The sequence below is a fragment of the Phyllobates terribilis genome, unplaced genomic scaffold (assembly GCF_046119375.1).
Source record: "Phyllobates terribilis strain yellow unplaced genomic scaffold, ASM4611937v1 Scaffold_1__5_contigs__length_1240528914, whole genome shotgun sequence".
Lineage (NCBI taxonomy): Eukaryota > Metazoa > Chordata > Amphibia > Anura > Dendrobatidae > Phyllobates > Phyllobates terribilis.
The window spans coordinates 157,258,444-157,402,622 of NW_027362761.1; the positions used below are offsets into that span (position 1 = coordinate 157,258,444).

Consider the following 144,179-nt stretch of genomic DNA (forward strand, 5'->3'; position numbering starts at 1 on the left):
TGTCCAGCCGTATTAAAGATGAACTTGCCGGTCGGGACATTCCTACCACTCTCGATGACCTAATAACTCTTGCCACCCGGATTGACCTACGGTTCCAGGAGCGTGCCAAAGAGGTCACCCGTGAGAGGAGGTTTCCACGTCTAGCTCCTACTTTTCAGAAATCCGTCTCTCCCCAGGTACACTCTCCTGAGCCTATGCAGGTCGACCAGACCAAGATGGTCAAAACCCGTCAGGACTTACGCCGTGCCGAAGGGAGCTGCTTCTACTGTGGCAGTAAGGAGCACCGGATCCGTACCTGCCCGGAGAGGTCGGGAAACGCCTGTGTCTAGGTTCGCTCAGAGAGGTCAACCTAGACAAGAATAAATCCTCTCCATCTCTGCTACTGTCAGTCTCTATTATCTGCGGGGAGAATCGTTATTTCGAACTAACCCAACTTGACTCTGGAGCGGCCGGGAATCTTATCTCACAGTCCCTGGTAGAAAAATACCGCATTCCCACCAAACCTCTGGCTGTACCAATATCTGTCGCTGCTGTGGATGGGGGCCTCTTACCACGTCCCATCCAACTCATCACCGAATCCGTAACTCTGCAGGTGGGAATGCTGCATTCTGAGAGCATCTCTTTTCATGTTCTGCCTGGACTCTCTCACGCCCTCTTACTAGGTCTACCTTGGCTCCAGAGACATGCACCCGTGCTTGACTGGCAGACCGGAGAAGTCCTTCGCTGGGGACAGGACTGTCATAAGACTTGTTTGGTTCCTGTTCATCCCGTCCGTCCTTCTCCTACCCCAACTAATCTACCTGGACTTCCGATTCCCTATTGGTCATTTGCTGATGTCTTTAATAAAAAGGAGGCAGAGACATTACCCCCTCATAGACCATACGACTGTCCTATCGACCTGTTACCCGGCACTACTCCTCCCCGTGGGCGTATTTACCCATTGTCCGCTGCTGAGACCCGGTCGATGTCCGAATATATTGAGGAGAATTTGGCCAGGGGATTCATCCGGAAATCTACCTCCCCGGCGGGAGCAGGCTTCTTCTTCGTAAAAAAGAAGGACGGCTCTCTCCGTCCCTGTATAGACTATAGAGGCCTTAACCAGATCACGGTGAAGAATAAGTACCCCCTTCCACTCATTCCAGAATTATTTGATCGCCTGAGGGGGGCTAGAGTCTTCACCAAACTGGACCTCCGTGGGGCGTACAACCTGGTCCGTATCCATCAAGGGGATGAATGGAAGACTGCATTCAACACCCGGGACGGCCACTATGAATATCTGGTAATGCCCTTTGGTCTCTGTAACGCTCCTGCCGTCTTTCAAGAGTTGGTCAATGACATCTTCCGGGACCTTCTCTACTCCTGCGTTGTGGTGTACCTGGACGACATCTTGGTCTTCTCTCCGGATCTCCAGACTCACCGGAGGGACGTTCGTCAGGTCCTGCTCAGGCTCAGGCAGAACCACCTCTTCGCTAAATATGAGAAGTGCCTCTTTGAGCAGACCTCGCTTCCGTTTTTGGGCTACATTATTTCTCAGACCGGCCTACGAATGGATCCAGAGAAACTGTCTGCCATCGAGAAATGGCCCCGACCGGAGGGGTTGAAGGCCATTCAGCGGTTTCTGGGCTTCGCCAACTACTACCGCCTCTTCATACCGCACTTCTCTTCCCGGACTGCCCCAATTTCCGCGCTCACCCGTAAGGGTACTAATCCCAAAGAGTGGCCGCCCGAAGCAGAGGAGGCCTTTCTTTCCTTAAAACAGGCCTTCTCTTTCGCCCCGGTGCTGCATCGTCCGGACGGCAACAAGCAGTTCTTTCTGGAGGTTGACGCCTCCTCCTCTGGAGCCGGAGCTGTACTTACTCAAAAATCTTCTTCCGGGAGGATGGTAACTTGCGGCTTCTTCTCTAAACTCTTCTCCTCCTCAGAGCGCAATTATTCCATAGGAGACCGAGAGTTATTGGCCATCAAGCTGGCATTGGAGGAGTGGCGTTACCTACTCGAGGGGGCTCTTCATCCGGTAATAATTTACACTGACCACAAGAACTTGGCTTATCTCCAGCAGGCCCAGAGACTTAATCCACGCCAAGCCCGGTGGTCCTTGTTTTTTGCTCGCTTTGATTTTGTTCTACATTTTCGCCCGGCTGACAAGAACATCAAAGCAGACGCCTTGTCCCGATCCTTTCTGGTATCTGATCTCGAGGAAGAACCTAAACATATCATCGATCCCGCTAGAGTAATGCAGGTGGCTCCCGTGAGTCTAAATCATCTCCCTCCCGGTAAGACGTTCGTATCGGTACCTGATCGGGAGAAGATCCTACACTGGGGTCATTTGTCTAAACTAGCTGGCCACGCCGGTCAGAAAAAGACCCTCCAGCTTATTTCCCGGCACTACTGGTGGCCTAACCTGCGCAAGGATGTAATAGACTTTGTTTCTGCCTGTGTGTCCTGTGCCCGCAACAAAGTTCCGAGACACCTGCCAGCCGGTCGCCTTCTTCCTCTGCCAGTACCTGCTGCCCCCTGGCAGCATATAGCGATGGACTTCATAACTGATCTTCCCGTCTCTGCCGGTTGTACGGTCATTTGGTGTTCGCTGACCGCTTTTCCAAGATGGCTCACTTCATTCCCCTGCCAGGCCTCCCGTCTGCACCCGAGCTGGCTAAAGACTTTATCCGCCACATCTTCCGTCTTCATGGCCTGCCCCGTCACATCGTGTCGGATCGTGGGGTACAGTTCACTTCTCGTTTCTGGAGAGCCACTTGTAAATTGCTAGACGTCACCCTGGACTTCTCCTCCGCTTACCACCCACAGTCTAATGGTCAAGTGGAGCGGATCAATCAGATCCTGACCAGTTACCTCCGGCACTTCGTTAATGCCCACCATTCTGACTGGGTGGATCTCCTGCCATGGGCCGAATTCTCGTACAACAATCACGAGAGCGAATCTTCCTCCAAATCCCCGTTTTTTGTAGTCTTCGGTCAGCATCCTCGGATCCCGTTTCCCGTCTCCACCTCGGTGGACAATCCGGCTGCGGAATCTCTTGTTAACAAATTTTCCTCCACATGGGAGAGTACCCGGTCCGCACTCCTTCTGTCATCCGAGCGTATGAAAAGACATGCTGACAAAAAACATCTGGATCCTCCTCAATTCTGTCCAGGGGATAAGGTCTGGCTCTCGTCCAAGTATGTCCGGCTCAAGATTCCTTCCTATAAGTTAGGGCCTCGGTTCATCGGTCCTCTGGAGGTCATCAGTCAGATCAACCCGGTGGCCTATAAATTGAAACTCCCGGCCAACTTGCGGATCCCTAACTCCTTCCATGTATCCCTCCTCAAACCTGTGGTACTTAACTCTTTTTCCAAGTCTACAGGCACGCCTCCTGCTCCGGTTTCCGCTGAAAACGAATTTGAGGTAGAGAACATTCTGGCCACCAAAAGGGTAAGAGGGAAGACCTTTTTTCTAGTAGATTGGAAGGGGTTTGGTCCTGAAGAGAGAACGTGGGAGCCCCGGGAGAACATCCATGCCCCTCTCATCCTTGCTAAATTTCTGTCTGGCCTAAAAAAGGGGGGGCCTAAAGGGGGGGTACTGTAGCGTCGGCGTCCCTGCCCTCTGCTAGGCAGGGACGCTGTTCCCCTCACCTCTCTGCTCCGAGCCCGGCGTCCTCCTCCCGCTCTGCTGGCAGCGCGCGCTCCTTCCCGGCCACTGTGCTTAGGGCGCGCGCGCACTCCCTCCCTCTTAAAGGGGCCGCGCGCGCCGTCCTAAGGAGTCCCCGGCCAATGGCCGGAGGACTTCACCATATATAAGGCACCTCCTCCAAAATGGAGGTGCCCGAGCAATGTTGTTGCACTGTTCACTACTCTGCTTCAGCCCTCAGGTCCCGTTGCCAGTTACCTGCCTGATTCCTGCCAGAGTCCTGCCAGTTTGCTGTCTGTTTCCTGCCTGATTCCTGCCAGAGTCCTGCCAGTTTGCTGTCTGTTTCCTGCCTGATATTCCTGCTACCTGCTTGCTAGCCTGAGGTCCGACGGTCTGCCTTCCTACTCCTGTCAGTCTGTCTATGGACCAGCTTGGCCGCTCACCTGGGAGCGCACATCTGCTACCTGCCTGCTAGCCTTCCTGGAGGCTCTGCCGTCACGTGCTGTGACCACCTGCTATTCCAGAGACTCCTGCCCGCTCACCTGGGAGCGCACATCTGCTACCTGCCTGCTAGCCTTCCTGGAGGCTCCGCCGTCACGTGCTGTGACCACCTGCTATTCCAGAGACTCCTGCCCACTCACCAGGAAGCGCTCCTCTGCTACCTGCCTGCTTGCCTACCTGGAGGCTCCGCCGTCATGTGCTGTGACCACCTGCTATTCCAGAGACTCTTGCCCGCTCACCTGGGAGCACTCATCTGCTACCTGTCTGTTGGACTTCCTGGAGGCTCCGCCGTCACATGCTGTGACCACCCGATTATCCAGAGACTCTCGCCTGCTCACCTGGGAGCTCACGTCTATCATCTGCCGCCACAGGTCGTACCAATCCTTTACCCAGAGACTGCCCCGGTCACTTGCCGTGACCTCCTGCCCGTTCATCCAGAGACTGCCCCGGTCACTTGCCGTGACCTCCTGCCCGTTCATCCAGAGACTGCCCCGGTCACTTGCCGTGACCTCCAGCCCGTTCATCCAGAGACTGCCCCGGTCACTTGCCGTGACCTCCTGCCCGTTCATCCAGAGACTGCCCCGGTCACTTGCCGTGACCTCCTGTCCGTTCATTCAGAGACTGTCCCAGTCACCTGCTGTGACTGCCTGCCCGTCTACCCTGGTCGCCACCCGCTCCCTTACAAGGACCGCCCCCTTGTATAGTAGCTCAGAGGTTCCGCCTCCCAGACCCGTTACAGTTAGCATCTGCTTTGTTTTCTTGGAATGCAAGCGCATGTATGTATTAGCGGCTAGGCCTGAGGTGGTCAGCGTTTTGGCACATATCCTACCTCCTCCGAGGATTGCTGGATGTTTTCCTGCTACTATCCCAGTTCTATGAGTCCCGTTAAAACAAAGCTTCTGTAGCGTCGGCATCCCTGCCCCCTGCTAGGCAGGGATGCCGTTCCCCTCACCTCTCCGCTCCATGCCCGGCGGCTTCCTCCCGCTCTGCTGGCAGCGTCCTAAGGAGTCCCCGGCCAATGGCCGGAGGACCTCTCCATATATAAGGCACCTCCTCCAAAATGGAGGTGCCCGAACAATGTTGTTGCAAAGCCTTCACTCCGCTTCAGCCCTCAGGTCCCGTTGCCAGTGACCTGCCAGTGACCTGCCTGATTCCTGCCAGTCTTCTGCCAGATTCCTGCTTGATACCTGCCTGATATCCGCTTACCAGCTTGCAAGCCTGCGGTCCGACGGTCTGCTCTCCAACACCTGTCAGTCTGTCTATGGACCAGCCTGCCCGCTCACCTGGGAGCGCTCACCTGTTACTTGCCTGCTAGCCTACCTGGAGGCTCTGCCGTCACTTGCCGTGACCACCTGCCTGTCCAGAGACTCTTGCCCGCTCACCTGGGAGCGTCCACCCGCTACATGTCTGCTAGTCTACCTGGAGGTTCTACCGTCACTTGCCGTGACCACCTGCCTGTCCAGAGACTCTCGCCCGCTCACCTGGGAGCGCTCACCAGCCACCAGCCCGCTGTCCTTCTACCCAGAGACTGTCCCTGTCACTTGCCGTGACTACCTGCCCTTCTACCCAGAGACTGTCCCTGTCACTTGCCGTGACTACCTGCCCCTCTACCCAGAGACTGTCCCTGTCACTTGCCGTGACTACCTGCCCGTCTTCCCTGGGAGCCACCCGCTTCCTTACAAGGACTGCCCCCTTGTATAGTTGCACAGAGGTTCCACCTCCCAGACCCGTTACAGTTTGCTCGGGCCATGGAACCCGGTGGCCCCCAGATCTCCGATCTGCACCAGGAAGTCTTACGTCAGAAAACTCAGCAGGAGGTGGTACTGTCCTATCTACGGTCCGTTAACTCTCGTCTAGGTGCATCGTGTGACTCGTCTATGTCTACCTCTGGTCCAGCCGTGCCCATTCCTGCGGTACCGCAATCCAGTCCCTTCATGGTTCCCGACTATGGACCTCGGCTTCTGGCACCTCCACGCTTTGCCGGCGAACCTACTTTAGCTCGGGGTTTCATAAACCAGTGCACCCTGCACTTTGAGCTATTGGCATACCAGTTCTTCTCCGACCGGGCCAAGGTGGCCTTCATCATGTCCCATCTCACTGGGGAGGCACTGGCATGGCTAAATCCCCTGTGGGAGAGAGGGGATCCCCTGGTGTCCGACCTGCCGTCTTTCCTCGCTGCTTTCCGGAAAGTCTTCGATGAACCTGGACGGAAAACCTCTTCTGCCTCCTCTCTGCTACGTCTCCGCCAAGGGAGTCTCACCGTGGGCCAATATGCCATACGGTTCCGCACCCTCGCTTCTGAGCTTGCCTGGGAAAATGAGGCTCTGGTGTCCGTCTTCTGGGAGGGTCTTTCCGGTCGGATTAAGGACGAGTTAGCTGGTCGGGACATTCCTACCACTCTGGATGACCTGGTGTCACTAGCTACCCGGATTGGCATCCGGTTCCAAGAACGTGCCAAAGAGACTACCTGGGAGAAAGACTTTTCTTGCTCTGCTCCTACTTCCCTGAGACCTGCCTCTCAACCAGTCACTCCGCGGACACCCTCGCCTGAACCTATGCAGATCGACCAGACCAAGATGGTCAGATCTCGCCAAGAATCTCGCCGAGCCGAGGGAAGCTGTTTCTATTGTAGCAGTATGGAGCACTTCATCCGTTCCTGCCCGGTGAAGTCGGGAAACGCCAGTGTCTAGGACCGCTCGGAGAGGTCGTCCTAGACAAAAGTAAGCCCTCTCCGTCTCTGACTTTACCGGTCTCTATTGCTTGGGGAGAAAACCGTCACTTTGAACTCACCCACCTGGATTCTGGAGCTGCTGGAAACCTCATCTCCCAGTCTCTGGTAGAGAGATACCGTATTCCCACCAAGTCCCTGGCTGAACCATTATCAGTCGCCTCCGTGGATGGAAGACTTCTCTCGGGGACCATCCTGCTCGTCACTGAACCCATAACCCTGCAGGTGGGAATGCTGCACTCTGAGGAAATCTCATTCCATGTGCTGTCCGGACTTTCTCACTCCCTGTTGCTAGGTCTACCTTGGCTCCAGACACACGAACCCGTATTGAACTGGCGATCCGGTGAAGTACTCCGATAAGGTCCAGACTGCCATAGGACCTGCCTGGTTCCTGTCCGCCCAGCTCGCCCTCCGCCAACTCCAGCTAATTTACCAGGTCTCCCGGCTCCTTACTGGCCCTATGCGGACGTCTTCGGTAAGAACGAAGCAGAGACGTTGCCACCCCATAGGCCATATGACTGCCCGATCGACCTGGTACCTGGCACCACTCCTCCCCGTGGGCGTATCTACCCGTTGTCTGCAGCCGAGACCCGGGCCATGTCTGAGTACATTGAAGAGAATCTGGCTAGGGGATTTATTCGAAAATCTATCTCCCCGGCTGGAGCCGGATTCTTCTTTGTCAAAAAGAAAGACGGCTCGCTACGCCCCTGTATTGACTATAGAGGACTCAATCAGATCACGGTTAAAAATAAATACCCCCTTCCGCTCATCTCTGAGTTATTTGATAGTCTTAAAGGTGCCAGGATCTTCTCCAAGCTGGATCTACGTGGAGCGTATAACCTGGTCCGTATCCGTCAGGGAGACGAGTGGAAAACAGCATTTAATACCCGGGACGGACACTATGAGTACCGTGTGATGCCCTTCGGTCTCTGCAATGCTCCCGCCGTCTTCCAAGAACTGGTCAACGACATCTTCCGTGACCTTCTTTACTCCTGCGTGGTGGTATACCTGGAAGACATCTTGGTCTTCTCTCCGGATCTTCCCACACACCGGAGGGATGTTCGTCAGGTCCTGCTTAGGCTCAGGCAGAACCACCTCTATGCTAAATACGAGAAGTGCCTTTTTGAGCAGACCTCTCTTCCTTTCCTGGGCTATGTTATCTCCCAGACAGGCTTGCGAATGGATCCCGAGAAGCTCTCTGCTGTCCTAAAGTGGCCCCGCCCGGAGGGCTTGAAGGCGATACAGCGATTCCTGGGCTTCGCTAATTACTATCGTCTCTTCATTCTTCACTTCTCGTCACGGACTGCGCCCATATCTGTGCTCACCCGTAAGGCAGCTAATCCCAAGGTATGGTCATCCGAAGCTGAGGAGGCCTTCCTTTCCCTGAAACAAGCCTTCTCCTCTGCCCCTGTGCTGCACCGTCCGGACTGCAACAAACAGTTCTACCTGGAGGTTGATGCCTCCTCCTCTGGAGCCGGAGCGGTGCTCACCCAGAAGTCTTCCTCCGGGGGAATGGTAACCTGCGGCTTTTTCTCTAAAATCTTCTCCTCTGAGCGCAATTACTCCATAGGAGACCGAGAACTGCTTGCCGTTAAATTGGCGCTGGAGGAGTGGCGTTACCTGCTTGAAGGGGCTCTATACCCGGTGATCATCTATACGGATCACAAGAACCTGCCATATCTCCAAAATGCCCAGAGACTTAATCCACGTCAGGCCCGGTGGTCTTTGTTCTTTGCCCGCTTCGATTTCATCCTTCATTTCCGCCCGGCGGACAAAAATGTCAAAGCTGATGAATTGTCCCGATCCTTCCTGTCCTCCGACCAAGAGGAGGAGCCTATGCACATTATCGACCCCTCCAAGGTGATGAATGTGGCCCCCTTGGATTTGACTCGTCTTCCACCCGGCAAGACGTTCGTGGCGCCTCCAGACCGTGAGAGGGTTCTTCGCTGGGGTCATTCTTCTAAACTAGCTGGCCATGCCGGCCAAAAGAAGACCTTCCTACTCATTTCCCGGCATTACTGGTGGTCTACCCTGCGTAAGGATGTGGTAGACTTCGTCTCTGCCTGTTCATCTTGTGGCCGCAACAAAGTTCCCAGACACTTACCAGCTGGTCATCTCCTGCCGCTTCCCATACCTGTTGCCCCGTGGCAACACATCGCTATGGACTTCATTACCGATCTTCCTGTCTCTGCCGGGTGTACTGTCATTTGGGTGGTCGCGGACCGCTTCTCTAAAATGGCCCACTTCATTCCCCTGCCTGGTCTTCCGTCTGCACCTGAGCTGGCTAAGGACTTTATTCGCCATATCTTCCGTCTCTATGGCCTACCCCTCCACATAGTGTCGGATCGAGGGGTTCAGTTTACCTCACACTTCTGGAGAGCCACATGTAAACTGCTGGACGTCACCCTGGACTTCTCCTCCGCTTACCACCCTCAGTCCAATGGTCAAGTGGAGCGGATCAATCAGATCCTTACCAGCTATCTCCAGCACTTTGTTAATGCCCACCATTCTGATTGGGTGGACCTCCTTCCTTGGGCCGAGTTCTCTTATAATAACCACGAGAGCGAATCCTCTTCCAAGTCCCCGTTCTTTATTGTCTATGGCCAGCACCCCCGGATTCCGTTTCCCGTCTCCGCCTCTGTGGACAACCCTGCCGCGCAGTCTCTTGTCAGCGAGTTTTCTACCATTTGGGAGAGTACCAGGTCTGCACTTCTTCAGTCCTCCGAGCGGATGAAGCGTTATGCTGACAAGAGACGTCTGGATCCGCCTCAATTCCGTCCGGGAGACAAGGTTTGGCTCTCTTCCAAACATGTACGGCTCAAGATACCCTCCTAAAAGTTAGGTCCTCGCTTCATCGGTCCTTTCGAAATCCTCAGGCAAATTAATCCAGTGGCCTACAAATTAAAACTCCCGGCCACCTTACGGATTCCCAACTCCTTCCACGTATCTCTCCTCAAACCCATTGTCTTTAACTCTTTTTCCAACAATCCAGGTACTCCTCCTGCTCCGGTTTCCGCTGAAGACGTCTTTGAGGTAGAGAGTATTCTGGCCACTAAGAGGGTAAGAGGAAAGACCTTTTTTTTGGTAGATTGGAAGGGGTTTCGTCCTGAGGAGAGAACATGGGAGCCCCGGGAGAACATCCATGCCCCTCTCATCCTTGCTAAATTTCTCTCTGGCCTAAAAAAGGGGGGCCTAAAGGGGGGGGTACTGTAGCGTCGGCGTCCCTGCCCCCTGCTAGGCAGGGACGCCGTTCCCCTCACCTCTCCGCTCCGTGCCCGGCGGCTTCCTCCCGCTCTGCTGGCAGCGCACGCTGCTTCCCGGTCCGTGTGCTTAGGGCGCGCGCGCGCGCTCCCCCTCTCTTACAGGGGCCACGCGCGCCGCCCTAAGGAGTCCCCGGCCAATGGCCGGAGGACCTCTCCATATATAAGGCACCTCCTCCAAAATGGAGGTGCCCGAGCAATGTTGTTGCAAAGCCTTCACTCCGCTTCAGCCCTCAGGTCCCGTTGCCAGTGACCTGCCAGTCACCTGCCTGATTCCTGCCTGTTACCTGCCAGTCTTCTGCCAGATTCCTGCTTGATACCTGCCTGATATCCGCTTACCAGCTTGCAAGCCTGCGGTCCGACGGTCTGCTCTCCAACACCTGTCAGTCTGTCTATGGACCAGCCTGCCCGCTCACCTGGGAGCGCTCACCTGTTACTTGCCTGCTAGCCTACCTGGAGGCTCTGCCGTCACTTGCCGTGACCACCTGCCTGTCCAGAGACTCTTGCCCGCTCACCTGGGAGCGTCCACCCGCTACCTGTCTGCTAGTCTACCTGGAGGTTCTGCCGTCACTTGCCGTGACCACCTGCCTGTCCAGAGACTATCGCCCGCTCACCTGGGAGCGCTCACCAGCCACCAGCCCGCTGTCCTTCTACCCAGAGACTGTCCCTGTCATTTGCCGTGACTACCTGCCCTTCTACCCAGAGACTGTCCCTGTCACTTGCCGTGACTACCTGCCCCTCTACCCAGAGACTGTCCCTGTCACTTGCCGTGACTACCTGCCCGTCTTCCCTGGGAGCCACCCGCTTCCTTACAAGGACTGCCCCCTTGTATAGTTGCACAGAGGTTCCACCTCCCAGACCCGTTACAGCTTCAGGTGATAAATGATGGATGAGGTGGTGGCAAAGGAGAAAGAGCAGGAAGAACAGGGACCATTCACATCAATATCAGGCCAGTCAACTACACATGTCTTGAAGGATATGTTTCTGTACCAAAAGGAGCGGTTCGGCTACACAGTTAAAGGGCATACAGTGAGTGCAATGCCTACCAAAAATTTAGAGGCACTCCAATGCCCCTTGGAAGTGACATTGGGGTCAGAGGGCCTTAACTAAACCATTTTTTCCATTTATAGCAACTGGGTCTCCTGTGCACTGTTGGCCTAAGCAGTGAATGGAAGGCTTTCCAAAATTTATGAGGAACTGCAATGCCCCTTGAAAGAGACGTGGATTACAGCGTACTAAAAACCTTCTACCCATTATTGGGGAGTGGGTCTCCCTTAGTGCTCGCCTATGCATTGAAAAGCAAAAGCTGACTAAAATTAGGAGGAAATGCAGTGCCCGTTGGAAGAGTCGTGGAGGTCGCAGTAGCTTAACAAGACGGTTTTAATGCCCCTCGGAAAAGTGGTGGAGGTCACAGTAGCTTAACAAGACGGTTTGAATGCCCCTCGGAAGAGACGTGGAGGTCGCAGTAGCTTAACAAGACGGTTTTAATGCCCCTTGGAAAAGTGGTGGAGGTCACAGTAGCTTAACAAGACGGTTTGAATGCCCCTCGGAAGAGACGTGGAGGTCGCAGTAGCTTAACAAGACGGTTTTAATGCCCCTTACAAGACCCATAGGGTACAGCATCTTAAAAACATTATTCCCATTATTGGGGAGTGGGTCTCCCATAGTCTTTGCTTATGCCTTCCAAGCAAAAGCTGCCAAAAATTAGGATGGAGAAACTTGCAATGCCCCTTACAAGAGCCATGCTGTACATCATATTACAAACATTATTCCCATTATTGGGGAGTGGGTCTCCCATAGTCTTTGCTTATGCCTTCCAAGCAAAAGCTGCCAAAAATTAGGGCGGAGGAACTTGCAATGCCCCTTATAAGAGCCAAACAGTACAGCATATTACAAACATTATTCCCATTATTGGGGAGTGGGTCTCCCATAGTCTTTGCTTATGCCTTCCAAGCAAAAGCTGCCAAAAATTAGGACGGAGGAACTTGCAATGCCCCTTACAAGAGCCATGCAGTACAGCATAATACAAACATTATTCCCATTATTGGGGAGTGGGTCTCCCATAGTCTTTGCTTATGCCTTCCAAGCAAAAGCTGCCAAAAATTAGGACGGAGGAACTTGCAATGCCCCTTACAAGAGCCATGCAGTACAGCATATTACAAACATTATTCCCATTATTGGGGAGTGGGTCTCCCATAGTCTTTGCTTATGCCTTCCAAGCAAAAGCTGCCAAAAATTAGGAGGAAATGCAATGCCCGTTCGAAGAGTCGTGGAGGTTAGAGTTAATTAAAAACAACATTTCAATGCCCCTTGGAAGAGCTGTGGAGTTCACAGTGGTTTAGCAAGACGCTTTTAATGCCCCTCGGAAGAGACGTGGAGGTCCCAGTAGCTTAACAAGATGGTTTTAATGCCCCTCGGAAGAGACGTGGTGGTCGCAGTAGCTTAACAAGACTGTTAATGCCCCTTGGAAAAGTGGTGGAGGTCACAGTAGCTTAACAAGACGGTTTGAATGCCCCTTGGAAAAGTGGTGGAGGTCACAGTAGCTTAACAAGACGGTTTTAATGCCCCTCGGAAGAGACGTGGAGGTCACAGTAGCTTAACAAGATGGTTTTAATGCCCCTTGGAAAAGTGGTGGAGGTCACAGTAGCTTAACAAGACGGTTTGAATGCCCCTTGGAAAAGTGGTGGAGGTCGCAGTAGCTTAACAAGACGGTTTTAAAGCCCCTCGGAAAAGTGGTGGAGGTCACAGTAGCTTAACAAGATGGTTTTAATGCCCCTCGGAAGAGACGTGGAGGTCGCAGTAGCTTAACAAGACGGTTTTAATGCCCCTTACAAGAGCCATACAGTCCAGCATCTTAAAAATATTATTCCCATTATTAGGAAGTGGGTCTCCCACAGTCTTTGCTTATGCCTTCCAAGCAAAAGCTGACAAAAATAAGGACGGAGGAAGTTTCAATAATGCCAACACGGACCACGGTCACCCTGGTGGTATAGTGGTGGTGGAGGCTGAGGATAAGGAGAAGAACATAAAACAGCCGAAATGAGGAAGCGTATACCCATGTGTGGGTGTGAAGCGGTGCATGTGAATACACCTCCCGAAATAACACAGTGGATTTGACTTTATGTTACTCTGATGTCATTTGGTGGTGATGAGAAGTCTGGCCCAATCCAGCCCTTGTTCATTTTGATAAGGGTCAGCTTGTCAGCATTGTCAGTTGACAGGCGAGTGCGCTTATCAGTTATAATTCCCCCAGCGGGACTAAAAACACGCTCCGATAACACGCTAGCGGCAGGGCAGGCCAGGACCTCCAAGGCGTACAGAGCGAGTTCATTTCAAGTGTCCAGCTTGGATACCCAATAATTAAAAGGCACAGAGGAATCACGGAGGATGCTGGTACGGTCGGCAAGGTACTCCCTCACCATATTTTGAAACTTTCCACTCCTTGTGAGAGTGCCCCGCGCCTCAGGGTCTGTCCAAAGGGAGGGTCTGAGAAAACTGTCCCAGAACGTTGACAGTGTTCCCCTGCCTCTGCTGGATTGGAGTTGTGTCTCTCTCGCATGTACGCCTTGGTTGGGCAATTTACTGTGACCTCTGCCGCTAGCGTGTTCACATGGGAATTTTTTTAACAGTTCTGCAGCAAGGGCCTGATGGTACTGCCCCATTTTTGTAGACCTCTCTACCTCAGGAATAAGAGAGTGAAAGTTCTCCTTGTAGCGGGGGTCTAAAAGTGTCACCAACCAGTAATTACTGTCACCCAACATTTTCACAACGCGAGGGTCACGGTTAAGGCAGCGTAACATAAAGTCAGCCATGCGTGCCAGACTGGTAACGGGCAAGACTTCCGTGTCCTCACCAAGATGACGACTGACCATGCTCTCCTCCTCCTCCTCCTCCTCCTCCTCCCCCCTGTCCTCAGGCCACCCACGCTGAACCGACGGTATGAGAGTTGTACAGGTACTACCGTCTACAGCGCATGACACAAGCTCCTATTCTTCCTCCTCCTCCTCCTCCTCCCCTCCCTCATTGTCCCCCAATGCACGTTGGGATGAGATGAGGATGGGCTGTGCATAATCGACCACTACGGCTTCTTGATCCATCTCATCATACTCTGGCGGCAATGCCTCCTCTTTAATTCTCTGCAGAGAGCGTTGCAAAAGACAGACAAGTGGAATGCTGACGCTAATGATGGCGTCATCGCCACTCACCATCTTGGTGGACTCCTCAAAGTTTGTCAAGACGGTACATATGTCAGACATCCAGGTCCACTCCTGAGGTCTTATGTGTGGAGTCTGACCTGAATATCGACAGCCTTGTTGCAGCTGGTACTCCACAGCTGCTCTCTTCTGCTCACAAATCCAACATGTGGAGGGTAGAGTTCCAACGTGTGGGGACATCACATACCAGTCGGTGTGACGGAAGCTGCAAACGCTGCTGCAACACAGCAAGGGCGGCGGAAGCTGTAGTCGACTTGAGAAAATGAGCTGACAGGCAGCGTACTTTGACAAGCAGACCTGTCAACTCGGGGTACGATTTAAGAAACCGCTGAACGACGAGGTTAAGCACATGAGGCAGGCATGGTACGTGTGTGATCTCGCCTCAGAGCTGCCACCAGGTTACTGCCATTGTCACACACGACCATGCCTGGATGTAGGTTCAGCGGTCTCAGCCACAGATCTGCCTGCTCTTTCATAGCTGTCCACAACTCACAAGCAGTGTGAGGTTTCTCACCTAAGCTTATGAGTTTCTGCACAGCCTGTTGACGCTTGGCGGAGGCAGTACTGCAGTGCTTCCAGCTTGTAACTGATGTGGTGATATCGGAGATGGAGGCTGAACATGAGGAGGAGGAGGAGGAGGATGATGCACAGGAGCTGTACACTGTGGGGGCAACTCTGACTGACATAGGGCCCCGCAATCCTCGGTGTGGGGAGGATGTGTTCCGTCCCAAGGTCTGACTGGGTGCCGGCTTCCACTATGTTTACCCAGTGTGCGGTCAGGGAGATGTACCGTCCCTGGCCACAAACACTTGTCCACGTGTCCGTTATCAGGTGGACTCTCCCAGTAACTGCGTTGTTGAGGGCAAGGCAGATGTTTTGGGACACGTGTTTGTGTAGTGCGGGGATGGGACACCGGGCAAAATAGTGTCGGCTGGGGACCGAGTACCGAGGGACGGCCACCGCCATAAGGTTGCGGAAGGATTCCCGTCTCCACCAGCCTAAAAGGCAGCATTTCCAAAGCAAGCAGTCGTGAAATGTGCGAATTTAGGAATGTGGCCTGTGGGGCGCTGGCTCCGAATTTCCGCTTTCGTTGAAATGTCTGGGATATGGACAATTGAACGCTGCGGTGAGACGTGGACGTGGACGTTAATGCTGTTTCTTGAGAAACTGCCATAACAAGTGAAGACTGAGAGGAGGGGGCATCTTTGCATGCAGTAACGACAGGGGATTGCCTTGCACACACAACAGGGGGTTCTATTGCACGCACAACAGCGGAAGAAGCAGTGGTGACACGCGCTGACACTGGTCGTGGACCCTGGGGTTCACCCCACAAAGTCGGGTGCTTTGCTGCCATGTGCCTGATCATGCTGGTGGTGGTCAGGCTGGTAGTTTTGTCACCCCTGCTGATGCTGGCATGGCAGGTGGTACAAATGGCCTTTTTGGGGTTATCAGCAGAGTCTTTAAAAAAATTCCAGACTCTGGAAGACCTACAGGTTGTACTGGCAATGTCCCTCGTGTTGGTGTTACGGGGAGCTGTTGCCTGCCTTCTGTGTGTGGCCACCACACTGCTTCTTCCTGCCTGTTGGGGTACTCTGCCTCCCTCACCCTGTGTGCTGCTGGCCTCGCTCTGCATGTCCTCCTGCCACGTTGGGTCAGTTACTAGATCGTCCATCACCTCCTCCTCTTCCACTTGCGCACCACGATCCTCCTCCTCACTTCCTGGCAATTGTGTCTCGTCATCGTCCACCTCTTGTGACAAATTGCCAGTGTCGACTTCCTGTGGCCGTGGCTGTTCAAATATTTGGGCATCGCTACATGGGATCTCTTCTTCCACCACTTCAAGCGGAGCAGGCGAGGGGCACAAATCTGGAAATGGACCAGTGAACAGCTCTTCAGAGTGTCCAAGTGTGGGATCAGTTGCAGTCTGACGACACTCGGTGTAGCATCGGCGTCTCTGCCCTCTGCCAGGCAGAGACCCCGTCCCTCTCACTGCCGCGCTCCCAGCCCGGCATCCTCCAGCGCTCCTCTTCCTGCTTCTGCTGCCGGCGCGCGCAACTTCCCAGGCACTGTGCTTAGGGAGCGCGCTCCCTTCCTCTTAAAGGAGCCGAGCACGCCACCCTAAGGAGTCCCCGGCCAATTGCCGGAGGTCCTCCCATATATAAGGCACCTCCTCCAAAATGGAGGTGCCCGAGCAATAGTTTATGCACAGTGTACTTACCTCTGCTTCAGCCCTCAGGTCCCGCTGCTAGCCTGACTACTAGTCCTGCCCGTTAGCCTGACTATCAGTCCAGTCCGCCAGCCTGACTACTCTCCAGCCCCACAGTCTGTCTTCCGTTCTGTCCGCCAGTCTGTCTATGGGCTTTGCCCACCTGCTTACCTGGGAGCACCTGCCTGTTACCTGTCAGCCTACCTGGAGGCTCCCGCCTGTCACTTGCCGTGACCACCTGTCTGCCTACCCGGAGGCTCCAGGCCGTCACTTGCCGTGACCACCTGACAGCCTACCTAGAGGCTCCCGCCTGTCACTTGCCGTGACCACCTGTCTGCCTACCCGGAGGCTCCCGCCTGTCACTTGCCGTGACCACCTGTCTGCCTACCCGGAGGCTCCCGCCTGTCACTTGCCGTGACCACCTGTTTGCCTTCCCGGAGGCTCCTGCCCGTCACTTGCCGTGACCACCTGACAGCCTACCTAGAGACTTCTGCCTGTCGCCTGCTATCTCTGCCAGTTCATCTTCCCGGACCACTCGTCAGCCTGCCTGCTGTGCCCATCTGCAGTATCGGTCAGTCTCAGCCATCTGACCCGTGGGGAGTCACCTGCTCTCTTACAAGGTTGTTCCCAGAGGAGCACCTGGTCCCTCTGCTCAGTCCCTCCCTGGTGATGGAGTCGTTAGCCGCCGTATGACCAGGGTTGGTCCGAGTTGATACTTAGTTACGCCCCTCTGGGTCCCTCCTAGCACCGCAGCACAGAGGTTCCACCACTCGGTTCCGTAACACTCGGCATGGTGAGAGGAAGGAGCATCAGGGTGAGGAGGAGTATGCGGTCGAGACTCACGGCTACTAAGATTTGACCGTGTGGAAGACAGACCGGAGGTGGTGGTGCCCAGGTAACTGGAAGTATTATCTGCTATCCAATTAATAACCTGTTCACACTGATCAGTTCGCAATACTGATGTTGTTCTGTGCTTCCCTAGTAATTCGGTCAAAAAGTGGGAGCGAGAAGATGTGGCTGTTGGTTGTGGCACATTTTACCCTTGGCCACGGCCACGTCCTCTGCATTTACCATCACCAGAACGTCCAGTTCCACGTCCCTTGCCACGCGCCTTGCCCATTGTAAAGGAAGTAAAATAGCTAGCACTCGCACTATCAATGGAAAAAGGGTAATCAAAAGTAGATTAGAACTGTGGAAGAGGAAAACCACAGTTCTATTTCTCTGGCCTACACCCGACTATTTTAACCACTTCGCGCCAGAGCCTGTTTTTGCCTTCGTGACCGGGCCAATTTTTTCAATTTTGACCACTGTCAGTTTATGAGGTAATTACTCTGGAACGCTTCAACGGATTCCCCTGATTCTGAGACTGTTTTTTCGTGACATATTGTACTTCATGATAGTGGTAAAATTTCTTCGATATCACTTGCGTTTATTTTTGAAAAAATCGGAAATTTGGCGAAAATTTAGAAAATTTTGCAATTTTCAAACTTTGAATTTTCATGCCCTTAAATCAGAGAGAGATGTCACACAAAATAGTTAATAAATAACATTTCCCACATGTCTACTTCACATGAGCACAATTTTGGAGCCAACATTTTTTTTTGTTAGGAAGCTATAAGGGTTAAAAGTTGACCAGCGATTTCTCATTTTTACAACAAAATTTACAAAAACATTTTTTTTAGGGACCACATCTTATTTGAAGTGACTTTGAGGGGCCTTTATGACAGAAAATACCCAAAAGTGACACCATTCTAAAAACTTCACCCCTCAAGGTGCTCAAAACCACATTCAAGAAATTTATTAACCCTTCAGGTGCTTCACAGGAATTTTTGGAATGTGAAAGAAAACAATGAACATTTAACTTTTTTTCACAAAACTGCTACGTTAACCTCAAATTTTTAATTTTCACAAGGGCAGCCAGAAAAAATGGACCCCAAAATGTGTTGTGCAATTTCTCCTGAGCACGCTGATACCCCATATGTGGTGCAAAACCACTGTTTGGGCGCACGGCATGGCTTGGAAGGTAAGGAGCGCCATTTGACTTTTGGAATGGAAATTTGACTGGAATCGATAGCGGACGCCATGTTGCATTTGGAGAGCCCCTGAGGTGCCTAAACAGTAGAAACCCCCAACAAATGACCCCATTTTGGAAACTAGACCCCTCAAGGAACTTATCTAGATGTGTGGTGAGCACCTTGAACCCCCAGGGGCTTCACAGAATTTTATAATGTTGAAGTGTGAAAATAAAAAAACACATTTTTAACACAAAACTGCTACTTTAGCCTCAAATTTTTAATTTTCACAAGGGCAGCCAGAAAAAATGGACCCCAAAATGTGTTGTGCAATTTCTCCTGAGCACGCTGATACCCCATATGTGGTGGAAAACCACTGTTTGGGCGCACGGCATGGCTCGGAAGGTAAGGAGCGCCATTTGACTTTTGGAATGGAAATTTGGCTGGAATCGATAGCGGACGCCATGTTGCAATTGGAGAGCCCCTGAGGTGCCTAAACAGAGGAAACCCCCAACAAGTGACCCCATTTTGGAAATGACACCCCTCTGGGAATTCATCTATGGGTTTAGTGACCATTTTAACTCAATGGATGATTTCCAGAAACAAGCACGCAATGGAAGGTTTAGATTCTGGAGAACCCCCCCTGGAAATTAAGTGAGCTCTACTCGAATGTGTCATTCACTAAATGAGCCAAATGTTTGAATGACAAATTGGGATACATTTTTACAGTTTAAAAACGTGGTTCTGTGTGGAAGATTTTAAAGCAGTCAGTGACGCATAAGGCTGGCAATGATGGGCATTGTGGGCAATAGTAGCGGGTATCACGCCTCATTCCTCTCTTAGTACATACACGACATCTTTTCTGGGGGTTCCTTCTTGTTTCCGTTGCTGGAATAAGTGCAATAAAATGTCGCTCAGTGAGTCTTTTCACATCCTCAGATTCTAATGGATGAGCGGGGCTAGCACTTTGAAAGACAAGTTTTCAATTACCTTTTCTTGATAATCAAGAAAAGGATCTGAATTTCCTGCTTTTTTGTACAACACAAAAGAATTGTATGTGGCCACCTGAAACAAATAAATAACCAACTTTTTATACCAGGTATAGGACTTTCTTGATACCTGGTATGGCTGTAGAACCTGGTCTGCAAGGTCCACACCCCCCATGTGTTTGTTGTAGTCAATGACTGACACAGGTTTTTGCTTCGGAGTGGTGGATCCTAGTTCTACAATGGCCCTTGTGGCATCTGTGTGGATCGAGCTGAGGACAAAAATATCCCTTTTATCCCTATATTTCAGTGCAAGCAGCTCTCCGTTGTGTACAGCCCCTGACTGCCCCTTTTGGAACTTTTGGTTGACCAATGGCTGTGGAAACCCCTGACGGTTTTTACGAATGGTCCCACAAGCCCCGATGTTGTGTTCAACCAGACTTTTAAATAGGGGTATGCTGGTGTAATAATTGTCCACATATAGATTGTAGCCTTTTTGAAAAAATGGACTTATCAGCTCCCAAACAATTTTTCCAGATGTCCCCAGATAAGTAGGGCATCCTGGTGGGTTTAGTTGGCTATCTTTCCCCTCGTATATGCGAAAAGCGGATGTGTATCCGGTTGAACTTTCGCACATTTTATAGATCTTTATTCCAAACCTTGCCCTTTTAGATGGGATAAATTGCTTGAGGTGCAGTCTTCCTTTGAATTTTACAAGGGACTCATCTATAGAAATATTTTGTGTTGGGGTGTAGAGGCTTAAGAATTTTTCTGACAAATTTTCAATGATGGGTCTAATTTTATATAACCTGTCATGTTCTGGGGCATTTCTGGGCAGGCATTGACTATTGTCCTTAAAATGCCAAAACCGCATGAGCATTTCATAACGGGTCCTAGGCAGAACGACTGAAAACATAGGGGTGGCTTGAACAGGGTGGTTGGACCAGTAGGATCGAATGCTCGGTTTTTTAACAAGCCCCATGGCAAATGTAAGTCCTAAAAATTTTTTTATTTCCGGGACATTAGTTGGTGTCCATAAATTTGCCCTAGCATAGTAAGATCGGGGATTCTGGCTTATGAATTGGGATGCATATAAATTTGTTTGCACGACAATATGCTCTAGCAAGCTGTCTGTAAAAAACAAATTAAAAAAATTAATTGGTCCAAAATCTTCCACCTCCACATTTATACCAGGAGTGGCGTTGAAATCAGGGCTGAATGGAGCAGCCAAATCCGAAGCCTCCCATCTGGGAAATGCTAGATCATGTGGCAAAGCCCCTTGTACACTGGCGTGCGCCAATTCACTAGTAGCAGGGACAGCACTTGTACTGGGCAGTGTTCCCTGATTTGGAGACGTTTCTCAAGTAGCGCTATTTGCCCCTATTGCTGTACTGGTCCTTGGGCTTGAGGATGGACCAGAATCACTGCTCATTTCTGAGCTCCCAGTGTCACCGCTACTAAAGCCCTCAAAATCCATATCTCCATCTGAGATTGCACTGTCATCACTATCAGAACACAGCAGGGCATACACCTCTTCTGCAGTATAAGTCTGACGGGCCATTTTATTTTTATATTTTTTGACTGGACTGAACGGACCGGACTGGACTGACTGGACTGACAGGACTGACTGACTGACAGGACTGACTGACAGGTCTGACAGGACTGACTGATCTGACAGGACTGACGGACTGACTGATCTGACAGGACTGACGGACTGACTGATCTGACAGGACTGATCTGACAGGACTGATGGACTGACTGATCTGACAGGACTGATCTGACAGGACTGACAGATCTGACAGGACTGACGGACTGACTGATCTGACAGGACTGACGGACTGACTGATCTGACAGGACTGATCTGACAGGACTGACGGACTGACTGATCTGACAGGACTGATCTGACAGGACTGACAGATCTGACAGGACTGACAGATCTGACAGGACTGACAGATCTGACAGGACTGACCTGACAGGACTGACTGATCTGACAGGACTGACTGACTGACAGGTCTGACAGGACTGACTGACTGACAGGTCTGACAGGACTGACTGACTGACAGGACTGACTGACTGATCTGACAGGACTGACAGGACTGACAGGACTGACAGGACTGACAGGACTGACTGATCTGACAGGACTGACTGATCTGACAGGTCTGACTGATCTGACAGGACTGACTGATCTGACAGGACTGACAGATCTGACAGGACTGACAGGACTGACAGGACTGACTGATCTGACAGGACTGACTGACTGACAGGTCTGAGGACTGACTGATCTGACAGGACTGACTGACTGACAGGACTGACTGACTGATCTGACAGGACTGACAGGACTGACAGGACTGACAGGACTGACAGGACTGACAGGACTGACAGGACTGACTGATCTGACAGGTCTGACTGATCTGACAGGACTGACTGACTGATCTGACAGGACTGACAGATCTGACAGGACTGACAGGACTGACAGGACTGACTGATCTGACAGGACTGACTGACTGACAGGTCTGAGGACTGACTGATCTGACAGGACTGACTGACTGATCTGACAGGACTGACAGATCTGACAGGACTGACAGGACTGACTGATCTGACAGGACTGACTGATCTGACAGGACTGACTGATCTGACAGGTCTGACAGGACTGACTGGTCTGACAGGACTGACAGATCTGACAGGACTGACAGGACTGACTGATCTGACAGGACTGACTGATCTGACAGGACTGACTGATCTGACAGGTCTGACAGGACTGACTGATCTGACAGGACTGACTGACTGATCTGACAGGACTGACAGATCTGACAGGACTGACAGGACTGACTGATCTGACAGGACTGACTGATCTGACAGGACTGACAGGACTGACTGATCTGACAGGACTGACTGACTGATCTGACAGGACTGACAGGACTGACTGATCTGACAGGACTGACTGACTGACAGGTCTGACAGGACTGACTGATCTGACAGGACTGACTGACTGATCTGACAGGACTGACAGGACTGACTGATCTGACAGGACTGACTGACTGACAGGTCTGACAGGACTGACTGATCTGACAGGACTGACTGACTGATCTGACAGGACTGACAGATCTGACAGGACTGACAGGACTGACTGATCTGACAGGACTGACTGACTGATCTGACAGGACTGACTGACTGATCTGACAGGACTGACAGGACTGACTGATCTGACAGGACTGACTGATCTGACAGGTCTGACAGGACTGACTGATCTGACAGGACTGACTGACTGATCTGACAGGACTGACAGGACTGACTGATCTGACAGGACTGACTGACTGACAGGTCTGACAGGACTGACTGATCTGACAGGACTGACTGACTGATCTGACAGGACTGACAGATCTGACAGGACTGACAGGACTGACTGATCTGACAGGACTGACTGACTGACAGGTCTGACAGGACTGACTGATCCGACAGGACTGACTGACTGATCTGACAGGACTGACTGATCTGACAGGACTGACTGACTGACTGATCTGACAGGACTGACAGATCTGACAGGACTGACTAACCCTAACTCTTACTTTCTTTTTTATTTTATTTTTTTCAATTTTACAGTGGCAAGGCTGACAGCTCTTGTCACACTGTTTCTCCTCTGCTCTCTCACTGAGATCGGAGGAGAAACAGTGTATTTATCAGCCAGATCGCCCGGGAAAGTTTGGTGCTAAAACAAACTTTCCTGGTGATCTCTCTGATTGGCTGGTGTGACGCTGACATCATCGACACCTTAGCCAATCAGGTCTCGATGATGTCAGAGGTCACAGCACCGGGATCCCCGCTGCTCCTGAGGTATGTGGGGGGTCCCGATCGCCGACCACCGACTGTCACTATCTTTTAAATGCCGCGATCGCTATGGATCGCGGCATCTAGAAGATAGGAACAGGTTAACATCATGGGGACCTGATCCAATCAGGTCCCCATGATGCCACATGTCAGAGCTATCGCTCTGAACCGATACCGCAGCGCTAGCAGGACCCTGGGGGTCCTGAGCGCTGCGGGACCACCCACCGTTTTTAAACGTCGGCGCTGCACAGAGCCCAGCAAGCGCCGACATTTATGTACAGTGGGCGGTCGGGAACCAGTTAAACAATCTGAACAATCAGGGAGAAACTATTACTGTTTTTCTTTACGGAAAAAATACCAAAAGCTGAATAGAGATTTTTTTACCGTGGAATGGCAAAACCACAGTTATTGTTTACTGGGGTATACCAGACATTTTTAAATAGATATATTTGCGGCTGAACAGTGAGCGACACACTCAAACTGTTTTTTTTTTAGGTAAAAATGGCCCAAAAGTGGATAATACAGAGATTTGAACCGTGGAACTGCAAAACCACACTTCTATTTCTCTGGCCTACACCAGACTATTTTCAACAAATATATTTGTGTCTGAACAATCAGGGAGACACTATTAAATTATTTTTTTACGGCAAAAAATGCCAAAAGCAGGATAATATAGATTTTTTACCGTGGAACGGCAAAACCACAGTTATAATTTACTGGTGTATACCAGACTCTTTTAAACAGATATATTGGTGTCTGAACAATCAGGAGACACTATTACTGTTTTTCTTTACGGAAAAAATACCAAAAGCTGGATAATAGAGATTTTTTACAATGGAACGGCAAAACCACAGTTATAATTTACTGGTGTATACCAGACTTTTTTAAATAGATATATTTGCCACTGAACAGTGAGCGACATACTCAAACTGTTTGTTTTTTTAGGTAAAAATGGCCCAAAATTGGATAATACAGAGGTTTGAACCGTGGAACTGCAAAACCACACTTCTATTTCTCTGGCTTACACCAGACTCTTTTAAAAAAATATATTTGTGTCTGAACTGTCACAGACACACTTTTTTTTTGGGGGGGGGGGGGTTGGGGGACACCAAAAGGTTAATAAGATGGGTATTTGTACAGTGTGAAGGAGGAAAAAAAAAAGGATTTGGATGAACAAAAAAGGATTTTTCCTGGCCCCCGAGACCTGGAGCTAAGTCCAGCAATTTCAGCAACAGGACCACACAGGACTGTAATGCAGTGTTTGCTGGTATAACCACTGCGTCTCCTATACAGCCTGCCTGCCTGCCTGATATCTGGGATGGATATTAGTCCTGAGAAGGACTGTTTGTTTGATCTGGCAGCCTTTACAGACCGTACACTAACTATTTTGCAGTATATATCTCTCCCTAAATCAGCAGCGCTGTCCCTACACTGTCTGATCCCAGCCATCTGTGTCCAAGATGGCAGCGCCCGGTTTTAAATACTCGAGGTGACGCTGTGCGGCCAGCCGATCAATGTAATGCCCACAACCAACATGGCTGCGGCATTACAGTGACTGGCTGGCAATCCCTGCATGTTCATTGGCTCTGTAAAGAGCGCCAAACATGCAGGGCGGAGACCCGAGCTCCCGCCCAAGTAACCCGGAAATGCTCGGTGCTCGCCGAACATCCCGAGTAGCGTGATGCTCGAGCGAGTACCGAGCAGTGTCGAGCATGTTCGCTCAACACTAGTAACGAGTAGTAGGTTTACAGCCTAACTGGAGGATCAGAAAGAGTGAGCAACAAACCAGCTGTACAGTACTAGATCTCCCACTCTGCCCAACGCCATATATCCCTGAAGCACAGCCCTAGATGGCTGTCGGGCATGATGGGAGATGGATTCTCTGCAGCTGGTTTGTTGCTTGCTTTATCTGCTCCTCCACGTAAGTTCTCGGTATACTATTTGTTGCTCAAATACCGGTCTTTAGATTATACTTTGATTAATCATCGCAGTTGCTAATTTTACTCTGTAAACCTGTCAGTAGTAGGATGCCTTGGGCAGAATTTTGTATGTATTTGAACATGTATTTCTCTTTGTAGATTTCTTGCAACATTGTATCCAGCCACAATTTGGCAGGGTTTCAGGACTAAGGTACTGGGAAACGCTTAGATGGCCTGCCAAATATGTAGGCTTTATGGATACGCTGTGGGTCTAAAAGGTGGATGCAAAATCACAATGTTAGTGTCACATCTGCTACCGGACAAGCAATGTATTTGACGCGGCCCCTACGACCGTGGGGTACTCGCCACCGGGTCTGTCGGTTCCTTGGGATTGTCACGGGGGCGTGACCCGGTCCGGGGCCCTAGGCGGTCAATAAAAAGGACAGTTTATTTAGGGGAAAAGTTTTGTGACGCCACCAGTGGTATGCGGCTATAGGTGGCCGCCGCTGCTGAAAGAGACCGCTGGGGCCGTTGGTGACGCAGCTGGGATGGATTTGCTCCCCAATGGTAGAGCGGCGCCCCAGGGCTACCAGTACGGTTTATGTAGGGGATTGTGGATGTTGGGGTGCAGGACTGAGGGTGCAGATAATGACCAGACGACACAGGAATGGCAGTTTCCTCTACCTTTACTTGATGTTTGATGGTACAGACCGGGGCACTGGTAACAGAACGTAATGGAGATCCGGGCAGCCTAGAAGCAATTTGGGATCCACCTCGCCAGGTGGGGTTGTAGGCCTTCCTTCTGCGCTGTCCTCTTTGGCCCTGCTGACTAAAGCTATGCTGCGGCCCTCTTTCCTGAGTGATCGTTAAATCAATAGCCCGTATGGCAGGCAGCTCGAGCCTTTTACAGGTGTCGCTCCTTCGTGGTGGCTCCGGGCTCTAGTATGCTGCTGAGCTGCCGGGTGTTTGGTGGGACCAGAAGACCTGAAGTCTCCTGCCCTCCGGATTTAGCTGCTGGGACTTCAGTATCCGAGCAACCATGGACTCCGGTGTCCGGTTTCTGGCGCTTTTCTCTGGGGCGAGCTTGGTCACAGCTCCACTCCCCAGGTTCTCCCTCATCTCTTTCCCGTCTCCAACTGACTTTTCTCACTCCAACTGACGTTTCTAACCCCCACCTCCGGGCTCTAATTTAAAGAGGAAGCTCCCCTGAAACCGGGTTAGAGCTCCCCCTTCTGGTCTGGAGCCAGGAAAAGTGTTGGATGCTGGTGTTACCTGCTAAGGGGACCCCTCGTTGCTTCCAGGCATGCCATCACCCCCTGTGAGGGAGGCAATGCCAATGTGGCAACCGGACTCCTGGGATGCCACATTCCCCCCTAGTTAAATTCAGTACTCTCGGACTGAGGACACCTTTAGAGTTAAACAATTAACAATAATAATGATTCATATTACCAAATATTGACAGTCTCAAAAAGGCAAAAATTACAGAACAAAAAAAAAAAAAATTGGGAGCAGTCATGCGGCGCTTATTCTTTACGCTGCTATCTGGGAATTGTCTTTTTCCGGGTACCTGAAGGTTGGTTGGTGGGAACCGCCTTAACCCACTTCGTGTATCGCCCCTGGGCGTGGCTTCAGGGCACTCTGTCAGTGGGCCTGTTTTTCGGCCACGCCTGAGGTTTATTTTCAAGGCTAACAATTAACTTTACTCAATATTGTTCTGACCACACCTAGTCCTGTGGTCTATTTGCCCATAAATATAATAACTATATGCACTCACGATTGCTTAAAAGTTCTTACAGGAAGTCTCTGTAGGCTCTCATGCTTAACGGTTGCAATTATATACTATACACTATTATCTTATTACACCTTAGTCCCTATAATGAGCAGGGAGCTGACCTCTGGTACTACGGGTTGATCTACGCAGTACAGTTATTGCTAATGACCTACCCGGGTCTCTAGTGTTTACCGCTCATGTGGTGGGTGCACTATTCACTATGCTACTAGTGGACCTACGTAGTACTGGTACACCAGATTGCCTTCTGCGAACTCCTAAACTCACCATGGGACTGACAGATTCACCGCTAGCAGGGGGTAGATTCACTTGTTCCACTGCGGTTGTGGCATCTGTTGCTGGAGTCGTCTGGTCTCCCAGCTGTTCTAGAGTCTCTGCGGCTTCTGGTAAGGCTACTTGGGGAAAGGTCAGGACAGGTACCACGATTGCTTGGTTCACCTGCGTCTAAGACCGGGGAAATTCTCCAAAGATCGTTTGGACCATCTCTTCCACCTTTTCTGTGTGCTGGGGGCTGTTTTGGTCTTCCTCTTGGTGTCTCAATTGATCAGGGCATATCTTTAGGTGGTCTCTTGAGACTGCCGCCAAAGTCTCTCCTCCATCTTTACTGATGAGGCTTACCTTGGTGTTGTCGAAATTTGAAGGTAAGATGGTGTATGGCTCAACCTCCCACTGATCGTCTAATTTGTGAACTCGTCTCTTCCTTATGAGTACCTGTTCTCCAGGTGACAAGGGAACTGCAGGTGCGTGCTGATTATAAGTTCTTTCCTGCCTCTGTCTCACCTGGGACAAACTTCTCTCTACACATTCTTGCACCTTGCGGTATTGCTGCTCCCGCTCCGTATCCCAGTCTGTGTCTGGTGATGTCATCTCAGGTGTTAAAATTCCCATGTCTAAGTCAATGGGTAACTTGCCAGGTCTTGCCCTCATCAGGTAGGCGGGTGTACAGTCATGGCCAAAAGTATTGAGAATGAGACAAATAGTAATTTTTCCAAAGTTTACTGCTTCATTTTTTGTAATGGCAATTTGCATATACTCCTGAATGTCAAAGAGTGATCAGCTTAACAGCAGTTACTGTACTTGCAAAGTCAATATTTGCCCAGAAAATGAACTTTAACCCCCAAAACACATTTCAACATCATTGCAGTCCTGCCTTAAAAGGAGCAGCTAACATCGTTTTAGTGATTGATCCATTAACACAGGTGTGGGTGTTGATGAGGACAGGGCTGGCGAGCAATCAGTCATGATTAAGTAAGAATGACATCACTGGACACTTTAAAAGGAGGCTGGTTCTTGGTATCATTTTTTCTCTTCAGTTAACCATGGTTATCTCTAAAGAAACACGTGCAGCCATCATTGCACTGCACAAAAATGGCCTAACAGGGAAGAGTATCGCAGCTACAAAGATTGCACCTCAGTCAACAATCTATCGCATCATCAAGAACTTCAAGGAGAGAGCTTCCATTGTTGTCAAAAAGGCTCCAGGGCGCCCAAGAAAGACCAGCAAGCGCCAGGACCGTATCTTAAAACTGTTTCAGCTGCGGGATTGGACTACCAGCAGTGCCGAGCTTGCTCAGGAATGGCAGCAGGCTGGTGTGAGTGCTTCTGCACGCACTGTGAGGCGGAGACTCTTTGAGCAAGGGCTGGTTTCAAGGAGGGCAGCAAAGAAGCCACTTCTCTCCAGAAAAAACATCAGGGACCGACTGATATTCTGCAAAAGGTACAGGGAGTGGACTGCTGAGGACTGGGGCAAAGTCATTTTCTCTGATGAATCCCCTTTTCGATTGTTTGGGACATCTGGAAAACAGCTTATTTGGAGAAGAAGAGGTGTGCGCTACCACCAGTCTTGTCTCATGCCAACTGTAAAGCATCCTGAAACCATTCATGTGTGGGGTTGCTTCTCAGCCAAGGGAATCGGCTCACTCACAGTCTTGCCTAAAAACACAGCCATGAATAAAGAATGGTACCAGAATGTCCTCCAAGAGCAACTTCTCCCAACCGTCCAAGAGCAGTTTGGCGCCCAACAATGCCTTTTCCAGCATGATGGAGCACCTTGCCATAAAGCAAAGGTGATAACTAAATGGCTCATGGAACAAAACATAGAGATTTTGGGTCCATGGCCTGGAAACTCCCCAGATCTTAATCCCATTGAGAACTTGTGGTCAATCATCAAGAGACGGGTGGACAAACAAAAACCAACAAATTCTGGCAAAATGCAAGCATTGATTATGCAAGAATGGACTGCTATCAGTCAGGATTTGGTCCAAAAGTTGATTGAGAGCATGCCAGGGAGAATTACAGAGGTCTTGAAGAAGAAGGGGCAACACTGCAAATATTGTCTTGCTGCATTAACTCATTCTAACTGTCAATATAACCTATTGGTACTCATAATATGATTACAATTATATTTCTGTATGTGATATAAACATCAGACAAACACTAATAAAAACCAGAGGCCAGCAGATCATGTGAAAATATAATTTTGGTGTCATTATCAAAACTTTTGGCCATGACTGTACAGTTGGGGGAGTTCACCGGAATGTGGTTATATAGGTCTACCAAATCCGGTAAATTCTCTGGCCACAGGCTACGCTCTTCAAGGGGCAGCGTCTTCAACAGGTCTATTACTACCTGGTTCATTTTCTCGCATAACCCGTTGGTCTGGGGATGATACGGCGTCGTCCTTATTTTTTTGCAGCCGTACAAGTTACAGAACTCCTGAAACACTTCTGCTTCAAAGGCTGTGCCTTGGTCAGTAAGCACTCGTTCAGGGTAACCGTGCGGGCGACAAAAGTGTTGTTGAAACGCTTTGGCTGCCGTCTTAGCTGTCTGATCCTTCACTGGCACTACTCCCAGGAACTGGGAGTAGTGGTCTACTATGGTGAGAGCGTAGACATAGCCTGACTGGCTTGGGGCTAGCTTCACGTGGTCCAAGACTACCAGTTCAAGTGGTGGTTTGGTGACTATGGGTTGCAGGGGAGCCCTCTGGCTATCACGGTCTTTCCATCTCAGGTTGCATGGACCACATTCTTGACACCATCTCTCGATTGCTTTCCTCATGCCAACCAAGTAGAATCGCTCACATAGCAGGACTTCCAACTTCTTCCACCCGAAGTGTCCTGCTCCATCGTGGTACGCCTCTAAGACCATTAGCACATCCCACTTCGGGACTACCACCTGCCAGACCAGGTCGTGTGTCCGGGAGTTGATGCTTCTCCAAAACAGCTTTCCCTCGTAGATGAATAGCTTGCTCTTCTCCTTCCACAACTGTTGGGTCTCCTGTGGAGCATCTGGACCAGGGTGCGAGTCAGCTTAGCTTGTGTCAGCAACTCCTTTACTAGGCGGACAGCCGGGTCATTATCCTACGTCTCTGCCCATCCATGGTGGGGCAATGGGTTAAACGTGGCCTCTCTGTTGGCGGAGCGCTTTTCCCTCACACAGTGGGAGCACTGGGTCACCCCGTGACGATGGAAAGCCGGTAGCTCTATCTCCTCCAGCTCTTCCGGGTCTTCTCCCCCATCCTGGACAGCGCATCAGCATTATCGTTTTTATGCCCCGCCCGATACTTTATGGTAAACTCGTAGTTGGATAGCCAGGCCATCCATCGCTGCTACAGCGCACCTAGCTTCGCTGTTTCAAGGTGGGTCAGCGGATTATTGTCTGTGAAAATGGTAAACTTCACTGGAGCCAGGTGTTTGAAGCGCTCCGTTGCAGCCCAGACTATGGCTAGAAACTCCAACTTAAAGGAACAATAGTTGTCGGGGCTCCTCTCTGTGGGACGGATCTTCCTGCTGGCGTAGGCAATCACTCTCTCTCTGCCTTGCTGTACCTTGGACAGCACCGCTCCCAATCCCACGTTACTGGCATCCGTATAGAGTATAAAGGGTTGGCCATAGTCGGGGTAGGCCAGGACTTCGTCTCCTATAAGAGCCCTCTTCAGCCGAATGAAGGATTCTTCTTCTTTTTTTCCCCACTTGAACGGAGGATTCGGGTTCTTGGCCTTCTTGGACTGGCCCACTAAGAGGTCCAGCATGGGAGCCACTATCTTGGTGAAACCCTTGATGAAACTTCTGTAGTAGCCTACCAGCCCGAGGAACTGCCGCACTTCCTTGATAGTGGAGGGTCTTGGCCAGTCCTTGATCACGGTGACTTTTTCAGGGTCTGGTGCAACATTTTCGGCGCTTACCACATGGCCTAGGTACTGCACCTTGGGCTTCAACAGGCGGCACTTGGACGGCTTTACTTTCAGGCCAAAACCAGATAAGGCCTCGAACACCTCGGCCAGGTGCTCCAGGTGGTCTTCGTATGTCTTTGAGTAGACCATTACGTCGTCCAAGTACAGCAGAACGGTTTCGAAGTTTTTTTGTCCTAGGCAACACTCCGTTAACCGCTGGAATGTTCTCGGGGCGTTGCAGAGCCCGAATCGCATGCAGTTGAACTCGCAGAGGCCCATTAGTGTGGTAAACACGGTCTTCACTCTGTTGTCCGCCTCTGCCACGGGAACCTGCCAATACCCACTGGTGAGATCTAAAGTGGAGAAATAGTTAGCGGACCTCAGTGCAGCTAATGATTCCTCAATTCTGGGTAATGGGTAGGCGTCCTTATGTGTAATGCGGTTAATCTGCCTATAATCAACGCACATCCTCATTGTACCATCTTTCTTTCTAACGAGGACTAATGGAGCTGCCCAGGGGCTACAACTATCTCTGATCACCCCAGCCTCCTTCATCTCCCGTAACATTCCCTTGGCACATTGTTACTGAGCTGGGGTACAGGCCGGTACCTCTCTTTAATGGGCGGATGATCTCCTGTGGGGATATGATGTTGGACCCCTTTTACCTGCCCAAAGTCTAGTGGGTGTTTGCTAAAGACTCGCTCATATTCTTGGACCACCCCATGCTTTTGATGTGAAGGGGTGGAGTCAGTGCCTACTTGTAGCTCCTGACACCAATCCTCCATCTGCCCCTTGTCCTAAGCCTGTACGGGCGGAGGAAAGGGTTCCACTGCCTTTATTGCGTTGTTACTGACAGTGAACAGCTTAGCAAGGGTGTCATACCGGGTAAATGGACCTCTCTCTCCCCACAATTCAGGATGCGTATCGGTACTCTCCCCTTGTGGATATAGACTACCCCCCCTGGCCGTCAAGATGGTGGGCCTACTATCAGAGTACACGGGTTCTACCGGGGCCTGATAATCTTGACCCCTGAGACCTATTGCTGCCCGACACCATATTAACATTTCACTCCTAGGGTGTATTGCAATGAGGACTGGATCACTCCCTCTGACACTGCCGACTTCCCCACCAGACAGCTCTACCTGTTGTCTCTGCATCAGAGCTTTGATCTCCTTCTGCAGAACTCACTGCTGACTAGAACTGGCAGTCTCTGCGACCTGTTGCAACAAAACAATAATTTTCCCAAGACAATTCTCTATCACATTGGTGCCTAAAATTATCATAGGATGGCTTTCTTGGCGATCAATATCTACAATAATCAACCCTTGTGATGCCAATTCTACTCTGCCAACCTTTATGGTCACCTCTTTATACCCCACCTGTGGGCCTGGTCATCTTACTCCTGGGGGTTGACCCTCTGCCCCAGGGGTTGCTCGTTTAAATCGCAGAATCTTGCGATGTGCCCCGCCTTTTGACAGCGGCGGCAGATGGGTTGTTCGTTCTGGTCGTAGCGATCGCTGTCTCTCCCTCTGGTCGGTGGAATTCTTCTCTGCCGTCGCCACGGGACTTCATCTGGACTGGAAGCCAGCTGGATCCTTTCCTTTGGAGACACTTGCATGGCCTGCACTGTTTTGGTTAGTGTAGCCACACTTTTGGTCAGCTCCTGCACCTGAAGGCGTAGGTCTGCAGAGAAGTTATTATCTAGGGTCTGCGCGTCAGCCTCCACAGGTGCCGGGGAAAAAGACGCCGCCTCCTGGTGGTATGTGATAGCTGGGCGCCGGAGGGGTGCAGTGCCACTTAGGGTTGATTCTTGCAGCACTCGGATGGCCCGGTCTTTAAATTGCGTAAAGTCTTGATCAGGGATTTGCAGAGCCATAATGTGCAGCTGTGTCCAGTGAGCGTTAGACATGAGCCCCTCAATAAACAGTTCGGTTAGCAATCTGTCCTCATCTCGCACACTGTCGGGTCTACCTGTTCAATGGCCCGCAGCGCCTCCTTCAGGTTTAGAGCATAGTCCCATACACTGTCCTGCACCGTTTGTTTGCACCCTTAGAACTTCATTTTAATCTCCGCTGCTGTGCGGGTGTCAAAGGTATCCTTCAACCTGGCCAGAATTTGCTTAGCAGTTGTTTTGTCCCTGCCCGGCCAGAACTTCACCTCCCTCTGGGCTGCACCGATTAGCTGGCCTATAAGGAAACTATGCAGTCTCTCCTCAAATTCGCTCAGGGTGTGCAACTCCCTTGAGTACTGAGGCAACCACGCCGCCCCTGGGATATACGGCATGGATAAAGGCATTACAGTTGCTGCGGCCGTGCCCGCAGTTGGACCCTCTTCTAGGATGGGCACCTTCCTCCTCCCCTAGTGAACCTCAGCCAGGTCCTGTTTTTCAGCTGGCGTACCAGTTTGCTGCTCTGCAGGCGAGAGGGATCGCTTACCCCGTGGTTCCAGATCGGGGCCTCCTGCTTCCCCCCGGCTGACATCAAATGATGCAATTATACAGTTCAACAAAGTCTATGGCACACAGTACCCGGTTATACCAGGCTACGACAATCCAGTTCGTGACGCCTAAAATGACGCGCCCCCTAGGACCGTGGGATAATCGCCACTGGGTCGGTCGATTCCTTGGGATTGTCATGGGGGCATGACCCGGTCCGGGGCCCTAGGTGGTCAATAAAAAGGACCGTTTATTTAGGGGAAAAGTTTTGTGCCGCCACCAGTGGTATGCGGCTATAGGTGGCTGCCACTGCTGAATGAGACCGCTGGGTCCGTTGGTGATGCAGCTGGGATGGATTTGCTCCCCACTGGTAGAGCGGGGCCGCAGGGCTACCGGTACGGTTTATGTTGGGGATTGTGGATGTTGGGGTGCAGGACTGAGGGTGCAGATAATGACCAGACGACACAGGAATGGCAGTTTCCTCTACCTTTACTTGATGTTTGATGGTGCAGACCAGGACACTGGTAACAGAAGGCAATGGAGATCCGGGCAGCCTAGAAGAAATTTGGGATCCACCTCGCCAGGTGGGGTTGTAGGCCTTCCTTCTGTGCTGTCCTCTTTGGCCCTGCTGACTAAAGCTATGCTGCGGCCCTCTTTCCTGAGTGATCGTTAAATCCTAGCCCGTATGGCAGGCAGCTCGAGCCTTTTACAGGTGTCGCTCCTTCGTGGCTGCTCCGGACTCTAGTATACTGCTGAGCTGCCGGGTGTTTGGTGGGGCCAGGAGACCTGAAGTCTCCTGCCCTCCGGATTTAGCTGCCGGGACTTCAGTACCCGAGCAACCAGGGACTCGGGTGTCTGGTTTCTGGCGTTTTTCTCTGGGGCGAGCTTGGTCACATCTCCCCTCCCCAGGTTCTCCCTTGTCTCTCTCCCGTCTCCAACTGACTTTTCTCACTCCAGCTGATGTTTCTAACCCCTGCCTCCGGGCTCCAATTTAAAGGGGAAGCTCCCCTGAAACCGGGTTAGAGCTCCCCCTTCTGGTCTGGAGCCAGGAAAAGTGTTGGACGCTGGTGTTACCTGATAAGGGGACCCCTCCTTGCTTCCAGACATGGCATCACCCCCTGTCAATGTGGCAACTGGACTCCTGGGGTGCCACATATGCTTCTGCTATCAGGTGCTGTGATATTCACTCTGTGCGATACATCATGACCCGATGTTCTGGTTTGCACAGGTTCTGTCTATCCAGAAATACTAGTGTGGCTGAGACCTGTAGTGCCCCCTAAACTTCCAGCATATTGTGAGAGTTGCCAGTTATAGTTTATACTTGATCTGGTTCAGACCTATTTTTAAGCTCTTGCTCATTCCCATTTTTTACCTCGGCCTGTATGTTGACTATCCTTCAGCCTGACGATTGTGTTGCTGTCTGACCTCCTGATATTGACGTTGCTTTCTGATCATCCTCTGCCAACCCGCTCCACTGGCCAGGAGCTACTCTCTGTTCCCAAACCAACTCTATGTTCCAAAACCAGGAGCCCATGTGTAAGTTCATATTCTTGAACAGGGACTAAAGGGTGAAGGCCAGGGCAACCTTTGGAATTTGGTAGGCCCTATGCACATCATATGTGTATATGGAAATGTAAAGGAAAGTGCCCTCATGTCTGTGAGTTTCTTGTTCTCGAGGTTACCTGTGCTGCATTACCACCTTTGTCCACTACTTTACATAGTCATAGTTAATTTCATATACAGTATGAGGCACATACTTTTTATGTGCTATGCTATGTTCACACAAAAGTTTTTTTACATGAATTTTGAAGCAGATCCATACTGAAAAAAAAATGCAGATTCCTTGTAGAATCTGCATCAAATTTGACAATTAAGTTAAAAGATATGTTCACACACACAGCTTTTTATCATGTGGATTTTGAAGCGGATCTGCTCTAAAATCTACATTCAACACCACTTCAAATGTGCTCTGAATATTCTTCATTCCTTTGATTTTCCAACAAAATTCTGAAAACTGCCATGTGGAAAAAAAACAAAGAAGCCACTTGTCACTTCCTTGTTGTGGATCCACACTGAACTTGACACTGAAGTTAAAAGGCTGCAAAGACATGCGTGGGAAATAACACCACAAAAAACTCAACTGTGTCAGAGCTGAAAACCTTGTCTAAAAAGACATGTATTTTCATATGGATTTCTCTTGAAAATGACGTAGGGCATTTCGGAGTATGTGTGAATTTACCTTAGCAATCAATTTGAAAACCCACTGTGAGGTTTTATCCTAAGGGTATGTGCACACTACATCTTTTACGGAATTTTTCAACAGGAAATATGTACAGGAAACGCCAGTATATTTTTTACTGAAGTATCTATTTTATTGTTTATTTTGGTCGTTTCCTGTTCGACATTTTTGATCACTTGTGTTTTTCTTTAGTGTTTTTCTAGCATCTTTTTTCTTGTGTCTTCCAAACATTTTTTTAACTCAACAATGAAGAAAAAGCTATCAGTTGTTAAAGCAAAAGCACTGGGAAAACTCTTGTAAAGTATACTGTATGATCAGAGCGAAAAACACCTGAAGAATGGTTAGGTCACTTTTTTAACCACTTGGCGTCATTTGAAACCTGAAATGGTTAAAAGACGCTCAAAAACCTGAACATATGTACAGCAAATCATTTTTACATAGAAATGCAACATTCTTTAGAGCGTTTTCTGGATGCTTTTTCTGACGGGTTTCGAAGCAGATCTGAAAAGAAATCACACACTTAGGCCAAGTTTCCACGAGTATTTGCATATTTGATGCTGCAAATTTTCTGTGCTAATTAACCCCTTACCAACATAAAACGTACAGTTATGTCATATGCTGGTTCCCTGACTTTGATGTGGAGTCAGTAACTGTGATATTCAGCATCAACTGCCTCTAACAGCTGCACCCATGCTGTTAATCTGTTATATGCCGCTCTCTAACTCTGACACTCCTTATCTATCAGCTGCATCAATAGTTACTGCAACAACTGTTTCTCCCCCCTCCCCGTGCCTGTCATGACAGTACTCCTGTGAACATCAGCTTCTGGCTTCATAGGAGACCGCCATTTTTGCTATATGCTGAAATATTGTGGTTATACTGTACATAGCATAAGCGATCGGATGACCGCAGGTACAAGTCCTCTAAGTGCAAAAAAAAAAAGTTTTGAAAAAGATGAAAAAAAAAAAAAAAAAAAATTCAAATCACCCCACTTTTGCCTCATTAAAAATAATGAAATAATAATAATAAAAAAATACACATGTGGTATCACCATGTTTGTAAAGTCCGATCTATCAAAATATAAGATTAATTAACCCAATTAGTAGATGGTGTACTGAGAAAAAAAATTGAAACGCCAGAATTATAGTTTTTTGGATGCCACAACACTATGTTAAAAAAAAAAAAAAATCAGTCTTAAGATAGTTCTTGGACCATTCTTGACGTTTTATCTTATGTTTCTTGTTCAAAGGTGGTCGTTTTTTAGCCTTCCTTACCTTGGCCATGTCCCCGAGTATTGCACACCTTGTGCTTTTTGATACTCCAGTAACGTTGCAGCTCTGAAATATGGCAAAACTAGTGGCGAATGGCATCTTGGCAGCTTCACGCTTGATTTTCCTCAATTCATGGGCAGTTATTTTGCGTCTTTTCTGGCCAACACGCTTCTTGCCACCCTGTTGGCTATTTGCCATGAAATGCTTGATTGTCCGGTGATCACGCTTCAAAATTTTGGAAATTTCAAGACTGCTGCATCCCTCTGCAAGACATCTCACAATTTTGGACTTTTCAGAGCGCGTCAAATCTCTCTTCTGACCCATTTTGCCAAAGGAAAGGAAGTTGCCTAATAATTAAGCACACCTTATATAGGGTGTTGATGTCATTAGTCAACACCCCTCCTCATTACAGAGATGCACATCACCAGATTTACTTAATTGGTAGTTGGCTCTCAAGCCTATGCAGCTTGGAGTAGGACAACATGTATAAAAAGTATCAAAGTGATCAAAATACTCATTTGCCTAATAATTCTGCACACAGTGTATCTACCTCAAAATAGTATCAATAAGAACGTCAGCTCAGGGCACAAAAAATAATTCCCCCCACAGCCCTATCAACAAAAAATGTTAAATGTTACAGGTCTTGGAAAATGGCAACACAAGCAAAAATTTTTTGTACAAATGTCTGAATTTTTTTCCACCACTTAGGTTATGTGCCCACGATGCAGAAATGCTGCATATTTTTTCTGCTTCTCCCTGGCAGGAAAAACACCAGGTAGAAGCGTTTGTCAAGCGTTTTTGCATGCATTTCTGCATGAGGGTTATCATGCGCTTTTCCAAGCAATTTTAGCATTACTTGGAAAGTGCTTGACAACTTGTTCACACTATATAAATCCATGCAACCGGCATGGATTTGACTCGCCCCCTGGGCCGTGGGGCACTCGGATCCGGGCAATAGGGGGAAACGATGGGAGTAGTAGTGGCAACCCGGTTCCGTGGCTCAGGGTGGTCAGGCCAGTGGTAGTCCGTTATATTGATTATGTCCGACTACGCCACCCGTGGATTTGCGGTTATTAGGAACCGCCGCTGCATGCAGACCGCTGGGGCTGATGAGATGTGCAGCTATGGTAGTGTGACTCCCCACGGGAAGAGTGCGGCCCCAGGGCAGTATAGTGGATGGTGGGAGTGATGGTAGTGCTGGAGGAGCAAGGAGCACACAGACAACAGGTTGCAGTCCAGGGTCTTTACTAACAGGTAAACTCACCCACAAACAGTCCCAGCTAGGAGGGGACCTGGATGTCTGAGAGCAACGGGGAAATTGGCCCTGGTCAGGGTGAGGGTGTAGGCCTACCGTGCTTTCTACGCTCCTTCTGGCTATCTCCTCCTGATAGGGTAACAGCCCACGTTTCCGAGCTTCCGTGCTTTCTCGCCTGTATGGCCTGCGACGTGGGTTCCTTTCTGCTCCCAGCCTTGTACGGCTTTACTGGTCCCTTCGGTTGTGGCAGGGCCTCCAGGCTTCTTAGGCCAAGGAATGTACAGTCCTTGCGGACTGGTTCTCTGCTGGGGGATGTGGAATCCTTCCAGCCTCAGACACCAAAGTCTGGTAAAATGAAGTCTTTTCTCTGCCAAGACAGGCTCTCTTCGCCTCTTGTCTCTGGCTGGTGGCTCTCTCCTACTGCCACACTTCCTCTTAGGTTACAATGCAACTTTCTGTCCCTGCTCCACTCTGGGACACGTCTCAGAGCTGAGACAGGCAATCCAGTTCTCCCTAACCCTGTCCCCAGTACCAGCTTTTATAGGGGCAGCCTGCTCCCCCTACTGGCCTGAGACAGGAGGCATTGCATGCTAATGTTTCCCTGACCAGAGAACCTCCCCCTTGCTCTCAGACACAGCTTTATTACACTTGTGGCATCCAGGTAGGGTGACACATTCCCCCCTAGTGAAATTTAGTACTCCGGGACTAAACAATAAACAAAGACAATATGCACAACAATAAAACATTAATAGACAGACGACGCACAAATTGAGTCCTTAAGGTCACAGTGTGGCCTGTGACCGGGTGTCCATATCACCAGCACAACGGAGAGCCTTAACCAGGTGGGGGTCTGTCCTACCCCAAGTCCTTTACAGTCTTAGTTCATTCCGGGGTTAGGCTCAGAACGCAGTCCATACAAGGTCCCGGTTATAAAAAGTCCATAACCTGTGAATCCTTACGGTAACTGCAAGAGACTGAAACACACTATCAATAAACATGCAGGTAACTTTGGCAAACATTTTAACATTTGCAACAAGGTTATTTACAATTTAGTACACTCTATATTCTCCAGCGAGCGGGTATCTGCCCTTTTGTGCTCCTGGTTGACCTACGTAGCCCACTGTCTGGTGGTGGACCAACCTGGCTTTCCCCACTAGCGTTAGGGGTACAGCTACCAGCTGGGTGTACAGGTAGGGCAGGCAGCTGTCTGCGGGTCCTTTGGCTTACCGCAGGCATGGCAGGCTCACTGTCAGCAGAGGGTTGACTCTCCTGGGCTGCTGGAACAGGCTCTTCTGCCTCTGGAACCGCTTGCTCCTCTTCACCTTCCGGCTCTGGTGTTGGTTGTTGCTGTGCCGGTTGCAGGAAATGCAGGACAGGTACCACTATGGCATCATTTATGCGAGTCCAGGACTGAGGGAACTCTCCGAGAACGGTGCTGATCATTTCTTCCTTGTCCTCTGCGGGTTCAAGGTCACTCTGATCCTCTTCTGCACTACGGAGTTGCTCGGGGCACCTTTTGAGGTGGTCTCTGGAGACGACACTAGTGGTTTCTCCTCCGTCCTTGGTGATTACGCACACCTTTGGGTTGTCGTGGTCAGACTGCAGTACGGTGTAGGGTTCCCTTTCCCACTGGTCGTCCAACTTATGTAGCCTTCTTTTTCGCTTTAGGACTTGCTCACCAGGTTCTAGGGGACTAGCAGGGGCGTGTTGATTGAAGAGTCTTTCTTGCTTCTCTCTCACCTGGGCCAGGCTCTTCTCCACACTCTCCTGTACCTTCTTGTACTGCAGTTGCCTTTCCGTATCCCAGTCCGCATCCGGGGAGGTGTCCTCAGGTATTAGGACTCCCATCTCCAGGTCTACGGGCAGCTTACCTGGTCTAGCTCGCATCAGGTAAGCCGGGGTGCAGTTTGTAGCGTTCACCGGGATGTTGTTGTACATGTCTACCAGGTCCGGCAACTTTTCTGGCCACAGGCTGCGTTCCTCCAGGGGCAACGTCTTCAGGAGATCAATGACTATATTGTTCATCTTCTCACACATCCCGTTGGTTTGGGGGTGGTAAGGCGTTGTCCGAATCTTCCTACAGCCATAGAGGTTGCAGAACTCCTGGAAGATTTCAGCTTCGAACGCTGGACCCTGGTCTGTCAGGACCTGTTCCGGATACCCGTGTGGACGGCAGAAGTATTGTTGGAAGGCTCTGGCCGCTGTTTGGGCTGTCAAGTCCTTTACCGGGACCACCACTAGAAAACGGGAATAGTGGTCCACGATTGTCAGGGCATAGATGTATCCAGACCGGCTTGGAGCCAATTTGACGTGGTCCAGAGCTACCAGCTCAAGAGGCTGCGTGGCAACGATGGGCCTCAAGGGTGTCTTCTGGCTGGTGCGGTCCTTCCTCCTCAGGTGACAAGGGCCACAGTCTCTGCACCACCTTTCTACTGCTCCTCTCATGCCGACCCAAAAGAACCTTCATCTTAGTAGGAACTCCAGTTTCTTCCAACCGAAGTGTCCCGCTCTGTCATGGTAAGCCCCCAGGACCATAGCTGCATCCCGCCTTGGGACCACAACTTGCCAGGTCAGCTCGTGCGTCCGGTGGTTGACAATCCTTCTGCACAACTTGCCTTCGTAGAGGAACAGCTTGCTCTTCTCCTTCCATAGCTGCTTGGCTTCCTCTGGGGCATCTGGATCTAGGCGGGCGTCTTCCCGGGTCAGCAGATCTTTCACCAGGCGGACAGCAGGGTCACTATCTTGGGTTTCGGCCCAGCTGTGGTGAGGTAGGGGATTCATCATCACAGTTGTTAGATCCTCCTCCTTCACGCGGTGAGAGTGTTGAGCGGCTCCATACCGGTGAAACGCGGGGAGTTCTACCTCTTCCAGCTCTTCTGGGTCTTCGTCACCTTCAGGTAAGTGAGGCATTCTTGATAGGGCGTCCGCGTTGGCGTTGGTTTTGCCTGCCCGGTACTTGATCACGAAGTCATAGTTGGAGAGACGGGCCATCCACCGCTGTTCCAGGGCACCCAGTCTTGCATTGTCCAGGTGTGTCAACGGGTTGTTGTCCGTGTACACGGTGAACTTTGCGGAGGCCAGGTAATGCTTGAAGCGTTCCGTCACGGCCCACACCACCGCCAAGAATTCTAGCTTGAAGGAGCTGTAATTCTCCGGGTTCCTCTCAGTGGGCCTCAGCTTCCGGCTGGCGTACGCGATCACCCGTTCTCTGCCCTGTTGGTTTTGGGACAGTACGGCTCCCAGTCCCACATTACTGGCATCTGTGTGGAGAATGAAAGGCTGGCCATAATCAGGGTAGGCCAGGATCTCGTCCCCTGTGAGGGCTATCTTTAGCTGGCGGAAGGACTCCTCTTCCGGTTTATCCCACTTGAAGGGTGGCTTTTGACTTCTGGACTTGGACTGTCCGATCAGGAGGTCCTGCATAGGAGCTGCCATCTTGGTGAACCCGGGGATGAACCTTCGGTAGTAACCTACCAACCCGAGAAACTGTCTCACCTCTTTGATGTTCGAGGGGCTTGGCCAGCTCTTGATTGCCGTGACCTTGTCAGGGTCGGGGGCCACTCCTTCCGCGCTTACCACGTGCCCTAGGTACTGGACCTTTGGTTTCAGCAGGTGGCACTTCGATGGTTTCACCTTCAGGCCATAGCCTGCCAGGGCTTCGAACACCTCGGCCAGGTGCTTCAGATGATCCTCGTAGGTCTTCGAATAGACGATCACGTCGTCCAGGTAAAGGAGGACTGTCTCGAAGTTTCGGTGCCCTAGACAGCATTCCATCAGCCGCTGGAAGGTCCCTGGTGCGTTGCAGAGCCCGAAAGGCATACAGTTGAATTCACTCAGTCCCATCGGGGTGGTGAAGGCGGTCTTCTCCTTGTCAGCCTCTGCCACAGGAACCTGCCAGTACCCGCTAGTGAGGTCCAAAGTAGAAAAGAAGTTAGCAGATTTTAGTGCGGCTAAAGACTTCTATTCTAGGCAGCGGATATGCGTCTTTGTGGGTGATACGGTTGATTTGTCTATAGTCCACGCACATTCTCATGGTGCCGTCTTTCTTTTTGACCAGAACCAAGGGGGCTGCCCAGGGGCTACAGCTGTCTCTAATAACCCCAGCTTCTTTCATCTCCCTTAGCATACCCTTGGCGTTCTGATAATGTGCAGGGGGTACAGGTCTGTGCCTCTCTTTTATTGGTGGGTGGCTCCCTGTGGGGATGTGGTGTTCTATCCCTTTTACTCTGCCAAAGTCTAGCGGGTGCTTACTAAAGACTCTCTCGTACTCCTGTACCACCCGGTAGACTCCTTGTTTTTGGTGCAGGGGAGTGGAGTCAGCACCCACGTGGAGTTTCTGGCACCAGTCCTCCTTTTGTTTCTGGGAGCCATTACCCTCCGCCTGTGGAGATGGAGGCAAGGGTTCCACGGCCCTGATAGCTTTGTGTTCGACGACAAACAGTTTGGCGAGTGTAGCGTACCTGGGTAAGTGTACTTCCCTCTCCCCAATGTTGAGGATGCGGACGGGCACCCTCCCATGACGGACATCGACCACCCCCCGGGCTGTCAAAATGGTGGGCCTGCTGTCTGAGTACACGGGTTCTACCATGGCTTGGTAGTCTCTACCTCTCAACCCGATTGCAGTCCGACACCAGATCATCATTTCACTTTTGGGAGGCATGGAAATGGGGAATGGATCACTGAGTCTTACGCTACCGATCTCACCACCAGACAGTTCTACCTGCTGCCGTCTCATCAGGGCTTTTATCTCCTTGTTGAGGACTCTCTGTTGGCTGGAACTAGCATTCACCGCCACCTGTTGTAGAATTACAATTACCTCTGAAAGACAATTTTCAATTATGTTAGTACCCACAGTTATTTTAGGGTGACTTTCATGACGGTCAATGTCATTACTGGCGATGATGCTCAAGTTACTGTCTGGATACCGTGTGATATCAGCATCAGTCCAATACTGCTTAAAAAGTACATAAGGGATAGTGGTTACTTGTGACCCAGTATCCAGCAAGGCGCTCATGGGGATACCGTCCAGCACCACGGGTAAAACCGGGCGCCCCCCAACGTACTTATTACGCCAATTGTAAGGGCCTGGTGATCTTATGCCAGGGGGTCGGCCCTCTGCCCCAGGTTGGACCCGTTTAAATTACAGTACCTGGAAATGTGTCCGGGCTGGTTGCAACGACGGCAAATGGGCTGTCCATCCTCTGCGTAGCGGTTTGTGGGCCTCCCTCGGAACGACGGGATCCTCCTCTGTCGACGCCACGGGACATCCTCCGGACTTGAAGCCAGCTCGATGGGTCTTGACGGGTCCACTTGCAACGCCTGGACGGTCCTGGTCAACGCCGCGACGCTCCTGGTCAGCTCCTGGACTTGGTGGTGCAGGCCTTTCGACGGGGCTTGGTTCAGGGCCTGTGCATCAGCCTCCACGGAGTCCATAGAGGAGGGCGCCGCCTCCTGGTGGTAGGTGATAGCAGGGCGCCGGGGGTTTATAGCGCCACTGGTTGCAGATTCACGGAGCACCCTTATGGCCCTGTCCTTAAATTGGGCAAAGGTCAGGTCGGGGTTCTGAAAGAACATGAGGCGCAGTTGGGCCCTGTGGGCGCTAGACAGCAGACCCTCTATGAATTGTTCTGTTAGCAGTTTATCCGTTTCCTGCACACTGCCAGGGTCAGTTTGTTGAATAGCCCTCAAGGCTTCCTGCAGATTTAGGGCATAGTCTCTGATGCTGTCCTGTGCCCGCTGCCTACATCCATAGAACCTCATTTTAATCTCAGCGGAGGTACGTGTATCAAAGGTACCCCGCAGCCGGGCCAGAATACCCTTCACAGTCCTTTTCTCCTCAGTGGGCCATGATTTTACCTCCCTCTGGGCTGCGCCAGTTAACTGCCCGGTTAGTATGCTGACCTTCTGTTCCTCTGTCAGGGGGTAAACCTGGAACAAACTGTATAGCCTTTCCTTGAAGTCAGTTAGGGCATGGGGCTCCCCTGAGTATTTGGGCAGCCAGGCCGCTCCAGGGATGTAGGGCAGGGAAAAGGGCATCACCGCTGCTGCAGCTGCGTTGGTGGTAGTGGGGGCCTCTGTGTCCGACATCTTCCTCCCCCCTAGTCAAGCGTGGCCTACCTTCCGACGATCCTCTTCTGTAGGCCGCGGCTCCGCTGCTGCTGCTATGGACGAGGACCTGGCGTCGCGTCTTGATGACGTCAGCGTCGCTCTCTCTCCCTTCCAGGACCTTGCGCAGCGTCGGTGCGTGGGGCGGAGCTTCGGATCTCGCACGGTTTTGACGTCTACGCCCCTCTTCTTCCCGCGCGGTGTCCTGAAGATGGCGTCCGATGGCGGGAAGCAGCTGCGAATGGCGGGAAGAAGGCAGAAGACGGCGGGAAACGGTCCAAGATGGCGTCTGATGGCGGGAATCGGCTCCGGACGGCGGGAAACTTCGCCACAGGTAAGTTACAAAAGTCTTTTTCAGGCACGCAGTACCCGGTGGTTGCGGGCACGAAATCCTGCCGACTACGCCAAAGCTGACTCGCCCCCTGGGCCGTGGGGCACTCGGATCCGGGCAATAGGGGGAAACGATGGGAGTAGTAGTGGCAACCCGGTTCCGTGGCTCAGGGTGGTCAGGCCAGTGGTAGTCCGTTATATTGATTATGTCCGACTACGCCACCCGTGGATTTGCGGTTATTAGGAACCGCCGCTGCATGCAGACCGCTGGGGCTGATGAGATGTGCAGCTATGGTAGTGTGACTCCCCACGGGAAGAGTGCGGCCCCAGGGCAGTATAGTGGATGGTGGGAGTGATGGTAGTGCTGGAGGAGCAAGGAGCACACAGACAACAGGTTGCAGTCCAGGGTCTTTACTAACAGGTAAACTCACCCACAAACAGTCCCAGCTAGGAGGGGACCTGGATGTCTGAGAGCAACGGGGAAATTGGCCCTGGTCAGGGTGAGGGTGTAGGCCTACCGTGCTTTCTACGCTCCTTCTGGCTATCTCCTCCTGATAGGGTAACAGCCCACGTTTCCGAGCTTCCGTGCTTTCTCGCCTGTATGGCCTGCGACGTGGGTTCCTTTCTGCTCCCAGCCTTGTACGGCTTTACTGGTCCCTTCGGTTGTGGCAGGGCCTCCAGGCTTCTTAGGCCAAGGAATGTACAGTCCTTGCGGACTGGTTCTCTGCTGGGGGATGTGGAATCCTTCCAGCCTCAGACACCAAAGTCTGGTAAAATGAAGTCTTTTCTCTGCCAAGACAGGCTCTCTTCGCCTCTTGTCTCTGGCTGGTGGCTCTCTCCTACTGCCACACTTCCTCTTAGGTTACAATGCAACTTTCTGTCCCTGCTCCACTCTGGGACACGTCTCAGAGCTGAGACAGGCAATCCAGTTCTCCCTAACCCTGTCCCCAGTACCAGCTTTTATAGGGGCAGCCTGCTCCCCCTACTGGCCTGAGACAGGAGGCATTGCATGCTAATGTTTCCCTGACCAGAGAACCTCCCCCTTGCTCTCAGACACAGCTTTATTACACTTGTGGCATCCAGGTAGGGTGACACAGATTTATAGTAGTGTGACCAAGTTTGTTACAAAAAAAAAGAATAAGAATGGTAAAAAATAAAGATTATACTCACCTTCCGATGTCCTCCCGGTGTTTCCTCTGCTGCGTCCGGTGTCTTGGGCGGCTCGCGGTGGTGTGAAGGACCTGCGGTGACGTCATTGAGTCATGTGACAGGTCACATGACTCAATGACGTCATGGCAGGTCCTTCACAACACCGCGACCCATACAGCAGACCAGACGGAGCGGAGAAAACACCGGGAGGACATCAGAAGGTGAGTATAATCTTTATTTTTTATTTTAAATTCTTTTTTTTACAGGTTCTATGGTACCCAGATCTGGATGAGAGTCTCCTCTCCTCCAGACCTGGGTACCATCCGCACATTGAACCGTGTGATATCCGCTTGTGCAGATGCAGTGATGCGGATGTCACGTGGTCCAATGCAAGTCAATGGCGGCGATTACGCTGCGTGTCCGCAAAATTAATGGACATGCTGCGTATTTTTCCGCAATGATAATCCACAGCGGAAATTTCCGCAGCATGTGCACATCACATGCGGATTATCATTGGGGACCATGGGGCACGTATTACCAAGCGTTTTTAAGCATTTTCGCTGTGGAAATTCCGCGGCAAAAACGCTTGAAAAAAGCATAGTGGGCACGCAGCCTTAAATAAAAAAAATAAACTATACATGTTTGGTGTTTCTGTAATCGTACTGACCTGGAGAATCATATCCCTAGGTCATGTTTACCATATAGTGAACATGGTAAATAACCCCTCCTCTCCCCCCAAAAAATTGTGGAACTGCACTTCCAATTTTGCCGCGCTTGGAATTTGTTTCCCACTTTCCCATGCATCACATGATAAAATGAATGGTGTTATTCAAAAGTACTACTTGTCCTACAAAAAAACCCTCGTATGGCTATGGGGACAGAATAGTAAAAAAGATAAAGCGTTTTTTCATTGCAGATTTCAGTGCGTTCTGTTTACGTGCATTTTTAATTGCATTCTTTTCAGCTGAGTTTGTTGTTTGTTTTGGTATGTCAAGTTTTAAATAAAACTACTTTATTTTGGAAATCTTCTGTTACTTAGTTATGAGAAAACATTATTGATAAAGTCATGTGCGCATTGCATTACTTTTTAGTACATTCTTGCTATGGAAATGCCCTATAAACGCATATGCGTTTTTTATATGCGGATTTTCCTCATCTCATTAACCTCTCAATGCTCCATAAGGTACTATTATATCATGAAGTGTGTCTAATAGTAGCGATCAGTGTGCCCCAGATCGTTGCTGTGAACTTCTTAAATGCCACTATCAATGACATTTAATCTCCGCAAGCTGGCCTGGACGTTAGTTCAGGTGCCTACTGGCCCACCCGCAATAGAGTCGCTGGGTTGCTATGACAGACAAGGCCAGTTGAAGGTCCCTGTGCCTGTCATTTGATTTCTCCGGTGTCCTCCAGCATATGGTTTGTGTCATAGAAGACTGTAATTTTCACTATATACAGCAATACTGCAGTATTGCTATATATAAGGGGTGGGGAACCTTTTTTGTGCCAAGGGATATTGGATATTTATAACATCATTCTGGAGCCGTACACAATTATCAACTTGAAAATGATCCTACTTATTTGGTCAAACATTTAATGAACTCACCCTAATGTGATGGCCGGAGCTGCTTCTCTTTGGTGCAGCTGTGATGTTAGGTGGTATGGATGATGATGCTACTACTCATAACTGCTTTTCCAAGTTTGCATAGGTCTGTAGCGCAGTTGACTCTTTGTAATGATAAGTTTGGTAAAGAACTGATCTCAGCAGTAAGTTGTTCCGAACACAAACGTATATTACACTGCAGGTCTCCTCAAAGTGGGAAATTCATCACTGCTCATGCAACGTTTATAGTACTCAAGCAGTGGGAGGTCTGCTGTATACATCACATAGGAGGAACTGACTCTGCTTTATATACATGACATTGGAGACACTGAGACTGCTGAATATACATCACATAGGAGACACTGAGACTGCTTTATATACATCACTTAGGAGACACCAAGGCTGCTGTATATACATCACATAGCATACACTGAGACTGCCGTATACATTACATGGGAGACACTGAGATTGCTGTACATACATCACATAGGATACACCGAAACTGGTGTATACATCACATAGGAGACACTGAGGCTGCTGTAAATACATCACATAGGATACACCGAGACTGCTGTATGCATAATATAGGAGACACTGAGGCTGCTGTATATAGATCATGTAGGATACATCTAGACTACTGTATACATAATATTTGAGACATTGAGACTGCTGTATATAGATCATATAGGATACATCTAGACTACTGTATACATAACAGACTGCTGTATATAGATCATATAGGATATGACGCGCCCCCTGGGCCGTGGGGTACCCGGTGCCGGGCCGGTGGATGCTGGGGTTTGTAGTCACTGTGGCGGTGACCCGGTCCGTGACCCAGGGTGGTCAATCCAAGGGGAATTGTATATGGGTTTTATTAAAGAGTCCGACTACGCCACCTGTGGAGTGCGGCTAAAGGGGGCCGCCGCTGCGGAGCAGTCCTCTGAAGCTGGTGGTTTTGCAGCAATGATGGTGTAACTCCCCACAGGAAGAGTTAGCTTCAGGGCAGTGTGTGGATGATGGTGGTTGTGCAGGGCGTTGTAGTGCAGTGAGGGATGGAGCAGCAAGGAACACAGAGACAAGATAGTGCAGTCCCAGGGTCTTTACTCACAGTTATTGCAGTTCAAGTTACAGGTACCAGTGCAACTTCCCTCGGCGTGCTGCGCTTACTCAGAGTGGGGTTCAGTCCACCCTCAGGTATTTCCAGAGCACTTAACAGGACCCCTTTCCATGTGCCTTCCTCAGTAGTCTTCCTGCGCTGGCTCTCACCCTCCTGCCCTGCGCCTCACAGTCAGTGTCCCAAGCCGGTGGCCTCGGGTCTTGGCGGGCGACCTGCAGTCCCCTGGTCCCTATGTGGCCACCTTTTCGGTGATTGTTTACTGTGGTAGTGGGCAACTGCACCCTGAAAGTACAGCCACCTCCGGTTGCTAGATGGACTTGAAGTATCCGTGCTAGTTAAGTGGCCGGTCCCCTCTGCGGCTTGATCCTTCCACTGTCTTGTAGATTCGGGCGTACGGGTGGCCTCCAGGACTGCCCGTACCCCTAGGATCCCTTCTCTTCTTCTCCTGGAGCCTTTCCTGCTCTCTCTCCTCTCTTCTCTTCCAAGACTTGGGCCTCACTGTCCAGGCCCGCCTCTGGAGCAGAGCTCATACAGAGCCTCTGCTCCTGACACTTTCCTCCTCTGACTGACTACTGATCTAAGATGGTTCCATATTTTATACAGCTTCCTTTCAAGTGCTCCCAGGATTTACTTCCTCCACCCCATCCACTACATGGTTCCCCCCCTCTAGGTGGTTCCCCCTACTCCAGCCAGGGACCAGGGACTGTCCTCTCCCGTAGGAGCAATCTCGCCCTGTCCCCCGGAAATGTGGTGTAGTGAATGCTGGTGTTAGGGTCCTGAGCTGCACTCCTTCCTTACCTGAGAGTGAGGTACCACATCTCTGGGTGAGATGCAGTACCTCTGTGGCGACCGAACCCTCAGGGGCGCCACAGATACATCTAGACTACTGTATACATAACATAGGAGACACTGAGACTGCTGTATAAATGTCACATAGGAGAAACTGAGGGTGCTGTACATACATCACTTAGGAGAAGCTAAGGCCATCTCCTTTTTCTTCCACTTATCAATAAAAAAAATAAAAATATACATATTTGGTATTACTGCATCCAGAAAAGTCCGATCTATCAAAATATAAAATCGATTAAGCCGTTCAGTAAAGGCCATAATGAGAAATAAAAATCAAAACACCACAATGGTTTTCAGGCTCCACAGTAACACAAAAATATGCAATAAGAAGTGATCAAAATACAGCGTGCAGCACAATATTTTATAAATAATAACACCAGCTCACCATGCAAAAAAACAAGCTCCAAACAGCTCCATTCATGATAATATAAAAAAAAGTTACAGAATTTTTTTTTTAAATCATATTATTTTAATTGAATTTTCAAAATGTTTAAATTCAAAAATTCTAAATTTTTAAGCCAATAAGATAGTAAACAATGTATATGTTTGGTATCTCTGTCATCGTACTGACCTGGAGGATAATGTTTCCAGGTCATTTTTATTTCACAATTAATGCCATAAAAACAAAACGTAAAAAACAATGGCAGAAATTTTTTTTCACCACACTTAGAATTGTTTTGCCCATTTTCCCTTATCCATCTTACCATATAGAGTGTCATTCACAACTACAACCTGCCTGCAATAAACAAGCCCTCATATGTCAAGGCCAATGCAAGAATAAAAAAATATGGCTATTTAAAAAAGTAGAGAAAAAAAATGAAAAAGTCTAAATGAAAATTGGCTATGGTTAGAAAAGCTGCACCAAATACTCATTGTGTGAACAGAGCCTTAGACACCATAGCGATTAATGCTGGAAATACGGGCCAGCCTTTCGGGTGATGCACTTTAGTGAGGAATCGCCCTCATTGCATTATACTATATGTGGATTTTAGATCTATTTTTTTTAGCATAAAAACTTTTCTTTCTGTAAATTCCGGATGACTGAGGCCAGACTGCAGGTAGGCAGCTAACGAGGAGCAGAGTCCTTTGTTGGGAGTTGTTCTTTCTGTCCTATTGTGGGAGTGGGAGTGGGAGTGGGAGTGGACCCTCCCCGGTCCCTCATGCAGCCGCAGCAGCTCGTGTTTGCTGAGGGGAAGCCTGATGGGCGTTCTGCAAGCGGTGCACTCATCGCCCGAGACGGGGGCTTGGTCGCACGTCAGCTGCTCTGAAGGCGGTGATTGGTGGAAAGGACATAACGAGGGGGCGTAGCGGAGCAGGCTGGTACATCAGGACAAAGTGATGTGCAGGTGATCGACACTCAGCAACTTTCTTCACAAGTGGGAGGGAGGCCGCTGTGCTGGGCTCATCCCGGGGACACAAGGGCTCCAGCCATCACACAGGGCACAGGTTGGCACCATGCAGAGCTGCAGACGATCCTGGGGGCTGCTGTGCAGATCAGTGACGATGCAGGGCAGAGCGCTAGGGGGTAGCAGGAGAGCCGCCTGGCACCACATCCAGGGGGCTTCTAGGGGCAGCAGCAGCAGGGTCACCCCAGCCCTCAGTGCAGCCCCCAGCAAACAGAGACAGATCGAGCTGCTCTTCCCCAGGCACGATGACTTCTCAGAGAGACACATCGGACCCGGCGACAAGGAGAAGAGGGAGATGCTCCAAACACTTGGCATGGAGGTGAGTGCCTCCATCTGTGCCCACCAGGCTGATAACTAAGTATCTCCAGAGGCTTTATCTGCAGCTGCACCTGAGGGCAATCTATTGTACCACCTGTCCACCTGCTCCTATATATATATATGAGGCAGCACTCCAAGAAATTTAAAAAAAAAAAAAAAAAAAAGGACTTTAATGAGCCCAAAGGCGACGTTTCGGTTCACAGAACCTTTCTCAAGCCAAGACTGTTTGGAGGCTTGGCACCGACTAGTGAGTAATATGAAATGGTGCTGTCTTTTTTATATATATATATATATATATATATATATATATATATATATATATATATATATATATATATATCACTAGTAACCATAATTCCAACAGGTTACTTAAAGGGCTATTCCCACCTCCAAGACCCCATCCCAATATGTAGTAGGTGTTATAATAATAATAATAATATTAGCGAATATCTCCAATTAGAAATGTAGTATAGTTATACTGATAAGCTGTATTGCTTACCCCATGTGCAGGGATCGCAGTAGCTTGGGTATCCATAGTTATGACCACTAACAATTCACTGTCACTACATCAGTGGTCGTAACCTTGGATACCTAAGATACTGCAATGCCTTACATGGGGTAAGTGACAGAGCAATCAGAAAAACTATACTAAATTTCTAATTGGAGGTTTATTATTATTATTATTAATAATAATAATAATAATAATATAATATACTGAGATAGCATCTTGGAGATGGGAATACCCCTTTAGTACTATTTGCTGTGAATAGGTCTGTAGTCTCATTTAGAAGATATTTATTTTACAAGAAAGCACCACTACATCCAGAGGCAGGTACAATGTGATACTGCTTCTTACTTTTTTTTTATTTCGTGACCCATCAGAGCATCGATGACCTAATTGATCAAACGGTTCCATCAAGTATTCGACTGACAAGATCCTTAAAGATGGATGATCAAGTCTGTAAGTTGAACCCTGATTCTCCCGTTTTCTAACCGTTCTGGTTATTCACCTTTTGGAGAGTGAGATGACCCCAGTCACACTTTGCTGAATGTGCGTGTTAATCTGTTTAGAACAGTTTTTAGGGCAGAGGTCTGAGTAAACGTCTCTAGTCTCATTTATCTAGCTACGTCTCCCATGAATATGGTCAGTTCAGCTGTGACCCTGGATTTGTTCCTAGTTTGGAACAGTGCCCTGATTGGTCAATGATGATTTTACTCTCTGCCCATGCTAGTAAATAAGTGTTGACCAGCTTTTGGTCTGCTAGTAATGCACATCCAGTAAATGGTGTAGTCCATTCTTTTACCTGTTGCTTTAATGTTCATTTCCGAGCCTCTGTTCATTCCGTTTCTCAGCTCTACCATGCCAGCCACCTACTCAAATCATACCGGTCTTCTATGTGGCCTGGAAGTCCATCACCTGTATACATACCTGGTGTTTGATCTGGGCAGTCTAGTGCGAGTCACGTGGTACGGCTGAGAAACAGGCTCCTCTCTGGAGTAAAGCACCAAATAAGACTATAAACACTACTATATCTTGGGTGTTTATTCTTGAACTAAAAGAAAAATAAAGGGGTTGTCTAGTTACAAATTCTATGTGGCCATAGGCTTTCAGAACTATAACTATAAAGTAGTTATCACAGCTGTTGCGCGCCTTCCCCCACGTCAAACAACTGACTTATTTTATAAATCTGCAACCCTATGGCCACATAACATTTGAAACATGGAAAGTCCATGGCATTATGATAATCATAGGATCAATAGACATGTGAATGAATAAAGCGAGGTGTTTCCATATCATTGAGTATGAACACCACCAAGTACACACACTTGCACACCTTGGCATCATTTCAGTCAGGTTCTTGATGGTTGTCTGAGGAATGTTCTGCCATGCTGACTGCAAATCGTCAAGATGCTGTCTGTTCTCTTTGCGATTGCTGATTAATGACATCCCGGATGTGCTCAATGGGAGACAAGTCCAGAGACTCTGTAGGCCACAGTAGCACGGTTGGGCCACGCAGGCTGCTTACAGTAGCACGGGCAGCATGTGGCCTGGTGTTGTCTTGTTGAAAAAACTGCTCCTAGGTGACTTTAATACTACCTTGTGAAGGCCTCACCATGTCGTTGCCCACATGGTCTCCAGATATCATTCCATCCAGGAGAAAAACAGGGTTCATCACTGAAGAAACCTGATCTTGACTGCAGTCTTGCTCTGCACCATGATGGTTATTGAAGGCAGTGGCTTGAGGTCAATGGAACACCTGGACATCCAAATCATAGCCCAATGTTGTAAAAAAATGTCTTCTGATAGTTTGTGTAGACGCCCATTGATGTCTCCGGCTTGGTGTATGACTACTAATTTCACTTGCAATACGGAATGGATCACCTCATGCATTTCTTCAAATATGATAAAACCACGTGGGCAATGCCTTTATGGGGCAACATCACACTGGTTCTACTCCTGGGATTATGGTGTCGAGTGGCATAATGTATGGTAACTGGAACCCTCCATTCCAGGTGCACTAATAGCTTGGTATCACATTGATTTGCTAGTGAAACCATTGGTACAACCACTTCTCAAAGTGCCCCAAGAGCCACCTTTCAACACCACGCCAGGACGCGTGTTTCTTGATCTGTGAGGAGCCTACGTGGCTCAAACCTGCTACTAGAGTCTGCATTGTTTCTGGACTTGTTCCCCATTGATCACATCTGGAATGTCTTGGGTTGGTAATTGCAAAGGGAGCTGCCAGCAGCAGATCTTGACTATTTGTGTGGCAGAACACTCCTAAGACAACAATTAATAACCTTATTGGTTGGTAAGGCATCTAAGTGTGTGGCTTTCAGAACTGAAGCTGAATAACCTAAGATGTTTGGAAATTTTTATTTTTTTTTTTTCTCCTCCATAGGAACTAGCACTTCTATTGGCCAGTGTTCGATCTGTCACGCACAGAATGAAATTGCATTCATCTGAGTATAGTCGTTGTGTGTAAAATTCAGTTACTTACACTTTCTATAAAAGGCTGTAATACATTGTATATAAATTGAACTAAATCTTATCTTGACATGTTAAAGATAGTCTTTGCAGAATGAAGTATTGGTATTCCTTCCATGTTAAATCTCAGATCACTGTTGCTTAGCAATTAATCTAGATGTGTGGTTAAACTGGGCTGGCGGTGGGGCTGGTGACCACTAACAGAGCTTTGTCTGTTCATGCTGACCCGTTCTTCATGTACCCTGGCTTACATTGAGTTTTTGCCCTTTGTTCTGTTCTGAATATCCCCAGCAGGCCGTGCACCCAGTAGTGTCCCCGTCCCTCACTGCTGGTATTTATTGCTGTATAGTTGCTGGGACTTTTCCCCTGAAAGGTTACATTCTTCCGTCATATCTTCATACTGGTTTCTCTAGATTTGGCACAGTATGTACATGTTTAGATCAGCTGATTAAATGAAGGAGAATATAAAGTACATAGAGAGATGATTGATCTGAGTCCCCATCTGCATCATGAAGAATGTAAATGGCCGTGATGGTTTTGCCGTCTCCTCCCCCCCCCACCCGTTTATGTATAGTGGACAGATCATTATTTTCGGCCCATGCTGCTAATTGTTGTGGTTTCCTGCTGGCTCCCTCCATGAGACACTTGTCCCCCTGCTGCTGATTCCTTTCCTGTGTAATTGCACATTGCTGCTGGAGTGCAAACTTTAAACTCATTTAGTTTCTGACCAGTTCAATCTGGCTGGCTCAGGATGACATCAGTGAATTGCTGAAGCACAGTAGAAAGTCTGAATTGTAACTATTGTGCTATGAGACTGGCACATAAGCAATGGAGGGAAAACCCTTTCCCTACTGCATGTTAAAAGAAAATCTTTTGTGCTTGATTTTTAATAAATAAACCTGCAGGAATTTTTTGTATAACTTTTTTTTTTCTTTCACCTTCCTCCATCCCCCTTACTTATGCCTTTGCTCACAATTGTAAACTCCTATGGTCCCTGGTTCAAAATTTGGACATGGGTCCCCACCAGCATGTTGGCCAGATGTATAGGTAACATTCTAGATCCTATAATGGGGGAGGAGGTAAAGGTCTCCTGTAAAGAATATATACAATTTCAATAAAAATCATTTGCTAAGTAACACTTCTAAATTGTAGTCCTATAGATAACAAATATCATGATACTGTTAACTGAACAAGTCTGTTATTCCAAAACTAATATTACCAATAATAAACCAACATAAAAAGGCCAAATCCCACTACACAATGACCATATATTATTATTACCACATGGTATCTGAGTATACCCACCAGTGTGTGTGTTTTTTCTCCATACCCAATACTTCCAATGGGTGAAAAAATGTTGAAAGTGATATGCCTATCTTTCAAAAAAAAAAAAAAAGCATGCAAAGCACCCCCCCCCCCCCCCCAAAAAAAATAAAATGTGCTTGAGATTTCTCGAATTTCAGACTTTGCTAGGACTGAAGCTGAAAGTTTTCATCAAACGCTGAAAAATAGCCATGTGTGAACCTGCTTGGCATTCTGGTTTCCACGCACTTTTCAAAAAAAATTCCAATAAGTTAAATGGCTCACTCTTAAATAGTCCCATGTTGGTTTTACAAAATCTGTTTTCGCATGCTTGACGTGCCCTCGTCTCGCTCATTTCCCGCGCATGCGCAGAGCATTAGAAGCCCTTCTTTTCTTGTTGTTCTCTGCAGTGTTCTAATGCGTAGCACGCCGGGGAGTCAGTGAGTCACTGCCGAGAACAACAGGGACAGGAGAAAAAGTGCTCCTAATGCTCTGCGCATGTGCGAGAAATGAGCGAGACAAGGGGGGGGGGGGGGGCATGCTAAATAAACAGGAGGGGATTTCTTGGCGTCTGGGGGACGCCAAGCATGTGAAAATAAATTTTGTAAAACTACTTTTCTCTGCAATCAGACCACTATTATGAGCCATACAGGTATGTATAGATTTACTTTTCTATAACCTGTATTCCCATAGTAGAGGTCTGAAATCTCCCAGGGGTGACAGATTCCCTTTTAAATTAGATATCTGAATCACGTCATTCTGCGATTTAGATCAACCCCCAATGTAAGTGTTCAGCATAGAGTGCAGGAAAAAATGTGATCCAAAATATTATGTCAAATGATCCCAATAAGAGCTTCAACTCAATCCACAAAAAAAAGTCCCCACTTAGGTCCGTAATATGTTCATGGAAATATAGGGGGCTTCCATGTTACTGGTAACACTAAGGTTCTGGAGAAGCGCTATGGCTCCTCGCCCCCAAAAGAAATCAAGCAAATTCTACATTCCCAAATCCAAATGCCGCCCCCCCCCCCCTCCCTTCGGAGCCCAGTGTGCCTAAACCTTATTTAGCGACCATATGTTTCGCATTTCTGTAGTGATGGGAGCCAACCTAATTTACGGGTGCATGTTTCTGGAAAACTCACATAAGTTAAATCCTCACTACACCGGTAAATAAAGCAAAGTATTTCCCAATTACATGTAGGGAGGCTATTGGCGCACTCAGAAGAAATTGCACAACAGACTGAGGCCGTGGTTCACCCCCCCCCCCCCCCATATATCTCTATCTCTAATTTCCATCCTCACTACACCCCTAAATGAATTCATTGGGGGTATAGTTTGTAAAATGGGGTCACTTATAGAGGGGTAGTCTTTGATGTTCTGACATTTCATTGGCAGAGCCCCCTGTGGCTTGGTACCCTCAAACCATTCTTGCAAAATCTGCACTTTGCACTGTGCCTCAAGTAACTTTCGACCACATATGAGGTATTGACGTATTCAGGAGAAGTTGCGTAACAAATTGTATTGTTGATTATCTCCTTTTATCCCTTTTTAAAATGGAAAAACTTGGGGCCAAAGCAACTTTATTCGTGGAAAAACTGGCAATTTTCCAATGTTATATAATTCTGTGAATCGCCTGAGGGTTAAAAATTCTCACTACACCCCTAGATAAATTCCTTGAGAGCCGTAGTTTCCAAAATGGGGTTACTTTTGGGGATTTCTGCTATTTTGGCATGTCAGGGGCTCTTCAAATGTGACATGGCATCTGCAAACTATTCCAGCCAAAATTGAGCTCCAGAATTCATTTGGTGCTCCTCCTCTTCCGAAGCCCTGCCGTGCGCCCAAACTGTAGTTTTCCACCACATATGGGGTATCTGTGTACTCTGGAGAAATTGTACAGTTCATTTTCTTCTGTTGCCCTTTCAAAAAATTTGGGCCTAAAGCAACATTATGGGAAAAATGAAAACCTTTTTCATTTTTTTTTTTTTTTTTTTTTTTTTTTTTTTTTTTTTTTCCACATTGCTTTAATTACATGTGGTTTTGAGCACCTTAACTGGGGGCAGTCTTTAAAATGGTGTCACTTTTGTGTATTTTCTGTTAGACCAGCCCCTCAGTTATTTCAAATGTGATGTGGTCTTTTTTTTAACTTCCTAACAAATTGTTTAAAAAATGATGCTGATGTAGAATAGACATGTGGAAAATGTTATCCATTTTGTGTGGTTAACTATTTTGTTTAAGGGTAAAAAAAAAAAAAAAAAAAAAAAAAAAAATCAAAGTTTTGAAAATTTTAATTTTGTCAACTCTTCAATATTATTCCTAAAATAAACGCAAATCGCATTGCTGAAAATTCTCAGAATCCATGTTAAAGTGTTCCAGAATTATTATCTCCATAAAGTGACCGTGCTGAGGAAGGTGAAAACAGGTTCAGAGGTGAAGGAGTTACGGCACACGTACAGAGGGCTGAAATATTTGCTGCAAACTTGCATGAAGAATGATTTAAAAGGATGTGCCCATTATTTACATTACAATCTGTGGGGATTTCCACAATAAAAACTTACATTCTATGGATTTAAAACATGTGGAATTGTTCAAATCTGCAGTAGGTTAGTTACAGAACTGGACATGTGAGACTTGGGCCACGTGACTAGTACTGTAAGATGCTGTGAACTTTTCTTGAGAACTCTTAGGCTACGGTCCCATGATGAGTATTTGAGGGTTTTTTTTTTTTTTTTTTTTTGTAGAATTTATTCACCAACTAGGTTATTGCATTATGTTTGAGAGCCCCTTAAACGCACTACAGGTCATTTTATAGAAGCATAAAAAAAAATGGGTATGAGATTTTGTTACATTCACTCTGCAGGAACTGTAATGTTTCTTTTTTTGTGTAGAGAAAAGACGCAGCACCAAACACCGTAAATAATCATCATAGGGACTTGGCCTTAGGGCTCACTGAGATTCCTGATTTTGACTAACACTTGGATCAATATCGGACATATGAACAGTACCATACACTACACTAGGTGCCAGTTCTATTTGTGGAAAACAGTTCAAATGAGATTTAAGAAAAAAGGTAGTCTAAATAAGCCCTTAAAAAAAAAAAAAAAAAAACAACAATTTTTCTGTGAGTACCAAACCTAAAGTCTTATGGATATTTAAAACTCTTGTGTGCAAATAAAGGTGTTGTCTCGTCGTGTATGTCATAAATATACCTATACAGTATCCATTTTAAAGGTTTGAACACGCCTGTTCATGAAATGGTTTTCTTTGTTCTTGTTGAAACTTGTGTTAACCAGAGTCACTGAAGGTAGTACAACCACATGGCAACAAGGAGTAACCTAGTTTTTAAGGTTGAAGGAAGACTAAGTCCATCTAGTTCAACCCATAGCCTAACATATTGATCCAGAGGAAGGCAAAAAACAACAAACAAACAAAAAAAAAAAACATGTGGCAAACACTAAGCTCCACATTGGGGGGGGGAAAAAATTCCTTCCTGACTCCACATACGGCAATCAGACTAGTTCCCTGGATCAACGCCCTATCAAGGAATCTAGTATATATAACCTGTAATATTATACTTTTCAAGAAAGGCATCCATGCCCTTCTTAAATTTTAGTAGTGAATCACTCATTACAACATCATGCGGCAGAGAGTTCTATAGTCTCACTGCTCTTACAGTAAAGAATCCGCGCCTGTGATTATGATTAAACCTTCTTTCCTCCAGACGTAGAAGATGCCCCCTTGTCCCCGTCTCAGGCCTCAGAGTAAAAAGATCATTAGAAAGGTCTTTGTACTGTCCCCCCCCCCCCATATAATTTTACATAGTAATAAGATCACCCCTTTGTTTTTCCAGACTAAATAACCCCAAGTGTAATAACCTGTCTTGGTATTGCAGACCCCCCCCCAGTCCTCTAATAATCTTGGTCGCTCTGCACCCGCTCTGGTTCAGCTATGTCTTTCTTATACACCGGAGACCAGAACTGTACACAGTATTCTAAGTGTGGTCGCACTAATGACTTGTATAGAGGTAAAATTATGTTCTCGTCATGAGCATCTATGCCTCTTTTAATGCATCCCATTATCTTTTTTGCCTTTGCAGCAGCTGCCTGACACTGGTCACCAAACGTGACCTTCCACCAATACCCCCAGGTCTTTTTCAGTGACCGTTTTGCCTAGTGTGTTACAATTAAGCATAGAATTATACATTTTATTTCCTCTGCCCAAGTGTATTACCTTACATTTATCCCCATTAAAGCTCATTTGCCATTTATTAGCCCAAGCTTCTAGTTTACATAGATCCTCCTGTAATATAAAATTGTCCTCCTCTGTATTGATTACCCTGCAGAGTTTAGTGTCATCTGCAAATATTGAAATATTACTCTGTATGCCCCCTACAAGGTCATTAATAAATATGTTAAAAAGAAGCAGGCCCAATACTGACCCCTGTGGTACCCCACTGTTAACTGTGACCCAGTCTGAGTGTGTTCCATTAATAACCACTTTGTAAGTGGGTTAAGAACTGGCTCGGTGATAGAAAACATATATTTTCCCCTATCCCCGTTGTTCTCATTTTATGTATCAACCTTTTGTGTGGAACCGTATCAAAAGCTTTCGAAAAGTCCATATACACAACATCCACTGCATTTCCTTGGTCCAGTCCGGAACTTACCTCTTCATAAAAGCTGATCAGATTAGATTGACCGGAACGGTCCCTCGTAAACCCACGTTGATATTGGGTCATGACATTATTCTTCTTCAGATACTCTAGTATAGCATCTCTTAGAAAACCCTCCAGGATTTTACCCACAGTAGAGGTTAAGCTTACTGGCCTATAATTTCCAAGTTCGGTTTTTGTCCCCTTTTTTTGAATATTGGCACCACATTTGCTATACGCCAGTCCTGTGGTACAGACCCTGTTATTATGGAATCTTGAAAGATTAAAAATAATGGTCTATCTATGACGTTACTTAATTCCTGCAGTACTCGTGGGTGTATCCCATCCTGGCCCAGGGATGTCAACTTTAGTGATTTTTTTAGACGCCGCCGTACTTCCTGCTGGGTTAAGCATGTGACATTTAATGGAGAATTTTTGTTATCACTGATCATGTTTTCTGTCATGCGATTTTTCTTGTGTAACTACTCTTGATAAAAAAATCATTTAGCATATTGGCTTTTTGCTCATCCACCATTTCACCCAGACTATTTTTGAGGGGGCCAACACTATAATTTTTTTGTTTCTTGCTATATATGAAGTTAAAGATTATTTTTACTTTCTCTGGCAATGAGTCTCATTGCCTCAATCTTTGCTGCCTTGATTTAGTTTTTACAGAATTTATCTAATTTTCTGCATTTATTTAATGCCTCATCACTACCTACTTGCTTTAGTTCTCTAAATGTTTTCTTTTTGTCACTTATTGCGCCCCTTACTGCTCTAGTTAGCCATAGTGGTTTCCTCCTATTTCTAGCATGTTTATTCCCATATATATTGTGCACCGGTCCTATTCAGGATGCTAATAAATGTCTCCCATTTGCTTTGTGTAGTTTTATGTCTCAGGATATCGTCCCAGTTTATTGCACTAAGATTATCTCTCAACCATTGGAAATTTGCATTCCTGAAGTTTAGTGTCCTTGTAATCCCTCTACAACACATCTTCTTATTAAAGGATACATGAAAGCTTATTTTGTGATCACTATTACCCAAGTGACCCCCAACTCGTATATTTGATATGCAGTCTGGCCTGTTGGTTAATATTAGTTCTAGCCGTGCCCCCCTTCTTGCTGGGTCCTGAACCAGTTGTGCAAGGTAATTGTCTCTCATAGTTGTCAAAAACCTATTACCTTTGCTTGAACTACAGGTTTCTGTCCCCCCCCCCCAATGTATTTCAGGGTAGTTCAAGTCCCCCATATTAGTGTAAATGCATTTTATGCATCTCTCTCTGTACCTCTATTCCTTCTTACTATATTGAGTTTTTTAACCACACCCCCAATGTTTTTATTTGTGCCCAGATCACTATCTTCCCCACCTATAAAATGAATACCCCCCCCCTCAATCCCTAGTTTAAACACTCCTCCAACCTTCTAGCCATTTTCTCCCCCAGCACAGCTGCACCTTCCCCATTGAGGTGCAGCCCGTCCCTAGCGTAAAACCTGTAGCCTACTGAGAAGTCGGCACAGTTCTCCAGGAACCCAAACCCTTCCTTCCTACACCAATTCCTGAGCCACTTATTTATCTCCCTAATCTCCCGTTGTCTCTCTGGCGTGGCATGTGGTACAGGCAGTATTTCAGAGAATACCACCTTGGAGGTCCTTGCTTTAAGCCTAATACCCTGAAATCATCTTTAAGGACCTTCTACCTACCTCTAAGGCTATGTGCCCACGTTGCATTTATGAAGCAGAAAATTTCTGCTTCATTTCTGCAAGTCCTCTCCCGGAAAAAACGCATGCGGAATTCCGCACGCGTTTTTCGCGCGTTTATCACGCGTTTTCCACATGCGGAATTGCCTTGCGTTTTTTATGCATTGGACAAAGGCAATTCTGCTTGCGGAAACGCAAAATTAAATGACATGCTGCGGATTTTTGAACGCAGCATAAACGCTGCGGAAAAATCCGCAGCATGTGCATAGAACTTGCGGAATCCCATTGGGGACCATGGGGTGCGGGTTACCAAGCGTTTTACAAGCGTTTCCGCTGCGGAAATTCCGCATCAAAAACGCTTGAAAAACGCTACGTGGGCACACAGCCTAACTTTGTCATTTGTGCCAATGTGCACAATGACCGCTGGGTCCTCACCAGCCACTCCCAGTAATCTGTCAACCCAATCAGCGATGTGCCGGACTCGAGCACCAGGTAGGCTGCACACTGTTCGACGATCCCTGTCTTTGTGACAGATTGCCCTATCTGTTCCCCTAATAATTGAGTCCCCTACTACCAGCACCTGCCTGGCCTGCCCTGCTCTCCTATCCCCCCCCCCTTACTGGAGCTGACACTCCTCCTGCTTTCAGAGGACATGCCTTGCTGCAGCAGTGCTACCCCTGTACTGACACCCCCCTCATCTGCCAACTTTGAAAACTTAATGGGGTGTGCCAGAACAGGACTAGCCTCCCTGGCACTCTTCCCTCTACCCCTCCCCCCCCCCCCCCTCTAACTGTCACCCAACTAGCAGCCTCACTGTCCTGCAGCTCCATACAATCCTCCCCCCCACATCTACCCCAATGTGCAGCTGCTCAGTGAGCAGGAGACTCCTTTCCATATTGTCAATGGATCTGTGTTCTCAGCTGCTCATTTAGATCCGGTACCTGGGCTTCCAAACGCACAACGTGCTCACATCTCGCACAGCAGTATGCACCCACAACCGGCTGTTCAAGGATTGCATACATGTGGCAAGATGTACACTGGATAGCATTGTCAATAATGCTGCTCCTTTCCTAATGGGGATTGCACTAGACAGAAATGTTAAGTAAAAAGAAATGTAACGAATTAATAAAATACAGACAGCAATTCAGTCCAAATTCCTCCCTTCCAAACTCCCTGAATCACAAGTTACACACTTACTTCTGTTTGCACTTACACTCCGGTCACACTCGCTAAGGAAGAAGATTTAAAGGTGTGTGTTTGTTTTGTTTTTTCCCTTTAGCAGCAATCCAACCTACAGCTCAATGCACTTCCAAAGGAAGTAAAGATTATTAGTATTTTATTATAGCGTCATTTATTCCATGACGCTTTTACATGTGAAAAGGGGTATACATAGCAAAAACAATTACAATAATCTTGAACACAATGTGACAGCGTCTGGTACAGGAGGAGCGAGGACCCTGCCCGCGAGGGCTCACAATCTACAAGGGATGGGTGAGGGTAGAGCTGGTCATGCAGCGATATGGTGGAGCGGTGGTTACTGCAGGTTGTAGGCTTGTCGGAAGTGGGTCTTCAGGCTCCTTTTTGAAGGTTTCCACGGTTGACGAGAGTCTGATGTGTTGGAGTAGAGAGTTCCAGAATAGGGGGGGGAAGCACGGGAGAAATCTTGTATGCGATTGTGGGAGGAGGAGATAAGAGGGGAGTAGAGAACAAGATCTTGTGAGGATCAGAGGTTGCGTGCAGGTATGTAACGGGAGACTAGGTCAGAGATATATGGAGGAGACAGGTTGTGGATGGCTTTGTATGCCATGGTTAGGGTTTTGAACTGGAGTCTCTGAGCAATAGGGAGCCAGTGAAGAGATTGACAGGGGGGACAGGTGGATTAGTCAGGCAGCAGAGTTTAGGATAGATTGGAGGGGTGCGAAAGTGTTGGAAGGGAGGCCACAGCAGGAGGTTGCAGTAATCAAGGCTGAAGATGATGAGGGCGTGCACTAGCGTTTTTGCAGATTCATGATTGAGGAATGTGCGGATCCGGGAGATGTTTCTGAGTTTGAGTCGGCAGGAAGTGGAAAGGGCTTGGATATGTGGTTTGAAGGAGAGATCGGAGTCCAGGGTTACCCCAAGGCAGCGAGCTTGAGGGACTGGGGAGAGTGGGCAGCCATTGACGTTGATAGGTCTGTTGGGGGTGTTGAATGAGATGGTGGAAAGATGATTAATTCTGTTTTGTCCATATTAAGTTTTAGAAATCTAGCAGAGAAGAAGGATGAAATAGCAGACAGACATTGCGGGATTTTGGTTAGTAAGGAGGTGATATGTGGTCCAGAGAGCTAGATCGGTGTGTCATCAGCATAGAGGTGATAATGAAAGCCATGAGACTCTCTATGAGCTGTCCCAGGCCTAAGGTGTAGATGGAGAAGAGTAGGGGTCCTAGAACTGAACCTTGGGGGACACCGACAGATAGGAGGTGAGGAGGTGGTGTGTGAGTGGAAGACACTGAATGTCCTGTCTGTTAGGTATGAAGAGATCCAGGATAGGGCCAAGTCTGTGATGCCGAGAGATGAGAGTTTGCAGTAAGAGGGAATGGTCCACTGTGTCGAAGGTAGATGATGGGTCTAGGAGGAGGAGGGCAGAGTAGTGCCGCTTGGATTTGGTGGTTAGTAGGTCGTTGGTGACTTTAGTCAGTGCAATTTCAGTAGAATGGTGCGGTATGGAAATGAGGAGTAAAGAAACACATGTGAAATAAATTAGAAGTGTTTTAATCTTAGATTCCTTAAAGTTACTCCCCACCCCTTTGCTCTGATCTCTTTATACCCCATTGGCATTCTCTCAAGCAGCTTTATCAGGTGGTCACCTGAAATCTTTCCAACCATCAGGAGATTTTGAATTGTTGGCTGCTTTGTCTTCACTCTGTGGTCAAACTATTCCCATGTCATCTCAATTGGGTTGAGGATGGGTGATTATGGAGGCAGCATGCATAATTCCTCCTTCTTGGTCACACAGTTTGGAGGTGTGTTTTTGTATAATGGTCCTGTTGCAACACAAATGATGGTCTCACGAAGTGCAAACCGCTGTGTAAGTGTCTTGGACTTGGAATAAATTGGCAACAGTTTCATCAGTAAAGTAGCCCACACCTCCTCAATGCGTTACAGTGGATTACACATATACAATCTTCTCACATTTTCTGCATCTCAAAGACCTGGCGGTGGTACCAAAGACCTCAAACTTTGACTCTTCAGATCATAGAACAAAATTTCTAATGTCTAGTCCATTTGTTGCTTTGCCTAAACGGGCCTCTTGTGGTTTTCTGTAGTGGCAAGAAGCAAGCCTTTACAGTAATTCAACTATGCAAGTAGTCTCCTATGGACAGCTGATCGCAATATTTGTGGGTTGTTTTTCTGAGGTCCTATCGATCTGTGTTCTGATTTTGGTAACTCTGATTAACTTAAACTCTGCAGCAGATGTAATTCTTGCTCCTTTCCTGGGGGCAGTCATCATGCCAGCCAATTTCTCATAGGGATTGATGGTTTTCATTACTGAACTTGAGGATATCTATCAATTTTATGGATTGATGGACCTTCATGTCTTTTAAAGTAATGATGAGACTGGTTTTTCTATTTTACTTAAGTGGTTCTTGCCATATTCTGACCTGGAATAGTTGTGTAATAGGGCGCAACACTCTATGAAACTGTACTGTACCAACATCGCCTGTGCGAAAAAACACACCTGATGGTCATAAACCACTTTCTAAACACTGCCACAAATGAACTTTTGGAAAGGTATTCTGGTTTATTGGATATAACCATTCCAGGTGGCTACCTGATGAAGCTGCTTGAGAGAATGCCTAGGGTGTGTAAAGGTGTCACCAGAGTAAGAGGGGGACTTGGATTCCTCAAATGGTTAACACACGTGTGAAACAAGCCAGAATGTTTCCTTGCTCCCTTTTTCCATACTTGTTACTTTGTAGATTCAGACTTAAGATAGAAAAACCACAATTTGCACATTCCAGTAAAGAACAATGAAAACCATTGCATGAACAGTGGGTCTAAACTTATGATTGTTAGGTTGTGTGCCCACTATGCGTTTTAAGTGTTTCCGCAGCGGCAATTCCGCTGCACAAATGCTTAAACGCTTGGTAGAAGGTCTGCAATGTTCCCCAATGATCCGCATGTGGCTGCGGAAATTTCCGCTGCGGGTTATCATTGTGGAAAATCCGCAACACTACCAATTATTTTGCGTAATCGCCGCCATTGACTTGCATTGAATCGCTTAATATCCGCATGACTACATGTGCACATGCGGATATTAAACGATACAATGTGCGGATGGTACCCGGGTCTGGAGAAGAGGAGACTCTCCTCCAGACCCGGGTACCATTAGTACCTGTAAAATAAAAAATATATACATAATACTCCCCTTCTGATGGCCCCCGGTCTCCATAGCGATGCGTCCTGGCTCCCCAGCAGCTCGCGATGGTCTAAAAGGACCTGCCATGACGTCATTTAGTCATGTGACATCGGCGGTCACGTGATCTGTCACATGACTAAATGACGTCATGGAAGGTCCTTTTACACAATCGTGAGACGCATCGGATAAGGAGACCAGGGGCCATCGAAATGTGAGTATAATGGTGTGTTTTTTGTTTTTGTTTGTTTTTTACTATCTTGGTCACACTATATAAAAAATCCATGCCCGTTGCATGGATTTATATACGGTAGTGTGACCAAGTTGTCAAGCACTTTCCAAGTGATACTAAAATCGCTTGGAAAGCGCTTGACAACCCGAATGCGAAATCGCATGGTCAAAACGCTTCACTTCCGCTTGTCCCTGGCAGGAAAAACGCATGTAAAATCCGCATGTACAATCCACATGCGTATTTTTTTCTGCCAGGGACATTCAGAAACGCTCAGGAAAAATCCGGAGCATTTCTGCATTGTGGCACTTAGCCTTATTGTGCATATGTGCGCATTCTAAAAAAAAAAAAAAAACGATATGCGCTTAAAGCAAGAAACCTTAAAGGGGTTGTCCACTACTCAAACAACCCTTTCTCAAACACCATGCTTTCACCAAGTAAAATAACACCTATACTTACCTATGGTGCTCTACCAGCAGTGTTGGCACTGGCGGTCCCAGGGCTCGTCTGACATTGTCACTCGATCACTTGGCCTCTTCGCTGTCTTTCTTCAGATGGAGGTGAGAGCTGCAACAACTTTCTCACTTTCTCTGACTGTGTTTGATTTGTCTGAAGGAGGGGACAGTGAAGCGAGCCCCAGGGGTGCCAATCCAGATAAGGCTGGCATGTCACCAGAGGGGAAAATGGGTGTTTTACTTGGACAACCCCGTTCTCAATCACCATGTTTAAACTGAATAGTGGACAACCCCTTTTTAATGCTTAAACTGAAACCTTTTATCTATATTTTTTTTGCTATTGGAGACACTTGTTACATTAACTTTCACTGGTTAGCATGACAATGTTACACAAGATTTGCTTGTATGTTTTGCTCAGTCATTGTAACCCTACCAACTCCAAACACGATGTTCAAAACTGGTTAAGAGTCTAAATTAATGTTATGGCAATGATCACATGTTGACATTGAACTGTATGCAGGTTTTTTTTTTTCCCTTCTATATCTATTCCTGTTCATGTTATCTCTGCTTGGAGGGGAAAATAGTGGTAATGACAGCTGCTTACAGAAACTGTTATATGTAATGTATTTAGGCTATAATGTACGTGTATTGTACCAGGGCAGACGATGGTGACCTGCCTTTTTTTAAAAAAAAAGGTGCCTAATGACCATTTCAGGATGAGAAGGGTTACTGTGTAACTCTTGAACATTGCTATCCAGTTGTTTCATGGCAATGCAGTTTTATAGGGGGGCTGTCTCAAGTTTGTAAGTGAGGCCCTATCCATGGGCTTGGGGGGTGGGGACGGGGGGGGACGTCTCGCTCACTGGGACCCCCACCAATATATATAAATTATATGTATAGTTGTCCCTCTCTACTCGCCCACAAACAAGTAAAGGCTCCATGTGACTGGAGCAGTGGTCGATCATGTGCATCACCACTCCATTCAGTCTTAATGACATTGTCAGAGATAGCAGAGTGCTGTATTAGGCTAGTATTCAGCACTCCCATAAGAATGAATGAATGAATGAAGCAGTAGTGCGTACAATTGATCACCTCCAAACGCATGAGGCTGTTCAGACCCCGTCTTCTGGAACAGTGGGTATAAGGAGATGGACATATTGCTCTGTTCCCCCTTAAAGACAACAGTAGTGTGTGTGTGTGTGTGTGTGTGTGTGTATAATGTGATGTGGTGTATTGTAACATAGTAACATAGTTTGTAAAGCCGAATAAAGACTTGCGTCCATCAAGTTCGACCTGTTAGTTCTGTAATTGCTAAAGTTGATCCAGAGGAGGGCAAAAACCCCAAATGATTTAGCCAATCTTCACCTGAGGAAAAATTCCCTCCCGACTCTGAAACCAGCAGTCAGAATAAATCCCTGTATCAACCTACTATTGTAATGTTTTGCACTGTACTGTTAAAGTGGATTTCTGCCCAGCAACAGACAGTCACTAGGGTAAGACTTGGTTAAGTGTTGGGACTAGCCCAGAGAGGGAGGGGCTATATAGCAGGATCAGTGAGGACTTCCTGGTAGTGACTCAGACAGGGCCTATAGCTTGCAGCTAGAGCAGAGGTTTCGTCTGAGCGCTCAGCAAGGCCGCATACAGTGGGTGTTCTGTGGCAAGAGAAAAGAGATCGGGACAGATGGTGTGATCCTGAGTAACAGACAGTTGCAGAGACAGAGGACAGTGCCAACTCGGGTGACTGACCAGAGAGCAGAGGGTCCGGAGAAGGTATACCTAGCCGCACGGCCCCGAGTAGCTTACAACTCTTAAAAGTCTTAAAGGTAGCAGACCAAGACTGAATAGAACATGAAACAAAGTGAGTGCCCCGGGTGGGATTTCTCTAAGCGTCAGAGTGCTTGAAGCGGAGTCTGGCCATATTGGCAAACCCTCTCCTCTACGAGGAGAATCGGAGGTGTAACCACAGGAGGAGGAAATTCTTTTTACGGACTGGACTGTGGTGCTAGGCAAGGTGGTGGTGAAGGAAATGAGATCAGTGGAGGCAGGAATGTGTGAGACAGAGGAAGTAACGAGGCTGTGTGCATTGAGATGCTCTGTATAAATGAAGAAATGTGCGACAAATTGTGTACATAGTTGTCACGCAATGGCTGTTCAGTAAAGTATTGTTTGAGAACTGGAGGTCTCCTTTCATGAACTGGTTAACATCAGGTCCTGGCAAACCAGTGTCGCTGGTTATATGCGGCCTGCACGGGTGTAGTGTGTACACACACACACACACACACACACACACTACCTCCACGTAACATGTCATGGCACAAAAGATGAGTACTACGGCTACCGCGGCACGTTACATGGGGGTCCAAGCAGTCGGACCCCAGCGATCTGAAAGTTATCCTCAAACCTATAGCTAGGGGATAACTTCCAAACTTCAGATTACCCATCTAAACTGCTGCTTATAATGCCTTGTTACAAATGGCCATTTAAATGATGCCTTGGTAGCATTTTATTGGCAATGCCTATATTTTAAAGTAATGGGGTACAGTGATATGAATAACGTACGTGCATATTAGAGCTTCTTTTTTTTTTTTTTTTTTTTTTAAATTTCTATGTGAATTATCTAGTAAATTGTTATTGATCTACTCTTTTCGTTTTGAAAATGTAGGTGAAAATGACCTTCTTGAAACTCTACATAACATTGCAAGCAAAAACAAAATTTGGCGGTCTTATATTGGCATGGGGTACTATAACTGTTCAGCGCCCCAAGCCATCTTGAGAAACTTGCTGGAAAATGCAGGCTGGTACGTATGCCATTCTTTAACTTTTTAGTGTTTATACCAATAATTTTTAATAATCTATTAAATACATGTGTTCCTTCATATTGAGTCTGCTGACACCTTGTGGACAGCCGTACGGAAATATTTAATAACTCTGAAAACAAGATTCATCTGACAGCAACCTTTAATGGTTATATACTATAGTGACACTTTATAAATTACTGTTCTCGAGCATGATTTGCCCCCCCCCCCCCCCCTCCCAAATTAAAGAGCATTTTGGAATTGACAAAAACTAGAAGGGGAAATCCTCCTAAATTGGTGTTTGCCAAAAAATCACCATTACTACACTGCCCGTAGAGTGCTGCATGGTAAAATTACTAGAATTGCACCGCCAGCATTTACGGAAAACTCTTCACAAATGGCCTCTGTGAACACCCAGAGCAGAGATATCTACAACTCCATTTATTTAGGCTATTAATTTTTGTCCTTCAAGTTGATGGTCTCGTATGAATAGCTTGAAAAAGCATGCAAATCAGCATTTTTTTTCTTTATTATTTTTTTTAGATGCTAAACTGCTTTATTGCTCTTGTAGTCTTGCTGTATTGTAATTGCATTCACAATCATTTTAACATCTATAACCTCTCGGTATTACTATGAGACATAATCGTTTTTGTATACCATCCACGTTTGATCAGTGGGGGGTCTGACCCCTGCTGATTGTAAAACTAAAGGCCCCGTCACACATAGCGAGATCGCTAATGAGTCACGGTTTTGGTGACGCAATAGCGATCTTGCCAGCGATCTCGCTATGTCTGACAGGTAACAATGATCAGGCCCCTGCTGTGAGATCGCTGATCGTTACAAAGCTTCCTGGACCATTCCTGGGTCATTGCGCTCCCGCTGGGCAGTATGCATCGCTGTATTTGACACCTTACCAACGACCTCGTTAGCGATTCAGAACTGAGACACGTAGGCGTGCATAAATTCGACTTTTCTGCGCTCCTCGTCCCCGATTGGTGGTCGCTACTGCGTCCTTGTTTTTCCAGATCCCAGCAGCGTTCTCCAGCTGTGACTCCACTTTGAAGAAAACAGGCATCTTTAGCGAGGTAGGTATTGTTTGGGGGTCTCAAATGAGTTTCTATTTTTTAATGGAGACACAGTAGAGATCCCATCTGACCGGAGACGCAGTGTTAAACCAAGTCCAGCCAATTGGAACGCAGTAGCGTCCACCAATTGGAGATGAGGGGGCACGGAAAAGTAATTTTATGCACGCCTTTCTGACACCGTACAGTCCCTATCAAGGTGTGGATCGTTGAAATAGCTGCTGTGTGAAAGCGTCCCAACGACTGCCGAGATCGTTGGTTAGATCGCTGGGGCGGCCGAGATCGTTGGGAAGTTCTGCATGTTTGACATCTCCCAAGCGATCACGAAACGACTCTCCAGCGATCCCAAAACCGTGACGCAATAACGATCTCGTTATGTGTGACGGGGCCTTAATGAAGAACCCTTTGTCACACAGAGTTATGTAAATGGGAGAGAGCGGAGTAGTAGAAACTGCCACTAGTTCCTCTGTTCATTATCTGATAGATGAGCCTTTAATTTTAGAACTCCTCCTCTTTGATTTTTCATGGTTTATTCTGGTGATATTCGTTCATTATGTGGTATGTAAACCAGGCAGTGATCAGTAATCTGATATTGTGCACAACCACAACAGATGGATAGATATTGTAATAAATATATTTTATATTCTTGTTTACTGTCTCCAATATTAAGAAGGGAAAGTATAATTTTGCCTGAACTTTGGTTCTACACAATAATGGCTTTGTAAATATTTAGGACTTAAAAGTAATGCAATGTACTGCAAGTGGTTAAAAAAAAAAAAGAAAAAAAAGTAATTGGCTATACCCACCAACCACTGCTGCTTCTGATGGTTGTTACCAGACTGCAGGAATGATGACCGTACAGTGCTACAGTCTGTCAACAGAGATTGGGTTTAGGAATAGAGGGGCAGTGCTGGGTGAATATAGCGAATTGTGGGTTAGGGTATTTTTTTTTTTTTTTTTTTTTTTTTTTAAATCGGTCACCAGATCTAAAAATGCAAACCATGGGCAAATATGCCATTGGTGCAGCCACACAAAGGCCCAAGATGTGATGGAGCCTATTTCCACCTCAAAAGTAGCAAGCTACTTCTGCTATAATTCCATTTTCAACTGCAAAGGGCCCATATACTGATCTTGTACAGGGGCTCTCTTATGTCTCTGTACGCCCCTAGCACAAACTGCATAAACTATTAAATATATCTGGGACCTGATGGGGCTGTATAATATCTCCTGAAAATGAAATAAGCATTTTAGGAGCCTTTTTCTAATGGGGGTACACATCCGTTCTGCTGTAGATTTTTATTAGCGAAAGCATGTTAGTAAAGTGTTAATGTTGAGAGCAGAGGTTACTGGCAGCTACTCCAAAAAATGCCAATTGGAATTTGGTCTCCTTGGATACTGGGACAACAAATTCCGGGAACGTGAGAAGAACACTAATGACCATAGCCCTGAGGAAAGGGAAAATCTAACGCTTTGTTAGTATAACTGGTCACCCTTGCAGGACAGACAGTGTGACATATGCGCTATGTGTTCCAGTCAGTACAAGTTACATTTCACAATGTTACAAATTTGCAGTGGCGTCAGGTCATTTTGCAATTTGTACATAAATGTGCTACTGAGTGACCCAAATGGTGAAAGAACACTTGTTTGTTAATGTTTGAGTGAGAACACAATGAATATGAACTTTATGTTCATGTAACTAAGACCTCCTGTCACATCAACGATAACCTTCTAAATCCTAATGTTCTACCAAAAGATGGTTATACACTGTGCAAAAATTATTTGGTACGAGTAATTTAATATCTTGACCAACTTTTATGCATATTTTCCAACTCCAAACTGTATAAACTTGAATAGTTATTAGGTTTCAAACTATCAGGTGATGTGTAATGGGTGAGGCCTAAGGATATCAACATCCTTTATCAAGGTGTTTTTCCTCAGCCAAAAAAGATTTAACTAAGACTGAAAAGACAAATTATGGGAAGTCTTACAGGGGGATATAGCACTTTCGAAATTGTTAAGATATTGGGGTTCGATCACAGAACCATCAAAAGTTTTCTTGCAAATAGTCAACAGGGCGCCCAAAAAAAAAAAAAAAAAAATTGAATAAAGACACACCTGAAGTGCCAAAGATTTGAGAAGAATCAAGCTTGAAACAACCAGGAACCCAATATCTTCCAGTGCTGTCATATTCCAGAACTGCAACCTCACAGGAGTGCCTAGAAGTACAAGGTGTTCAAAGCTAAAACCTGACCAAGACTAGGAAGGCTGAAACCTGACCACCACTGAACAAGACACAGAAGTGAAAATGTCAAGAATGGACCAAGAAATATCTGAAGGCATATTTTTCAAAGTTGTGTTTGAGTGGCTCTTGATAGGATGATGGATCTGTGGCTGGTTCAGTAAAGGGCACAGACCTCCACTTTTGACTTAAACGTCAGCAAAGTGGAGGTGTAGTACTGCTATGGGCTGGTATTTAAGATTAACTTGTTGAAGATGGACTCCAAATCAACATCCAAACCTACTGCAAGTTTTTAGACCCTTTATTTAAAGAAGTTGTCATCTACTTTTACACTGATGCCCTATCCTACAGATAAGGCATCAATGTATGATCGGTCGGGGTCCCGCACGCAGCACCTCGGCTGATCAGCTGTTATCGGTGCCGGCGGCGGCTGCCGGAAGTGCTCACCTGCGGGACTCCGGCGTCAAGTGGTAGTGGCCACCGTGGTGTACTGCACATTTGCCTCCCATTGAATTGAATAGGCAATAGCTGCAGTAGAGGCATCAGAATGTGTGTGGATCTCCTTCCTTTTACACTACAGCAAGGGATGCTGCAGTGTAACAGCATGGTATGTGGATTCAGTGGAGGTCAATTCTAGGCCTTGACGTTAGTTGTTAGCAGGCAGTGTTGTGTCCCAGTCTAATACTCCACTTAGAGCTGTCTTAACAGGATCTTGCCTTGTATAGTTAAGGGTGCTACAAATCCGAGTGGATCACATAGACTATTCGCCACTGACAGAACCCTACACTTAGTTGTGCAGAAAAACCATTTACTAACCTGAAAGCAAAAGGAGTCCTTCAAGAAGTTCCATCTTAAGCCCAGACTTCTCTGTACTGGTGGATTGTCTGAACCTAAATTCAAGTTTCTGCCTCCAATAGTGCTGTTGTCTTGAAGGCCTTTCACCCCAACGATTATGCTGCAGAATTCAATTTTATGCAATCCCTGAGAGCTTTTGAAAGCATACAAAGTGTTCATTTAAGTAAATCTGTTCTGCTGTGGACGACGGACTCAAATCCCTATCCACATTTAAGTCCTTTTCGGTAAACTGTTGGGTGTCTCTTCCATACTGATTCACTGTCTGAAGCAGTCCTATGTAGGCCGTATGCATCGACTGCGGGAGAAGGACTTTCCAAACACGTGTACCTTCATGCGGTATTCAGCTATTTTCTTGTTGGTGTCGTCTTTGTGCCATTTTATTTTTAAAAAAAGAGCGTTCTCAGGTTATCTTGTTGCACAGTGGAACATTTGTTTGCTCTCCTCACCAGTAATAGTGACTGGATCTCTTCTGAATCTCATGAGCACTCCCACCAGGTTAGTGGGCAGATTGGGACCAATAATAAGAATTTCATTCAGAGATGCACCATGATGCTTGGCACTCAAATCGAACACCACTCTGATTTTGTTTAGGTTTTCTTGGAGGATGTACTCCAAAGGAAAGAAAATGCCAGCCCGCTTCATTCTCTTGCAAGGGTGGAGCTGGCTCTGCATGGTCATTGCAAAATATCTTGTCCATAAAGGCCACAAAATGGTTGTGTGTTTTGTTGTTTTTTTTTCCATGGATTAAACTAGCTAAAGGTATAAAGGCATGGTTAGGCAGGGAATTTAGCAATATACATATGCATTCTGCTGAGTTGGTGGGCATGGGGGGCCTGACAGGTTTCCTCTAAGTGGGTGAAACCTTTAGTGGATAGGGCACATATGGTTTCTGTCTATCTTTAGGAGCAAGGGCATTTTTCGTTTAGCGAAGGAGGGTGCCGTGAGAAACATCATTCTTCCTCACAGATTCTGTGCCCCTTAACTCTCTACGCTTGAAAGTGGTATTATACCTTTTGAATGATGAAGCTGGTGGAGTAAGTTCAGTGAAGTCAAAGCTGGGATCACTCTTTCGAGCTTGGCCATTGACTAATCTAGAGAAGAAAAAAAAGTTGGAGGATAGTACACATTATGTTCTCTTCTGTGAGCTATGGTCTGCCCATTTTTCTTGCATGTTCTATGGCAATTTGGACACCTGGATTCACACATGAGCAGTGTCAAGGTAGCTGTGTGCTGACAGACATGAGTCTAGTTTCACCAATTTCTATTTCCTTTAGAAGATCACTCACATCCTGATGTTCGTTGCTGTCTGACACTTTGTGCCTTATTTAAGATACTGCAAACCTTCCCATTCTATGGCTTTGGAGCTGCTGTAGATTTGTTCCAGTTGTTGGCATATCCAACAGATTAGGACTTATTATAAGTGAAAGGAGGACTTTATACTAACCAGACAGCAGATGGCGATAGTGTGTATAGTTATATGCTTGCTGTAATGGTGGGGAGAAAAGCTCTCAATTGTTGGTTGTTTTTACTTCCGGTGGTTTTTTTTTTTTTTTCTTTTCCTGCATGTGTTATGTCAGCAGCACACGGACTGTGTGACACTGAATTGTATCTCATGTTTAACCAGTATGAAGTAAATACTGTTTACTCAAGATATCTTGCTGATTGAAGCTCTCGTAAGTACAGCGGTGACTGTAAGAAGATGCACTCTGCGACACCAGTCTCTCCCATGTCGCTGCAAGATCTGAATCTGAATGGCCTACGTGAACTGCTCTTAATATCGTGATGCACTCAGCTACTTCTGGGCCTAACCAGTTACCAAGCAAATACAGTTGTTGCTTGCTGGTGAGGTTAGGATTTTGGATTACAGCTTGAAAGGTCGACTTCCAGGTTCTAGTTCTCTGCATGTTCATCAAGCTGAGAGATTGATTGTTAGCTCCCTGCGAATCATATGTCTGACATGTCTGATCTTATTGTTGTATTACATTCCCCAGGGCCTCCACAAGTTAAAATCGCTGCCATATGAGCCAGAGATCTATCAGGACAAAATGCAGTGGTTTAGTCTCTAGAGCAGTGTTTCCCAAACCCCATCCTCATGGCCCCTCACAGGTCATATTTTCAGGATCTCCTTAGTATTGCACAGGTGAGAGAATTCCTGATGCCTTGATGATACTTCAGTCACCTGTGTAATACTAAAGAGATCCTGAAAACATGACCTGTGGGGGCCGTGAGGATGAGGTTTGGGAAACACTGCTCTAGAGCAGGGTTCCCCAACTCCAGTCCTCAAGGCCCACCAACAGGTCATGTTTTCAGGATTTCCTTAGTATTGCACAGGTGATGGAATTATTGCCTGTGCAGGTGATGCAATTATCACCTGTGTAATACTAAGGAAATCCTGAAAACATGACCTGTTGGTGGGCCTTGAGGACTGGAGTTGGGGAACCCTGCTCTAGAGGCTCAGCTGGCTATTGCTTAAGTTGCAGGTTGATGCTGGAAGTTACCTTGTCAGTAGTAGGTGGCAACATACCTTGCCTTGCAATGGTAGGTTTCTCGCTATCCTCTCCTCTCTTGCCTGACCAGCTGCATGTAGTTAATACAGGAAGGAAGATGCAGTGGATGAACGTTTAGGTAGTTTAACGACTGTACCTTGACTAATTAGGTTGAGATGTCTAGGGAAGATGAAAGGATGAGGTAGAACATGAAGGATGGTGGTAACGGGAAAATACTCCCCATCTCTGATTCTCATCTCTGCCAAGATGGCACAGACCAGAAAGAACAGGATGTGAGAAAACAAAATACGAGGAAATTACAGCTACAGTACTTGAAAACTTATTAGAACGATGGCCAGTAGATGGCAGAAAAACCTGCATAATCGAATTGATATTGTGTATGTCCTTGTAATATCTGTAAGCATTACAGAGGATGGCTGGACAGAACAAAAAAACAAAACAAAAACCAGTAGTGTCTGGGAGGCTGAGGCTGTGGTTGGTGCTGCCCAAAAACATTGTTTATGGTCAATAGATTAAGAACCTGACATAATGCTTCCATCCATGGAGCCTAACTGTTATTGAAAAGAAGGATGGCTAGATCAGTCACTGACACATTTCTGACATATATTTAACTTTTTTTTTTTTTTTTTTTTTTTTCTTCCCCCTTTTTGGACATTGTCAAATGCCAATAAATGAATGCAATGGGAAAAATGTAAATTTTTCATTTAGTTAAATTAATTCTGCACACTATTAGTTGCTCAATAATTCTACACACATGGATATTCTAATGAAGCGAACCTCCATATATAATAATTAATAATATTTATATATTTTTTTTTTTTTTTTTTTTTTTTTTTTCTTAAACCTGAAAATGTATAAACCTTTTTTGGATCAAACGACAGCACTGTGTAGTTCAATGATAAAACAAAACAAATCATCAAATACGAATTGCCTAATTGTGAACACAGTGTAAACAAAGAATCTGACTTCATGGATTAAAAAAAAAAAAACTCCCACACCCCCTTTTTTTGCTTTTCTTTTTAGGGTAACACAGTATACACCATATCAACCAGAAGTGTCCCAGGGCAGGCTTGAGAGCTTGCTGAATTATCAAACCATGGTATGTGATATCGCTGGGATGGATGTGGCGAATGCGTCATTACTGGATGAAGGAACGGCAGCAGCTGAAGCAATGCAATTATGTCACAGGTCAGAAGCCTCATTATGTATTTTGCTCTTATCCACTTCATTGGTATGGGCATTTTTTAGCACCAGTTATTGGCAAAATCATTATGGAGAACTTTTGTTTACACCCTTTATTTAGGCATAACAAGAGGAGGAAATTCTATGTTGATAGCCGTTGCCATCCTCAAACCATAGCTGTGGTGCAGACAAGAGCAAAGTAAGTTGTATGTTGTTTTTTTTTTTTTTTTTCTTTTGCAGTTTTGTGCATGACATTTTAAGGGGTTATCTTTCAGTACATTATGTCCCCAGCTGCAGATTATTACAAAGAAACAAACCGCGTTATACTCTGCTTCCATCGCGAGTCTGTTGATGCTCCTGGTATCTGGCATTGGCTACGGTGCTAGCATCAGGACGTATTGCGGCAGCCTTTCGGTGAGCTCACTGGCTCTGCCAGTGCAGGCAGGACCTCAGAGCCTGCAGCCGGGCGCACTCATTTGCTGAAGGAAAAACGCCTTTTTATTCTGTTGGTCAATATATCAATTACATCCTGTGCCATCCATCACGCTTTATCGGATTCTCAATCATTTAACCTTCATGGCATAATTGCTGTATTTGGCACTAATAAAAAACCTAATAAGCCCTTTAAACTCTCTCAAATAAATTAAAATATATGGGTCCCAAAACGTGTGTGTGTGTGTGGGGTCCGTGTCTAAAATGGTTTTGTTTTTTTATGGACCAGTAAAACACAAGTTCAGACTGGTTTCTTTTTGTATATTAGAAAAAAATGTATGTACCACTGAAAACCTCTTGTTAACCAAAAATTACGCCCTCCACACAACTTCATTGTTTTAATGGGGTGGAGGGGGGGAATGTACAAATGCAGTAAAACCTAAATAAAACTATTTACATTTTATGTCTCCATAAATCATCCTGACCCAGAGAATAAAGGTAACTTGTGCAGCACATTAATACTGGAAAATTTGAAGCCTCTAAAAAACGGAATCTCTGAATTGACAGGGTGTTTCACCACCGCACCTTTACTTACACCCGTAATTACTTTTACCAGCTAGTTATATTGCTCCATAACACTTTCATTTCTGTTGTAGCTATATTGGTGTCACAACAGAGCTAATGTTGCCACATGAGATGGACTTCAGTGGTAAAGATATCAGTGGTGTTCTGTTTCAATATCCAGACACTGATGGAAAGATAGAAGACTTCACCCAGCTTGTTGACCGAGCTCACCAAAATGGGGTAAGAACAAATGTAAAGTTACATTTTAATTAAAGAGATTGTCCATTACTTTTACATTAATGTCCTATCCTTTGGATAGGGCATCGGTGTCTGATCGGTTGGGGTCCGTCACCCCTGCCGATCAGCTTTGATCTGTGTCAGTGGCTGCCGGCAAGAAAGTACTTGTTTGCCGAGCTGCTCCATCTACTTGTAGTGGCCGCCGCAGGGCACTACACATCTGCCTCTTATTGATTTGAATAGGAAGCGGATATACAGTATCAAGCCCCACCACTACAAGTAGACGGAGCAGATCAGCAAGTGAGTACGTCCTGCCACCACCAATAACAGCTGATCCGTGGGGGTGCAGGGTAGCTGATCCCAGCCGATCAGATATTGAGGACCTATCCTAAGGAGAAGTCATCATTGTAAAAGTAGTAGACAAACAGATTGTGTGGCAAAAGCTAGATAAAAGGGGCTGTCATTTTAGAGACTTTTTCCCAGGGGCACAACTATTGCGGTTGTAGAGGGTGCAACCACGACCAGACCTGTACTGGAGGGTGACCCGCTGACACAAATTTCACCTGGATGTGTGTCCTTTGGTCTCTCATTCAGGTGAAATGTAATGCAGTGCAGAGACTCTCTGGCTCCCTGCGCTGCAATACAAGCCGCTGGCCAGTCTGAAGAAGGCAGCTGACGTCAACTTGCAGTGCATGGCAGTGACTTCATGCGCAGCCTGTGCCAGAACGCCAAAGTCCGCTGCCTGCTCCTGTGCCAACTACAGAAGAGAATGTGGGGGAAGGTGAAAATATATATATTATATTATATTATATTATATTATAAAAAAATTTCAAATGTGCTGGAGAAGAATGGAAAGGGTCCAGAATGGGGGACATTACACCATGAAGGAGCCCAAAATGGGGGACATTTTTTACAGGATGGGGGACATTACATGTGGGGTGGTGAACACGTATGTCTTTATAGGATCTAGAAGGGCAGATACAGCTGACCAACATGCAAGAGGGGCACAAGTGAGTATCCAATAGCAGCTGTCTAGCCAAACGACTGCTATGGGATTGATCACTGTGAGCCTAACATAGCGCTCTGTTTCTACATTTTGGGTTTCCTAGTCACCTGACTATCTCATCTGTACTGTGAGGTCAATTTTGTCCTAGGTTGTTTACATGTGGGTCTGCAGTGAGTGAAAGGGTTGAAAATACAGCTTGGTTGCCAAAATTTCACCTGAGCCAGATCTTCATCTTGAAGCCGACTCCTCCTTTTTAGAAAGAAGATGTTCCTGGAGACTAGTGGGATATCATCCCTTGCTTGTCTATTCCTTTCTACAACCTATTGCTCGGATGTAGAATTTTAGGTGGATGTTTAGTCTGTGTCAAAAACGTAATAACAATTGAATAAGAATAGATGGAGGACAATTCATGCATTTGATCCTGAGAGCAACTGTGTTTTTAAATCCAGTATTAAGGTATATATTACTCATTCATGGTTGAGATGATCGGTTGATATTATATTCACAATCTGCAAGAGTCGAAGACCCGCTGTTTACTATTGGGCTACACTCCCACAATGAGTTTTTGGGGTGTGTATGATTTTTTTTTTTTTCCCACTGCGTATTTTTGAGAGGTTACTTGCGTTTTTTTCTAATTTACTTTAATGGGAGCAGAAAATCTGTAACACTTAAAAACTCATTGTAGGAAAGTAACGTTATAGTTTGGGATCATGATTGCTTTATTTAATTTTTCCTCTAAATGCCATTCTGTGTTGGCATTATGTATTTTGCACATAACTAATATCACTACTAATGTGTTTAATTACTGTCTTTTGGCATAACAGCTCATACAATATGCGGAAAAATGCATGACTAGGTGTAGGCGAGTAATGGGCAACATGCAGAATCAACAGCCGTGACATGCACTCTTCTAATTGGGTGTAATTGGCTCCTTTAATGAAAGGGGGATGTTCTAATAAATAGCAGTGCAGAGTTCAATTAGCAAGATCATTCATTCTGTGAAGTAACAGGTGTCAATTATGGCCCTTATTTAAAGGAGGAGTACAGCAAATGTACCTTCTGGTTTTGGCCCTAGCTCAGTGAATAAAATGGGTGGTTCCAGACATTGTACTGAAGGAGAAGGAACTTTGATCAAGAAGCTCATTGGAGAGGGGAAAACGTGCAGAAAATAAATGGCTTCTTAGCTAAAAATTTCCAGTGCTTTAAAATGGCAAACAAAACCCAAAACACATGGTAGGAAAAAATACTGCCATCCACATAGATCGTAGAATCACTAGAATGGCAAAAAAAAAAAAAAAAAAAAAAAAAAAAAAAAAGCATCCAATGATCAGCTCCAGTGAGATCAAAGAAGATCTTCAGTTACCTGTGAGTCCTGCAACCATCAGAAGACTCCTACGTGAAGCCAAACTATTTGCAAGAAACCCTTTTATGTCTTTTTTTCAGCAATGGTAAATTAGGTGTTGAAAAGGTTAGTTTGCCAAAGAAGACATTGATTGGCCTAAATAGAAGTGGCGCAACATTCTATGGACAAATGAGAGCAGGATTGTTCTGAGTCTAAAGGCAGCAGACTGAGATGACCCATTAACACTGAATTCAAGCCACAGTACTCTGTGAAGACTGTAAAACATGGCTGCACAAGCCTAATGGTTTCATGTTTGTCATACTATGGAGTTGGGCCCATTTATTGCATACCAGGCACCATGGAAAAATTTGAATATATCAATACCAGAAGAGGTCATGTTGCCTACGCTGAAGAAATGCCTTTGAAATGGTGTGTTTGAGGTCTTTGTCCTACTGAAACACCCAAGTGGGCAACATTCTGGTTCCAGATCAAAAAGATTGATGTTATGAAGTGGTCAGGCCAATACCCAGACCTCAATCTGATTTGAAAATTTGTGGAGTGACCTCAAAAATGCTGTTTTTGATACAAAAGAACTGTGGAATGTAGTTCGATCAGCTTGGGCTGGAAGGTCTGTTCACAGGTGTAAGATGTTAGTTGACTCCATGCCACACAGATGTGAAGCCCTTATCAGAAATAAAGGTGTTAGAACTAAATATTAGTTCAGTGATTAACAGAAAAGCTAAGTCTGTAAACAAATTTGTAAATATTCAAGCTTGTAAATGAAAATGCAGATCCTCCTATTTTCTTGAGCAGCCTATTCCTTTTACATCATTTTCAGTTTAAAAATTGATACTTTGTTAATGTGTTCATTTGGAATTGAATGTGCAGTGCTCCCAACATCTTTGAATATATAGAAATAAATGCTATTATGAGGATTGAACTTTTTTTCTCAGTAGTTTTAAACGCCCTATCTTGCACAAAACTGTATGTCTTTATCTAACAGTCGGTTTTTCTTCATGTTAGACCTTGGCTTGCTGTGCCACTGACCTCTTGGCACTGTGCATCTTGAGGCCACCTGGTGAGTTTGGCGTAGACATAGCTCTTGGCAGCTCTCAGAGATTCGGTGTACCCCTAGGTTATGGTGGACCACATGCCGCCTTCTTTGCAGTGAAGGACAACCTAGTTCGGATGATGCCTGGCAGAATGGTTGGAGTGACTAGGTATGTAGTGTCAACAAAATCTAACTTGGCAGAGAGCCTTAATGCCAGTGATGATTCATTAAAACCACCTGTAAACCTACTGCCACTAAAATGTTTGTTTTTTGTGGTCTCAAATTTGAACTTGTTCCTATATTTGCTTCCCTGCATGTCAAACTTTGTCACGTTCTGTTCACATGACCGTCACTGACTGCAATGGTTTTATGTCTTTTGTTGCCGGTTCAGCCATACGTTTTCTGCTATAAAACATGCAAAGTTATTCTGGTTTTTTTTTTTTTTTTTTTTTTGATTTGTGTAAATTGTTTTTAGAGATGCTGCTGGAAAGGAAGTTTATCGTCTGGCTTTACAAACTAGAGAACAGCACATCAGAAGGGATAAAGCTACAAGCAACATATGTACTGCACAGGTAAATTTCCCTAGAACATATGCTGTACACTTGGTCGAATCACTGGGGGACTAAAACCTCTACTAAAAAAATAACTGCTGCAATAGAGGTAATGTATCTCCTATATTTATAATGCTTAAACGCTTAGCAATGGATTTAATTTTTTTTTTCAGCACAAATGGCTAGGCACTTGTTTTCCATGGCTTTTATGAAGCTGAGGGCTGCTTGCATGTTTTTAAAATGCTGCACAAAAGTGTACCTCCACCAGAAGCATTTATCCTCTCCACACTGGACAGGCTATAAATGCTAGATCGATGGGTGACTGCTAAAACCTCCAGGTTGCCAGACTGTTGCTCGACTGTTTAAATAATTCATAGATTTTTAATTTGAACAAGAGGTCAAATTCTTGATCCCTGCTCCATTATAAAATGACCACAGCCTTGCTGCTGAGGTCCAAGTGGTTGGACTCCCAACCAAATGAACCTTCATCTACACTGCTCAAATTCAATAAAGGGAACACTTAAACAGAATATAACTCCAAGTAAATCAAACTTCTGTGAAATCAAACTGTCCACTTAGGAAGCAACACTGATTGACAGTCAATTTCACATGCTGTTGTGCAAATGGACTAGACAATAGATGGAAATTATTGGCAATTATCAAGACACTCGCAATAAAGGAGTGGTTCTGCAGGTGGGGACCACAGACCACATCTCAGTACCAATGCTTTCTGGCTGATGTTTTGGTCACTTTTGAATGTTGGTTGTGCTTTCTCACTCATGGTAGCATGAGATGGACTCTACAACCCACAGAAGTTGCTCAGGTAGTGCAGCTCATCCAGCATGGTACATCAGTGCGAGCTGTGGCAAGAAGCTTTGCTGTGTCTTTCAGCGTAGTGTCCAGAGGCTGGAGGCGCTACCAGGAGACAGGCCAGTACACCAGAAGATGTGGAGGGGGCCGTAGGAGGGCAACAACCCAGCATCAGGACCGCTACCTCCGCCTTTGTGCAAGGAGGAACAGGAGGAGCACTGCCAGAGCCCTGCAAAATGACCTCCAGCAGGCCACAAATGTGCATGTGTCTGCACAAACTGTTAGAAACCGACTCCATGAGGGTATGAGGGCCCGATGTCCACAGATGGGGGTTTTGCTCACAGCCCAACACTGTGCAGGGCGCTTGGCATTTGCCACAGAACACCAGGATTGGCAAAGTCGCCACTGAGCTCATGTGACAGGCATGACAGATTCTGGAGACGCCGTGGAGAGCGATCTGCTGCCTGCAACATCCTTCAGCTTGACCGGTTTGGCAGTGGGTCAGTAATGGTGTGGGGTGGCATTTCTTTGGAGGGCCGCAGAGCCCTCCATGTGCACGCCAGAGGTAGCCTGACTGCCATTAGGTACCGAGATGAGATCCTCAGACCCCTTGTGAGGCCATATGCTGGTGACTGACCGCCTGTTCCCCCAGACCTGAATCTGATTGAGCACATCTGGGACATCATGTCTCGCTCCATCCACCAACGTCACATTGCACCACAGACTGTCCAGAGGTTGGCGGATGCTTTAATCCAGGTCTGGGAGGAGATCCCATAGGAGACCATCCGCAACCTCATCAGGAGCGTACCCAGGCATTGTAGGGAGGTCATACAGGCACGTGGAGACCACACACAATACTGAGCCTCATTTTGACTAGTTTTAAGGACATTACATCAAAGTTGGATCAGCCTGTAGTGTGTTTTTCCACTTTAATTTTGAGGGTGACTCCAAATCCAGGCCTCCATTGGTTAATAAACTTGATTTCCATTGATTTTTGTGTGATTTTTGTTGTCAGCACATTCAACTTTGTATAGAACAAAGTATTCAATGAGAATAATTCATTCATTCAGATCTAGGATGTGTTATTTGAGTGTTCCCTTTATTTTTTTGAGCAGTGTATGTTGTTAATGGCAGCAAATGCTTCTTCTAGAATACCCTTTAAGCGCATCTCCAATGGTTGTCATTTTGTATTTTGCTATATGCTTCCTTTCATTTTAATGTTAACTTCTTTTAGGCTTTGCTGGCAAATATGGCTGCAATGTTCTGTGTTTACCATGGTCCAAATGGCCTCAAGCATATTGCACGTAGAGTTCACAATGCTACACTAATACTTGCAGAAGGTAACTTTAAAGTGTGTTTGTGTGTGTTTTTTAATTTTGGCATGTAAAATATTAATTTAATATTCTTTTATCAGCACTAATCTAAATCCTATGTAGCAGATTACAGTCTGTTACACAACTGAAATACACCTACTCAGGTTCTGACAGAGGGTCCCTGTGCAAGTTTAATACATTGAGCCTCCTCTTATTTATTATAGCACCATTAATTCCATGGCACTTTACATGTGAAAAAGGGGTATACATGGCAAACAACAAGTACAAAAATGGTACAGGAGAAAGGACCCTGCTCATGAGGGCTCACAATCTACAAGGGATGGGTGAGGGTAGAGCTGATCGTTCAGCAGTGTGGTGGAGCGGTGGTTACTGCAGGTTGTAGGCTTGTCAGAAGAGGTGGGTCTTCAGGTTTCTTTTGAAGATTTTCACAGTAGGCAAGAGTCTGATATGTTGGGGTAGAGTGTTCCAGAGTAGGGGGATGCACGGAACAAATCTTGTATGCGATTGTGGGAAGAGGGGAGTAGAGCAAGAGATCTTGTGAGGATCCAAGGCTGCGTGCAGGTAAGTACCGGGAGACTAGGTCACAGATGTATGGCGGAGACAGGTTGTGGATGGCTTTGAATGCCATGGTTAGGGTTTTGAACTGGAGTCCCTGGGCAATGGGGCAGTGAAGGGATTGACAGGAGAGGCTGGGGAATAGCGGGGTGACTAGTGGGTTAGTCGGGCAGCATAGTTTAGAATAGATTGGAGGGGTGTGAGTGTTAGAAGGGAGGCCACAGAGCAGAAGGTTGCAGTAGTCGAGGCCCGTAGTTCAGAATAAAACACCTGATTATCTCTTCTAATCCACCAGTAATTGTAAGTTATGACTTATTAGCTCATGTCCTTGTGTGCAATCTTGTTGTTAGAAGGAAACTGCTTTTAGGATGACCGTGGAACCCTAAGCTTCTTGGCCCCTGTGCAACTGCAGACTGCACCAATAATAGGTCTGTACCTGCACCTAGTGCTTGTGCCCATAACTGTCCTGGTCCTGACCACACAAACCACATGACTAGAGACAAACCTGAAGATATTTTTAGATTTTTTTTTTTATTGTACAGGGTTTATATGCTTCTCAAATAGACAAAAATATATTTATTTTTTTATATTTAACAATCTTTGTAATTTTAATATTAATGCTTTTTTTTTTTTTTTTTTTTTTTTTTTTTTTTTCAATAAATTTGCATTTAACTATAGTGCTTTTATTTTCTTCGACTCGCTTGCTCAGGTTTGAAGAGGGCAGGACATCAGTTACACAACGAGTTGTTCTTTGATACAGTGAAGATTCATTGCGGTTGTCCAGTCAAAGAGGTTCTGGATCGAGCTGCACAGCGCAAGATAAACCTCCGCATCTACAGTGATGGTTCGGTAAGTAGTCTTTGGATACATGGGAAGGGGTTAAAAACAGGTCTAAACCAAGTAGTGTGCCAAGAAGGAAACCATATTTGGACACAACTCTCTAACATTCCTATGTGCTTCTCATGTCTTGCTCTGCACTTTGTTCAGTTTTTGCTTGAACTATGAGCAGGTCGTTGCAGCTTGTAGGTGTACCAAACCCAACGACTTTTGTGAGTAGGACATAGTGATTGAAGGGTTATTCAACCTTTGTGTAAACTATTATTATTAATTATTATTAATAATAATATTATTATTCTTTATATATTATTTTTTCTTTTTTTTTTTTTTTTTCTTTTGGCAGCTTGGGATATCTATTGATGAAACTGTAAAGGAGAAGGATCTGGATGACCTACTGTGGGTGTTTGGCTGTGAATCCTCAGCAGTGAGTAAAATACCATATTGGTTTTAAATATTTAGCTGGACATTCTCAAACTTTTCAGGCTATACAATGGCTTAACTCTGATTTTAGAGTTGAGCAAAAGATTTGCGCTGCCATGGACTGGTGTCCAGCCCGGTACTCCGTGGCAGCCAAACCAGGACAGTCTTCTGTGACCTCTTTTGGTCTGACGTCCTGGGCTCCTTTTTGTGCTTACTTGCTCATGATGTAACAAAGCCTAGTTGTTGTAAAAGGTGCAAAGAATGCTAGACACAGAAATGAAGATTGTCCCATCTCAACGGGACAGAGCAAATCTTTTTGCTCACCTCTAGCGCTGATTTATAAAAAAAAAAAAAAAAAAAAAAAGCATAAAAAAAAAAGTGGTGTTAGTCTACCTTGAGCATCTGGTTTGGTTTTTGCTGCTGTAGTTACAATCCCAGTGGATATCTGTGTAGAATGCTCTTGTCCCTTTTTCAAGTCTTTTTTATTGTGGGTTTTTGGGTTTCTGCCACAGGAGCTGGTGGCCGAAGGCATGGGAGAGGAGAACAAAGGTATTTTGGATACGGCTTTCAAGAGGACAAGCAAATTTCTTATGCACCCAGTGTTTAATAGGTGAGGTGGCTTCAAGAGGAAAGCTAATTTAATATTGAGATGTATTAAATATTGTTGTAACATTTTGTTTTTAATTTGTGTTTTTAAGCTACCATTCAGAAACAAATATTGTTCGCTACATGAAGCGTTTAGAGAACAAGGATATCTCACTTGTACATAGTATGATTCCTCTAGGATCCTGCACAATGAAACTCAACAGTTCTTCCGAGCTTACGGTAAATTTAGAGGTTTTTTTTTTCTCCAGCTGTAATATGTTGTGGGTTTTTTTTTTTTTCCCTTGTCTCAACCCCCCCCCCCCCCCCCCTATTCAAGGAGGCCTATATCATATAACCAAGGCCAATGTGCAACCAAAGCTGGTCACAGGTTTCTCTATAATGTAATCAATAGATCCTATTATCGCTTTGCCACAGTTAACCTGTCAGCGATTACGTTAATGGAGTTTTTTTTTATTTTTATAACCATACAAACACATGGGTTGGTTTCCTGGACTAAATTGGAACAATGTACGTATTGTCAAGCCTCCCATTCATTAAGATTCATTATTTTAGTATATTTTAAATTCATTTGCATTACATGACCTTTTAGGTCTCCCCCTGCTGCTCCATGAACAGTTGGGTGGCCAGGAGTGCAGCTGTGCAGAGAAAAATTAACGACTCCGCTTTAAATCAGCACTGTTGCCCCTTCATTCTGAGCGTTAGTTTTGGTAAGATGGGACCAAAGCTTCTATAGACTTGGCCTTTATGCAACAATTTTTTTTTTTTTTTTTTTTTTATTTATTTGTGAAATAAATCTGTTATTTATGTTGATTAAATATCGGTACTATTTTTTTTCAAAGATGCAGCAGAAGTGTTTAGCGTATTTCATTGTAAATTTCATCCCAGGAGAAAGTCACATCTGCTGAATCATTTGCAGGCATGAATGAATCTGCAGTTTCCTTGAGGTTAACATTATTAACAGTCTAGTAACCATGTAACCGGTTTTGCCCGAGTCTGATTAGTGTACAGGTTTGTGCATTTTTCTAAGACTCAAGTTTGTAAACTTATATATTTTTTTTGCAGCCAATTACTTGGGCTGAATTTGCCAACATTCATCCATTTGTGCCTTTAGACCAGGCACAGGGATATCAGCAGCTGTTTAAGGAGCTCGAGAGGGACTTGTGTGAAATAACAGGATACGACAAAATCTCATTTCAGCCAAACAGGTAAAACTCATTCTTTTACCACGAAATGTGCAGTTACATTTTTAATGTATCTGAAAAAATTGTTACATAGAAAAATATTTACTACAATTCTTTTTCCTAATCAGTGGGGCACAGGGTGAATATGCTGGATTGGCTGCCATCAAGGCCTACTTAAGTGCAAAGGGTGAACCTCATAGAACAGTAAGTAGAACTTTGCACGGTGACAATTAGTAAAGTGTATTTTATGTCTATTTATAATGGCAACATTTTATGCTAAATTCTGCGCTCTATCGTAGGTCTGTCTAATCCCCAAATCGGCTCATGGAACCAATCCGGCAAGTGCCCAAATGGCAGGAATGAAAATACAGCCAGTAGAAGTGGACAAAGATGGAAGCATTGATGTAGTACACTTAAAAGCTATGGTAAGTTACTTTGTATTGTTAAATTTCATATATTCACGTTACAAGTCTCATGGCATTATTTGTGGACAGCGCCTCTACTTTGTCTTTAATATGTTTTCTGCTTCTACGATCTGGCTGTTTAAATTTTTTTTATTTTTTCCCCTTTCTGTGTTTGAAAAAAGGAGGCAATTCTTGAGATGCAATATTAAATCTGAAATGTGTGCGTGCACCTACAGTTGTGCTCAAAAGTTTACATACCCAGGCAGAATTTTTCCTTTCTTGGCCTTGTTTCAGAGAATATGAATAATAACAAAAAAACTTTTTCTCCACTCATGGTTATTGGTTGGGTGAAGCCATTTATTGTCAAACTACTTTGTTTTCTTTTTTTTAAATCTTAATGACCACCAAAAACATCCAAATGACCCTGATGAAAAGTTCACATACCCCAGTTCTTATTATCGTGTATTGCCCCCTTTGACATCAATGACAGCTTGAAGTCTTTTGTGGTAGTTGTGGATGAGGTTCTTTAATTTCTCAGATGGTAAAGCTACCCATTCTTCTTGGCAAACAGCCTCCAGTTCCTGTAAATTCCTGGGCTGTCTAGCATGAACTGAGCCCAGAGTGGCTCAATGATATTGAGGTCAGGAGACTGAGATGGCCACTCCAGAACCTTCACTTTGTTCTGCTGTAGCCAATGACAGGTCGACTTGGCCTTGTGGTTTGGATCGTTGTCATGTTGGAACGTCCAAGTACGTCCCATGCGCAGCTTCCGGGCTGATGAGTGCAAATTTGCCTCTCGTATTTGCTGATAATGTGCTGCATTCATCTTTCCTTCAACTTTTACCAAGTTTTCTGTGCCTTTGTAGCTCACACAACCCCAAAACATCAGCGATCCACCTCCATGCTTTACTGTAGGAATGGTGTTCCTTTCATCATAGTCCTTGTTGACCTCTCTCCAAATGTAACATTTATGGTTGTGACCAAAAAGTTCAATTTAGGTCTCCTCACTCCAAATTACCTTGTACCAGAAGTTTTGAGGCTTCTTTGGCGTATTGTAGGCGAGATACGTTGTGGCTTTTGTTCAGTAATGGCTTTCTTCTGGCAACTCGACCATGCAGCCCATTTTTCTTCAAGTGCATCTTGAAACAGCCACACCGCTAGTTTTCAGAGCATCCTGAATTTCAGCTGATATTTGGGTTTTTCTTTGCATCCCAAACAATTTTCCTGGCAGTTGTGGCCGAAATTCTTGTTGGTCTACCTGACCGTGGTTTGTTTTTTACAGAGCCCCTGATTTTCCATTTGTTAATCAGTTTCAACGCTGCTGACTGGCATTATCAATTCCTTGGATATCTTTTTGTATCCCTTTCCTGTGTTATACAGTTCTACTACCTTTTCCCGTAGAGCTGTTGACCATTCTTTTGCTTTCCCCATGAATCACAATCCAGAAACGTCAGTCGCTGGATTAAAGATGCAAGAGTCTGTCTGTATCCCAGAAACTCGCTCCGCTTTTATGCACACACACTGATTACAAGCAAATAGGTCACAAATGAGGAATGGATGTTCCCTTTAGTAGCCATTCAAACCCATTTGTGTCAAATTCTGTGCATGTTATCAGGCCAAAATCACCAAGGTATGTGAACTTTTCATCAGGGTCATTTAGATGTTTTTAGTTGTCATTAAGATTTAAAAAGAGAAAACACAGTAGTTTGACAATGAGTGGCTTCACTCAACCCATAACCATGAGTGGAGAAAAATGTTTTTTTGTTATCATTTATATTCTCTGAAGCCAAGAAAGGAAAAATTCTACCGGGGTATGTAAACTTTTGAGCACAACTGTATATTTGGGTGCAAGTAAGCAATTAGGTATTGTAAACTTAGACTAGACAGTCTGGATCATGCAGTTTGATAAATATGGTGCATCTTTACTGTGATAGATTAGATTTTCTTTAAGAAGAGTCAAATATATTAAACTGCATGAGCCGTAGTGATAAACTTATATGCTTATGCTGTCTTAAACTATTAAATCTAAAAAAGCACAATTACAGTCTACACCTTTTTATCCACTGTCCGCTTAGCTTTCTAATATCTTCAGCTTGGTGTCACTAGAAGAGGCTAATTTGAGTGCGAGAAACCATGCTATAGACAAGTACGTCTTGCCCCCTTTAAGTTTAGGAACAGTAGCTTATGTGCTACAACTTCTGCTGGTTTACATTTGCTAGGGCACTTTCATACGAGCAAACATAGTGCTGAATGATTGCACCCTGGGTGTTGAGAGAAAAGCCTGGGTTTCTTCCTATAGAGAAGAGGTATGTGCAGACTAACCGCCTGGTAAGAGGCTCAGTAGAAAATGTCTGCATCAAAGAAGGCTAGCAAGTAGGGGTAAGTAGTAAGTCAGGGCAAAAGCAGATTATGTAACCAGGCTGTGCTGCAATTGTTTCTCAGGTGAAGGGGGAGCAGCCCACCTGCTTGAGGGTACCGCCATTCATGAGTGGACAATAATCGTTTGCTCTTCTCACTGTAGTGGCAAACTTCTGTATGTGAAAAGGTCCAGAGAGGACTTGCCATAACTGTCAGAAAAAGTTTGTTTGCATCTTTCAAAGTCTTGCCACACTAGAGGCATGAAGGTTAATGCAGAACTAACGAGCTGTTATATGGCAATTTGTGCTCTTTTGCGATCCGAGTTACAGCTGGGCATCGCTGCGAAGAGTTTCCTGTAAGGAGGAGGAGGCCATGGCCAGTATTGCAAGTGTAGGCTCCTTGCTGTATAATCATCTATTTCTGTTGAAGCCCATTGCTTGTAACCATCAATCTTGTTGACTCCCATTGAGTAGCATCCACCTTAGTTCATTTTGCCATCATGACGGCTTCCTTGGGAATTGTTGGTTGTAATTTTTTATCTCGATGGCCCCATTCACATTTTCATTATTTTACATCTGCATTCTTCATCCATTCCTGGTTTTGGCTTAGAAATACTGATTTACAATACTGAACGTGTGAACGTGGCCTTGGTGTTGAGAAACCATGCGCTAAGCGTGCTTGTACAAACCACTTAGAAAAACCAAAATATTGATAAGAAGCAGGGCCTCAATAACCTTGAAACAGTAACCTTTATTTATATTAAAAACACAAAAAAAGACACTCTAAAAATATTAGAGGTGTGATTTGTAAAATGTAGAGTATACAGGGTTGACCAAAAATACAGATCTATTATAATGGGGTATATGGAAGGCTATTCATTCCCTAGTACTCCCTACTAGTTGCCCTACCTTGCCGCAGAGGTTGGCACCCTAATGTTAGCGATATGGCGCCCCCCCCCCCCCGCTCAACGTTGGTATCCCTGAATACCCTATAGCACACCTAAACTATAATCAGAATGTAGCACAGATAGTGAAACAATATTCATTAATAGCATATGTGTGTCAAAATATTATACTATTGGTTGACATACATGGTTTTTATATCTCCAATTGAATAGCTGCTAAACTTATTGTTTCATCCCTACATTTGACTGAAAGTATGCAAGAAGCCATATTCATCAATATGAAAGAATACACAAACATGTATTGCTCATCACACACTCTCTAGGCTGTAAAATACTTTCCCAAAGAAGCAATAGGGTTTTCAGATATGCAGTTATATACACAGTTTTTATGCTAAATCATATAATCTAAAGCCAAAATTCAAGATACTTGTCAAAGTACAGCATCTTTGTGGCCATAGGTAGAGACACTGATGCCTCGTACCCATATGCTATTTTTTCAAATGGATTTTAGCTGATTCCCATATTGATAGGTATGCTTATGTACGCTCCTGACTATGGAAGACGCAGACTGACAAGTACCGTATATACTCGAGTATAAGCTGAGTTTTTCAGCACAAAAAAAAAAAAAAACACCTCAGATTATACACGAGTGTATATAGAAATTCCGGTGGTAGATAGTAGTGGGGAGGAGGGAGCGGGTTGCGGCGGAGGAGCGGGGCACACAGTAGCCGGCTGCTGCAGCTACCGCGTGTGCCCGCTGCTAAAGAGAAATGAATATTCTCTTTAGGAGCGGGCACAGAGGAGCGCTGAGCCGCTAAAGAGAATGCATATTCACTCTTCTCCACGCCCATAGTCTTGGTGTGGAGAGGAGCAAATATGTCGGCAGCTCACATCAGCATCTAAGAGCACATGGCAGTCACGCCATGCACTGCTCGGATGCTAACATGAGCTGCTGCAGCAGAACAGGATGCAGCACTGGAGCAGAGGTGAGGAAGGAAGGTGAGTAGAAGTGTGTGTGCAGTGAAGAGGCCAAACATACCAGGGTTGGGGGATGAAGGGGGGGGGGCCTTGCACACCAGGATTGGGGGATGCAGCGGGGGGCCATGCACACGAGGATTGGGAAATTTACCAGTATTTCCCACCCTATGCTTATACTCGAGTCAATAAGTTTTCCCAGTTTTTTTGTGGTAAAATTGGGTACCTCCGCTTATACTCGAGTATATGCGGTATCTTGAATTTTTGTCTTTGGATTATATGAATTGCCATAAACTGTGTATACAAGTGCATATCTGAAAAGCCTATTGCTGCTTTGGGAAATTATTTCCGAGCCTAGAGATTGTATGATGAGCAATGTATGTTTTGTATTTGAAATAATACACTATTGGCTGACATGCATGATTTTTTATATTTTGATAAACAATATTCATGAATAGCATAGGTGTATAACGATCTGTGCTACATTCTGATTATAGTTTAGGTGTGCAATAGGATATTCAGGGATAGCAACGTTGAGCAGGGTGGGCGCTATATCACTAACATTGGGGTGCCAACCTCCGCGGCAAGGTAGGGCAACTATTAGGGAATTAAATTATAATGAGGTATATGGAAGGCTATTATCATCTGTACTTTTGGTCAACCTTGGATTCTCTACTTTTTACAATATCATTTTTAGAGGGTTTTTTTTTTTTGTGCTTTTTATATAAATTTTACATTCGGTGTGAATTTAGGTTCTGGATGTTCTTGAGAACCTACGGTATTTTAAGTTGTTCCAGAATAACAAATACTGAACAGTGTAAATGTTGTATGTATGCTTTAGGCCACGTTCACACCTTCAATATTTGTAAGGCAAAACCAGGAGTGGGTGATAAATACAGAAGTGGTGACATGTTTCTATTATACTTTTCCCCTGATTGTTCCACTCCTGGTTTTTGCTTGGTATTACTGATGTGAAATACTGAAGGTGGGAACGTGGCCTAATTCTGTGGTTTATGCTGTGATGTTGGTATAGCGTTATGCTATTTTATTAGAAAATAAGTGACTTTCATGCAGCCTTGTTTTTGCTATTTTTATATTTATAGGTAGACAAACATAAGGACAACCTGGCTGCTATAATGATCACCTATCCTTCAACCAATGGGGTTTTTGAGGAGGATATAAGTGATGTATGTGACTTAATACACAAACATGGTGGTCAGGTGTATTTGGATGGAGCAAACATGAATGCCCAGGTGAGTATGTAGGTCCATAATCTCTCAGAGCAAATCTAGTGATTTCTGTATTTATTTGACCTGGAAAGCTATCACAGGAGTGGTGTCATGTTAATATTGTAGCCCAGACTAGTAAAGGCTAGTTAGACACAGCATTATTTCTGAAAACTGTTATGTTAAGGTTTTTTGTTTATTTTCTGGAGGTGGTGGTGGAGAGAGGCATTTTTGTTAAGTGTATGATGAAATCTAAAATCTATACATGTGATACATCCGTGTGTGTCAGTCATTGAGCTGACTTTATCTGAGGCTCAGCACAATGCAGTAAACGGTATGATCACTAGCTAAACAAATACTTGCTTTTACAATTAGGTTGGGTTGTGCCGTCCTGGAGACTATGGCTCTGATGTGTCGCACTTAAACCTTCACAAGACATTCTGTATACCTCATGGTGGCGGGGGTCCAGGAATGGGACCTATAGGAGTGTGAGTAATCTATTTTATTTGTATATGTGTATTTCTTATGTTTTACAGTCGTAAGCAGGTGAATCCTGAGATTTTGGGCACAATATATTTTATGGGGTAGCTACTATACACTCGAGTAGTGATGGATATCATTTTAGACATTAACGGCTTCCATTTTTTTATATTTATAAATGCATGTACTCCTGGTTTTAGTTTGAAGATGGTTACAAAATTCTGGTTAAATCTGCGCTATGTGCATACTTATACTTTCTGAAAGCTCCGATCTGTTACCTGCTTTAATGTACTTCATTCATGTAACTTGTTAACAATTTTTGCAAATCGTTTTGCAGAAAGAAGCATCTTGCCCCATATCTACCCAGCCACCCAGTAATACCATTGCAGCAGGACAATGATGCCAAGCCATTGGGCACTATAAGTGCAGCCCCTTGGGGCTCAAGTGCAATTTTGCCCATTTCATGGGCTTATATCAAGGTTTGTGTACCCTTAGTATACTTTAAAAAAAATAAACTAACCAAAGGTTTTTGTTATACCCTTCTATATAGTTGTCCACAATTTACATTGACTGGTCAAAAGTTTGGAATCTTAATTTTTTGCATTATATAAGAATTTGTATATCCTACAGTTGATGGGTGCCAAAGGACTTAAGCATGCAACAGAAATTGCCATATTGAATGCTAACTACATGTCGAAAAGGCTGGAAAAACACTACAAAATCTTATTTCGAGGTTCTAGAGGCAAGTGTGAAATATCATCTTTTCTACATCACATTTTATAGCGCTGTTCATCACCTAACATTATGTAATGCTGTATTTCGTGTATGAAAAATGTAGACCTGTAAAGGTTTGTCTTATAGTGGCTAATTAACTAGGCTTCATGTATGACTTTCAGGGTGTGTGGCCCACGAATTCATCCTTGATGTAAGACCATTTAAGAAATCTGCTAACATAGAAGCTGTAGATATTGCAAAAAGGCTGCAAGACTATGGTAACTATATTCTGTGTATTGTATTCATAGTCTTAAAACGTCTCATCCTAATTTTACCTACCTTATTTTTGACTCCTTTTTACATCCGAAATTGGATTGAAAATAAGTGCTACTCTGCTCATTTTGAATTGGCATGTAAGAAATCTGGTCAAACTCTTGCTTTTATTATCTCGTACTGATCCTGAAGGACTGTCTAGATCACTGTATATTCAGAATATTTGCAAATGAGCTCAAATCCGTTTTAATATTTGCATTATGGCAAGTGTTTTCTCTACTGCAGATAGCCATTAGGCATCTGGTATATAGAAATGTGACAGGCTAGTACCGATGTACTGGGGCAGGGGGGGTGTAAACTACTCTCGTGGATGTCCATGATCATCGGTCCAATCTCTGATCGCAATGTGTGGACTGGCCGCCCATCTCCCAACCGGAGCGTGACCTCTTCATAGATTTCACTGAGGCTCTCGCGCTCCAGGTGGGAGACGCGTGGCTAGTCTGTGCATTGTGATAAGAGATCGGACCAGTGATCAGATGTCTGAAAGAGCTCTAACTTTTAAACTAATTTTATTTGTGTCCATGTGGCATTAAGATTAAGCAGACATTGCCTGGTATCTATGAAAAAACACTTCATGCATATCAAGCACGGTCTTCTAAATTCCCTCCATACATTTGTGGTAAAATGACGTTTGTGTGTAGTTTTTAACTTTGTTTTTATAAAATTTGTATCCAACTCTCATGTCATCTCATTGTTTTAGGTTTCCATGCTCCAACCATGTCTTGGCCTGTGGCTGGCACTCTTATGATTGAGCCAACTGAATCTGAGGACAAAGCAGAGTTGGACAGGTTTTGTGATGCCATGATCAATATAAGACAGGAAATTGTTGATATTGAGGAAGGTCGAATGGACTCCAGAATTAATCCTTTAAAGGTAAAATTAAGAGAGGGGTGCTGGTGTTGCAATGTTGTTGATTAGCCTGTAAGGTAGTGGATTTTATCTAATCTCATTTTTAGTTCAAGCATTGTCCAGAGACACTAATAATAGATCTATTTCCCCCCTATTCACTAATGCATGAAAATTGGTAATATTGACTTCCTTTCACCGTTGGCAAGAAATGTTCTCCTAGTTTTTTGTGTGTCTAAACCTTGGGTACATCTTGGCATATTTTCAGACATTAAAAAGCACCGTATTTCTTTTTGGCTTTTTTTTTTGTTTTTTGTTTTTTTTTTTTTAGATTATTGCTTGTAAATGTGCCATACTTGAAAAAAAATATTTTTTTTTTTCCCTAGATGTCTCCTCACACTCTAACTTGTATTGCATCGTCTGATTGGGACCGCCCATACTCCCGGGATGTAGCAGCATTCCCCTTGGTATGGAATGATTAATTTTAACACCTTTTATCCTTTAGTGTGTTTTGTTTTTTTTTTTGTTTGTTTTTTTTTTGAAAAGTGGTAGGTAGGTGTTAAGTTATCAATAACCTGCTTTTCTTTTTTCTTCATTCCAGCCTTTCGTCAGACCGGAGAGTAAATTCTGGCCCACAATTTCTCGGATTGATGACATCTATGGCGATCAACATTTGGTGTGCACTTGTCCTCCGATGGAGGTGTATGAATCGCCTTTCAGTGAACAGAAAAGAGCCTCGTCGTAACTTTACACTCACCCATTTTATGCAACTCTACAACACTGCCATACAGCCCTGCTAACTGCAACCGTTTTACTCACATTACAGAAGAGAAGCCGTGTAAATCTTTTACTACTGATGTTCTGCATACTATTGAATGACTATCCTCCCTGAAGTCCTGTGGAAGCAAGAACGTCACCGATGCTTATACAATGTGCAGTTAATTGCATAAATTGGACTTTGAAAATTACACTGTGCTCTCGCTGTTCTTATGTTTCAAACGTTTTTTCTTACTTTGAACTTGTACCATAAATAATCATTCAGTAAATGGCATTTTGCATTTTTTTCCTGTTGTACTACTGGAAATGGAATAAATGCACATTATTTATTGCATCAAGATTTTTACTTTAATTTTTCTCAGTCATTTGTGAGGTTTGCATCATGTTTACCTTCCTTTCTCTTTTGGAATCACAATAGTTCAGTGCATTCAATATATTTCTCTTGCTATGTGGGTGTTGGTCCATTTGCCCTTGTGTAGAAGTAGATGTGTTTTCCTCCAGAGCGGTCAGGACAAATATACCACAGGCAAAACCTTTACACCCATGTCTGAACAGGTTATGTACAGTAATTCTAAATCTGGTCAGGAGACCACGGCTAATCGGGGCATTGCTAATCTGTATATGGACCGTGAAATGAGTTCGTCTGTACTTCTTGCATGGGACCTGTGTGTAAACCCGGGTTTAATGTTATACTTGTGGGTACAGTGAAGTTCAGACACTGGAATATCATCATTTTCAGTTAACTTTGTAGAGCTACTTTATTAGAATTATTTTCCAGAACTTTAGGAATCTAGATTGGAAAAATAGAAAAAATAGGGGGGGAGGGGATGAGATATTGAAGACTTCAGCTACGTAGAACCATTTTAAAAAATGCTGGTCCATAGAGTTGCTGTTAGCGTTGTCTATATGATGTGAGGTTCTTTCCAAATTTTTCCTTCTGCTTTTTGACACACTTGTGATATGAAGGGTCACTCGGACTAATAGTCATGACCAATAGAGAGCGTTGCACCGGATGAGGGGGGGGGGAAAAATGTCTGTTTCTTCCACAAACTGTGCCATTGACTGTCTACATTTAAACCCCCTTTTAAATTTAAAATCCAAAACCAGGTGACTACCCAAAAGAAGCTTCAAGAGACTCGGCTCTAAAGGAATGCCTCAATCTAAACATGCATGCAAAAGAGTACAGCAAATTTCAACAAAGGACCAGACCTTAGATAACTGATGGAATTCTGCTAAATATTCTTCATATGGAGATGTCAAACTGAATATTTATTTTAGCAAGTGATCATCAATGTTAGATTGTTTTTGTAAATGTTTACATTTTTGTACATGGTCTTGGGTGTTAACCCCATGTTTTTGCATGTTTTTGTTTTTGTAATTTTTCTTCAATATTCTGGGATTCCAATAAAATTAATTTTGTTTCAAAAATTAACTTTCTCTGCACATTTTCATGGTGAGTAGTTTGTAGTAAGGAGCCGAACTGAACACACATGGTGTACTAAGCTATTTTAACCCCTTCACCCCCCAAACCCATTTTCACCTTCCTGACTAGGCCAAATTTTACAATTCTGACCACGGTCACTTTATAAGGTAATAACTCTGGAACGATTAAACCTATTCCAGTGATTCTGAGATTTTTTTTTCGTGACACAATGTACTTCACGTTACTGATAGCTATTGGTCGATGTGATTTTGTGTTAATTTTTTAAATAATCAAAAATTTGCCAAGTGAAAATTTAGCAGTTTTACATTTTTATGCCCTTTAAACCAGATGGTTGTATCACACAAAATGGTTAATAAATCACATTTCCCACATATCTACTTTACAACTGCATCTTTTTTTTTAAAACCGTTTTTTTTTTTTGTTGTTTGTTTTTTTTTTCTTAGAAGGTTTAAAAGTTAATCATTAGTGATGGACAAGCATGCTCAATCAAGTATCCAGGTATTCTGACTCTATGCTCTACTCTTCGCCTTGCATGTTTTGTGGCTGATTTTCAGCCACTAAACTTGCAGGGATTGCCTGCCAATCATGGTAATGCCATAGCTATGTTGCCTACTGGCATTACTGTGATTGGCCGGCCACATAGCGTCATTGGGTCTATAGAAGATCCGGTGATGCAATGTTTGGTGAATTGTACTTGGAAATAGGGAGTGTAGGGCGAGTTTCTGCTGCAGAAGGGACAGTGTGTTTTTTCTATAGCGTTACAGTACATGCTGGTGCAACATTAAACCAAGATTCCTTTTTCAGGGCTATTCTGAAAAAATTCTTGGCTAAAATTGGTGTAGGGATAGTGTATTAGAAGCATTTAAACACGGTTCATTGCATTACAGTCCTTGGTGCTGCTACATTTAACAAACCGTCCTTTTCAGGGCTAATTCAAATAGATTCTATTCTCGAATACTGTTCTTAGCTGCAATTTGTGTAGGGTTAGCTGGCGGACTAGGAATGGAGTATGTCATTTAGTCCTTGGTGCTGCCATGCAAAACCAAAAGTTCTTTCAGGACCAATTTAAAGATTCTATTCTCTAATACCATTCTTAGCTGCATATATAATATTAAAATGCACAAGGAATGCGGGAAGTGGACATGCTGTTGATGGTGCACGCAGAGGTCGTGGGACAAGTGAAACTGTGCCTGCTGTGGGATCACAACAAATGCGCTCATCCACGAGACCTACCTTCTTGCCCCACTTTGCAGGGGTGCGCGGGACACCACTCTTGAAGCCAGAACAGGTGGTCAGTTGGATTGCAGATAATACTTTGTTTATTCGGTCTCCCATGACAGCACCACGTGAGAGAAAGGATCTGCCCATCAAGGACAGGAAACCTGCAGGTTAAAAAGGGCGGCCCTCTCTTCCCTCCTCAGTTTAGGTTTCCTGTCCAGGATGGGAGACCTCGCAGGCTTACCTGCAGAAGATGGACTTCTGTCCCAGAGAGGGCCACAGCAGGTGGTTGGAGCCGGTCCTCTGGAGACGCCACGGTAGGGCTCAGTGGGGCGCCTCCATGAGCGTTCCGGCGGGCGCGACATCGCCTCACGGGGAGGTAGATGTCCGCCAGGTGTGGGGCCGCTAGCGGGCTTCCTCCCCCTGCTACAATTTGCAGGAGATCCAGGTCGCGCCGGCGGGGCACGTGACAGGCGCGACCTACTGACGTGACTTCCGGTGCGCCGGGCAGGAAGTCCCTTTGATGTCACTGGAAGGGGCGGAGCCCGTTTGAATTTTGCGCGCGAGCAGCTGAACGCCGGGGGATTAAGTGGCTGCGAGGAGCCCACCTGGAACCCACCTGGCCACCTGGGGAGGAAGACCAAGGAGCAGGTAAGGCCCTCCTAGGTAAAAAAAAAAAAAAAAAAAAAGAGCACACACCCACACATGGTACCGGTATGGCCAGTGTATAAAGGGTCTGGTAACATACAGAGGTGCTTCCCAGCCCATTCTTACACTGTAAGTTATGGAAGATTCACAAGAGCTGTCACCTAGGCAACAACATCTGCTGCAGGAGCAGCCCTCTGGGGAGCCCTCACAACTTGTGGTGCAGCGCCATTCCCGGCTACGGTCTGGTCGTTCAGCTAGAAGAGCTGTCGCTAAGCGCAGGAAGGACGGTCCGGTGCGGCGTGATTCCTTGCCATGCATGTTGGATTCCTCTGCTTCTACGGTACCGAAGGCTCTGTGGGGTGAGTGGAATCTTCGTGAAAGTTCTACTAATGTTTCCTCCTTCTTTCTATCTATAACTTTCTTTTAGAGCAAGAAATGTTCCTCGAAATCCAAGCACAGAGAATGTGCCTTATGCAGCTGTCCACTCCCTGATTCATATAGCAAGAGGTTATGCCAGCTTTGTATTAGAAAAATGATGTCGGAGGAAACCCCAGATTTTTCCCTAGGCCTAAGAACTTTAATAAGGGAAGAAATAGGCAAAGCATTGCAGGGTTCAGAGTCTGGGCATATTCCTCAAGAAACCCAGCCGGGTTCAGACTCTGAACTGTCGGTCGCCTCCTCCTCCGCCTTCTCTTCCTCTGACAGTGAGCCAGATAGACAGTGCTTTCCCCTGAAGGAGGTCGATGCCCTAGTAAAAGCCGTCCGATCTACAATGGGGATAGTGGACACGAGGGCAGAGAAGTCAGCTGAGGATGTTATGTTTGGTGGTCTGGGGCTAAAGAAAAGAAGGGTCTTTCCGGTAAATTCAAAGGTGAAAGACCTCATTGATAAGGAGTGGAGGAAACCTGACAAGAAGGGTAGTGTTCCTCCATCCTTTAAAAGGAAATATCCATTTGAGGATGCTATGTGTTCCTCCTGGTTAAAAGCACCCAAGCTGGATGTTGCTGTTACCAAAGCAGCGAAAAAACTTCCCTCCTGTTGGATGATATGGGTGCATTGAGAGACCCCCTAGACAGACGGGCTGATACTTTCTTGAAAGGGGCATGGGAGACAGCTGCGGGAGCACTGAGACCAACAGTAGCAGCTACCTGCACGTCCAGAGCCCTGATGGTGTGGCTTGAACAGCTAGACAGTCAGTTGAAGGATGGGACTTCTAGGAAAGACATTATTTCTTCCCTTCCACTGGTTCAGGGGGCGGCAGCTTTTCTTGCGGATGCATCTGTGGACTCAGTAAGGTTGGCAGCAAAATCGGCAGCACTGTCAAATGCGGCTCGGCAAGCCTTGTGGATTAAATGCTGGGCAGGGGATTTACAGACTAAATCCAGACTGTGCACAATCCCGTGCGAAGGAGAATACCTCTTTGGTCAGACCATGGATGACTTATTGGAGAAAGCTGGGGACCCTAAGAGGGGGTTTCCATCAGTACCTCTACCCTCCTTTAAGAGATCGTTCCGGAAGAGGAAATTTTTCCGGAAGAGATATTTCAGGGAGCAAGACAAGTCTGATGAAAGGGGTCGAAAAGGTAGAGGTCTACTCTTTGGTCCGTCTCCAAAAATTGAGCAGAAGCCAGGGGATACACAATCAGCCCAGGTGGGAGGGAGATTGTCATTTTTTGTCCCAGCTTGGGAACAGATTTCTCATAGTAATTGGATTTTAAGCCTGATTAAGTATGGTCTTAAATTTAAATTTAAAGCATTGCCTCACAAACGATTCATGGTTGTTCCCTCCAGTTCTTCCCCAGAACGCCAGGCTGCCCTCATTTCGGAAGTACAAACCCTAATAAGAAAGCACGTCCTGATTGAGGTTCCGGAGGCTGAAAAGGGTCTTGGTTTCTACTCTCCGCTCTTCTTGGTTCCGAAACCGGATGGAAGTTTCAAGACAATCATAAATCTGAAATCCCTGAATAATTTCCTTAAAATACACACCTTTAAAATGGAGTCTTTAAAATCCGTAATAAAGTTACTTTTTCCCCACTGCTATATGGTAGTGCTCGATCTCAAAGATGCGTATTACCATATCCCAATTCATAGTGACTATCAGAAATACTTGAGGCTGGCCATTGAAATTGACGGGGTGGTTAAACACTTTCAATACACTGCACTCCCCTTCGGTTTAGCTATAGCCCCGCGAGTTTTTACTAAAGTAATGGCAGAAGTTATGGCCCATGTAAGAGAAAGGGACATTCTAATTATCCCTTACCTGGATGATCTCCTAATAGTGGGGAACTCGTTGGTTCAGTGTGAGACCCACCTGCGGGAGACCATGTCGGTCTTAAAGAGCTTGGGGTGGTTTCTTAATTTAGAAAAGTCTAGACTATCTCCACTCAAGGTACAACAATATCTGGGGGTCATATTAGATTCCAGGAAACAGCTATGTTGTCTTCCAGAAGAAAAAATTGATAGAATCCGGGGGTTGGTAGCACAATGTATACGTAAACCTTCTATGTCACTCCGTAAGGCCATGTCACTATTGGGAACCTTCACCTCCACTTTTCCTGCGGTTCGTTGGTCACAATTACATTCAAGAGCTTTTCAGTGGGATGTGTTGTACAATAACGCAGCTTTAGAGGGGCATCTAGACCGTAAGTTTACGCTAGGTCCTCGTGCCATAAGGTCCCTTAGTTGGTGGTTGCGACAAGACAATCTTGCTAAAGGTGTTCCCTGGGAATGTAGTCCAACTGCAGTCTTGTCCACTGATGCAAGTGCTACAGGTTGGGGAGCTCACTTTGAAGGGAGATTAGTGCAGGGAACCTGGTCAAGCAGTGAGCGACAGTTGTCATCAAATGTTAAGGAGCTTCTGGTGGTGCAGCATGCGTTCAACGAGTTCCTTATATATTTACAGGGCCAGCATGTCCGTATACTCTCGGACAATCAAGTCACGGTAGCTTACATAAACCACCAAGGGGGAACCCGCTCAAGAAACTTGATGAGGGTAGCGAATGCACTTCTGCTGAAAGCCGAAGATCATTGTCCCTCTCTTTCGGCTACTCATCTAAAAGGGAAGGAAAACATCACAGCGGATTTCCTCAGCCGTACTTCCGTAAAAGAGGGAGAGTGGTCCCTAAATACGCAAATATTCTCCAGAATCGTAGAAATGTGGGGCCTTCCGACTGTGGACTTATTCGCAACAAGAGCCAATCGGAAAGTGGAAAATTTTTGTTCCTTAGACCCCAGAGAAGAACCCCTGGCAGTGGACGCCTTCATGGTTCCCTGGAGATTTCCTCTGGCATATGCCTTCCCTCCCATGATCCTGCTCCCAGCGGTGATAAGAAAGATCAGGGCAGACCGGGCCAGAGTGATACTCATATGCCCCTTTTGGCCCAAAAGACCGTGGTTCCCTTGTCTCCGGAAGATGTCCATATCAGATCCCTGGGTTCTTCCGGAGATTCCGGACCTCCTCACTCAGAGGCCACTTTCCCATCCTCCAACCCCGAGTCTACATTTGACGGCGTGGAATTTGAGAGGGTGTTATTGACCAACAAAGGATTCCCCGCAAATGTAGTGAATACTCTCCCGGCTAGCAGAAAATCTGTTACCACCCGTATTTATGCCAGGACCTGGAGGAAGTTTCTGTCCTTTGCAGAAGTTAAGGTGGAGGAGGGGCCCCCTATTGGGAAAATTCTGGAATTTCTGCAGCGGGGCTTAGAATTGGGTCCCACTACCAGTACCTTGAAAGTACAGGTGTCGGCGTTGGGAGCTTTATTTTCTTCCAATATTGCAGATAACTATTGGATAGCCCGTTTTATAAAAGCTTCCTTTAGGTGTAGACCCATTACCAAAGTAAGGAAGTCTCCCTGGGATTTGAATTTTGTATTAGATGCCTTGACCAGTACTCCTTTTGAGCCACTAGATTTAGTCTCCCCCAAAATTATTTTCCTAAAGACGGTCCTGTTAGTAGCCCTAACTTCAGCCAGGAGAGTCAGTGACCTACAGGCCCTTTCAATATGCCCTCCATTTACGCAAATTCTGGACGATAGGATTATATTAAAACCTGATCCAGCCTTTCTTCCTAAAGTGGCCACTCGATTCCATAGAACCCAGGAGATAGTTCTCCCGACTTTTTGCTTCCCGCCCAAAAATCAAAAGGAGGAGAGGCTTCACACTCTAGACGTTAGGAGGTGCGTACTAAAGTACTTAGAAGTATCACGTGGCTTTAGAAAGGATAAGTCCCTATTTATATGCTATCAGGGGGATAGAAAGGGTTGTAAGGCCTCAAAGGCTGCAATCGCTAGATGGATCAGGGAGGCCATTTCCCTCGCATACTCCTCAGCGGATAAAGAGATACCGGAGGGATTGAGGGCGCATTCTACCAGAGCGGTATCAACCTCCTGGGCGGAGAAGACAGGGCTTTCCATTGAGGAAATTTGTAAGGCTGCCACCTGGTCTTCTCCCTCTACTTTCTATAGGCACTATAGATTGGATCTGGGTGGCTCTGCAGATCTCACTTTCGGGAGAAGGGTGCTTCAAGCCGTTGTCCCTCCCTAATTTCCTTCGTCTCTGTAATTCTCTCACGTGGTGCTGTTATGGGAGACCGAATAAAGCCTTAGTTACTTACCGGTAACGGGATTTTTCGGAGCCCATGACAGCACCCGTATATTCCCTCCCTTCACTGGTGTTGTGCACTCCGTAGAGTTGATTTCTTTTTGTGCACCCTTGCGGGAAATTGATGAAAAGTAATGTACTTAATGTGATTATGTTTTGTTGTAACTAACCTTGGCGGTACTCTCATGCTCTGTTAACTAAACTGAGGTGGGCAGAGAGGGCCGCCCTTTTTAACCTGTAGGTTTCCTGTCCTTGATGGGCGGATCCTCTCTCTTACGTGGTGCTGTCATGGGCTCCGAAAAATCCCGTTACCGGTAAGTAACTAAGGCTTTCACAGCACCATACTGTCTTACACATGGTCCAGTCTCACTAACAAACAGTGTACCACGTAATCCTCGCCCTGATCCTCCTTCGTTCCACTGTGGCGAGTCCCAGGAGACAAGTGATCTCACACTTGGACACTCCGAGGAGCTCTTTACATTTCCATTTATTGATTCTGGCCTCTTGCCCTGCACGTTTCAAGAGGGACATGAGGAGATTGTATAGTGATGCCCAAAAATTTGAGCAGCCACTATCCGAATAAGACAACTGTGGGGAATGGGAATTTAGTGTCTCAAGGTGGATGATGAGTCACCGTTGCCAACAAGTCATGTTAAGTCAACTCTAGAGGCGTACCAGAGTGAGGAAGTGGAAAAACCAGGTGGTGGATGATGATGTCACCGACCCAACCTGGCAAGGTGGCATGCAGAGTGAGCACAGCAGCGCAGAGGGGGAGGGAGTCGGTGGAGTGGCCAGAGGGAGAAGGCTGTCAACTTCCCCAGAGCACTCACATGCAGCCAGATCCCAGGCCACGTGTTAGGTGTTTCCCAGTCTGGTGCTTTTGTACGGAAAGTGCAGAAGACAAGAGAATGGTCATTTGCAACCTATGCCGTACCAAGCCTAGCACTTGACCACTACCAGCCTAACCACCACCAGTATGCTCAGGCACATGTCATCCAAGCAAGACAGAAAAAAAGAAAGACGAAACCAGAGCCTCAGAAGATATATAAAGATATTAAATTCACAAGTTTATTATAAATAGGCATACAAAAAAGGGGGTACGTGCAGACAATATGCGAAGTTTAAAATCACCCACCCCACATGGCACAACTTAAAGACGGGTCCTATATTCCACCCAATGAGATCATATATTTAGAATGACATGTAAGTAATAAAGACATCACTATGATAGGAAGGGTCCACATTGTACATCCATTTATATGTCCATATAATGGTGCGCATAACCAAATTATTGCGCAATCGTTGGAAAAGCAATATGTCAATATTAATTCCTAAGTGACTGAATGGAAACACCAAATGGTACCCACTGCCCTCTACTGCCTCAAACTCTAATCTACGGTCATTCATAGCACAGTGATAGTATACATACCAAGGGCATCAAAGGATCACAGGGCAGTCAAGGGGAAATAACAGGTCCGTCCAGGGAGTGCACACGTGGGGCAGGGAAAGCCCCGATGCGCGTTTCGGTCTTCCCTTCGTCAGGGGGCGTATAGCTAAAACAGTGTGTCAAAATTTATAGGTGCCGCACGGCACCGAAGACCGGAAGTGACGCATGTGTCACCATGGGGAACGAGACGCCGGCCGGCGTCCGCGTCACATGACATCCGGCGGCGGGGCAGAAAAGAGACCCCGGCGCCGATCGCCAATAAAGACACGGAGAGCCGGAAAGCGTCGGGACCCACATAGTGCGCATGCGTGCCTGGTCTTAAGTAATGTAAATAAACATAGGACTTCGTGCATAGTGAAAGAAAAGGGATTTCAACGACAGGGTCTATCGCAAAAGAGGTGAACGATCTCAGCACATCACATCAATGTATTTGGGGTCACCTACAGTTAACCTACATCGAGGTCAGAGAGAACCCCTATTTAAGTGTGAAAAATATAAACAGTCACCAATATTCACATGGGGAATACAGCCACATTCTTTTACATAGATATAAATGTATATACTTATCCATTTACATACCATATAGGTCATTAACTCAATATTATACAATGGGATAAATATATAAAAAGACCATAGGTATACAAGCCACATATACTTATCCATTTACATACCATATAGGTCATTAACTCAATATTATACAATGGGATAAATATATAAAAAGGCCATAGGTATACAAGCCACATAAAACATTGGTGCATGTATTAATCTCTTGTCCATATTCATCCATAGTATGTATTCTCTCGTAGTCCCTTCAGGACACAAAGACTTGATGAGAAAAAGGCGAAGATCCCAGCGAAATATAAAGAAATGTAACAGAAGAAAAGAAAACAAAAAAAGTCCTAAATGACACAGAAAGAAAAAAAGTAAGTAAAAAGTGATAAAACACAAATAAAAATTAAAAACAAAACCTCAAGCATATTAGGCCAATTATAGGTGTAAAACTACAAGGACATACACATCGATATATGTACGTATATAATATATCATATATCCACGAGCATGTAGGCTGACTAGAGAAAAGGGGAATAACTAATACTTTCATTTAATCCATTGGGATGCAAGGTGTCAAGAGTCCAGATCCAGCGGGACTCCATTTGGGCAAGTCTAAGTCCCATTCTACCACCTCGTATATTGGGCATAATACAATCAATACCCCTAACTTTAAATCCAGAGGCATCACAATTATGATGGGTCCTGAAGTGACGAGGTATGGTCTTTAAAGTGGACGTGTCCGTCTGGTCGGCCGCAGCAATAATTCCCAAAACATGTTCACGAACACGAACCTTAAACTGACGGGTGGTCATGCCCACATACATCAGTCCACAAGGGCAGGTAGCAAAATATATCACATATTTCGTGGTGCAGGTAATTGATCTATTGATATTATAGATTTTAGACCCGTCAGATTTAAAGAAAGTGTCACATTTGTCAACATTTGGGCATGCTACGCACCGACCACAGGGAGCACATCCACTTTTTATCCTCTGCCCATCCAAAAAGGTAGAAACCTTTGGACCCTCATAATGTGAGTGCACCAAATGGTCCCGTAGGTTCCTGGAACGCCTGATGGAAATAGATGGTCTATCCGGAACAAATCTTGATAAAATATTATCAGCTTTAAGAATGTGCCATGACCGGGCCAGAATCTTCCTCATACGTGAAAATTGGGAGTGAAAATTGGTTACAAACCTCACCTTCTCATTGCCATCCCTTATATTTTTACTGCCATATACTAAATCATGTCGAGGAACTGATTTAGCTTTATTATATGCCTTCTTCACCATACGGTGGCTATATCCTCTGGCATAAAATCTCTCCTTGAGTTCTATGGCTTGTCTCTCAAAATCGGCATCAGTGGAGCAGATCCTCCGGATTCGGAGGAACTGCCCCACTGGAACCGATTGCGTCATATATTTAGGGTGTGCAGATTTAGCATGCAAAAGCATGTTGGTGGAGGTAGGTTTACGAAACAAAGTAGTTTGCAAACAATTAGTATCGTCCCGTCTCAATGATACATCCAAAAATTCAACCTGCCGTATGTTAGATTGGTAAGTAAGGTGTATATTGAAATCATTAAGATTCAATTGATCCATAAATTTTTGTAGTGATGCTTCAGAGCCCTGCCAGATCATGAGGATGTCATCAATGTAGCGCGTCCAAAAAAGGACGCGGCACATCGACACCCCATGATCTGACAGGCAGAGGTCCCTTTCCCACAGACCCAGGAACAGATTAGCATAGGCGGGCGCATAGGCCGCGCCCATGGCTGTCCCCTGGAGCTGCAGGAAAAACGACCCCTTAAAAATAAAAAAATTATGACTCAAAGTAAATTCGAGTAACTCAAGAATAAAGGCCTGTAGTGATGTAGGTAAGGAAGAGGTGTCCAAAAAGAATTTAACAGCTGCGAGACCATCAACATGTCTGATATTTGTGTAGAGTGACTCAACATCTGCAGTCACCAGGATATATCCTCTATATATAACCCATCCACCTTCCTCAACAGTTCGCCAGTGTCCTTTAGAAAGGAGGGTAGACATTCAACCAGTGGCTGCAGATGTGAGTCAATCCACCTATTGACATGCTCAAGGAAATTTCCCCTACCTGAAATGATGGGACGACCAGGGGGCATAGCTGCTTCTTTATGGATCTTAGGTAGGAGGTATAGTGTAGAAATAGTTGGTTCAGTTACAAAAAGGGCAGAAGCCAATTCCTGGGTGATAGTTTGGTCAGCTACAGCCCGATTAATAATCGATTTAAGGTCAGCCGTATATGAGATAAGGGGGTTATATGTCAGTTTTTTGTAACAGATCTTATTATTTAGTTGTCTATATGCCTCTCTCTCATACATCTGTCTAGGCCATATGACAATATTCCCCCCTTTATCCGCAGGTTTAATCACAATGTCAGGAAGCTTCTGTAGGACATCCAACCTATCACGTTCCTCCCTAGATAAATTGTCGCAGGGAATATAACGAGGCAATGTCAGAAATTCCTCTGCGACAATTTTAACAAAAAGATCCACATTAGGGCATGTCGTCAGGGGGGGAAACTTCCTTGAGCGAGGACGTATCGAATCCGGGATCTTACCTCCAATTGGAGTGTTGTGTTCACTGGCTAGATCCTCAAGTGTTCTCACCGCAGCCTGTTCCTCCTCTGTGGGGAAGAGATCATGGAGACCACCATCAAAAAAGTGCCTCTTAAAAATTAAAGCCCTTGCAAAGATATGTAAGTCCTTAATAGCCGTAAAGGCATCAAAACGGGCAGTTGGCGCAAATGATAGTCCTTTATTTAAAAGGGATACATCAGATTGTGTCAAAATATAATTACTAAGATTAATTACCTTGAAATCATTCCTCTTGTGGTCTGGTGATTTATATTCTTGGCGTTTGTATGGATGGAAGTTAATCTCCCGCATTCTTTTGCTGGAGGAACCAGACCTTGTCGTCATAGACGAAGAGGAAGCTTCAGATACATCACTTAAAGATGTTATAGAGGAATTAGACACTTTACGAGAGGAATTAGATACCTGTATTCCAGGTTTGCGCCACAGGTATACTTTTTTCAGATGGTAGTCTCTCATGTCTCTATTGAATTTGGACACCTGAACCTCATGAATCTTTTTGACTGTAGAGTCAAGTGTTTTTTCAATTTGTACTTCAAAATTGGACAGTTTCTCCATTGGACAGTTAGATCTAAAGTCGGCCTGTGCGGTATCAATCTGGGCATCCAACTCCGAAATAGATTGAGAATTCAAATTCACCAGCAATTGCATCAAAGATAATGAACAATTAGTACATGTTTCCTCCCATTTAGTGATGAAAACTTCATCTTCTACTATAAATGTAGGGGTAACACGTATTCGTAGTCCACGCGGGATCATTTGGCGGGTAATATATTTTCCCAAAAACTAGGTGGGCCGAACGCATGGGTCCACAATCAGTGTCTGCGGGTAATGCTCCTGCCTCTTCCCCTGTGCTGTGTGTTTGTCAATCCCGTCCATGACGCAGGTTCGGATGCTTCCTGCCCTGCATCTATTATTACACCATCAGCAACCACGTACATGTTTTCCCAGCGCAGCGTTCAGTTGTCCCTATCTCAAGCCTAGGAACGCAAGCATAAATATCCCGCCACCCACCCACAGGCCCAAACACTAATCGGCCACACTTCCAGACTGCTTGCCCTGGAAAGGTTACCATTTAGGCTTGTGGACACTGAGGCTTTCTGCAACCTCATGGTGGTGGCCGTCCCTAGGTACTCTGCCCCCAGCCGCCACTATTTTGCCCATAAAGCTGGCCCCACCTTACACCAGCATGTGTCCCATAACATCACCCGTGCCCTGACCAACGCAGTTACTGGGAAGGTCCATTGAACCACTGACACATGTACAAGTGCTTTTGGGCCGGGAGCACGTCTGACCCTGGGACGACACACGTGCTACCTACGCCTAGAATTGCAGGCCCAAGATATATCAGGGTTCCCCCTCCCTTCTATGCCAGTTCCTGCACCCCCTCCTCCTCCATCTCATTGACAATAATTCTATCAGTCGCAAGCTGGAAGCTCTGCATCGGTGAAGCGGCTCTGCTGAAACTAATTTGTTTAGGAGACACAGCATACCGCCGCAGAGTTGTGGAAAGATATAACAGACCAGACAGATCTGTGGCTCTCGCCGCTGAGCCTACAACCAGGCATGGTTGTGTGTGATAATTGCCATAACCTGGTGGCAGCTCTGAAGCTTGGCAACCTTGCACACGTACCATGCCTGGCCCACATGCTCAGCTTGGTTCAGCGCTTTCTGAAAACTTACCCAGATTTGCCTGAGCTGCTTGTGAAAGTACGCCGCGTGTGTCCATTTCTGCAAGTCACCTAGAGCTGCTGCCGATCTGGCAGCGCTCGCAAGTGCCACCTCACGGACTAGTTTGCGTCCTGCCCATGCATTGGAACACAACATTAAATATGTTGGCAAGGCTTTCTGAGCAGTAGAATGCAGTAGTTGAATACTAGCTACAACATGCCCGTTGGTATTCCGCTCAGCCCTCGCACATAACAACCGATGAGTACACATGGATGTCTGACATCTGTGTGGTTCTCCGAAACTTTGAGGAATCAACTAAGATGGTGAGCGGCAATGACGAAATAATCAGCGTAACCATCCCACTTCTGTGCGTACTGAAACGCTCGCTGCTCACAATTAAAGAGGAAGCTTTGCATGCAGACCAGGTAGCAATGGAGGAAGAAAGTGCACAGGGTGATACTACCCAGCCCAGCCTCATCTCAGCAGCAGAGGAACAGGAGATGGTTTCCTGCACTACCAACACCAGCTTCTCTTCTGTTCAGCGTGGATGGCCTGAATAGGAGGAGATAGTTGTCCACCTGGTAGGGATAGGGAAGTCTTGCCTGTTTCGAGTCTGGCATGGTGGATGAGCACGATCCTGAGTAGTGTGGCAATACTCATGATAGTGCTATCTGCGCTTTTCCACCATATCCTCCTGGCATCCTAGACAATGCCCCAATAGATACCGGTAGTGCTAAGAGCGCGATATACCTTTCACATCTGGCTTTCTGGACATAGCGATGTTTAAAAAAAGACCCTGGCTTGTTTGAAATGTGACCTATCGCTATTTGTCATAATATCCAGCCCTGTGGTGAATTAATTTTAAAATAAAAATAAGCATCATTCGAAATAATTTTGTGAGCGCGGCTGATTACCTAATATTGTGATTGCAGAGGGACAGCATGAGTGAGCAGGGCCATCACTTCCAGCCTATAACATACAGTATCGGGCTCGGTCGGGATTAGGACAGGTTGGGAGGGGGCCGGTTGGTGCGTGGCAGGCACAACCCACCTTACTAGACTTCGTCGGGAAAACATTATATAGCATTATATAGTGAATAACTTTCATTGCTATTTCAATCTTCCCGCTATTTGGTTCCTTGCTGATTTGCTTTATCACCAATTGTTCAGAACTACTATAAATTACAACTGCATTTAAACTGAATTATACCGTTTATTGACTGTTCTTGCCTTGTGTCCTTTGTGCATTGCATCCAGATACTTGCATTACATTTTACGTAGTCAGCAGGATGCAACATTCAAACACAGAGATGGCAGACCAGTCCATGACCGGGCCTGTCAGGGAAAATATACCCTTGGGGGCTATGGTCAGCAATCTTCTCAAATTCGCAGAACACAGCGTGTCATTGTGGGATTGGGTAGAGAGGTTGAAGAGCATGCTGCGCATGTATCCCCTGACCCCCCCCCTCCGCTGAGGCCGAGCTAGCCCTCCTGACCCTTGACGGGGAGGCCCGGCAAAAGGTTATATACTACCCACCTAGGAACTGTGACACCGCGGATAAGGTGATAAAAATCTTAGTGGAAATAAACGGTGACACCACAGACCTAGGGCATCTCCACATGCGGTTGTTCCAGCGGGTCCAAGGAGAAGGTGAGACCGTAGTGTAGTATGTTAATGCATTGCAGGAAGTGACAGCCCATATCATCTAGAAGACCCAAGATGGGCACAGAGAACTGGATCCATTGGATGAAGTGCTGCGGGATCAACTAGTTACTGGAATGAGGGATCGCTACCTGAGACAGGCCTTAAAGGAGCATCTGCGCATGAATCCAGATCTGGGCTTTCTTGAAGTTGGGGCCAAAGCTAGTGTCCTGGAAAGAGAAGCCCCTGTCCTGACAGCCGTGGTCCGAATCCATGAATTGGCCACCCCTGAGTCAATCCACACTGAGCCTGACTGGGTGCAGCAGCTACGTCAAGAAATAAAGGATATCCAAGGTGAGCTGTGTAGCTTCAAGGGGACTCCTGCTGGTGTTCCCCCGCCTGCCCTCATGGCCCAACGTGAAAGGAGGCCAGAGCGGGAAAACCATTTCCCACGAGCCCCGCCACGTTCGTAGCCTATCAGTGGAACACATGCCAGAGTGTTGGACTTGCGATGGAAGAGGACATATCTCAAGAGACTGTCCAAGTTGGGAAAGGAGGAGACGGGGACGCCTGTTAAACTAACGCACCCCACGGTCGTGGAGCATACCGTGGGGTTCCGAGCGTCAGAGGGCGGAGAAGAAGACTCTGAGGATATTTTCTCCGAGTGACCCATTACCTGGGCTGAATTCAATGGGCAGCACATTCGCTGATTGATGGACACCGGGTCCCAGGTGATCGCTATGCCTGAAGAGTATTTTGAGAGTCACTTTCCTGAAGTTGCCTTCTCCCGAAAAGAACACACCATCAGACCGGTGGCGGCCAACCAATTGCCTATCCCAGTGGCAGGAGTAGTGTGGATGTTTGTAGGAATGTGCGGAAAAGATCTGGGCCAAAAACAAATAATGCTGGTAAAGGGGCCCAGAGGAAGAGGACCTATCGTAACTCTGGGCATGAATGTGTTAGAAGTGGGACAGTTCTTGGCTGATGACCCGGATAAAAACAATTGGACCCGTGATCAGCCAGTAAGAAGTTGCTCCAACAACTCATGCGAGTTAGTTGCCCACTGCCTCCCAGCATCTCGGCAAAGTGTTGATAGCTCCAGAAGCCACGATGACACTGCCAGTGGGACAAACTGTACTCTCTATGCCGGTACTGGCCCATGTATCTCTAGAGGGTGTGGACGTCCAAATTGAACCGATAGAAGGGGAAGAAGCGATCTCTGGATTATTAGGTGCCCTACCTTGGCCACTGTACGACAGGAACGTGTACCTGTGCACTGTATAAACTTGAGTGGAGCAAGCTTACAGTTGATGCCCCAACAAGAAGTTGCCCGAGTTTGCATAATGCCGGAAGATCTCCCAAGTGCTGATGCTATAGGATTGACACCTGTAGAGGGACACCCGTGGACCTTGGTGGTGTCGCTCGATAGCCAAAAGGGCAGAAGCAAACCACTAACTGGACTCTTGGAGCAGATAGAAGCCAATCTCATAGAATTTTCCTCAAGGCAAGTTGGACAAGTTGAACAGTTATTACAGAGGTATCAGGGAGTGTTTGCACGACACGAAGACGACTTTGGGTGCACCTAGGCTATCCAACACAAGATCCCCACAGGAACCACTGCTCCCATTCGTGAGGGGTATCGGCAGATCCCACCTCAGATGTACCAGGAGGTGAAAGAACTGCTGGCGCACATGCTGCGCAATGGCGTGATACGTGAAAGCCAGAGTCCCTGGGCAGCCCCCATTGTGTTTGTTCAAAAAAAAAAGATGGTACGCTGAGGTTTTGCTTGGACTACCGGAAGCTGAATGCATGTACTGTGCTGCACTCCTATCCCTTGCCCAGGATCGAAGAGTCTCTGTCTGCTTTGGGAAAAGCCAAATATTTCTCCTCCTTTAACCTAGCCAGCGGCTATTGGCAGGTTACGGTGGCTGTGGAAGATCGCCCTAAAACGCCCTTCGTCCTACCCATGGGTCCGTCCGAGTTTAACCGAATGCCTTTCGGATTGACAAATGCACCGGGGACCTTTTAACATTTGATGGAGAGATGCTTGGGAGATCTGAATTTCTAAGCAATCCTGATATATCTAGATGACAATCATTTATTCCGCCATGTCCGAAGATCATCTTAACCAGCTGGAGCAAGTACTGGAGCAGCTTCAAAGACATAGGTTAAAAGTCAAACCCCGGCAGTGTCACTTGTTTAAGCGAGACATTGAATACCTGAGGCACAGTGTCTAATGAGGGAGTATACCCCACCACAGAGAAGGTAGTTGCAGTACAGACGTGGCCCACTCCTACCAACTTGAGAGAGCTGAGAGCATTCCTGGGATTTGCTGGATACTACCGCAGTTTCATAAAAGACTTTGCCAAGATTGCGGCACCGCTCAATGAATTGTTCTGGGGGAGCCAATTGTCAGTCAATCCAGTGGGGCCCACGGCAAGAGAAAGCATTTCAGGCATTGAAGATGGCACTGATGGACGATCCAATCTTGGCTTACGCTGACTTCTCACAGCCCTTCTTGCTGTACATCGATGGAAGCCTGTATGGACTGGGGGCAGTACTGGCCCAGGTGCAAGAAGAGCGAGAGTAATCGCGTATGCTAGTCGGTCGCTGAGAGACACGGAAAAGAATCCGGACAATTATAGTTAATTTAAACTGGAGTTGTTGGCGCTGGTAAGGGCCATGACAGAAAAATTCACAGAATATTTGTCGGGGTCAGAAATACACGTGCGGGCAGACAGACAGACAGACAACAATCCCCTGGCTCACCTAGAAAATGCAAAGCTGGGTGCACTAGAACAGCGGTGGGTCGTGAGAATGTCCAAATATCAGTACAAGATCTCATATCGGTCCAAGTCCCAGAACACACATGCAGATGCCCTGTCCCGAGTTTCCCAAGCCAGACCGAAGAGAGACGTAGATGTGTTGAGGGAGGGCAATAACCCTTCACGGTTGACCAAGTGAGTGTCAAATTATTATGTTGATTGCGCAATCCACAGAAAACCAAACGGAGGCAATGCTCTGTATGGGAGGATTCAAAGAATCTCTGATCCCGTTTATTTTGCTTAGCATTTTATATTGTTTTGAGTATATCAATAGCCAATCAACTACAGACATACTACAATACTACAGGCTTGAGCCAATGTTAGTACAATTATTACGGAAATACACATATGGTCATATTATCGTTAGTTCGGTGCATGGTGGAAATTTACAAGGTCAATTCCGGCCTAGGCTAGTTAGATAACAGGAGCAGGGTGTCTAACAGAATGTTCTTGTGAGAAAAGGTTAGTGTGATAAAGTTGCATGAGAAAAGAAGGAAAGAATGTATGTTACGCAAGGAGTGATAATAACATGATTTTAAAGCAAGCTGACAAAATGGAGTTGCTCTAGCATGAGTATCAATATGTCCTTTACACTTGGATAGCATGAATATTAATATGTCCTTTACATATGAAGAGCTTGAAGGTGGGCTTGAGGAAGATGACGGAGCGTTACCACGGGTGCTGCACCAAAATATGCTTTGTTATTATCACCAATTGTTTAGAATTACTGTAAATTACAGCTGCATATAAACAGAATTATACTGTTCACTGACTGTTCTTGCCTTGTGTCCTTGTGTGTTGCAACCAGACACATGCATTATACATTGTCCACATAGGCTTTGTGAGTTTCAGAGTCCCTCCTTCACACATTAAACAGGATGTATCTAACCATGTCCACACACCACATGCCCAGATAAGTTAATAAAATGTTAAAATTACATCTACCAGTGGATGTTTTTTTGACCATTGAAAGCAATAAGAAAGTGCAAAAATGGGGCGGAGGAGGTGTTTTTTTTCTCTTTTTTAATTTGTCTTATATACACTGTGTGCAGAATTATTAGGCAAATGAGTATTTTGATCGCATGATACTTTTTATACATGTTGTCCTACTCCAAGCTGCATAGGCTTGAGAGCCAACTCCCAATTAAGTAAATCTGGTGATGTGCATCTCTGTAATGAGGAGGGGTGTTAACTAATGACATCAAAACCCTATATAAGGTGTGCTTAATTATTAGGCAACTTCCTTTCCTTTGGCAAAATGGGTCAGAAGAGAGATTTGACTGGCTCTGAAAAGTCCAAAATTGTGAGATGTCTTGCAGAGGGATGCAGCAATCTTGAAATTTCCAAACTTTTGAAGCGTGATCACCGAACAATCAAGCGTTTTATGGCAAATAGCCAACAAGGTCGCAAGAAGCGTGTTGGCCAAAAAAGGCGCAAAATAACTGCCCATGAATTGAGGAAAATTAAGCGTGAAGTTGCCAAGATGCCATTCGCCACCAGTTTTACCATATTTCAGAGCTGCAATGTTACTGGAGTATCAAAAAGCACAAGGTGTACGATACTCAGGGACATGGCCAAGGTAAGGAAGGCTGAAAAACGACCACCTTTGAACAAGAAACATAAGATAAAACGTCAAGAATGGGCCAAGAAATATCTTAAGACTGATTTTTCAAAGGTTTTATGGACTGATGAAATGAGAGTGACTCTTGATGGGGCAGATGGATGGGCCAGAGGCTGGATCATTAAAGGGCAGAGAGCTCCACTCCGACTCAGACGCCAGCAAGGTGGAGGTGGGGTACTGGTATGGGCTGGTATCATCAAAGAAGAACTTGTGGGACCTTTTCGGGTTGAGGATGGAGTGAAGCTCAACTCCCAGACCTACTGCCAGTTTCTGGAAGACAACTTCTTCAAGCAGTGGTACAGGAAAAAGTCAGTATCGTTCAAGAAAAACATGATTTTCATGCAGGACAATGCTCCATCACATGCATCCAACTACTCCACAGCGTGGCTGGCCAGTAAAGGTCTAAAAGAAGAAAAAATAGTAATATGGCCCCCTTGTTCAACTGATCTGAACCCCATAGATAACCTGTGGTCCATCATAAAATGTGAGATCTACAGGGAGGGAAAACAGTACACCTCTCGGAACAGTGTCTGGGAGGCTGTGGTGGCTGCTGCACGCAGTGTTGATGGAAAACAGATCAAGCAACTGACAGAATCTATGGATGGAAGGCTGTTGAGTGTCATCATAAAGAAAGATGGCTATACTGATCACTAATTTTTTTTGTTTTGGTTTTTGCATGTCAGAAATGTTTATTTCTAAATTTTGTGCACTGATATTGGTTTACCTGGTGAAAATAAACAAGTGAGATGGGATTATATTTGGTTTTTATTAAGTTGCCTAATAATTCAGCACAGTAATAGTTACCTGTACAAACAGATATCCTCCTAAGATAGCCAAATCTAAAAAAAAAACCACTCCAACTTCCAAAAATATTAAGCTTGGATATTTATGAGTCTTTTGGGTTGATTGAGAACATAGTTGTTGATCAATAATAAAAATAATCCTCTAAAATACAACTTGCCTAATAATTCTGCACACAGTGTACAAGTCATTATACTGGAAAGACTGTTTGCTAACATTTGTTCTACACTGAGCACTTACATCGGGTTTTCCATCTAAATCTCTGACGTGATTCAGATGAAATTCCTTTACATTCACTATAAGGCAGCAGAGTTACTCTGGACTTCGTCTGGCCTGTGTTCAGCGTTGTCCTTCTTTTCAGAGGTGCACAAAACTGTGGCCTGGCCAATGGCACTTTTATGCACACTTAAAAAGATGGACACCAAAGGATCATAGCCCAAACGGCATCCACAGTGTCACCATCTGCCTCATTATAGGGAATCTTCGGTCGGGGGTTCCATCTTAATCACGTATTTCAGAGAATTACACGGAAACCCCAGTGCAAGCGCTCAGCGTAGAGCGCAGAATAAATGTGCATCAAGCCTTACTGCGATCTTTGGGAGACAGAATGAACATAACAACAGCAGGTCAAGAATTGGTTTTATTTATTTTTTTACGCCGTTCTTCATGAGGTATAAGTGATTAGATGACTTTATTCTTTACGTTGGTGCGAATACAGTAATACCAGATTTATATTGTTCCTTTATTTTTGACTGATATCGCAAACTAAAAAACACTTTAAAAAAAAAAAAGTTTTTGCATTGCCATACTTTGCCATCTACAATTTCTCTATATTTATGCCGACAGTCATGTGAGGGCTTGTTTTTTTTGGGGGATGAGTTGGAGTTCTAGTTAGTACCATTTTTGGTCACACAGCATTGTTTGATCACTTTCTATCTCGATTGTTGGGAGGCAGAATGAGCAAAAAACAGCAATTCAGGATTTTTTTTTAATGCTGTTTACCATGTGGTAAAAGTAATTAGACAAATTTATTCTTCGGGTCAGTACGATTACAGCGACACCACATTTGTATCTTTTTTTATGTTTTGTCGTTTTTACACAAAAACTGTTTTATAGAAAAAAATAATTGTTTTTGCATCACTATACGAGTATTGTGAGAGCTATAGGTTTTTTATTTCTCCAATGTTGGAGCTACATGGTGGATTGTTTTTTGCAGGACAAAATGACGTTTTCAGCAATACCATTTTTAGTTACATTGCCTTTTTGATCGCGTTTTATTGCACTTTTTACACAGTATAATGAAAAAAAAATTTTGCCCCAAGTTTTTTATTTTTTTTATTAAGGTGTTCACTAAAGGGGTTAACTAGTATGACAGCTTTATAGATCAGGTTGTTCCGGACGCAGCGATACCAGATATGTGTACTTTTTTTGGTTTTTACGTTTTATTGGTATATTATTTTGTGATTTTTTTTTTTCTACGTATGGTTACAATTTCTTTTTACTTAATATACCAGCACCAGCATTGCAATGCATTATACCTGTCAGTCATTCACTGACAGAGGCTTCTTAAACCATGGTCCTGGCATGGTCTAAACAGGCCACCATAGCTGCGAGACCCGGAAGTCGTCATGACGACCTTGGGTTGCCATGACGACCATCGGGCCCTTGCAATGACGTTGCAGAGGTGCCGATCAGAAGGGAGAGGGAGTTGCGATCAATATTGATTGCAGCAGTTAGGGGGTTAAACTGCCAGAGGTGGTGTGAGCACCGCTCCTGGCTGTGACAGCTGGAGCGCGGCTATAACTTAAGCCGAGCATCCGGTGGGAATAGTGCGTGCACAGCTAATGTGCTACACAAAATCGCCATGCTGTACCTATACGTCCTTGGTCGAAAACCTCGGCCTGACTATGACATATAGGTACGTCAAATTTCGTGAAGGGGTTAAATGACTTATCACCATTAGAGGGGCTTTCTATGAATAGAAAATGAATAATTAAAGGAATGTCATAAATTCCAAAATACCTATACTACCCTAAACAAAACAAGCATCATTTGCTAATCATTAAACGGTCAAGGGTGGTAAGACTCAGCGCACAATCGTTCTACGCCAGTCTTGCTGAAATTGAAGGCACTGAGTTTATTGAGGCACATGCCACTTAAAGAAGTAATCCACTACCCTAACTCATTAAATTTTTTATTCATTAATCTTGTTATTCTGTGCCTGTAAATGCATCCATATTCTATTATTATGTAATATATACCTTTATCATGCAGAAAGCATCACTTGGTGTTTGCCAGCTGCAGCTCTGATGCTTACATCCATCACTTCCTGTCCCCAGGCTTACTGTGCTCTAATACTACAGGTTCCGTCATGCATTGCAGTGGCCTGTGAGCCAGCACTTATCACGCTCTCTCCATTTTCCACCCAGACTCTTCCCTCTCTCCTCACTCTTCAGGACGTATGCTCAGGCAAGCTGTCATTCAGTCCAAAACATCTACACCCACCACCAGGAGCACAGTGGCAACTTCATTTCATTTTGTATGATTCCTGTGCAGGAAAAGGGAAGTATCCAACAAAACAGAGGAGGAAGAACAATCCAGTACCATGTGATCCCTGCTGAGATGCGCTCATAGAAGCTATACATCTAATACAAGTATATTACAAAAGGTATTGTTTTGAAGAGCTATGATATATAATGGGAGGTGAAAAAGTAGTGGAAAACCCCTTTAATTAATTTGATGTCTTTAGTTAGTAGTGTACACCTTCATGCATTGTGCCAGAGATGCTACTCCAATTGAGAATTGGAGTCACATTTCTGGTGTACAAAGCACCAGCATTTTTGATGCATCTGATGGCCGGACATAGCTCCACACTATTCCGCTCCAGCTGTGTCCATTTTGGCGGAGCTGAGTCAAACCATAAAAAAACACTAAAAGTCGCAACATTTTTGTGCAACTCCCCATTTGTGTTAAAATTTTTGCAACTTTTCAAAGTTTTTATGCCAGTTTTCTGCCATAAAAGCTTTCATGAATCGGCTTGTCATAGAAAATATTAAAAATCTCTGAAGTCACTTGCCCCACTCCTTCCTTCCCTCTGCCATTTGCAATCTGAGCTGACACTTAGATGTAGGATTGTATAATAAAATACAAGTAGGAAATAGAATAGTGAACCAGCTTAATTAACATGCAAGACCTGACAATCTAGTGGATTACACAGTTTAACATGCCAGCCAGGTGACTGAATGAGGATGTGTATTGTGTGTAGACAAAGAGCACAGATTGAATAGATAGGAAAAGGCTTGTTAAGGATAAAAGGGAATATCTAACACTCTTTAGAAATAGCTATTGTCCTTCACAGGTGCACATTCCTTTCATCCACACATATTTTCTGGACACTAAGGCACCAAAAAAAAAAATAGAGCATAGGAGTTTCAATAAACCCAATAGGGATGGGATATACATTGTCATCGCTGGGGCAATGTGGACAAGAATCTGCATATTTTTTCATATCTGTGACACCTGCCTATAAGCCATAAATCCACAGTGACCAGATCACTGACATCAGCTATGCCATGCTTGGTCTCTAGGTAAAGATAAAATCCCGATAAAAAATATGGCATCAATCTCTAACTTCTGAGATCATCCAAAGAGGAGTTAGCGCATAAGTTGGGGATTTCATAAAATCATGAATGGCTGAGACCAGCCCACTACCTGGCCCAAGTGAGGTCACCACGGGGGAGTGTGTGGGTGGGACTCAGTGCTGATAAAAGATCCTGTCGAATTATGATCTGGGTTCATGCAGAGAGATACACCGTTCATGTATGCAGAAACCCCGTTCACTGAAATGGTCCATCGAAGCGCTCCCCTTCAGCTATACTGAATACACCGCGTGCAGAATTATTAGGCAAATGAGTATTTTGATCACATGATATTTTTTAGACATGTTGTCCTACTCCAAGCTGCATAGGCTTGAGAACCAACTACCAATTAAGTAAATCTGGTGATGTGCATCTCTGTAATGAGGAGGAGTTTTGACTAATGACATCAACACCCTGTATAAGGTGTGCTTAATTATTAGGCAACTTCCTTTCCTTTGGCAAAATGGGTCAGAAGAGAGATTTGATGGGCTCTGAAAAGTCCAAAATTGTGAGATGTCTTGCAGAGGGATGCAGCAGTCTTGAAATTTCCAAACTTTTGAAGCGTGATCACCGAACAATCAAACGTTTCATGGCAAATAGACAACAGGGTCGCAAGAAGCGTGTTGGCCAAAAAAGGCGCAAAACAACTGCCCATGAATTGAGGAAAATCAAGCGTGAAGCTGCCAAGATGCCACTCGCCATCAGTTTTGCCATATTTCAGAGCTGCAACGTTACTGGAGTATCAAAAAGCACAAGGTGTGCGATACTCAGGAACATGGGCAAGGTAAGGAAGGCTGAAAAACGACCACCTTTGAACAAGAAACATAAGATAAAACGTCAAGAATGGGCCAAGAAATATCTTAAGACTGATTTTTCAAAGGTTTTATGGACTGATGAAATGAGAGTGACTCTTGATGGGCCAGATGGATGGGCCAGAGGCTGGATCAGTAAAGGGCAGAGAGCTCCACTCCGACTCAGATGCCAGCAAGGTGGAGGTGGGGTACTGGTATGGGCTGGTATCATCAAAGATGAACTTGTGGGACCTTTTCGGGTTGAGGATGGAGTGAAGCTCAACTCCCAGACCTACTGCCAGTTTCTGGAAGACAACTTCTTCAAGCAGTGGTACAGGAAGAAGTCGGTATCATTCAAGAAAAACATGATTTTCATGCAGGACAATGCTCCATCACATGCATCCAACTACTCCACAGCGTGGCTGGCCAGTAAAGGTCTAAAAGAAGAAAAAATAGTAATATGGCCCCCTTGTTCAACTGATCTGAACCCCATAGATAACCTGTGGTCCATCATAAAATGTGAGATCTACAGGGAGGGAAAACAGTACACCTCTCGGAACAGTGTCTGGGAGGCTGTGGTGGCTGCTGCACACAATGTTGATTGAAAACAGATCAAGCAACTGACAGAACCTATGGATGGAAGGCTGTTGAGTGTCATCGTAAAGAAAGGTGGCTATATTCATCACTAATTTTTTTTGTTTTTGTTTTTGCATGTCACAAATGTTTATTTCTAAATTTTGTGCACTGATATTGGTTTACCTGGTGAAAATAAACAAGTGAGATGGGATTATATTTGGTTTTTATTAAGTAGCCTAATAATTCGGCACAGTAATAGTTACCTGCACAAACAGATATCCTCCTAAGATAGCCAAATCAAAAAAAAGCCCACTCCAACTTCCAAAAATATTAAGCTTGGATATTTATGAGTCTTTTGGGTTGATTGAGAACATAGTTGTTGATCAATAATAAAAATAATCCTCTAAAATACTACTTGCCTAATAATTCTGCACACAGTGTAGTCTCCGTGATCAGTATAGTAAGTTCTTCTGTAAGTCCATTTTATTTTCTATAACTATACGCTGTATTGTTTTGTCCCCTTTGTAAAATCTTTTGTATATTTTTCATAAACACTGCCTCTCTTTGGATTAAATATAACATTTAATAGGTCTGTTCATTTTGTTCTGTAATCGCACCTCGCCTCAAAGCCATACGCTACCTATTCCAGGCGCCAGTCAGCCTGTATTTTAAAAACCAAATGAGGGTGGCAGCGAGTAGTGTGGGGTTATCGTTGAGTTAGCAGTGATTGTACGGCAGTATATACACATATTCCATGCGTTGGAATCCGGAGGTGTATATGCCATACGTTCACTGTTAGTTTGCCGATAACTAATTTATGGGAACAGCCTGCGGCCTCCATTGATCGTCAGCCAATTGTGTAATTGTCCAGTCCATAGGGGGCAGCAGAGAGCTGTTCACTTCAAAGATCACAGTGGGTGGTTCTACATGACTCCCGGCTAGTGATCTCTGTGATAATTGGATCTAACTCCTGACACAGCTCCTTTGGTTTTCAGTGTTTAGATTTTTTTTCAGTCAGATATTTCTATGGCTACTGAAGTACAACTATAAGCATCTCAAGTTTTCATGTATTCATAAATACACCAAGCTTACGGAAAGAGTTTATTTGTGGGTTTTTTTCATACACCCACTTTTTGAGGATTGATTACAGGCTGTCAATGGGATTGAGATCTGGGGAGTTTCCGGCCATGGAACCAAAATTTCAGTGTTTTGTTCACCGAACTACTTGATGTCACCAGGCATACAAAATGTGATGACCAAGATGGAAAAAGCATGTCTCATCACCAATTTGCTCCTAGATTGTTGGGTGAAGTTGCTCTTGGAGGATGTTTAGATACCTTCTATAATCATGGCTATGTTCTTAGGCAAAATTGAAGTGAAGAAGCAAACTTCATAAAAACCAAATTGTCTCAGTCACAAAACTTTTTTGTCACAACTGTAAAATTAAAATGTAAAACCTGTCCTACAATGTTAATGATAGACATGTGTGACAATCTGCAGTAGAAAGTGTTAACACCATTTATAGAAAGATGTGCTCCTAGTTGATATTCTAATCTAATAACCAGGTACCATGAGGTAGGAAGAAGACTCTCCCACTGCTGTCTATCTGATCTAATACTGGAGATGTGGAGGTAAGAGGCTATTCACACTGCTGTTTATCTGATGTGCTACTGGAGACGTTGAGATAAGAGGCTGCGCACACTGCTGTGCACATCTTTCTGCATTCTGAACGGCTGCTGTGAGCTGGCAATAATCTACAGTTATATGAAAAAGTTTGGGCACCCCTATTAATCTTAAGCTTAATGTTTTATAAAAATTGGTGTTTTTGCAACAGCTATTTCAGTTTGATATATGTAATAACTGTTGGACACAGTAATGTTTCGGCCTTGAAATGAGGTTTATTGTACTAACAGAAAATGTGCAATCTGCATTCAAACAAAATTTGACAGGTGCATAAGTATGGGCACCTCACCAGAAAAGTGACATTAATATTTAGTAGATCCTCCTTTTACAAAAATAACAGCCTCTAGTCGCTTCCTGTAGCTTTTAATGATTTCCTGGATCCTGGATGAAGGTATTTTTGACCATTCCTCTTTACAAAACAATTCCAGTTCAGTTAAGGTTGATGGTCGCCGAGCATGGACAGCCCTCTTCAAATGATCCCACAGATGTTCAATGATATTCAGGTCTGGGGACTGGGATGGCCATTCCAGAACATTGTAATTGTTCCTCTGCATGAATGCCTGAGTAGATTTGGAGCGGTGTTTTGGATCATTGTCTTGCTGAAAGATCCATCCCCTTCGTAACTTCAACTTTGTCACTGATTCTTGAACATTAATGTCAAGAATCTGCTGATATTGAGTGGAATCCATGCGTCCCTCAACTTTAACAAGATTCCCGGTGCCGGCATTGGCCACACAGCCCCAAAGCATGATGGAACCTCCACCAAATTTTACTGTGGGTAGCAAGTGTTTTTCTTGGAATGCTGTGTTTTTTTGCCGCCATGCATAACGCCTTTTTGTATGACCAAACAACTCAATCTTGGTTTCATCAGTCCACAGGACCTTCTTCCAAAAAGAAATTGGCTTCTCCAAATGTGCTTTTGCATACCTCAGCCGACTCTGTTTGTGGCGTGCTTGCAGAAACGGCTTCTTTCGCATCACTCTCCCATACATGTTCTCCTTGTGCAAAGTGCGTTGTATAGTTGACCGATGCACAGTGACACCATCTGCAGCAAGTTGATGCTGCAACTCTCTGGAGGTGGTCTGAGGATTGTCCTTGACTGATCTCACCATTCTTCTTCTCTGCCTTTCTGGTGTTTTTCTTGGCCTGCCACTTCTGGCCTTAACAAGAACTGTCCCTGTGTTCTTCCATTTTCTTACTATGTTCCTCACAGTGGAAACTGACAGGTTAAATCTCTGAGACAGCTTTTTGTATCCTTCCCCTGAACAACTATGTTGAATAATCTTTGTTTTCAGATCATTTGACAGTTGTTTTGAGGAGCCCATGATGCCACTCTTCAGAGGAGATTCAAACAGGAGAACAACTTGCAAGTGGCCACTTTAAGTAGCTTTTCTCATGATTGCATACACCTGGCTATGAAGTTCAAAGTTCAATGAGGTTACAAAACCCCAAAAAGTTCTTTAGTAAGTCAGTAAAAAGTAGGTAGGAGTATTTAAAACAAGAAAATGATAAGGGTGCCCATACTTATGCACCTGTCAAATTTTGTTTGAATGCAGATTGCACATTTTCTGTTAGTACAATAAACCTCATTTCAAGTCAGAAACATTACTGTGTCCAACAGTTATTACATATATCAAACTGAAATAGCTGTTGCAAAAACACCAATTTTTATAAAACATTAAGCTTAAGATTTATAGGGGTGCCCAAACTTTTTCATATAACTGTATATCTCGTACTGTAAAACTACAGTAATATGTACAGAAGTATTGGCACATACCTTATATTCAATTAATTCAGGTTTTTCCTTAATTCCCACTGCCATAGCTGTATAAAATCCAGGACCTAGCCCTATAGTATTAAAAAAAAATAGGTCATTGTAAATAGTTTGCTGATCACAAGTGGTACTGTAATAGGATGTCACTGTTACAAGTCAGTTTGTGAAATTCTCCATCCATTTTGGATAATTGAATGCTTCCAATTTGTGGAAATGGTTTGGGAGAAGATCCCAGGATGACTTTGCCCCAGTGCATAAAGGTGTGGTTGGGTGTGTTTGGTGTAGTAAAATTTAAGTGGCTCAGACAGAACCTAACGTCAACCCCATCAAACATCTAAGATGAACTAGAATTGCGATTATGAGACAGATCCTCTCATACAACATTAGAATTCAACACTGTCGGGGGCGTGGCCTGGCCATGAAGCAGAGCAGTCACACTTAGAGAGAGCTCGTGCTTCCCAGAGCCCTTACAGCAAAGCATTAGCCAGCACAAGCAGATCCCAGCCTATACATGAGAAGAAAATCCGGTCTCCGCTCCAAGGCACCACGGGAGCTCATCTCTGGACCCACTGACCCGGGTATCACTCGGTATTTATCAGTCTCAGGCAGCGCGGGAAAACAGATCACACGTGCAGATATGGCTGCTGCTGTGGGGGGATCCAGTGTGCAGAGCCTGAGGGGAGCAAGCTTACCTGCTGCTGAAGCCAGATTATCACGTGGAGGCCGCACTCCGGGGAGACAGACACAGGGAAGGGGGGAGGCAGTTCAAGTGGGATCCGGTGTTAGTGACAGGGGTAATGCAGGCATGCAGAGAGTGGAGAGCTGCGGGTCCCACCCCTCCCCCTCCAAGTCAGCTTCACCATCTACTCAGTTAACCCATTCCTCTTCCCCAACTGAATCTCTGAGGAGTGCAGGAGCTACAAGCAGCACAGTTCTGGGACCCCTTGCATCTGACTCTAACACTGGCGTGACTAAGAATAGCAGTATGATTACCCAGGATGGCCCTGGGACCCTTATTAGCTTTGCAAACCTCGGGGATCCCTCGCTCCTGACTATGAACGCTGGGGAATTATGAGCCCATTTAAATGCTATCCCCACTAAGACCGATATGGAGGGTTATATCCAGCGATTGGAGGCCGTATGCAAGGGAGAAATTGGCTCCCTCAAAGAGGATGTTTCTAATATAAACTCTGCCATCACTGCACTTGAAGCTAAAGTGGATGAACTATCTACCCAGCTCCACACCCAGCAGCATATTTTTTATCAGCACTCCCAGAATTTTGATCTAGTTCTGGATATGCTAGAAGACTCCGAAAACAGAAATCGGAGAAGCAACATTAGACTCCGAGGTCTCCCGGAGTCGGTGGCTCCACGGGACCTGAATTCAGCCCTACAGCACCTTTTCAACTCATTGCTGAGTAGATCCACGGAGGAACATCTCGAGCTGGACAGAGCTCACCGATCCCTGGGCCCCAAACACCCTGACCCATCTAGACCTAGAGACGTCATTTGCAGGATCCACTTCTTTCAAATTAAAGAAGACATTATGCGTAAAGCTAGAGAGAACGATGCCATAGACTTTAATTGCACAAATATTAAACTTCTAGCGGACCTCTCCCCTATAACTCTGGCAAAAAGAAGGGCTCTCCGACCTCTTTTGAAGGCTCTGCATGCAAAGAACATTACTTACATGTGGGGATACCCCTTTCAGCTTCATGCTTGTGGGGACACTGGCACGGTGACGCTGAGATAGCCATTGGATCTTCTGGATTTTTCATCGTCTCTGGGGTTGCCACCAGTCACCCTGGGAGAGTGGCCCAGTTTATCCTCTTTTGGGTTCGGAGGAGCTAGGAGAGGTGGAAGAGTGACAATGGGAGCTGAGAGGAAGAGGAGAAGATACCCAAGCAGTGACTCCACTGGTCCCTCTGGTGACTCCTGAGCTTTAGGAGTCTGTCCTATCGTAGTCACTCGCTCTCTCCACTGTCTTTTTCCTCATGTCGGAGTTTATTAATTTTAATATTAGTAGATTTCTTATGGGGGGCTTTGCAGTCCTTGGGTGGAACCTCACTATGCATTGCATTGTCTTATTACGTCTAGAAAATAGCCCACAGGGATTTCTACCACCTTTTAGTTGCCTCTGGTTTTATGTAGTGTTAAAGGGAATTTGGATAAGTCAGGGGCACTGGATTTGTTTAGTTGCATAAATTAATTAACAATGTATAATTAATTTGCTGTGGGGGCCTGGCTGATTGCTCGTGTTTTAGGGTACAGTCACCTCCCAAATTAGGGTGAGTCTTTGACACTACTTACAGAGATTTCTCTGTTTAATCTTAGTCCATAGGGGTAGCTACCTGTGGTCTAATAAGATGGAATTTCTTTCTCCGTCTGAACCTTTTATTCATATTCTGTCCTTTCTAATCTTCCTACTGATTTTTTTTTCCACTTCTTCTTTCTTAAGGGCTTACTCTTCTACACCCAATACCTCTTCCCCTCATACCACCACTCGGTCCCATCACTGATTCTTGTATTAATTTACGATGTCCACTTTGAAACTTTGTTCTCTGAACATTAGAGGGTTTAATACCCCAGAAAAACGCTCACAGGTACTTTACCATATGCATAAGAAACGGGTTCATATATTACTTCTTCAGGAGACACACTTTAGGTCAGATCGGATACCATCACTCAACCATAAATATTATTCACATTGGTTCCACAGCAGCAACCCAGACTCAAAATCTAAAGGGGTCAGTATTGCCCTACACAAGTCGCTACAGGCTCAAGTACTTGCCTCTAAACCTGATACGCAAGGAAGGTATTTGTTCCTAAAGATTAAAATTATTAGAGATGTATTTACCATCGCTAACTTTTATCTCCCTAACCAGGATCAGATTAGAACTTGTAAAGCATACTTACGCGACCTTACAGCATTCGCCGAGGGTGCGGTAATAGTCGGAGGAGACCTCAATTTCACGCTGGATCGGGTCCTGGACTCATCTACGGGTAGGTCGGCCGTCCCCCCTTCCCAGTTGGAGAGCCTGAGAGCTAAACTAACGGAATCTAGATTGGTCGATGTTTGGAGACTGACCCACCCCTCCACACGTGACTATACTTTTTACTCCACGGTACATGATTCATATAGCAGAATAGATTATTTTTTAATTAGTCACAGACTGCTCTCGTTTCACCCGTTGACACAAATTGACCCAATGATTTGGTCGGACCATGCCCCGGTTTTACTATCTTTGACATTAACTGAACTCTCATCGAGCGAGTGGACTTGGTCCTTGCACCCGGGGCTTCTTAAAGATCCCACTTGCCAACAGGCAATCAGGACAGCCATCTCAGATTTCTCCAATAATCATAAAGATGACCCCACAGCTTTGCCATTTCAGTGGGAGGCCCTAAAGGGAGTCATAAGGGGAGTACTCATCCAACAAGGGGCACAATTGAAGATGGATAGGGCTTCTGCCATTACTAATCTGCTGACGCATATTCAAGCTTTAGAGTTGGATCACAAAATCCACAGGTCATGATTGATCTGTTGAAAGCTAGAACTGACTTGAGCTCATTGCTAGATACAGCAACAGCGAGACAGAGAGACCGCTTCCGTAGATATCTATATGAATACTCAGACAAGCCTGGTAGAGCTTTAGCACGATTTTTGCATCCTCGAATTCCTACTACATATATACCCATCATTAAATCTAAATCAGGTAAATCTCTTCATACCCCTCTGGAGATTGCAGACTCATTTAGGGATTATTACAACTCCCTTTACAACCTTAGGGGACCTTTGGCAGACATGGCCGTGTCCGACATCCAGGAAAGAGTGGATGATTATGTAAATTGCACTCCGATTCCCCCTCTGCCATCTGAGGAAGTGGTGGCCCTTGAGACCCCGTTCTCGGAACAGGAGGTACTGGATACGGTCAAGTCTTTGCCAAATGGCAAAAGCCCCAGCCCGGATGGATTCCCGGCTAATTTTTATAAATTATTTGCACCAAATTTAATATCATTTATGACGAAGCTCTTCAATTCCATCTCTGAGAATTGCCATTTTGCCCCTCAAACCTTTGCTGCCACGATTGTCGTCATTCCCAAACCAGGAAAGGACCCCTTGGTATGCGCAAATTATCAGCCTATCTCCCTAATTAACGTAGATGTAAAAGTATATGCCAAAGCAATTGCAAACAGACTAAGCTCACTACTTCCTAGCTCTATTCATGGAGATCAGGCTGGATTTGTACAAAGCAGAGAGGCTAGAGATAATACTATAAAAACATTGCTACTTACCTCCCATATGCATAAACATAAGATCCCAGCATGTCTATTATCTATTGACGCAGAAAAGGTATTTGATCGCTTGGGGTGGAGCTTTCTGAGGTCTGCCTTGACACAACTTTGGTTGGGTCCGGACATGCTAGGTAGGATTATGGCACTATATCGGGGTCCCACAGCCCGACTTAAAGTTAATGGTATTTTCTCATCCCCTTTTCATATAGCTAATGGCATAAGACAGGGGTGCCCTCTTTCTCCCTTACTCTACATCATTGCAATGGAGCATCTGGCGGTAGCACTGAGGAACGCATCAGATATCAAAGGCGTCAATGTTGGTCAGAATCATTTTAAATTGTCCATCTATGCAGATGACCTTTTGATTTACATCACTAATCCGACCATTGCCTTCCCAGTGCTGATGAGAGAGTTCCAACGGTTTGGAGAAGTATCTAATTTTAAAGTTAACTATTCCAAGACAGAGGCCCTAAATATATCTCTCCCTGACGATTTAGTTCGGAGACTTCAAACTTCCTTCCCATTTAAATGGGAGGATAAAGCAATAAAGTACCTGGGAGTTTGGATCCCCAGAGATGAGGTAGACCTGTTTTCATTGAACTATGTCCCACTTTTACACAAAACGTTTTTGGATCTTATAAAATACAGTAGACCTCAGCTTTCATGGCTCGGCCGTATAAACGTTATTAAGATGGATATTCTCCCTAGTTTCCTTTATCTTTTTCAAACTGCCCCAATAGCAATACCTGATTATTTCTTTAATCGTTTACAATCTGCTATCAATAGTTTTGTTTGGGGCACTCGTAGACCCCGAATTAGGCTCTCGGTTTTGACTAGATCCAAGACACAGGGGGGCACAGGTCTCCCTAATTTCAAACGATACTATCAAGCTATTCTCTTGTCTAGATTGGTTGATTGGAGATATAATGACTTGCACAAACAGTGGGTGACTATAGAAAAACTCCTCTCCCCTGGCTCTCTATATTGGGCACCATGGTGTGGTGCCAATTCTAGGCCCCCGATCTCAGACTTTCCACCACTTACGCAGATAGTGCTGAGATTTTGGGATAGAAATCGGGGGAAACTGAAACTCAGTAATACACCGTGCAGACTGAGCCCCCTCTTCGACAACATTGATTTCCCCCCAGCGGTGGATAGGACTACGTTTTTATGTTGGAGGTCTGATGACCGGGTGAGATTGGGACAGGTGGTGGACAGGCTCTCTGATGTGGGGGAGTTAGGGGACATATGCCGTAGCAGGCCACGGTCTTGGCTTGAATTCACCCAGTTGAAGGACTTCCTCTCAGGTATTTCTTTTAACAGATCGACCCGATTTGAGTCCTTGATGCTGTCTACTGAGGGCCCTACCCACACAGTCTCCTTGCTTTATAATTTGATCCTGGAAACGGTATCTATTGACACCCCTAGCTTTATTACAGCATGGGAGAGAGACTTGCAGACTACCCTCTCTGAAGCTGACTGCTTGAAGATCTTTACCCTTACACACAAGATCTCTGTCTCTTGCAGATCACAAGAGAAAAATGATAACATTTTAACACGTTGGTATAGGTGTCCTGTGCTTCTCCATAAATTCAATCCTGCAATCCCGAATACATGCTGGAGATGCGACAATGAGGAAGGGTCTATGCTTCATATATGGTGGTCTTGTAGGCTTCTGCGTCCATTTTGGGGTGCGTTTTTTAATGCCTTTCGCTTGATGACGGGTGTCCACTGTGAACCATCCCCTCAAATTGCCCTCCTTTCATTGATTCCTGGGTCTATAACAACCATAAAGAAAGGAATTCTGAGGTTCTGCGTAGTGGCGGCCAGAACAATTATCCCCCGATACTGGAGAGCGGTGAGGGTTCCATCTGCGGCTAAGTGGGTGTCCGAAATGGATAGATTGGGCCGCATGGAGTCGATGATGGCTCAAGATAGCGACTCTGTGACCGTTCAGGGCCAAACATGGTTCCTTTGGGAGACATTCAAGGTGAGCTTAGAGTTTTGGGACTGGTTAAGTGAGTCCTCATAACCCCCATATAAGGTAATTGGGACCGAGGATGGTTTAGTCCCTCCCCCCCTTTTCCCCACTTCCAATCTTTTTGTCTCTATTTCCCTTCCTTTCTCTTTACCTGACTTTATCTCTTCTTCACTGTCCTTTTCCTACACCATTTAAGAATGTTTAGTTTAAAATTTACTAAGTGGTGTTTGGGCAAGAGGAGTCCAACATGACATATCTTGTATTACAAGTTTGATTGTTTCTTCAAAAAGTTGCATTATACCTGAATGTGAATTCATATGCATTCATATGTATACTATTTTTCATGATTATTTTTCCTGATTGTTGTATCTTATCTTTGACAAAATTTTAATAAATATATTTAGAGAAAAAAAAAAGAATTCAACACTGTATTTGGACTGTCTGAATGAGCAATGTAATGCGGTCATTGGTTATATTATGCAGCAGGGAAATTGGAACTTGGGTTACTTTGAGCAGCAAACCCTGCTAATAATAGGCAGTAGGGACAACTGAACTGTGACATCAACGATGTCACCTCCCCCACATCCCCCCAATGATTATATTGGAAAAAAATATTCATAAGGATGTGATGCAACAAGGGATGAACAGAAACTTCTAAATGTTAATCACCACCCCTGGGGCTGTTGGGGACCCTCAGGTACAGAATGTGAAGAAGAGGAAGCAAGAGGCGAATGTGGAGGGGGGAATATAATTATTCCAGGCAAAGCCAGGAAAAGAGGATGATGAGCAGAGTGAAATTGATGATGTTTTCTATAACAACCAACTGCTGCAGCGTTGAGCAGAAAGGAAAACAATTAGGACCCTGGTCATGCTGGTGAGCATGGTAAGCTGCATGCCTCGTTGCTTGAGGCCTGACAGATGTATTGCTTAAAAGGATGGATAGACATGCTTTTACACCATCGCTATAAGCAATGTGAGGGAATTTGTTCCATGTTTCAAAAGGGAGTCAAAATTGGCGCATTAAAGGGAATCTGTCAGGTCATTTTTGCTTACCCTATTTATAGTATCCTGAAATAGGGCTTGGTCATAGCCCAAGCACTGCAATAGTCTGACTGGATCACTTACACCAGCGCAGAGGGGTAGGCAGGGGAAGAGAAGAATATTCATTTGGCATTAATATATGTTTGACTAGCCAGTGCGCCTAAATTTTCAGGGGCTTACAGCAACATAACGGAGTAACGTTAAAAGTTACATATCCTGAAATGGCTGCCTAAGTCCTATTTTAGGATACTATTAGTAGGGTACGCAAAAATGATCTGACAGATTCCCTTTAACTGGATAAACTATATTCCAGTCATAGCCAATGCTTCCCAGTCTATGCCAGCACTACTGCTACAACCAGTGGCTGCCGCAGCAGGAGCCGCCATTACAGTATATATGACATGACGGACCAGATGTTTTATCAGCAGAGACGCACTGCCTGACAAGCCAGCTACATTTGTCAAAATGAATCATGCATGGATCAGTGCTGAATTTTATTCACCTATGGCTGAAGACAATTAATAGATTGGTCATTGCATCTGTCTCCTGGCTCATTGTATTCTATACTGTTCTGCTACCGTCAGTACAGACTCACTAACCCAGCCGGACATTTTCTGTCTATCATATTATATCTATACTGTGATGCTATCAGCCCTACACACCAATACATCTCCAGCCTGTCCATCACATTGTATACTGGGTTGCTGCTACCAATAGGCAGCAAGACAGCCACACCTCCTACCTGTCCATTGTGTTCTATATCTATACTGCACTGCTGCCAATGCTGGCCCTACATAACCGGTGGATCTCTTCTTGCCTATTCCATCACATTCTATACTGTGCAGTTGCTGGCCACTGCAAACAGCCACACGCCTGACTGTTCATTCGGTTCTATAGCTACTGTACTACTGCTAGGAATCCTACCATACACTAGTAAATAAACACAATTGGATGACGTTTTAAAAAGCCATTGCATTTTAACTTTCCAAACGGTAAACCTGTTGCAGCTCCCAAAAAGAGATTTTTTGGACCACCACTGCCAAAAAGCCATGGCTTCATCCGTGTACTCCACTTGTGCATAAAACATCAGCACGACAGGCATCATTTTGGAACATTTTTATATTTTTAAAAGCATAAAAAAATCTGTGAGTGCAGTATTATATATTAAACAGGATGTTGGTTACTATCAGTTTACCTTTAGTAATGTCAAAGTGACCTTAACATATGACTAAGTCCTGTGTTTGCATTAAAGAGCTTCAAAGGGGTTGGATATAGTCCTAGGAGAACGCAAGAGTGTTTAGACATCATTTTAGTGCAATTGGAGGCTTTGCAGTGCTTACAATTTGAGAATTGAATATTTGGAGAAAAATGTTGTCTTAGCTGGCGAATTCAAATTTTAAAGTCTTGTTAAATGCCCCCATTTTCATAAGGGTAACAGGAGAAATTGCACCATACCATTTGTTATGCAATTTCTCCTGAATAAGCGGATACCCCATATGTGGGGGAAAACCACTGTATGGGCGCACGGCAGGGTTCGGAAGGGAAGGGGCGCCATTTGACTTTTTGAATGTAAAATTTGCTTGAATAATTATCGGACGCCATGTTGCATTTGGGGAGCCCCTGATGTGCCTAAACAGTAGAAACCCCCCTACAAGTGACACCATTTTGGAAACTAGATCCATCAGGGAACTTATCTAGATGTGTGATGAGCACCTTGAACCCTCAGGTGCTTCACAGAAGTTTATAACATTGAGCTGTAAAAATAAAAAAAATCTAACTTTTTCCACAAAAATGATCTTTTAGCCCCAATTTTTTTTATTTTCACAAGGGTAAGAGGAGAAAATGGACCCCTAAAAACCGTTGCGCAATTTCTCCCGAGTACGCCGATACCCCATATGTTGGGAAAAAAACACTGTATGGGCGCATGGCAGGGTTCAGAAGGGAAGGAGCACTGTGTGACTTTTTGAACGCAAAATTGGCTGGAATCGAGAGCGGATGCCATGTCGCATTTGCAGAGCCCCGATGTCCCTAAACAGTCCCTAAACCCCCCCACAAGTGACCCCATTTTGGAAACTACACCCCTCAAGGATTTTATCAAGGGGTATAGTGAACATTTTTAACCCAGAGGTACGACAGAATTTGATAACATTAGGTCATCATATTGAATATGTTGTCATTAGTCTTGAGCGCTCGCTACTTGAGTCTGCATTGGGTACTCGGGTATGCACCAAGTATCGTGGGTGCTCGAGTCCCCGCCTTGCATGTTTCACGGTTGTTAGACACCCAAAAAAAAACATGCGGGGATCGCTCATATATGGCAGGCAATCCCCGCATGTCTTTTTGGCTGTTTAACAGCTGTGAAACATGCGGGGAGGGGACACGAGCATGTCACTTGAGCACCCGCAATACTCTGTGCATACCAGAGCACCCGATGCAAACTCAAGTAGAGCGCACTTGCTCTCAACACTAGTTGCCATATCGTCTTTTATTTCTTTACTTCTGAAAAAATCCCAACCCCAACCCTACACAACTCTAACCCCAACTCTAACCCCAACACTAACCCTATCCCGAGGTATCCATTCACTATAATGAAGCAGCAGAGTTACTCTGGACTTTTTTTTCCAGAGGTTCACAAAACTGTGCCTGACGGCACTTTTATGCACGCCTAATACAAAGATGGACACCGTGGGATCACAGGCAAGACGGCGTCCACGGTGCCTCCATCTGCCTCATTACAGGGAGTCTTCCGCCGGGGGTTCAGTCTGAATCACGTATTTCAGAGATTTACACGGAAACCCCAATGTAAGCGCTCAGCGCAGGACAAATCTGTGCCGAGCCATACTGCGATCTTTGGGAGGCAGAATGAACAAATCAGCAGCAGGTGAAGAATTGGTTCTCCTTATTTTTTACGCAATTCCTCGTGTGGTGTAAGTGATTAGACGACTTTATTCTTCGGGTCGGTGCAATTACAGCGATACCAGATTTATATTGGGTTTTTATGTTTGGCAGCTGTTACACACTAAAAGACGCTTTTTTTTTGTTGCAAAGACTAGTTTTTGCATTGCCATATTTTGAGAGCTATAATTTTTCCATATTTCTACAGACAGTCATGTAAGGGCTTGTTTTTTGCGGGACAAGTTAACGTTTTTATTGGTACCATTTCTGGGCACGAACCATTTTTTGATCACTTTCTATTCCGATTTTTGGGAGGCAGAATAAACTAAACAATTCAGGATTTATTTTTTTTTTATGCCGTTCCACGTGTCGTAAAATTGCTTTATTCATCGGGTCAGTACGTTTACAGTGATACTACATTTATTTTGTTTTTTTATGTTTTGGCGCTTTTACACAATAAAAACTAGAAAAAAGAATTTCTTTTGCATCACTTTATTCTGAGATCTATAACTTTTACTTTTCGGCTGATGGAGCAGTTTGGCAGCTTGTTTTTTTGCGGGACAAGAAGACGTTTCAGAGGTACCATTTTTATTTACATTCGACTTTTTGATTGCATTTTATTCCACTTTTTGTTCAGCGGTATGATGACAACACACCGTTTGTTTTTTTACCGTGTTCACTCAAGGGGTTAACTAGTGGGACAGTGTGTCCCATTGTCGTAATAGTACGTACCTGGTCCATAAGGCTCAGGGCACAGGGATGTACTATTACTGACAATGTCAGAAAGGAGTTAAATGTCTGAATCTGAGTGAATTCCAGTAGCATTTAAGTGCCTTACAATTAGTTTTTTTTTTCCCTCTAATTTTAATGTTTAGTAATAGTTATGTCCTGAAAACTGGAGGCTATTTGGTGGTAGTTGTGAAATTCAGGTACTTTTTGTTTTATTACGTTTGCTAAATGTTTTGCATCTGATTTTGTGTACGTTCTTTTAATATATTCCTATGAAGGTCACTGATTACTTTTAGAGCCCAGAAACGTACATAATTAATAGTGATGAGCGATTGCTCGGGTCGAGCAAATTGGAATAATCGGGTGCTCGACCCGGGCAACAAGCCCAATGTAAGTCTATGGGAAACGCAAGCATTTTTCAGGCGGCTCCCCCCGGCGGTCTGCAGAGGGCCTAAAAATTGCCCAAATCAATGGGAACAGTGCTCAAATTACATGGGGACAGCAGGGGAAGACCCCTGGAAGCATTTCTGACTCCCAGGTCACTTCTGTCAACAACGTTGTCAGAGGTATTATGCCACTTTTACGGACTCACAATAAAACATATAAAAATGAAACCAAAATGGATTTTCCTGGGAAATATGTTAAGGAACATCCTTTCCAGGGTAATGACTTGTATAGAAGGCAAAATAAATTACCAAAAACAAAATGCTCCTCCACACTTTGGGCTATGTTCACACGTAGCGTTTTTGATGCGTTTTTTCACTTTTGCATTGCTTTCAACCATGACAAAAGCATTCACCAGGAAATTTCATTTTAACATTTTACAACCTTATCTGGCCAGGTGGTGTGTGAGATATCATCAGACACATCGTGTTTCATTTATGAAGGAGGGACTCAAAGTCACAAAGCCTATTTTTCTAGGGCCATCAGGCAACCTTTACTATTCTTAAAGGGCCAGCAGTCGGCCCTCACTATTCTTAGAGAGCCATCAGCCGGCTATGTTTTGTTGTTCCCATTACTAAAGAGTGGATCTCCTATACTGTTATTGCGTATGCAGTGAGTGGCAGGGCTGCCCAAATTTTGGACGCACCCCAATACCCCTTTGAAGAGACTTAGAGGAGGGCCTACTAAAAACAATGTTCCCATTATTAGGAAGTAGGTCTCCCATTGTGTTTGCCTATGCAGTGAATGCAAGGGTTGCCAAAAAATTGGAGGCACTCCAATGCCCCTTGGAAGAGATGTGGAGGTCAGAGGGCCTCCTTAAAACAATGTTCCCATTATTAGGAAGTGGGTCTCCCATTGTGTTTGCCTACGCAGTGAATGCAAGGGCTGCCAAAAATTGGAAGGCACTCCAATGCCCCTTGGAATAGACATGGAGGAGGGCCTCGTAAAAAAATGTTCCCATTAGAAAGGAGCGGGTCTCCTATACTTGTAATGCCCATGCACTAAGTGTATGGGCTGACAAACATTTACCCCTGGGGAGTATACATGAACATACTGTATACATTTTTTTTTTACAGGCATCATAAACACCCTTTAAAAAAATTATGCGGGTGTTGCATCACGGACCACGGTCACCCTGGCGATATGGTGGTGGAGGATGAGGAGAAGGAGGAGGACAAGAGCAAATAGACAAAATCAGGAAGCGTATGCCCATGTGTGGGTGTGAACAGGTGCATGGGAATACACCTCCCAAAAAAAGACGTTGGATTTGAGTTTATAATACGCTGCTATCATTCGATGGTGTTGAGAAGTCTGGCCCAATCCAGCCCTTGTTCATTTTTATAAGAGTCAGCCTGTCAGCATTTTCAGTTGACAGGCAGATGCGCTTATCAGTTATAATTCCACAAGCGGCACTAAAAACACACTCTGATAAAACGCTGGCGGCAGGGCAGGTCAAGACCTCCAAGGCATAGTGAGCCAGTTCATTCCACGTATCCAGCTTGGATACCCAATAATTATAAGGCACAGAGGAATCACAGAGGACGTTGGTACGGTCGGCAAGATACTCCCTCAGCATCTTCCAAAACTTTGCACTTCTTGTGAGAGTACCCCGTGCCTCAGGGCTTGAGCGATGGGAGGGGCTGAGAAAATTCTCCCAGAACTTTGACATTGTTCCCCTGACTCTGCTGGATTGAAGTTGTGTCTCTCTCGCCTGTACTCCTTGGTCCAACGAAGTGTGACCTCTGCCGCCAGCGTTTTCAGATGGGAATTTTTTTTAATAGTTCTGCAACAAGGGCCTTCTGGTACAGCCCCATTTTTGTAGACCTGTCCGCCTCAGGAATGAGAGATATAAAGTTCTCCTTGTAGCATGGGTCTAGAAGTGTCACCAACCAGTAATGACTGTCACCCAAAATTTTGAGAACGTGAGGGTTATGGGAAAGGCAGCGTAACAAACTCAGCCAAGCGTGCCAGACTACTAACAGGCAAGATTTCCGTGTCCTCACCAAGAGGATGACTGACCATGCTCTCCTCCTCCTCTCTGTCCTCTGGCCATCCATGCTGAACAGACGGTATGACAGCTGTGCAGGTAGTACAGTCTATAGTGCATGAAACTAGCTCCTGTTCTTCCTCCTCCTCTTCCTCATTGTCACCCAATCCACGTTGGGATGAGATGAGGCTGGTCTGTGTGTAATTACCCTGTATGGTTCCTTGCTCCATCTCATCGTGCTCTGCCTGCAATGCGTCCGCTTTGATTGTGAGCAGAGAGCATTTCAGAAGACAGAAATGCGGGATGGTGACGCTAATTATGGCGTCATCGCCGCTCAGCATCTTGGTGGAGTCCTCAAAGTTTTGAAGGATGGTACATATGTCTGACATCCATGTCCACTCCTGAGGTCTTATGTGTGGAGTATGAACTGAATACCGACGGCCTTGTTGATGCTGGTACTCAACAACTGCCCTCTTCTGCTCACAAATCCTTCCCAACATCTGCAGTGTAGAGTTCCAATGCGTGGGGACATCACACACCAGTCTGTGAGCCAGAAGCGGCAAACGCTGCAGAAACACGGCAAGGGCGGCAGAAGCTGTAAGTGACTTTCTAAAATGGGCACACAGGAGGTGTACTTTAACAAGCAGATCTGGCAGCTCCGGGTAGGATTTGAGAAACTGCTGAACCATGAGGTTAAGCACATGGGCCAGGCAGGGTACGTGTGTGAGCTCGCCTCGCCTCAGAGCCGCTACCAGGTTCCGGCCATTGTCACACACGACCATGCCTGGCTATAGGTTCAGCGGTGTGTGCCACAGATCTGCCTGCTCTTTCAGAGCTGTCCACAACTCTTCAGCATTGTGCGGTTTGTCACCTAAGCATACTAGATTCAGCACAGCCTGTTGCCGCTTGGCCGAGGCAGTGCTTCCAGCTTGTGACTGATGTGGTCATTTCGGAGATGGAGGCTGAAGAGGAGGCTGAGGTGCAGGAGCTGTACACTGTGGGGGCGACCCTGATTGACCTAGGGGCCGCAATCCTTAGCGTCGGGAGGACGTGTTCCGTCCCAAGGTCCGACTGGGTCCTGGCTTCCACTATGCTAACCCAGTGTGCCGTCTGAGAGATGTACCATCCCTGCCCACAAGCACTTGTCCGTGGTTAGGTGGACTTTCCCGGTAACTGCATTGTTGAGGGCGCGGCTAATGTTTTGGGACACGTGCTTGTGTAATGCGGGGACGGCACACTGGGAGAAATAGTGGTGGCTGGGGACCGGAATTCTTCTGTCTCCACGAGCCTAAAAGGGAACATTTCGAGCGCAAGCAGTCGTGAAATGTGGGAATTTAGTAGTGTGGACTGTGGGGCGTTGGCTGCGTATTTGCGTTTGCGTTCCAAGGACTGGGGTATGGACAACTGAATACTGCACTGGGACAAGGACGTGCTTCATGATGCTGCTACTTGAGAGTGTGCAAGGACAGGTGCAGGGCAGGAGGCATCTTCGCATGCACCGTGGACACGGTATTGGCTTGCATGCACAACAGCGTTAGAAGCAATGGTGCCACCCGCACACAGTGTTCCTGGACCCTGGGGTTCGGCCCACAAAGTCGGGTACTTTCCTGCCCTGTGCCTGATTATGCTGATGGTGGTCAGGCTGCTAGTTTTGCTACCCTGCTGATGCTAGCCTGGCAGGTGGTGCAAATGGCCTTTTTGGGGTTATTGGCAGTGTCTTTAAAAAAACAACCAGACTTGGGAAGACCTAACAGTGGTACTGGCAACTTCCTTCGGGTTGGTGTTACGGGGAATGGTTGCCTGCCTTCTTTCTGCGGCCACCACACTGCTTCTTCCTGCTTGTTGGGGTGCTCAGCCTCCCTCAACCTGTATGCTGCTGTCCTCGCTCTGCATGTCCTCCTGCAATGTTGGGTCAGTTACTATATCATCCACCACCTTGTCTTCCACTTCCACACCCTAGTCCTCCTCCTGACTTTCTGGCAATTGTGTTTCATCATCGTCCACCTCTTGTGACACTTTCCCACCGTCGCATTCGTATGACCGTGGCTGCTCAAATATTTGGGCTTTGCTACATGCGATCTCCTCTTGCCCCGCTTCAAGTGGACCGAATCTATAAATGGAAAAGTGAACAGCTCTTCAGAGTGTCCAAGTGTGGGATCAGTTGTCTCTGGGTACTCGGCCTGGTGGGAGAAAGGAGAATCAGGGTGAGGAATATGCGGTCCAGACTCACGGCTACTGAGACTTGACCGTGTGGTGGTGGTGGCTAAGTGACTGGAAGCATTATCCACTATCCAACCAACAACCTTTTGACACTGCTCTGAGTTCAATAGTGGTGTGCTGCGGTCCCCTAGGAATTGGGACAGGAAGGTCGGGTGAGAAGATGTGGTTGTTTGTTGTGGCACACTGAAAAAAAAATTGAATGGAGTTTTAAATAGCTGGATTTAAATCGCTGTAATATGGAAAGGACCAGGCGGTATTCTGCAGTGCCAACAAGCAAATGGCGCAGAAAAACTGTGTTCTCTGGATTGCTTTTTAAGCAAACAATGAGGATTAAGATCCAAAAAAAATTATTCCTGGCCCCCGAGACCTGGGCCTTTGTCTAAAAATATCTAACAGCAGCAGAAGGTAGAACTGGAATGGAGCCTCTAGTGCTATATACACTGCCTGCCTGATATCTCTGCAGATGGATTAGTCCTCAGAAGGACTGTTTGTTGAGATGGATATGTGTAATGTACTTGTTTTCTCAATACACTACCTAATACACAACCAAATCTCTCTCTAGCTCAGCAGCACCTCTCCCTACACTGCCTGATTGCAGAGTAGACTGACTAGCACAGCAGCGCCAGGTCTGATATAGACCTGATGACACTGTGCGGCCAAGCCAATCACTGTAATGCCACAACCATCATGGCTGCGGTATTACAATGAGTGGCGGGCGATCCCTGCATGTTGATTGGCGCTATAAAGAGTGCCAAACATGCAGGGAGGGGACCCGAGCATCCCGCAAGTACTTGGCGAGCTCCGAGCATCTTGAGTACTGAGATGCTCGGGAGAGTACCGAGTACTTGCGAGCATGCTCGCTCATCACTAATAATTAGATATTGTAGGCGGTTTTCTAACCTATGTCTGTCAGGCACACTGCTGTAGATCACAGCTTCAGGAAGACGGCCGCGGCGACCGAAAAGCAGCGCAGGCCGCTCTGCCATGCCGGCCCCAGCCAGGCACCGTCCCTGCAGCATCGCACCTCTTCTGCTGCAGCATCGCACCTCTTCTGCTGCAGCTGCCGGGTTCCTGAGGGAGGGAGGGAACGGGGGGCCATGCGGTCCTGCTCCACCACCACCGCAACTCCCCGCTGCTGGAGCACCGGCTTCTCACATCCAGGGTCCGCAGCATTCCTCTGCTTCCTCCGGCTTCCTGAAGGACCTGCTTCGTTTGACCCTTGCTCCGGCACCCCCCTGGTAAGATACCGTACTTATTCAGACTACAAGACGGACCCCCATCTTATAAAAAAAATTATTTTTTTCCTATTTTCCACCCTAAAATTTGGGGTGCGTCTTATAGTCCAAAAAATACGGTAATTTTATTTTAATAAAAAAATTGCGCTAAAATTT

The 144,179-nt window shown here is 45.5% G+C and overlaps 1 protein-coding gene across 1 annotated transcript; it reads left to right on the forward strand.

The window, feature by feature from the left end:
- The first annotated feature begins 50,878 nt into the window (after positions 1-50,878).
- Positions 50,879-99,067, forward strand: GLDC (glycine decarboxylase). The gene is made up of 24 exons (XM_073668857.1): positions 50,879-51,312; positions 52,194-52,272; positions 69,695-69,830; positions 77,534-77,698; positions 77,814-77,891; positions 78,781-78,928; positions 82,297-82,493; positions 82,800-82,896; positions 84,920-85,025; positions 86,284-86,423; positions 86,755-86,835; positions 87,344-87,441; positions 87,530-87,656; positions 88,500-88,642; positions 88,747-88,822; positions 88,918-89,043; positions 94,363-94,512; positions 94,861-94,973; positions 95,303-95,444; positions 95,596-95,707; positions 95,862-95,957; positions 96,713-96,885; positions 97,245-97,325; positions 97,460-99,067. Exons 1-24 carry the CDS (start codon positions 51,043-51,045, stop codon positions 97,601-97,603), a joined length of 3,078 nt encoding a protein of 1,025 aa, XP_073524958.1. The 5' UTR covers positions 50,879-51,042; the 3' UTR covers positions 97,604-99,067.
- The last annotated feature ends 45,112 nt before the right edge of the window (positions 99,068-144,179 follow it).

Coding starts and splice junctions, on each gene's coding strand:
- GLDC (XM_073668857.1), top strand. CDS start 51,043: ATGCAGAGCTGCAGACGATCCTGGGGGCTGCTGTGCAGATCAGTGACG. Junction 78,929..82,296: donor ACCGAGCTCACCAAAATGGG/GTAAGAACAAAT, acceptor TCTTCATGTTAG/ACCTTGGCTTGCTGTGCCAC. Junction 88,823..88,917: donor AGGGTGAACCTCATAGAACA/GTAAGTAGAACT, acceptor GCTCTATCGTAG/GTCTGTCTAATCCCCAAATC.